The 130,299-nt window shown below is 50.8% G+C and overlaps 1 protein-coding gene and 1 long non-coding RNA gene across 3 annotated transcripts; one reads left to right on the top strand and one right to left on the bottom strand.

Moving 5' to 3' along the window:
• Nucleotides 1-33,708: 33,708 nt before the first annotated feature.
• RASGRF1 (Ras protein specific guanine nucleotide releasing factor 1) lies at nt 33,709-129,592 on the top strand. The gene is made up of 27 exons (XM_032469326.1): nt 33,709-34,461; nt 52,572-52,678; nt 59,825-59,972; nt 67,660-67,752; nt 70,245-70,498; nt 78,313-78,392; nt 80,665-80,858; nt 81,258-81,367; nt 83,808-83,926; nt 85,286-85,446; nt 88,619-88,682; nt 90,657-90,793; nt 92,962-93,044; nt 97,084-97,332; nt 98,317-98,690; nt 100,671-100,796; nt 102,423-102,593; nt 103,144-103,250; nt 103,651-103,763; nt 105,859-105,919; nt 108,687-108,790; nt 110,220-110,304; nt 113,589-113,786; nt 117,682-117,761; nt 123,692-123,809; nt 125,457-125,525; nt 128,257-129,592. Exons 1-27 carry the CDS (start codon nt 34,186-34,188, stop codon nt 128,347-128,349), a joined length of 3,774 nt encoding a protein of 1,257 aa, XP_032325217.1. The 5' UTR covers nt 33,709-34,185; the 3' UTR covers nt 128,350-129,592.
• On the bottom strand, nt 106,053-110,689 carry LOC106730253. Of its 2 annotated transcripts, XR_004315728.1 has the most exons (4): nt 110,565-110,689; nt 109,739-109,839; nt 108,158-108,238; nt 106,053-106,298 (listed from the first exon to the last, which is right to left on the bottom strand). It is a non-coding gene; the product is annotated as an uncharacterized LOC106730253 (long non-coding RNA). The 2 variants fall into 2 exon arrangements; XR_004315729.1 differs by lacking the exons at nt 109,739-109,839; nt 110,565-110,689 and adding an exon at nt 108,600-108,763.
• Nucleotides 129,593-130,299: the final 707 nt, after the last annotated feature.

Raw genomic sequence — 130,299 nt, 5'->3', positions numbered from 1 at the left:
CTATTTTCTATCATCAGTATCTCCATTTTTTCCCCAGATCCTCCATAGTATCACCTATTCTGTCAAGTCCCCTGTCCCCCAAGGACCTCTTTCACAGAGCTCTCTGCACAGCATCCTTCTGGCTTTCTCTGCACTGATTTTCTGCGTTGATTCCTCAGTTTCCTGGCTCCCAGGTCTTTGCTTTCCTTTATTTACTCTTTGGTTTTGCTGAAACCCATCCTCAAATAGCTCCCCCCAAAAGTGGATGTAGGAGGTAACATTTCAGGGTCCTCAACTGTCTGAAAACATCCCTGGTTTTTAAATGGAGGTTCTGAGATTTGAACCTAGGACTTCGTGCATGCTAAGCATGCACTCTGCCACTGAGCTATACCCACAACTCTGAAAACATCTTCGTCCTACCTTCTAATTTCAGTTTGGCTGGGTATAGAATTCTAGGTTAGATTTTTTCCCCTTAACCAAGACAAGAAATCACAAGACTGAATACAGAAGCAGATATGAGACTCCAGCCATCTTCTACTAAGCCAGACAATAAAAAGATTTCCAAAAATGTTATTTTTCATTAAAATGTCATTTATGTTAATATATAATAGGTTTATTATTTTTAAATGGATGAATACACTTTAAAAATTTTTAAATAATAATAATTTTCTCTCAAATTTTGGAAGGCATTGTTCCACTGTCCAGAATCCAGTGCCACAGACGAGAAAGTCACTGCTAATCTAATTCTTGCTCTTGTTGAGATAACCAGTTATTTCTGGAGCCTTTTAAGCTCTCCTCGGCGGCCTGATAGGTCACAACAGTATGGCTGGGTAGTGGTCCTCTTTCCTTGTTCTTACCACTCAGTGTGCCCTCCTACTCAAAATATCTGTGCCTTCCGCTCAGGAAAATAATCCTGTGTTATTTTGTGTTATTTCCCTTCCCTCTGTTTTCCCAGTTCTAGCTTTCCAGAATTCCTTAATCAGATGTTCACCCTCCTCAATTGATTCTCTCATCTTTTCCTTTTATTTGTCTTTTTAAAGTATTTCTTCATATTTATCTTCCATCTCTTCTTTTGGACTTTCTTTTGGCAAAGTCATTCTTAATTTGTTTATTTCTTTTCTTTTTTTTTTTTTTTTTTTGCCATCATTGTTAATTTCTAAGTGCTTTCTTTTCCCCTCACTATTACATTTTCACAGCATCCTGTTCTTGGTTAATGAATATATCTCCTAGAGTCTCTGTGGATACTAATTCAAGGTGTGGTTTTGTTTTAAGTTCCCCTTTGTTGCTCTAAATTAATCTATTTTTTTCAGGGTCATTTTTTCCTGTTCATTGGATCTCTTTCTTTCATGCTGCAGGATTTCTTCAAATGTTTCATGGTCCTTGTTTTTCCTTCATGTGCAAAAATGCAAGAATAAGAAAGCTGAGAGAGAGTTCTGTGCACTCCAGTGGCCTTGTTAGCTTAGGGTAACACGCACGGAACTAGTTGGTGAACTCCAAGGGTGACTCCTACGTAACAGATGAGATGTTCTTGTCTCAGGGCCACTCAGTTTCTTTAGGGAGAGCCCTCTGGTGTATTTGTTTTTCCCCTGAAGGACAGACTCATGGTCGTATGTGTGCAGTCTGGGGGGAGTGGGAAATGGGGGATCACTTCCTGTAAACAAAGATGTTCACCCACTGAAACCAACTTCCTCCATCATGGTCCTCCCCCTGCCCCTCCTCTGCTCCCATGAGCTTGGTGTTGGCACCCACAGCTCCAAAAGGAGATTATACCAGTAGGTGACACTCTTAACAGATGACCGTCTCTTCACGCAGATTGTCTCTGTTCCATTAAAAATCAAAATCTCTACTTAAAGTAGCTTCTGTTGACAGCATAATGACTTTTATCAAAAGAAAAAAATAGATTCTCTTCTGCCCCCTCTCCATATTATTTTCTTCTCTTTATCCTATTCCTCCTCCTCCTCGCCCTCCTCCTCATTCCCTCTTTCTCCTCCAAGCCATAAGCTGGCCAAGAGCAACCGTTGGCACTCATTCTCTCTTGAGCCTTCAGAGGTTGTTAAAAATAATAAATTCCCAGCTATTGCTGATTGTGGCACTTGCGTGTTCACAATCCGTCAGGTGGCATCATTTAACACTGCAACAGCTTCATCATAATTACCAAAACCAAGGGTTTTATTATACATTGAGTGTGCTCCCACCATATGGTTTTGAAAGACAAGTCATTTCTCAGAAGAAATGTGAGTGTTTAAAATTCCTCCACAGGATTAAAGCTTTTTGAAGTTCTTATGCTTCCTAATGTGAGCTTCTGGCAACTTACTTCTCCTGCTTGGGGATGCATTTGGAATGCAATCCTTTATGTTCAAAACATTTCAACTCTGTTCTCTCCAGTCCATGGGCAGGCCTGTGACCTGGGGTCTGGACCAGGGTCTGACATCACCCTGGTGGCATAACCCTGCCCCTGGAATCTGGGTCATCCCTTCTCTGCCACTTGTCTAAATGCCAACAGCTCGGGGCAGCTCAGTTCTCAATACATTCCCTGGGTAAAGGCCTCATTGGCTTGAGTTCCTGGTTCCATAATGTCACAGGTTATCATGTTTCTCAAAGCTTGAGAAAAGATGCTCCCACCAGGACACATTTGAAAAGCGGGAAACTTGGGAAACTTGAAATATGAGACCATGTTAGATCAGATTTTTTTCCCAAAGATTTAAGGTAATTCTATTCAATGTTTATAACAGTCAGAATGGACTGACAGCTCAGTGTGAAAAGACTCCATCTGAAATATGTGAGGGGCCTGGAGGCCAGGCAGGAAGCTGAGCTTGGAAATACAAACGTCTGTTTCAAAGCTTTGAGAAAATGTGCTAAATGCTAAGCAAGGAAACAAGCAAACAAGTGTGCCAGCCTCCCCTGCTGAGGGCCTACTATGTGCCAAGCACTGCTGCATGCTGGGAGTTCAGGAGCAGGCAGGCAGATGAGATTGCCGCTCTTAAAGATCTTGTATTCCAAGAGGGAGAGCTTAAGAAAAGGAAGGAAGGAAGGAAAGAAGAAAAGAAAGATGTCAGCTGGTGATAAAAACTATGAGATGAATTAAAATAGGGCAATTGGACAGCAAATGGCTAGGGGCTTCTTCGTCTTGCACAGTCAGGGAAGGCCTCTCTGAAAAGGTGAGGTTTGAGTGACAAGGAGACAGTCACACTGAGTCCACATCTTCCAGAAACACACAGGTGACGGTAGGCGACCCGGTGATGTCCGTGTTGCCATCATTTGCAGAGAAGAGACGAGGGCACATAAAGTTTAAAATAACTTACTCATGGTCACCCAGCTAGTAAAGAATGCCATTGACCCAGGGCTGTTTCTACCCTCCACAGCCAGCTCTGTGTCCACAACAGACATGAAGAAGTAGAAATAATTCTATCTGGACTTAATCCCCGATCATTCTCGGGCAGGGGGCAGTAGGTGGTTATAGGTAACTGAACACAGGTTTTCTGAAATAAACTCTTTAAGGGACTCAGTTACGATACACAGAGATGCGGGCTGGCCCTGCATGATTCCAGGGGTGTCATCCACACAGACGACACTGTGACTGGTGTCCCCTGGAGCTGTGACAGATGCCTAGATGTTCCCTAACTCGCAGGATGTGTTCCAGAATTAGCATCCACAGTCTAGGTTGAGTCCAAAACACCAGCTGATTCTTTGCTTTTCTGAAAAGGCAAAGGGAAAGATCCTCCACTATTATCTGGTCCAGAACTCCAGCATCTCCCAAGGCTGGTGTCAGAGGACCACTTCCAGGGCTAATTCTAAATGGAAGCCTCACTCCTGGGGGCAAAGTAAATGAAGGGAAAGCTGGATACAGTTCTCTTCTCTTTCTAGAATTCCCTTCCTCCGGAGCTTTTAACAAAACCTCATAAGGGTATCCTCCATGGGTGCTGTTTGAAAATGTTTGGTTCTGGTGGGCGTTGGGGAAATATAATTAAAAGCAAATCTCCTCCCAACCCAGCAAACCTCTCTACAAAGGTAGAAAAGAAAGAAAACAATCTTATTATTGAGTAAGCATTAAACCAGAATGTGATGCACCTCTCAGGCAATCCCTAAGAGATGGCAAAGACAGAAAGGAATCTTGTCCTTATGAAGCCGAGTAGATACAACCGATGACATACATGGCCTCAGGACAAAGATGACTAGCCCTCACGTAAAAAGACTGGCCAGCACCGCTGGCCACACGTTGCTCAGCTTCAGTCCACCTGGGAGCTGGGGTAAGCACCTGTGTTAGCTATCCGGCTTTATGCAAAGGAAAAATAAACTTCTCACATCTTTACGACAGGAGGTGGCTTTGCAACTTGGAGCTTCTGCCCTCCCAGAGAAACAGAGAAATAGGGGCACCATCTTCCTCAAGGATGACATTTCAAAGAGACGGTTCCCAGGTCCTTGAGAAAGACATTCCTGGGTCATAAAGCTGGCAAGAGGCTTATTTAGCCTTTTTAAAAGATTTGCATACATTTCGAAGAGACAGAGGCACAGCTTACAATTACAAGGTTTCTAAAATAAATACACTAAGTAAGGGAAAGGGGGACGTCTCGTCTTGTTTTCAGCAGGGAGGATGAAGCCTCTTGTTTTCAATTTTTATTTGCCTTTACAAGGGCATGAGGAAACCACTGGCAAACTTTGTTTTTAATGGTTCTTTTAAACGTAATTATGAAATGCTTCTAAGAGGGGAAATTTTTAATTTCTTAAAGAAGAATCTGGAGGGGAGAGGAAAGCCACAACTCTTGGTGATGTAAAGTCACTTTATGCAAAATGGTTTGCGCATTTTTAAGTAGCTTCAAAAGTCAGCCATTGCCCAACCAGCAGCAGTTGCTATGGCAGCAAAAGTTAGTGTTATTCTAATCCACTTGGTGATGAATTGTCTGGAGCGGCTGCTCGGTGCAGGAAGCCATGTTCTGTGTGTGGAGTTGTTAGTTTTTGCACCATATTATGGGCAGGAAGAGGCTGAGTGGACTGCATGGAAATCAGGGTGTAAAAGTAGGGCAGACACAACATGAGGTCTGAGCTGCCGGGAGTCAGAAATCAGAGAAACCTTGAAAATTAGAAGGGCTTGGGTTCCATTTTTCCAACCAGTCCTTACTGAGGACTGGACTAGGGTGGGAATGGGGAGAGTACTGAGGGCTCACTGTGTGCTGCACAGAAATTTAGTGATTTTACACACGTGGTCTCCTCCAATCCTTCCAGTGACTCAGCAGGAGACGCATCACTGTGCCTGAGGTCACAGAGCTGGTGGCCAAGTGAGGAACAGAACTGAGGCTCTTGGTCTCAAACCAGGAGAAGCTGGCATATTCAAGGGAGAGGAAATTTAGAGAAGAAATCTTTTTTGACTGGAGGAGGAGGTGGCTGGACTCAAAGTTAGAAGCAAGAATAGAATCAGTATCGGTGGTGAATTTAGGTTCACGTTATCTAAAGAGAGAAATGGGCAAAACAGAGGGAGAAAGCTGATGGCACAGAGAGTGTTTCACTAGCGTGTAAGTCACAAGGGGGTAAGGATTTTGTCTGTTTCGTTTTGTTGCTCGCTGTTGACTGAAATAAAACTCACAACCTAAAAGCTGAGAATTGTGTTTTGTTCTGTGGACTTTCTGAGGACTTGAGCCTAGGACTCAGCATCTCAGATCGGTCTAAGAGGCTGTTCCAAAGTGGCAAGGTAGAAGTCAGGATATATGAGTTTTTGCAATGAAGACCAGGTATTCAAAACATCAAAAGATTACTGTTAATTAAAGAAAACCAGATATCTCAAGGTAAGGAATTTAGCACTTTTCTGTGTGTGGGAAGATGCAAAGGCCTGGGCTCACTGAAATCATTCCTTTGATCTGAACCTTAGCTATCTAGGGCCAGTGTCCTGTCCTTTCCCACCCTGAGTTTCCTCAGGGGGCACCGTTGGGGGTGGCTGCGGAGGCCTGGCTGCCTGCTTGTCTCCATCCTGAGTTCCCTCCGCTCACTGTCAGAGGCATGATGGCAGCAGCTGATGACTTGATGGCCACAGCATCCTTTGTTTACTGATATGGCTGGCAATATTTTTCACTCACAGGCCTTAGATTAGTGCTGGGTGCACAGAAGGTCCTCAATAAAGAATAGCTGAATGATCACTGAACTAATTCTTGCAACAACAGAAGGCTGAGGGAAGAACACAGTGGGACTTCTACCAGGGGGACTGAGGGTCTCAGTAAAGACTGAAACTGCACGTATCAAGAGCTGTGAAGAACTGTCTAAGATTTTATCCTACTTTCAAGCTACCCAGTTAGCCTGTCACAGTTTCATGGATGTTGGCAGAAGACACAAGTCTCCTGGGTCAGAGACAAAGGACTTTGGGACTTATAGTAATAGCAATAGCCAGAGAAACGGTAGGCTTTTTGTTTGTTTTTGGGGTTTTTTTGGTTCCAAAGGATGATTAAAAAGGGGGGGGGGGGTCTAGGTGACAACAAATACCAAGTGATGCTTGCAGTTGAGGAAAGGAACCCTGAACTTAGGGAACCCAAATCTTTTTCAACTGGCAGTAAACATGCTGGTCCTTTGCTCCAGAGGGAAGCCCTGTCTCTGTCTCCCAAGGCTCTTCACTATGTATACATCATTAGGGGGGAAAAAACCCCAGCCTGGAACAAAGAGGGTCTGTCTGCAAGACAGGCAGAAATGTCAAAGTCCCACAGAATTATCTGCCAACGATAAACCAGCACTCTTTTCCCTGGCTGGAGGATTACCACTGTATGTAATGGTACTGAGAACACCCATGGGCAGATGAAAGTCAGGATAAGCAATGATGTTGCTGCAAAGCAGAGAGCAGCACCTTACCTGAGGTCTGGGGAGGAGTTTGGAAAGGTACTGAATTTTGATGTTGTAATAGTTCATCAATCAGATTCGTATAAATAAAAGGAAGGAACACAGAAGTGACTTATAATGGAAGCATAATTCCTTAAATGCATGGGACCTCAAGTATCTCGGCCTGGATTCCCCCAAAGCTCGCATGAAGATAGTCCACTTTGGAATTAATCCCAAGAAGCAGAAGTGAAGGACAGGGGAAGTAAAACAGGGAAGAAGGGAGAGCTAATCCAAGGATGTGTCACCAAGCTGGTCACCTTTGTGGGCAACAGTGCTCAATCCCATGTAGCCTTCTGAGAAGCCAATGAAATGCATCCAGAGCCATCTTTCCCAGAGATAAAAGCAGCATGTACCCACTGGCTCTGTCCCCCACCGGTCATTAGAGCCAACTTGCCTTGATCATCCAGGTTGCCCATGTATGAGTTCTGAGCAGGATCCTTGGGTTTCCCATGCCTGAGGCAGGAAGCAAGAAGCACAAGGCACAGGTCACAGGAAAGGAGTCTTCAGGCTGTACCTTCAGGAAACTGGTCAAGCCTGTGTGGAACTGACCACCACAGGGAGGGAGGAGTAAGAGGCGAGGCTAAGGGGATATGGAGTGATACACAATGGATGCTGCCTACAGGCTGCCCCTTGGCCCACTCAGTTCCACCCAAGTCCTCCAGCAAAGTCAGTTCCACACAGAGACCCCTGCCAGGTGGTGGCCAACCACAGTCTCTTTCAAGATATAATACTGGTCACGATGCCATAATCAATAACCCTCCTCCCCTTCCTCCTCTGCCGCTCATTCTAGATTCCCCTCACCTTCAGCCAGCATGCAGATCCGTGTTGCCCATCTGCTGGGGAAATCCAGCTCTTCACCGAAGGGTCTGAGCCCTTAGCTGCCTTGCCCTTGTGGGATTTCTGGTTGCTGAAACTCCCCACTCACCATTATCACCAGGCTTAGAAACGCCATGAAACTACAAGGCCCTACTGTATAGCACAGTGAACCATATTCAGTATCTTGCAATAACCTATAATGGAAAAGAATCTAAAAAAGGAGATTTATGTATATATGAATCACTTTGCTGAAACTAATACAACATTGCAAACCAACTATAATTTAAAAATTAAAAAGAAAAAATAAAAACAAAGCTTTCCTTATTCTGAGGTTGTATTTTCTGTAACCTACTGATGACTTCTTTCTCTTACCCTCTTTCTTTTTCTAACATTCAGATGTTTCATCCTCTGGTGTGAGGTAAGGATCTAAACTTTTTTTCCCCAAAAGATGATTAATCAGTACTCCTCACACTGTGTACTGTACCACCCAATCTTTCATCACTGGTTTGAGATGCTGTCATCCCCGTAGGCTAAGTTCTCCCAGGTTCTTGGTCTGTATTGAGATTTTCTCTTCCGTTCCACTCATCTATCCATCCGTGTGCCAGCACTAAACTGTTTCGGCTGTCATAGCTTAACGCACTTTAGTGCCAGGTCGGGAAAGCTTCCTTCTTCATTAACCATTTTCCTGGCTGTTCTTGCACATCTGTTTAAAAGAGGCTTTGATAGGAATTGGGGGGAGCTATTCTGAAGTATCAGAGTTGGAGGAAAGAAAGAGAGGTTTCAAGGTTCCAGGATTAATGGGAAGGACATGAGGTTAAGGCCTAAGAAATTGTGATCTAAGCCACATAACTGCTTGCCTCAGTCCAAAAAGGAGATGGTCCTGTTGTGGCAGGGGGTCAGCCAGCCCTCAGGTGAACTGCCCTTTGATAGAGTGAGGGTCTTCATGCACACACTGACAGGGAGAAGCGCTGACCAGACCACAACTCAGATTATTCACTCTCCTAGCAATTACGGAGGGCTCAGGAATCTCCAAACACCGATTTTTGCCTAAGTCTGTAACTGCAGGAGTCACAAGGGCTACATGTCAAATGCGAGCTGGAGAAGGATTCATTTGGAGAGAAGGATTCCAGATATGCAAGTCCATTGCCCCAATGGACTCCTTTGAGAGAGTTGAAGCTAGGTCCCAGAAGAAACAGAGAGCCGCTAAACTTAAGGGTAAAAAACCGCCCATCCAGAGGTCACGAGGGAACGTCCACAAACACACAAGCCAGAGGGTCTCCAGCTTGGGCTGCAAACTGCCACTAACTGGAGAGCTGCCAGATCCGAATGGGAATATGGACCAAGGATGTCAGGCCTGGACAAGAATGGAAGAGTACATTGAAAAATCCATCTTTTGAATCGGTTGGACATTTTGACAGGTAAGAGGTATTCACAGTGTAAGAGCTGTAACTTCCCACAGGGAAGGAGTGCAGGTTGAGAGCTGTGCTGTGTCTATACATGTACTTGACTTTTTCCCTTTCAAGTAGGAGTTAAAATTGAAAAGAGAACAAGAATGCTGTTGTCGCAGAAGCAGGCTATGCGGGAACAGAGACCATGTGCTGGCAAATGAGGGCCCATCTGATCCATTTGCTCAGTGATTTAGTGGCCCCTCCAGTGAATTGCAATACTGCTCGACTGGAAAAATGGGCTCGTTGTACAAACCTTGGGCGATTTTACTGTGAGTGTGTGTTCATTTTAAATGAATACAACAGATTTGATTTTTTAATGTGTTTTTTTTTCTTCACAGGGTATTACTGATTAGGAAATAATTTGTTTCTAAAGTGATTCTTAATGTTTTCAGAGTCACAATGTTAACAGCTTTTTGAACATTTTCATTATGAAAATAAAGAGAGAATTTAAGAAATCTAAATTCAGCTTTCTAAATCTGTGTGTTACTGGATTCTTTTTTGCACCTAATTTAAAGGCATGTGGACAACACACTGTGATTTGTAAATAAAATGCATGAACATGTGTTTTACCAAGTCTGTGAGGGGGACATGAACAAGGATGTTTATTACAGTGTTGTTTAAAGTTGCCGCTGGTTGGAGGCCATCTAAGTGTCCATCCCGGGCAGAATTAACAGGTGACACATGAGGTTTGCAAGTCATGGAACGTCCTACAGCAGTTACAAAGGATGCGTTGTTCATTTAGCTCCATAGATAGAGCTGAGTGAAAATACGCTAGAAACAATGGGATTTATAACATAACACCAATAACGACAATTAAAAATACATGCCTACGAAACCACAGTGCGCATGTACAAGAATGCATGCATGCAAAGCAATACGTGTTAAACACGTTAGCTCGGTCTCCTGTGGGGAAGAGGGTAAACAGGAGTCGGGAACGGGGATAAAAAGGGAATAAAAGCAAAAAGACTATTTTATAATAATTTTTCCATTTCTTTTTCTTCTATGTGTGCTTCATATTTAAAGTGTGTGTTTTTTTTTCCCCTTCTAAATCAGGGAAAAAAAGCCTCCCACCCAGAATATTCTAGGGAGAGAGATGAATATTCACCATCTAACTTTTGAAATTGACATTTATTTTGTGATTCAGGAAGAAAAGGTGGTGGGAATAAATAACACAACTGGGGAATTTAATCCACAAAATTGAGAAAACAGATTAGGTTTTATTAATAAAATTTGAACTGGGTACTTTCATCAGCTTGGGGGATTTATTTAGTTGATGATCTTAATTTGGATGAGGAGAGATTTTCATTAGTGATTCTGCTCACTTTTATGGGAATTAAGTTGCTTTTTTTCCCTATAGTTTGGGTATGCCTTCACCACTGGATGCAAAACCCATCGCTCAGACATGACATTTCCATTTGGTGACGATTTTTGCACACAAATAGCCATGGAACTCACTGAGAAATCCTACAGGATGATTAGTCTCTAATACTATTTTCTGCTTCTATTGGGAGGTGGCCCTGGGATTTCGGCTGCATCTGTCTTTTCTGAGCTGGTTCTAAGCAGCCTAGACAAGACTGCGAGCAGCACCTGGGTCCAACTGAGCCTCCTGATGAAGTAGGCCTTCCAGCTCAGACAGGATGGAGAGGGATCTCGAGCTGGCCTATGACTCAGGGCTCTTGGTGGCCTGCCGACGCCAGGCCTACGAAGTTGGGCCTCCCATTTCTCGCTCTCAGGTGAGAGGTCCCAGGGCAAGACGGGGAATGCACCACACCTCTTGCTGAGACATCTGGTGGCATTTGTGGGCAGCGCTGCAGGGCAGCACCATCAGACATGCTGCCTGAAGGTCCTGAGGCCTTTCAGCAGGGGAATGCCCTTCCAGAGGGGAGGCGCTTAGCTCCCTGCCACTCCTATCAAGCCCAGAAACAGAGAGGCCGTGTTCGTTGCCCTAATTCCCCTCTTCCTCGAACTGATTGTGAAGGATCTTTGACTTACAGAGGAAGGGGACAGAGTGTCAGTAAATTTCAGGAGCATGTGGGCGGGCAAGGCCTGAAGTGCTAGTCCACTTACCTACCGCTGCGTAACCACCCAAAAGTGAGTGGCTTAAAACAAGAACCATTTCTGTTTGCTTGAGATCTGAGGGTCAGGAATTCAGGCAGAGCACAGATGAGTGGTTCTTCTGCTCATGTACTGCCCCTGCATTCAGCTGCTGCCTGGGCTGAGCTGGAAGGTCTAAAAAGGCCTCACTCACCTGTCCAGTGGCCCAGGGCTCCTCCACGTGGCTCGTGTCTCTCTCTCTGTGTTGTTTTCTTCACATGATCTCTCCCTCCAGCAGGATGGCTTGGACTTCCTGACAGCCCTGCAGCTGGGTTGCAAGAAGAAAAGCACTTACTTAGCAAGCCTCTGTTTGCCTCACATTCGCTAATGTCCCGTTGGCTAATGCAAGTCACATAACCAAGCTCAGAGTCAATGTGGGAGGGGACCGTACCAGGGTATGCACACTGGGACGCATGGTTCGTGGGCGGCCACCGAAGTAACAGTCTACCACAAGTTCTAATTTCAGCTCTCACACCCAGAAGACACTCTCAGGTTGGGAGAGGCAGGGAGAGCCCAGGGACCTAAGCAGAGGGAACCACTTGCTGCCCTTGGAAAAGTCTAAAATTTCATCAGCTGCTACAGAACTCAGCCGAGTTGCGGCATGTGGCTCCAGGGTAACCAGCAGTACAGCCTCCCCAGCCTGGGGGCCGTGACAATCAGAAGCCTCCAGAACTGGGAGTGAATGAAGGTGTCCTGAACAAGCCCCGAAAGGATTTCTAGCACCAGTTACATGAGTCTGGGATGAGATGTAGGCGCCGGGGCAGGAAATGGGAGGATGAATACCCCAGCTTCCCAGCCCCTTAGGGGAGTTCCACACCACCTCCCAGAAGCCCCCGGTAAGACTGAGCTCTAGTTACCACGACGGTTCCCATCCCTCTGTCTTCTCCACTCCTCTATCAGGGCTTCCTCCCAAATGAGCCACTTAGACTCAAATGGGGCCTCAGGTCCTGCTTCTGAGGAAACCCAGAATGGGTGTGGCCCACTGCATGATCTCAAGAGTCATTCCCAGCTGGAAAAGTCCATGATCTGATTAGTGATGTGGGTGTGTGGATTTGGCATTAGGCAGGCATAGGCGGGAGCCCTGGTCCTCCTGCTCACCAATTATGTTTGTAGAGCTTTTGTTTTCCAAGTCAGCCACCAAAAGTCCTTCTCATCCCTGTGTGCACAAGCCGTTCTTCCCATCAAGAGATGGAGTCTGTTTCTCCTCTCCTTGCTTCTGGGTTTGCCTTCTGCCTTGCTTTGACCCACAGGGGGGAAAAAGTGATATTTAGGACACAGAGGTGTCATGTGTTGGTTTTCAAACTAGCTCAGGTGGCTAGGACCTTAAAGGTCTGAATAGTCCGGACCTTAAACAGCTTGTAGCTTCTACCCTCTTTCCCCCTTGGAAGCCAGCCATCATGTAAAAAGCCCTGCCACCCTGCTGGAGAGACCAGCATGGAGAAGGAGGGGCTGGCCAATCCCCAGCTATTCCAGGGGGCGGGCACTGGGGGCTTCTGCGATGTCCAGGTGATGTCAAAAGCACAGTAAGATACAGATAACTCCTCCATATTTCTCTGAATAAGAACCAGGGCCTTTCCTTCATTGCTTGGTCAAAGAGCTGTGTCGGGCCGTCCGAGGAGCTGACGACTGTAGATGGCAAGGCTGTGTGCGTGTATGGGTGCGCGTGTGGTGTGTGGGCTGAGTGTTTGAAACAGGCTGTGTAGTTTCCCGCGCCCTCACAGCCCCACTCCTACAGCCCAGGCCTGAGCCGCACCCCAGCAGTCCATGCCCAGACTGCTGAGTCATCAAGCCTCCAGCACAGCCGGGACCTCACTCTGCCAGCAGCTAACGTAACACTTGAGGCCAGCAGAGGAAGCCTTTCCTCGTGCGCCCTTTGGTACCATCCTAGAGCGCGAGCTTCTCCTCCAATGCTATCAGGGCTCTCCTGGAGGATGCCCCTCCCAGCATCCACTGGAGGGGTCGCTGCTCAATCTTGCACACATCCACCCCATCTCAAGGTCTGGAAGTCAGTTCACTGTCCTCTGTGGCTGGGTAACCCACCCTTCTGCCATACCACCAGCTGGAGTGGTTAGTCTAAGCCATTCATGGGGCTCCCTCCACCCAAAACAGGTGATGGCTGCTGATGCTGCATTGCAGCGCCCCCTGCAGGGCATTACAAGACCCAGCATTTCTCTCTAGCCACACTTGTAAACCCGCTTCACTGCGCTTTCTCTGCTTCAGGCACACTGCTCCAAACTTTCTCCAGCCCTTGACCTGTGCCTGGCACCGGGTAAGAGAAGAGGACACAAAGGTAAGGGGGGGCAGCCCTGGTCCCCAGGGAGCTCAGGCTCTGGTGGACTAACTGGAACAGAGAACCTTGAACAGAATTTGCTTATGACTCTCCTTCCTCCCTCCCTCCCTCCCTTCCTTCTTTCCCTCCATCTATGATTATACAGCACCTGCTATGTGTAAGGCCCTGTGCTTTCCACGCTGAGAGGATATGGAAACAGTGAATGCTCAGCCTGGACCTTTCTCTCGCCCAGGCTCGCTTCTCCATCTGGCGTGGCTGCCACCCATCTCCTCTGGACCAAATTCCATTCCTCCTCCAAGGGGAAGCTATCATCATTTGCTCAGCAACCACTACGTGCCAGGCATCATTCTAAGCACTGAGGTAAATCAGAGAGACATGATCTGCTCTCAGAAAGCTTAAAGTTCAGTGAGGAAGGCATTCAACCCATCAATCCATAAAGGATTAAGCAATTCCACCAGTGGTGTAGGCTGTCCAAGAAAAACAGAGGCCTCTGAGAGTATAATGAGGCATCTCAAACCATCTGGGCAGGGCAGGGAAGGCTGTGCAGTCTTCAAAAGAAGTCAGCACACTCAAGTTTAATGTGCCCATACTGGGTCAATAAATAGAAAACAAAACAAATAGAAACAAAAAAGAGGGGGGAAAATCCAGACAGGTATCATTAGCTTTGATCCCCGACAGCTTGCAGTTTGCAAGACCCTGGCTTGTCTATTACCATTCTCTCTGAGCCTCAGTTTCTCTGTCTATAGAGTGGGGGCAACTTCTCCCCCAACCAGGGTTGTTAGGAAAATCAAGTGGGAGAGGCTTTTCACAAGGTACAGTCTATAGGGCTGTGCTTAATTCCTCCCACCAGTTCCTATCACTGTGACAGCCATGTGTTCTCTCTTGTCATTAACGGCACTCTCTTTCTGAAAGTCCCAGAGCTTGTCGGTTTCATCACCCCATGGACACGCTGGTGTGCACCGGTGTTTTCAACAGTGCCCCTCACAAAGGTATGAGATTCCTGCCTAAGCTCAAATCTCCCATCCTCTGTCTCAATCCAGTTTGACAGCATGCTGCACGTATCTATCTGATACTGTCGGCAACCAAAATAGAAACCCCATCTCCAGCTACCCTGGATACAGCTTGTCACTGTCTTTAGAAGACAAACTTGGTGATGGGCTCACTTAGAATTCTTTCTAGTAAAGGAAGGAGTCACAGAAGCTAGACGTCATGTCCCTTCACCCAGATGTGTGGCAGAAGGAGGCATTTTAATCAACTGAGGGACAGGTGGGCCGTCCTCTCTTGCCATGCAGAGAGCTGTTCGCTAGTCATGCCTGAACTGCACTGCAGCATATTTTGCTCAGATTAATAGAAGCTGTTGTTTAAGAAAAATCCACTCTGAGCCAGGCCCTGTGCTAGGCCTCCACCTGTAATACTGCAAATGCTCGCAACCACTTTGCAAAGCCAAAATTGTCGTGTCCGTTTTATGGATGAGGAAACTGAAGCTCCAGAGAAGGTTAATAAGTTTTCCAAAATCACTCAACTGCAGAGAGCGGGGACTGGGGTTTGAGCTCAGGTGTCTAGCTGTCCCCACCCCAAGCTCGGCCCACAATACCACACTCTCTCCACCTCTGTCATGGGCAGTTCCCACCCCTGCCACCTGTCCTTGGCCTCCGAGGGTCCTGGCAGGCGCAGCTGGTACCCAACCTCTTTGAGACCCATTGTTCTTAAACAGACTCGGGGAAGGCAGTGCCAAGTGTCTCCAGGGCCCCTGGGTCCTGCCCCCGGGTCCGTGCTGACACAGTCCCTGCTTTGATATCTACTCTGTAGTCTGGCCTTGGCTCTGCTGAAAAAAATCAGGAAGAGTCTGGAATCCACAAACTGGAGTCTGCCCCAGGCCCCCTGCTGATCTCTGTGTGCCAGCCACCACCGCTCAAGTCTTCCACCTGGCCTGCACTTCCAATCGCCCTGCCACCAGAAGGGCCTCCAGCACGGGGGCATGAGCTACTCAGCCCTTTGGGCACTGGGCTCAGGCAGCCCTTCTGTTCCTGATTAGAGCCCCAGACTCGTGTTACCTGAGGTCCCCCTTTAGGATATCCCATCTTTACTGGCATTTCTCTCTGCCTATATCCAGCACCCAGGTGTAAAGGCAGGAACCATCATCTATCAGGTGTTCTGTGAGAAATGGTCCTCACCTAGGCTGTTAATGTGAGAAGGGTCTTTAGACCCATCTTGCCCACTCCTACACTGCAGACGGGGGACTGAGGCCCTGAGAGGGGAAGCAGCACAGGGTCTGACTGACAGAGTGAAGTCTAGAACCCAGATCAGGTGGCTGCTGTTGATTATCAGGACATCCATTTGGGATTAGCATCTGGAATGGTTTACAGAAGATAATGCTATAAAAATGTGCGGTAAGGTCCTGCAGTCAGACCAGGGCTCACCTACATAGGTTTTTCACCACTAGAAAAAAGTTCGCCTTCTTCAGGCAGACCCAGCTCCTCATCAGGGCAAAGGCTTAGCAAGCAGACCAAGGGCTAGATTTCAGGTCCTACTTGCCCCTTCAGCTGAGCACTTTCGTGCAGTGAAGCACCTGAACAACTGTACATGGCGGCCCTGCACATAATAACACTGAAATTATTTGCTTAAGTGTCTGCTTCTTCTACCAGAATTAAGACTCTTTGAGAGTGGGAGTTCTGTTTCATTAATCTTTGTATCAGTCTCCATGCTGGCACTTAGGGGCTCATTAAAGCTTTTTGAATAAATGAATGGATGAATAAATGATTCACTCTCCCCAATTTCACCTTTGTGAATATCCACTTAAGTAACTCTCACCTATATGCTACTTGATTTTCTTTAAGTTTTGGTAATTGTCCTCCGTCTCAGGGTACCCACCTGCCACATGAAAGCACTAACTTCTGCTTCTAATCCTCCTGACAGGAGGGCTAAGAAGGTAAGGTGGTTGGAAGCAACGATAGTTTTCTTATCTCCTTGGAGAAGGATACAAGCTATTACTGGGGTTTTATAGACGAGATCCCCACTGTTCTCCATAAATTCATGTGTGTGAGCTTCTGTCTCCCTGGGTAAGCATTGCTGGCTGGCTGAAGTTATTCTGGGCATTTCTTCAAGTGTCACTGGTACCTTAGAACTCGCCAGTGACAAGCTGGCAGATTCACTTAACAGACTGCATCTCCTGAAAACTACTAATGATGCCGTGAAGAGACAGGAGACAGGAACCAGCAGTATTTGGTCTTCGGTTTAAGGCATAAATATCTGAAAATGAGAAATTCCTTGGAGCCAGCCTCCCAGACAGAACATTTAGTACTTGGTTACATAAAGAGCTAAAGAAGCCAAGAGGTCAGGGCAGAGCTGCAGCCAGGGGGACCGAGGCTCCGGGCAGGGGGTGCACTGTGGGGGGCGGGGGCGGGGGTCAAGAGCACTGCCCAGCTGACTGTGAGTGGTGAACGCTGAACTTCCTTCCACCCACTATCCAGTCACTCGACTGAGATCAGAGCACAGTGCCAGGCGCTGAGGGGAGGACTTTAAATATGGCAGGATTTCAAAAACGAGCAGATTTGTTGTGCTTTATGATACTGCAGAGTCATCTGAAAGAGAAAGTTGCAGAAAACAAAATGAGAGGAATCTCCTCTTTCTCCTCAAGAGAGCCAGCGGGGCTTTCCATGAGGTCTGCCCCGGGGGAACGAAGAGAGGCTTCGAACGTCTAAAGTCTAGGCTCTGGGCTCACAGAGCTGGCTTGTCTTGCATGGACAGGGGATGGGCAGGAAGTGGCTCAACCCACCGAAAGACCGAGGTTTCCCAGAGACAGGGAGCAGAGACGTGGTGGGAGGGGCGGTGCTATGCTGGTGAAGCTAACTACCTGCCTTCAGGGCAGTGATGCATCCTGATTTATAGCGTTGGCCGATTTCTGTGGTGTAAATATTTCCACCATGGCTGATTTCAGGCTACCAATTTCATGTCACTGAATAGGAAGTTGGGAAGAGAGGTGAAAACAGTTGGCTCTCACAAGCCAGCTACTGCTCACCAGTGACATGGCAACCTGCATCCACCTCCATGCAGCACCTTTTACAGGGTGGCCCATGGGTGCCAGGGACTGAAACCCAAGCTCTAAGACCTTGTGAGCTGTTGCAAAAGATCTCAGAGGCTGGCTTGGCTTGGAGGAAGAGGAGCCACCCTTCCTTAGAATGAACCATTTGGACTTGAACTTAAGGTTCCAGCAGTGACCATATGGGATGGAAGAACACAAGCTTTGCTGAAGTTTCTAGATGGTTTAAACCATCCTTGCTCACCCTAAGGATGGAGTACTACAGGCAACGATTCAACCATGGTGACTGGGAGCTCATAGCCATATTTAATTTGACTTACAAAAATAAACTACTGGGATGGTTCTTGCACATGACCGTGAGGATGCAAATTCATAGTGCAACAAAGAAATGGCTGAGTCCTTCAGACTTACGGGGCCTTATGCCTTCACATTTCTCAGCCTAGGAGGCAAAATGAAACAAGAATTCAAATACCCCCAATGGAATGTGGTGTGGACCACAAGAAGGGTACCAACATAGTAGAGAAGACTGTCACACATTTGTATATTACCACATTGGCAAAGAGCTTTCACGTACAAGATCTCCTTTCACCCTCCTCAGGACCTTACTAAGCCGATTAAGGTCCCATTTCACAGACTTGGACAGTGAGGGTCAGAAAGGTCCAAGACTATATGGTCCATCTGTGCAGAACCAGTATTCTCATCCCTATCTTCTGTGTGCCACATTCAGTGTTCTATCTCCTACACGGTGACAGAACTTTCCCAATTTTAGACCTGGTAGCCCAGCATCTTGATAAACCCCTCAATCCCACACAAACCAGCACAGTTTGCCCAGGACTGGTATTAAAACTGAAAAGCCCTGTGTCCTGTGAAGCCCAGTCTTGGGCAAACAGGAACAGTTGGTCACCCTAATCCCTTATCCTACTATGGCTGCACAAAGTGCTATGGAAATCAGAGGAGGAGAAGAGGGACTTTTGGCCAGAGCAGTGAAATCAGGGAAGGAATTCTGGAGGAAGTTTCCACTGGCTGGGCCTCTAAGGCTGAATCTGAACATATAGGCAGGTAGGAGGGTGTACGTGGGGGTTTGGGAAGAGGAGACAAGCATTTTTCGGACAAAAATAAAAATGATGTAAACACAGAGGGGGCCTCTGAGTGCATTATGGAGATGGACAGTTGTAGTTCTACCTGGGACATCAGGGAGACGGAGGTGCCCCCTCACCTGTATTTTCAGGAGGAGCTCAGTCACCAGAGAGTGATTTAAGAGGGAAGAACATGGTCGACAGAGACTGCTAGTCCCCTTGCCAGTATCTCTTCTCATCTTCTTCCCTGGTAATGGAAACCTGCTTTTGATTGCAATATCGCCAGCTAAAAGAATGTATTTCCAGCCCCCCCTGGCACGATGGCCTTGTAAGATGTAAGTGGAGGTTGCTTAGATGTATTTTCAGGGTCAGGCCCCCTTAAAAGGGGGTCAGACAGTCAGTGAAGGCCCCTTTGCTTCTTCCTACTTTTCTTCTTGCTTGGAACTTGAATGTGATGACCAGAGTGCCAGCAGCCATATTGTGATCTTGAAGATGAAAGCAACATGCTAATAAAGTTGGCGCAGAAAGATAGAAAGCATTTCATTCCTCATGACTGCGAATCACCATAAACACCCTGAACCACCTACTTCCAGACTTCCTTTACATGAGGTAATAAACCCTTATATATTTAGACCACTGGAGTGAATTCTCTACTGCTGGCAGCCAAACACAGTTCTAGTCAGGGAAGAGCTCAAGCAAAGGCACTGAGGCAAGAATGCACAGTTTTTGAAATTGCCTGGTTTCTCCTCCAGGGCTTATCTAGGATTCTTTGGATTTCAATTCTCTTCAAGATCTCTTCCCCTGCTCTCACTCATGAGCCTTTCACCGGCAATTCACAGTGGTTTGTAACGGAGTCCTGACACCCAGGATCCCTCCCATTTTTCCCCCTTGGTACTTCCTTCTACATCCTAGCCTTTCCCCCATTCAGTCCTTGCATCACTAACCTCAGGGAATGAGTGTGCAGAAAAAAAAGCAGAAAGCAAGAGTAAATGCTCAGCTTTTAAGTTTACAAAATAGACCTTTGGAACTCATTGCAAAGATGTTAGTTTGAGAAAGACTTTTTGAATTTCAAAAGCCTGTGCACTATTACATTCTTGTGGAATTTCAGAATACCAGCGATAAAAGAAGACCCTACGAGCTTTGCAAAAAGCCAAAAAGCAGATGACAAACAAAGGCAGAACCAGAATGACTTCAGAATTCTCAACACCATGTTGCTGGAAAACAGTGGAGCACTGCTTTCAAAATTTTGTGAGAAAAACATTTTCAACCTAAAAGTCTATTCCCAGACAAATTATCAATCGAGGGACAGCAGATGAAAGACCCTTTGAGAGAGTCAGTACTTCAAATGTTGTATCTCTTACACATCTTTTACTTTAGTAGCAAATGTAAAACAAGAACGAGGGTGGGAGGGTATATATAGCTCAGTGGTAGAGTGTGTGCTTAGCATGCATGAGGTCCTGGGTTCAATCCCCAGTCCCTTCATTTAAATAAATAAATACACCCAGTTACCTCCCCCCGGCAAAAAACAATAAATACATAAATACATACATAAGAAAAACATACAGGATCCAGAAATCAGGGAATTCAATCCAGAAGAGCAAAAAGACAAGACCCAGGGAAATGTATACAGTTGTCCTAAAGAGTAGCCAGGAGAGAGAGCATATGAGAAACTCTGTAGCCACCGGTAGGGAGAAAAGCAGGGAAATGAAAACCAAGGCAATTATTAACTCCAGGTCCAACAATGGGAGGGTTGTGGAAGAGTTAAGCCCACATCTACCACAACAAAATGTGAACCAATATCTATAATTGATAAATGATACAATATCTGTATAAACATATCATTTAGAGGCATGGTAAATGTAGGGGAAAGAAGTCAGAGGATTTGAGGGCAGCTGCCTTTGGGGAATGGAACGAAGGACATGGGGAGTGGGGACACTGCTAGCTTTTTATACTATGTACATTCACTATATCACTAAACATAAATAACAGCTTTGAAAAACCTATAATTACAAAGTATTGTGCAATTTTTAGTATGTTACACAACAAATTTTAACTCACTGGAGAGCAGCAATTTAATCGCTCTGTATCTGTAATCTGTAAGAAGAAAATGTTATAAATTTGAATTTATAAAATAAAACGTTAATCAATTTTTAAGTCAATGCCCCTAAAAGCATAAACTATAGATTTAGAAACACTTATCATGGATCAGAGACAGTTTTGTCTTATACATAATTATTTTAAATTTTTTATTTTGAAATAATTGTAGACTCACTCAAGAAGTTGCAAAAATATAAAGAGGTCTTGTATATTCTTCACCCAGTTTCCACCAATGGTTACATCTTGAATAACTATCTTACAATATCAAAACCAGGAAATTGACATTAGTACAATATGTGTACACACATGTGTAGGTTTGTGTAGCCACAACAATCAAGATACAGAACTATTTCACGACCACAAAGATCTCTCTCCTGCTATCTCTTATTCACAAACCCTGGCAAACACTAGTCTGTTTCCCATCTCTGTAGCTTTGTTCCTCTGAGAGTGTTACATAATGAAATCATATAGTGTGTGACTTTTGAGACTGGCTTTTTTCATTCAGCGTAGCACCATTCAAGGTCATTCAGATTGTTGCTTGTATCAATAGTTTATTGCTTTTTATTCTGAATAGTACTCCATGGTATGAATGTATCACAGCTAGTCATTCACCTATTGAAAGACATTCTGGTTGTTTCCTGTTTGAGGCTTCTGCAATAAAACTGCTATAGGCATTTCTGTACAGTTTTATGTGGACACAAGTTTTCATTTCTCTGGGATAAATGCCCAGGAGTGTGGTTTCTGAGTTGTATGTTAAACACATGTATAGTTTTGTAAGAAACAGCAAAACCCCACACACCTACGGTCAACTGATCTTTGACAAAGGAAGAAAGAACATACAACAGAGAAAAAGTTTCTTCGCCAAGGGGTGTTGGGAAAGCTAAACAGCCGCATGTAAATCAATGAAGTTAGAACGCTCCCTCACACCATACACAAAAATAAACTCAAAAAGTCTTAAAGACGTAAAGATAAGACAGGACACCATAAATCTCCTAGAAGAGAACATAGGCAAAACATTGTCCAACATAAATCACAGCAATGTTTTCCTAGGTCAGTCTACTAAGGCATAGAAATAAAAGCAAAAATAAACAAATGGGACCTAATTACACTTACAAGCTTTTGCAAAGCAAAGGAAACCATAAACAAAACGAAAAGACAACCTACAGACTGGGAGAAAATATTTGCAAATGATGCTCCTGACAAGGGCTTAACTTTCAGAATACACAGACAGCTCACACAACTCAATAACCACAACAACAACAAAACCCAGGCAAAAAATGAGCAGAAGACCTAAATAGACATTTCTCCAATGAAGACATACAGATGGCCAATAGGCACATGAAAAGATGTTCCTTATTGCTAATTATCAAAGAAATGCAAATCAAAACTACAATGAGGTATTACCTCACATCAATTATTAAAAAGTCCATAAACAATAAATGCTGGAGAGGGTGTGGAGAAAGGGAACCCTCCTACATTGTTGGTGGGAATGTAATTTGGTGCAGCCACTACGAAAAACAATACGGAGATTCCTTAAAAAACTGAAAAAAGACGTACCACATGATTCAGCAATCCCACTCCTGGGCATGTATCTGGAGAAAACTTTAATTCTAAAAGATACATGCACCCCAGTGTTCATAGCAGCACTATTTACAATAGCCAAGACATGGAAGCAATCTAAATGTCCATCAACAGATGACTGGATAAAGAAGTTGCGATATGTGTATGCACGCGCGCGCGCACACACACACACACACACACACACACACACACACACACACACACACACAATGGAATACTACTCAGCCATAAAAAAGACTGAAATAATGCCATGTGCAGCAACATGGATGGACATGGAGATTATCATACTAAGTGAAGAAAGCCAGAAAGAGAAAGAAAAAATACCGTAAAATGGTACTATTTATATGTGGAATCTAAAAAACATGATACAAGTGAACTTGTTTACAAAACAGAAAGAAATTCACAGACATAGAAAACAAATTTATGGTTACCAAAGAGGAAGGGATAATTTAGGAGTCTGGGCTTAACAGATATAAAATAGATAAACAGCAAGGTCGAACATAGTATCTTGTAATAACCTACAATGAAAAAGAATATGTATATATACATGCATGACTGAATCACTGTGCTGTACATCAGAAACTAAACTATACCTCAATAAAAAAAGAAAAAACTGCCAAACTCTTTTCCAGAGTGGCTGTACCATTTCACATTCCCACCAGCAATGCATGAAAGATCCAGTTTCTCCACATCCTTGCCAGCATTTGACATTGTTACTATTTTTTATTTTAGCTGTTCTAATGGATGTGTAGTGATAGACTCATTAGGGTTTTAATTTGCATTTGCTTAATGACTAGTGACTTTAAACATCTTTTTATGTGATTATTTGCCATCCCTGTGCCCTCTTCTGTGAACTGTCTCTTCATGGCTTCTGTCCATTTTCTAGTGGGACATCAATCTTCTCCTGCCCTTGGACACTGGTGCTCCTGGTTGTCAGGCCTTCAGACTCGGATGGCGTCTAACACCTTTGACTCCTCTGGTTCTCAGGCCTTTGAATTCTGTGTGAATTACACCGCTGGCTTTCCTTGGTTCTTCAGACTAATACACTAAGCATTTCTCTTTTTTGAGCAACTGTAAATGACACTGTATTTTTAATTGGGTTGACATGTATTTACTGGCATTTTATAGAACTAGTTGATTTTTGTATGTTGATCTTGTGTCCCGTGACCTTGATGACCTGACTTACTAGTTCTAGGATTTTTTTTTCTTTGTAGATTCCTTGGGATATTCTGTGTAAACCCATCATGTCACCAGCAGGTAGGTTCTGTTTTATTTTTTCCTTTCTGATTTGTATGCCTTTTATTTCCTTTTCTTGCCTTTGCACTATCTAGGACTTCCAGTACTATGCTGAATTGTTCAAATAAGAACTAACACCAGTTCTGCACTTCCAGAAAATAGAAGATAGAACACTTTCCAACTCATTTCATAAGACCAAAATTACCCTTGTACCAAAATCAGATAAATACAGTTCAAAAAATAAAAACTACAGATCTTCATGAATATAGATGCAAAAATTCTTAAGAAAATATTAACAGCTAAAATTAAGCAATATATAAAAAGAATTGCATGCCAGGACCAAAAAGAGTTTCTTCTACTGATGCAGGGTATGTTCAATATTTGAAAGTCAATCAACCATATTAACAAGCTTTCATATCAATAATCTATCATATTAGCAGGCTAAGGAGAAAAATCACATTTTAATAATAATGGATACCAAAAAAGCACTCATTTGAAAGCATATTTGCCTTTACCACTTGCCTATTGTGGAATGATCAATAAAGAAACCTAGGGAGCTCAATTTTCAGATGTCAGAAGCCTTGACCCACTTAGGGGAGCCAGGGGATGGGTTGGAAGAGGGAAGGGTCATCCCTTGGGCTGAAGGCAAGAAACAGTGGTGGGAAGACCCTTATGTTCTGGACATAACAAGAACCCAGTGCCATTCTGGAGTTGAGTCCTAGGGGTCCACAAAGCTTGGAGGAAAGTGTTGGTTCCTCGAGGGACACAAAGCTCCCCTCTGCCCACCTTTTCTTAACTCAGTGCTCAGAATTGCTGGAATCCATGCAGGAGGCCATGCACCAGAATTCATACCAAGAAACATCAATAAGATTTGAAGGGTCTGAAGAGTCTGGAGCAGAAGCCTCGTATCTTCTGCGTGGACCTGTGACTGATTCAGTAGCTGGTTAAAGACAGAGAGATTCCAGGTCTCAGGCAAATATCAACCCACCACAGCTAAGAAAAATCCCCTAGCAGATTCAACCCTCTTCCCTGACAGATAGCAGCTGGCAACCAGTGACCCCAGAGAAAAGACAAATGGACCCAAAGCTCAGATTTTGTTTTGACACTGCTGTGGGTTCTGCCCTAAGGCTCTTACATAGCATGGCCCTTCACACACCTCTGTCGTATCTGTCATCAAAGGGCAGACAAAGCATCCACTCTGAGGCGCTGAAATCTCATCCCGGGGATCAGAAGCACTCCCCCACCACCACCACAATGTGTCGTGACTCCACCGAATGTGGAGAAGGGGGACAATGGGGCAGCCATCAGCACCTGACGCAGAAGCTCCGTGGACACCTTGAAGTTGCTGTGTTTGGGCCTGACCTGCCACACACTGGCATGTGGGCCTTTCCAACCAATCACTCTCCCTTCCTGAACCTCCATGTCTTTATCTGTCGAGCATGGTTGGCAGGGAGAGGGATCTCCAAGGAAGCCTGCAGCTTCAACATGTGACAGCTCCAGTTTGAGCCACACACAGCAAAGACAGAAGGCAAAGCCATCCTGTTCCCACCCCTGGTACTAAGGCCACCCTGGACTATTAGATGAGACAGAAACAAACGTCTACTGCATTTGAGCCCAAAGCTTCTGGATTCACTTGTTACGGAGTTCAGTCTACAGCAACTCAGACCCTGAAGCTGACCTGCGGATTCATTTTCAATGTCTTTAGGCCATGAGAAAAGGCTCCTCCTCCCTCCCCACGTGTTCCAGGAATTGCACAAAGTGTATGGTTCAGAAGGGTGAGGACACACTAGAAAAGTTACTGATTATCCACTTTGGTCACCTCGAATATAGTAAGAAATTCCCTTGGAGGTGGGAGGGTATATAGCTCAAGCGGTAGAGCGCTTGCTTAGCATGCATGAGGTCCTGGGTTCAATCCCCAGTATCCCCTCTAAAAATAAATAAACCTAGTTACCTCCCCCAACTAAAATAAAATAAAATAATAATAATAATAATAAATAAAACATACAGCTATTTAAAAAAAAGAAATTCTCTCACTGGTTTTTCTTTCTTTTACTTAAAATACTGAAAAAAGCCTAATGATTAAAGATTGGTTTTTAAATCCCTCTGAATTTCATTTCTTAAAATCCTCTCCTATTTTGGACTCTACAACAAAGCTACCCCCCAAAATCAACATGGGACCTTAGAACAACTATTTCTCATCTAATAATTCAGTAAAATCTCTCTTCCAGAACCCTCCAGAACTCTCTAGAACTGTACCATATGGAGAGACAAACTCTATAAATAGCTGAAGATTCGCCTACTCTTTTAAGCACCGGAAGTTTTTGACTGAAAGCATTTCTCAAATGTCTCTGTATGTCCCCATCTTATTTCTTTACTATAGTAACTTTTTTATTACAAAAAGTAGAAAATACAGATTAAAGAAAAGAATATTAAAAGAAAATTGAATCAAAATGAGAAGCAGAGCACATATGCCTACTCCCCTCCCACTCCCCTAAAATGATTCAAAAGATCAGATTAACTGGGCCTGATTCCAATAAACGGGGTGGTAAATCTTTGACTTATTGTTCACATTCCTCCATGTTTCTAAGTCAATCCCAGCCTGCTCTATGTCACAAAGTTTGATCCAAAGGAAAGATTAAGAATGGCAAACAAAGATCCCAGAGACCTAGATTCTGGTTCTTGACAGCCGTGGACTTTCTCTGTGACCTTGACCACGTCACTTTCTCAATCAGAAGATGAGGAGGTTGGACTGAATTATTCTTGTGCTTCCTATCAGCTCAGAATCAGTTAGGGTCCAGCAGGAAACAGAGAGAATATTCAGATTGGAAAATCTGAGAGACCAGTGTAATAAAAGGACGATTTCCAAAGGTTTGGGCTGGGAGGAGGAAAACCACCAGAGATAGCTCAGTCCTGAAGTAGGTACCACCCCAAGTCCTGAGGGGTAAGGGGAGGGAGTCACTGGGCCCTAGAGGCAGGGCTGCGTGGAGAGCGCCCCTGAGAGCAGGGATGCTACACCCACCTCCCTCCCTCCAGGAGAACCTTTCTCGTGGGCCAAACCCGACCAGAAGCCCTTGATGCGACTGAGACCAGAGACTGATACCACCCTCCCAGGGCACAGAGCAGGCCGGGGAAGAGTGGAGAGCAGGTGTGAAGTGGCAAGTGGTGGGGTGGCCCAGCACAGACTCGTTATGCTGGTGGTCGGACTGCTGTACTCCAGGCTCTGTGCCCCTGGGGGACTGAGATCTACTTTCCTTAACATACGGTCAACCATGTGCTCGGCTCCCACATCTGTGAATGTTTTGCTGTTAATTCTTGACGGACTAAGAAGCCTAACAGCCAGGTTCACTAGGAGGCAGTGTGCAGCGTACATGCAGAGGCAACGGAGGGCCGAGGCGCCTCCTCTGGTAAAATCAGAGCCCTGGAGCACGTGGACACTGCGGTTTTCCTTACGGCTACTCAGAGGCCCTTTTTGTTTGCTTCCTGGTCTGCTACTGAGCTCTGGATTTTAGCAAGTCCCTGAGCCACGGGGCACTGCACTGTGTGAGAGGGGAATACTGGCTTTTCCCGGCCCTGGTGCTCGCAGTCATACAAACATGCAGCTTCTGTGCACAGCTGCCAGCTGCCCTGAACAGAGATCAAACTGAGAGATTTGTTCCTGAAAAATACAATTTATTAAATTAAGCTGCTAGATATTTGTCAAACTCCATACCCTGTGATCAGGGTATGTGCCTTCTTTCCCAGAGACCAGGGAACTGTCATAAAATTGACCATGAACAGGGCACAATTAAAACAGTGAGAAATTTCAAAATGTAGAAATAATACTGGCCATGTTCTCTAAGCACAATGTAACAGAACCAGGAATAAGTCAGAGCAAGCAAAAAATCTACTCGGAAATTCAGAAAGTATTCAATCAAACTTTGATAACTATCCACCTAAAAAAGGAATAAACTTCAGAATTTTTAATATAATGATAATCAGAGATTAATACAGCAATCCTAGTGGATCCAGAAAAAAGTCTGCACTTTTTTTTAAAAGGTGTAAAATGAAAAAAAAAAAGGAAAGAGAAGAAAAGGCATAGTCTTAAACACCTATCAATCAAGAAATAATAAAAATAAATAAATTAAGCATTCGAGAAGTTGGGGCAAAATAACAAAACAAATTTAAAGCAAGTGGGAGAAGAAATTTAATAAAGATATAGGTGTATATTAATGAGCTAGCTAAAGAATAGAATTAACAAATAAATTTAAAGTCTTAATAATAATATAGTTAAAACCCTTACAAGAAAAAATAGACAACATAAAAACACAAAATCAGCACCTAAAAGGGAGAAGTAACACAGATAGAGAAAATTAGAAAAAATTGTAAGAAAATGTTTGGTTCAGATCTATGTAATAAACTGGAAAATGTGAATAAATGATCTTGGAAATTTAAGTCACCAAGATTGACTCAGAAGAGATAAACTAAATAAACCAGTGATAATGTAAAAATCCACCATGGCTAAGTGGGGTTTATCTAAGAAATACGAGAATGCCTAAATATTGGAAAATGTATTCCAGTTGTCTGACTGGCAAACCCAAAGAGATCAGTTAAATTTTAGAAACAAGAAGAATTCAGGACAGTAGCAGCTTACAAAATAAATATATAAGTAGTAATAGCTTTCTTATATATCAGCAATGTTCAGTTTTTTTTAAATAGGAAGGAAAAGATCATGTTTTCATTTGCAACCACAAAACATAAAATACCCACAAATAAACAAGAAATGTGCAAGACATGTACATACAAAGAAACATATAAAATTCTACCCGAAGATTTTAAAGGACAAAGAATTGGAGTGATGTACTGTTTTCTTGCATAAGAAGACAAAACATGGTAAATGTATTCATTCTTCTTAAATGCATAAATATTTTCAATGTCTTTCCAGTCAAAATCTCAGAGAGACTTTTCTGGAACTTGACAAAACAAGTAGTGAATTAATCTTGAAGAATAAATACAAAAGAATATTTAGGAACCCTGTGAAAAAGAAAAGTGAGGAGGGTGCTTCTCTATGGCCAGATTTCAAAATGGATGGTAAAGCAGTAAGAAACAAAATCACATGTCCCTGGTATAAGAACAGACAGAACAGTGGGACAAAAAGTACCATCTGGAAATAGTCCCAAGTATAGGCAAGAATTCTGTATGTGACAAAGATGTTACTTATCCGTGGTAGAGTTTGGATTATTCCATCAAGTAGCGTTAGGATAACTTACCAGCCATTTGGGAAAAATCAATCATAAGCCAGTTCCCAATCTCCTTCTTAAAAATAAACTCCAAATGAATTAAAATTATGAATGGAAAAAAATAAAATTATAAAAATGAAGAAGAAAAATATGGGCAAATATGTTTCAATCTTGAAGGAACTGGCACAAGGGGACAGGGGATCTAAAATTAGAAACCATAAAGAAAAAGAAAGAAGAAAAAAAGAAGAAAGAGAAAATCTCTTATGAGCCAGTAGGAAAATGAGCAAAGGAGAAAGTCCTAGAAAAAGAAAAAAAATGCTAATAAACATATCAAAAGACAAAAAGAAAGAAAAAATATCTTGTCTACGTCTAAATTTTAAAATTTCTTATAATCCATATAAAGATGTAAACAATGTGTAAATATAGATATATAGGACTGAACAAGCAACAAACTGTGGAAGTTATTTGCAACAAGTATTATAGTTGATGGTTAATATTCTTCAAATAAAGCACTATGGTAAATCTACATAGAAAACATAAACATGTCTAAAAATATTTATATTAACAAGAAATTCACAAAAGAAGGGATGTGAATAATTATAAACAGTTAATAATGTCTAACTTCACAAGCAATAAAAGAAAAAAGAAAACTAATACAAGAAAGGGGTACCATTTTTGTTCTTTCAAAAAAGGTAAATATTTGAGATTGATAATATCGATATCCAAGATTGACAAGTGGATAAAGAAATGGATGGTCTCATCCCTATGGACAGCTATGTAAAGAATAAAAGCTCTTTTTGGAAATCTATTAATAGTTACCAATGTTTCAAACACACATTCTTTTAACCTAGAAATGCCACCTTCAGGAATTTAGCCTAAGAGAGGGAAATGTATATACGAAGATATTAACTGCAACATTATTTCAAAAACCATCAATTGAAAACAATCTAAATGCCCAATCATAAGGAATCTGTTAATTAAATTTGTAGTAATATGAAAAGATGTCTCCGTACACTTTTAAGTAAAGAAAAAGTGAGAGAGAGATTATAAAATCGTGTATGTTACAGAGGCTCATTTTGATAAATACATTAGCAAAGAGTCAGGAACATAAATTGAAAAACAAAAAATTAATGGAGGAGTTATCTCTTTATTTTGTATACTGCCTTAATATTTTACAAAAAGCCTGCATTACACTTACAATCTGATGATATAATGTGGCTATTTTCATTGGCTAGAAAGAAGATGTGAACCCCTGACGTCTGCATGTGGGTCCGCTAGGCAAAGCTAACCAATGGAGCCCAAAGTTGGAGTAGTGAACCCCGACCAGCAATGCCTCCATTTCCAAAAATGCTCTGACTCCACATACTTAATTCTTCATTTTTTAAAGGGATGTGAAACCTATGTTTTTCTTTTGGAATATGTTGCCAAAAGACCAAAGGGTCTCTAAATGTTACACACACATCACACATACATCTTCCCACACTCAGACACACACACACAGCAGACACACATAACACACACACATATACCAGAGATCCTCTCTTCTCAGGGCCTAAAGGCAGGTCAGACTCACACAACCGCATCTCAACAAATGCCCAAGCTAAGCTCCAGTCCAAAGTTCAACAAAAATTCCCCATGAAGACTTCACAGGATTTTGGACTGGGTGAGGGTCTTGTCATTAGCTAGCCATTTCTAAATGCAGAGATCAAATCCACCGAAACAGTCCTTAATCCTCCTTCTTGTTACCTCTCTTCTGCCAAGACCTCAGCCCAGAGAGCCGGAAAGTGGGAGCTCTGGGATGAGCTCTGGGTGAGTGAGTAGTCAGGACACCCCATCACAGCTCCTCCCTATAAGACCCTTCGGGCATGTTGCTTCCATTCTCCCCCTCAGTTTCTCCATCTGTGGAATGGGGTAATTAATCCTTGTCCAGAAGCCTTATTGAGAGGATGGAATGAAACAAGGCAAAGCCCAGATGCACTTGTGATGCTCCTGTGGACATCTCCTCCACCTCTGGGAAAGAGTCAGTCCCAGGCCTGGTAGACAGCACATGTGATGGCTCGATGAGCCCACCTCTGCCAGCTATGACAAGGCATGCCTCCCTGCTCCCTGGAACCCTCTCCCCAGCCCAAGCTGGAGCCAGCCTGGTAAATGATATCTCCTTATCCAACTCCCTTGAGTGCTTTGCAAGGACCCTAAACTCTGGCTGGGGACCAGGGGGATGACCAGAAGGCCCACGTACAGGCTATGCTCAGGTTTCTCCCTACAGAGACTGGAGAGAAAGCAGTATGTACACAGCTCAGATGGATGTACTCAAAATGCCTGGGCTGCTGTCACCTCCTCTCTCTGATGCAGATACTTTGAGCCAAGCTCAACTTTCCAGCATGGCCCTGACCCACCTGTTCCCACCAGGAACTCCAAAACCACCAAGAGGGTGACATCAGCCTCCCCAGTGAGGGAGGAGGTTGAGAGGGGACTGTCTTCACCCAAGCTTCAGATCAGTGATTCTCAGCCTTGGCTGTGCGTTGGAATCACATGGGGAGCTTTAAAAGCACTGATGCCCACATCCTACCCTCAGATGTTCTGATTTAACCAGCCTGGGGTTCAGCCCGAGCACAGAGATTTTAAAAATCCTTCTAAGTGCACCAGGGTTAAGGCCCACTGAAGTGGATTCAGTTCTTTTCCCAATTTACATCTGTTGCCAGAACCTCTTCCCCAGAGTCAGGGGAAGATGGTTTTCCTTCTGTCACACTAAGGGCCCTATAGAGACGGAACCCTTAGGCTGGTCTAAGCTCCAAGAGGCAGGGGCTGTGTTTTGTTTATCACTATGTCCCCAGTGGACTGGCCGAAGTCCTGGCACAGACTAGTGGCTCAACGAACACTGGTGGGATGAGGTGTATGTGATTGAATGAGTGAACTAACTAATGAACCCCATCCCTCCCACCTCCAGAGTGCCCTAAATCCTCCAAAGTGTGGTCTGCAGACCAGCAGTGTCACTTCATCTGAGAGCTTGTTAAAAATGCACATTCTCCATCTTGGGCTCAGCACCAGAATGAGAACCTGCATTTTAACACAGTCCCAGGCTATTCACAAGCAATGACTGCATCACTGATTCTGCTATATGTTAGCGGTTCTCCAACTTTGTGGCACATTAAAATCACCCATGAAAGTGTAACCTGCCCGTGGTCTTCTGTGTCCCCAGGTAATTGTTAAATGTCCCCAGATGATTCCAATGTGCAGTCCAGGTTCCCAATTCCTGTACCATAAGTCTCTCTGTCACAGCGGCCTCCAAGCAGGCCCAGTCTTGGCTCTGGCCCACTTGAGAGATCCTTCCCCCACTTACGATAAAAGCCAAGCCCCCTGCAACCCAAGGACCAGCCACTCAGCTCTACATAGCCAGTGGGGACAGACTACCCATTTCAAACCCCACCTCTGCCACTTTCCAGCTGAGTGACTTTGAACAAGTCACTCAACCCTTCCATGCCTCAGTTTCCCCCTTTGGTATAATGGAGCTGATGGGGGTGGAGGGTGGACACTACTCCACAGTTATGTAAGGATTAAATGACTTAGTTGATCAGAAGCATTTAGAATAGTGCCCCTTCCCAGAAGTTTTCTTGGCCTCTGTATCAGGCTTCCTAATAGAATAGTTTAGAAGAGAGCCTGGATTGAGAACCCCACTTCTGAAAACTCTGCTTCGATAAAGAGGGCAAAAGAGAATTAGAGGACCTCTTTCGGGAAAATCCAGACTAAATGAAGAGGTGTAGCCGTCTCCCTTCTTTGCTTTCATTATCCGTGAAGAAAAAGCCTCACCAGGTCCTTAGAGAGTTCCCGTGCCCAGAGCGTGGGAACTGAGAGGGAAGAGTAAGGTTAACACGGGCAGTCCCTCCCTCGGAATGGTCCCCACCTAAAAAAAGGCAGGCCTGCTCCATGGTGCCCAGGATCCAGGCAGCTCCGACTCCTCCACAGCCGGGTGTCTCTCTCTGGATTTCCCTGGGCCTACCCAGGGCCACCTGATTCCCAGGCCCTTCCCTTGCTCCAGACCGGGGGCGGGGGAGGTGGGGGGATTGTGTCCACAGGTTCTGTGCTGAAAAATGGTGTCCTTCCTCCTTTCCTCCCTCTGGATGGCTGCGCGGCCGCCCATCCCCGCCGCAAACAGGCCAGGACGGGCTGGGCGCCGCTCCGGGCCCGAGCGCGGCCGTTGCCCTCTGCGGCAGACGGCGGTGCGCGCTCCCCGCTCCAGCGCCCCAGCTCGCCCGGCGGCCCGCGCGCCCTCCCGGTGCAGCAGGCGGGCGCTGTGACGTTCTCGGATAAATGCCGTGTAACTGTGTAGGCGAATGGGAGCTAAAAATAAGAACGGAAAATCTATCATTAAGGTATCATTGCGCCAGCGCAGCTATTTGAAGGCTCCCATGGTCCCCGGCGCCTGCGTTTGAAGCCCGCCTTCAGGCTTGGGGGGGGGGGCGGTATTTGCAGAAAACTCCCAGCCGCGGCTCGCCAGTCAGACCTCAGGGCGCAGGGGGTGGCGCCCGTAATTATGGCAACACTTTAAAATAAAATAAAATAAAATAAAATAAAATAAAATAAAATAAAATAAAATAAAATAAAATAAAATAAACGCTCCCCCCCATCTCCGCCTGTATTGTCCTCAGGTCGCTGGGGAAGCCACCAGAAGTGAGGCTGGATGCTAAAATGAATGTGACCCAGCCGATTACGCAAATATTAGGGCTGAAAGCTCTTTCAGATCTATTTAGCCATCTACCTTCTTCCATCTAACTCGGATTAGAAAAATAAAGTACGTGGAGGAAGCCTTTGGAGGAGAAAATGACAAATGGGACTTAACCCAGGTCTACAGTGCGCCGCGGCGGGGCGCAAAGACGCAAACTCTAGGGATGGAGAGCCTCCGGGGTTCCACTGGGTTAAACGAAAATTGATCTGATTTGCTTTTTAACGCCCAAAAGGGAGAAGGGGAGATCATGGGAGGTAGGTCAGGATTTGTGTTTGTGCGTGTGCGTGAGTGTCCTGGGAGGGGGAGGAGGCGCCAAGGTGCAGCCTGCGCGCGGCTCTGCGCCTCGGCGGGCTGCGTGCGTGTGTCCCTGTCCGCGCTGCTGAAACGGGCTCTTCGAGGGATCGGCGTCACATGACTCCGCCTGCCCCTCGCCAGCGCGCAGCTCGCCAGCCCCACAGTTTGCCCGGCGCCGGGGGAGGGTCGGGCCGCATCTCCCGGGCCCGGAGGCTCTGCGGAGCGGAGAATTGGTTCTGGCGGGGCATGATACATCTGGATTCCAGAAGCCGCGGCTCGGCGCCAGATCCCGGAGTGTAGAGATTTGAGGGGGAGGCGAGAGCGAGAAGGAGCGAGAGAGCGAACGAGCGCCAGAGAGAGGTAGCGCGCAGCGCGCACGGACAGGGGCTGCCGGGTGCCGCGCGGAGATGTAAGCGCGTGGAGTCTAGCTGGCCTCGGAGCACCATGCAGAAGGGGATCCGGCTGAACGATGGCCACGTCGCGTCCCTGGGACTACTGGCGCGCAAGGACGGCACGCGCAAAGGCTACCTGAGCAAGCGGAGTTCGGACAACACAAAATGGCAAACCAAGTGGTTCGCGCTGCTGCAGAACCTGCTCTTCTACTTCGAGAGCGACTCGAGCTCGCGGCCCTCGGGGCTCTACCTGCTGGAGGGCTGCGTCTGCGACCGCGCGCCCTCCCCCAAGCCTACGCTCTCGGCCAAGGAGCCGCTGGAGAAACAGGTGAGGCCAGCGCCGCGTCTGACCCCTCAGCGTACGGGCCGCGGCCCCCGGGGCTCAGGGCCTTCCGCCGGCCGGAGGCGCCCGAACTTTAGTCCCTCCACTCTCGGCGCTCTCGGCGAGAGGGGAGGGTTGGCCCATGCGGGCGGCGACCCCGCGGTGGCCAGAGGGGGCAGGCACTGCGGGCAGGGAGCGGCTGTGGGCTGCGGCCGCCCTTCACCCGGCGAGCTCGGCGGGAGGCGGGCACGGAGGGGCCGAGACGCCGAGATGCGGAGGGAGCTGAGGCGCCGAGAGACCCGGCTTCGGCGGTCCAGACAGAAACAATGAATGTAGACTCACATCCCCCCAGAAATGGTGCTCCCCACCTACGCTCCCACCCCTCAGCCCCGGAGAGCCCCGGACCCGGGAGGTGGAATTCCTGGCGCTTAGTGAAGGGCGAGACGGCGGCGTCGGAGCGCCGCGGGCCCCTGCCTTACCGCGTCCGGGAGCGAAGAGGCGCCTGCGCTAGCTCTGCCAAGTTGGGGGCTTGCGAGGCCACAGGGGTCGCTTCTGTGCTGTCGACCGGTGGTGAACTACCAGCCGACCCCGAGCCCGAGCAACGAGCCGAGGGGTTCTAAGGACCTTCTGACGCGCCGGGATCAGGGCCAAGGCCGCTGCGGAGGCCGCGGGACAAGTGGGCGCTTCACTCCCCCGCCCCCTGCGCCTCCGCCACCGCCGCAGTCGCGGCTGTAGCGCTGCCCCAAGCGTTTCCGGAGCTGCCAGGCTAAAGGGCCAGGCCCGGATCTCCCGGGGAGCCTGGGTGGGGTGGGGGTGCGCCTTTGGCGTGGAGGGAGGGAGTAGCACCTGCGGCCGCTGAGTGGGAGCACCAGACAGCGAGAGAGCAATTTTTAAGCTTGATGCACTTTCCAAAGGCATCTAGTCCGTCCCCTTGCCTCTGGGAAGGTAATCAAAGACAGTGGATGCTGAAATGTAACCGCTGGGAGGGACCTGCGATCTATGGTGACCCAACCAGCTGGTCTTACAGCTTAGATGAGGACACTGAGGCCAAGAGAGAGAAATTTACTTGCCCAATATCATGCCAGGAGTTGAGGCCGCCTTAAGATTCTGAGAAGATAAGTGAGGTCTTAAAAGCCATTGGATTGCATGCAGACTGGTGGTGATTGAATTGGCTGACATAAAAGCATCCTTGAAGTCCCTCCTCCTAACGGTCAAGACAGAGATCTGAGCTTAGTCCCCTCAGCACGTCTCTTCCTTTCCTGCCTTCAGCCCATTGGTATCAGGAGATGATTTCTGGGGCCTGGGAAATGTGGGCAGAAATAATTGACGGTGGGTCTCTAGGGATGACAAACCACATGGTAGGTCGAGGCTCCCAGATGGCAAAGTAGAGCAAAGAGCAGGCAGCTCCTTAAGCTAAAGGCACAGATGCAGTCTGGGGGACTCACCTGGGAGAGCCAGACATGGGCTGGTCCAGAGACACTCTCTCAGCCCTGGATAAGCTGCCCTTTGCCAGCCTTCCAGAAAAGCACCAATCCTTGCAGACCAAAGCCCACCTGTACTACCAGTGGCCCACAGCCCCAGCTGGAGCCCATCCTTGGCCCCTTACACCAGAGCACAGAGCTGAGCTCCTGGGCAGGCAGGGAGGGAGGGCTGGAGGAAGATGGTGTATCCTATGTTAATTCCATGTTTCATGTCCTGAAGACTGACTGTGCACCAGTCTTGTCCCTGTGCTGTGTCATAGGCCTAAGAAGCTGAACGTTACAGTCCCCGGCTCCAAGGGAAGATTAACACAGATAAATATGGCACCTCACACTGTGAAGATGCTCTAACAGCAGGATACAAAGGGTGCTCTGGGAGCCCAGGCACCAAGTGCCAGGCCCATCCCAACATGATGTGCTTTCCTCTGGCTGCTGCTACAGTGATCTGACTGCATCTGGTGCACCCTCGAGGTCCTGGAACCCTGGCCTGGGACCCAAGGCCTCCTGAAGTCAGACAGGCACAGCCATGCTCCCATGCCCACCAGCAGTTGCAAGCACCCCACGTACATTGGCTTGGGCTCTGCTCGCTCAGTCCTGACCTCTTCTCTGACCGCGCAGCCCATACACCAAAGGCCCAAAGGCCTGGACTTAGAATTTGGATTCAGATTCCCTGGAGGTTGACCGTTGGTGTTTCTTGCACTGCTCTGCCATGGAGTCCCCCTGTTCCCAGCCCCAGCATCTCAATGGGGGACTTGACCAAACCAACCCCAGCACTTGCCTCACCCCTTGATGAGGAGAGGTCACAGTGTAGACCCCAGGCTCTTCCTAAATCCTGTAGAACAGAAGGGATACAGACAGATCCCTCCAGCCAGACCCTCAGCTCTGGTGTGGGCAGGGGCTCCAGAAGCTGGGGGGTGGAGGGGTCCCTGTAGTATCTGTTGTCCACCCAGTCGATGCCTTTCTCTGGAGACAAGACAAAGTCCCTGTCCTGGTCCTCATTCACAGGACACATTTCTGGTTGGCCTGCTGGATACATATTAACAATGGCCCTGAGGCCGTGAGTATGCCTGGTTTATAGATGAGGAAACCGTCTCATCAGCACCAGCCAGCAAGGCAGAGGCGGAACCAGTCTCTGGTCTCTGCTCTTTGTCTGCAGCTGCGCTGTCTTCACCACAAAGCCTGCCCTCCTGTTGCTGTAGTACATTCAGCCTCTCGGCCAATCAGAATGTAGGGGACCTGATTGTAGGGGAATAAGCTCACTCTAAAAGCAACATCCCTCGGACACAGAGCCCTGGCACGCTGTCGGCATACCCCTGGTGCCAGTGACTCAGACCGCTGAGCTTGCCCCATGGTTCCAGACCAGGCCCAGCCTGGCAGACATGGGGCCCCAGGGTTCACTGTGTGGGGTGCCCATCTCCCCACCCCAGCCTCCAAATATTTCTAGTGTTGAAATAAGGTTGAAGAGGCTCGGGCATTACACCTAAATTGGGACAAGGAAGTACCAGGTCACTGTCCCCTCGGCTTGGTGACAGTGGGACTAAGGTCGGGAGCAGACTGTACATACACAAGCCTGCACTAAAATCTCACTGCCGCTTGCTCATGCAGTAAACATATTGGCTGTCAGTGCCAGGCCTGTGCTAAGTCCTGTGGATACAGAGAAAAATAAAACTTAGTCCTTGTCTTCAAAGTGCTCACAGTGGAGTGGGGAGCTCTCCTTAGATCCACTCCCACTGTAATCACCATGTGCCCGGTTCAGGAGCTCAGGGTCAGGCTTGATGTACTGAACGCACTAACACGATCCCACCTCACCCCACTCCCGGTCCCCCTCGGCTCAGCAAGCCTCCAGAGTGAGCTCCAAAAGAGCAAACCAGATCCTGTACTAAGCCACTGAAAGTATCAGTGGCTCCCAGTGCCTTCAGGGAAAAATACAAATTCTCAAGCATGACCTGGAGGACCCAGCAGACTCCAGCCACTGTCTTTCCGGCTAATCCTGCCCCACCTTCCCATTCGCCTCCTTCCTCACCCTGCACCCTATACCCACCTCAAAGTCTCTGCAGCAGCCGCTCCTGTGCCTGGAATGACCCCCCACCCCACCCCTAGCCTTTCATAACCAACTTCTCCTCCTCCTGCTGGTCTTAGCCTAAAAGTTCTCCTTGACACCCGCCGCCTCACTGTGGGACATAGAGTAGCCCCAGGTACCCCATCGCAGCACTCTCTCCTTCATCCACGTTGCTTATCACAGGCTGAAATTACTTGATGTATTTGGCTGGTGGTTTGTGAAGGGTCTCCCTCCCCCTAGAACGTACACACTGGGAGAGCAGGAGGCCAACAGAGGCAGGAGATCAGTCAGGGTGCTGTTGTCACTAATAGTCTGGTGATAGATGTGGCAGCCCTGAAAAGATGAAGGAACGAGGTCTTTACTGTAGAGACTTTATCAAGAGATACTCAGGTGGAGGACGAGCAGGACCTGCTGTCTAATTGGACGGAGTGAAACCTGCATCCACGCATCTGCCTTAATCCTGGGTGTATGCAATCCCAGCAGCTAAGAGAGGAAAGCTGGGGGAGGGGCGGGCGTGGGGGCCGTGGCCAACGGTGAGCCCCCTCTTGAGGAGGTCAGGTCTGAGATGCCTGAGGTAGAAGGGGCGCTGGCCTCTCCCCAGGCATGCTGAGGGTGCTGCTCACATAGGCGAATGAAGCCCCAGAGGCAAGTGGGGGTGAGTGTGGAAGGGGACAGGCTGATTGAAAGGGCGAGTTCAGAGGCCCTGCAGGTGGCCGCCTTGTGGCCCAGAGCCCTGCAGTGAAATGACTCAGCCTCCAGGGGCCCAGCAGGCCTAGGACAGTGCCAGCAGGCAGAGCCTCACGCGGTCCCTCTGGGACTTCCCTGCGTTAGGCGCGTCTGCACCCTGGCTTGGCTTGTCAGCCTTTGCTTTCTCTTCCCCAAGTGCAGCCAGAGGGGTGCAGGTAAACTTGCTGGCGTGGCCACACTCGGATCTGTTTCCCGACACTGCCAAGCAGGTATTGACTCTCTCCTGTCAGAAGAGGGAGGACAGCCCCGGGGGATGGGGGCAGTTCTCCAGGGCACAAGTGTGGTTTGAACCTTCTCACACCCGCAAACTGTGGACAAGTCATGAAGGTCCCCTCGTCTGCGGTTTTCCTGCCACTCTGAGAAGCCCCAGGGCATCTGTGGGGGCCCTTTGGTGGCCACCACTGGGGGCTGGCCACCACTGGGGGCTACCCCCCTACACACATCAATCAGAGCAGTCTCACTGTTAACTGCTTGATAGATCAGAGTTCCATGTACAATTTTGTCTTTATTAACGCTTTAAAAATTTGACCACCAAAAGTCACGGCTAAAAGCCCTTCAGCCCTGCCATGCTACAAATGCAGATTTAGGTGTATATAATCTTATAGCAGAATGCTTCAAAACCCTGGACCAAAAATACTGAATAACAGTGAATACCACGTATCAAGCACTTAACTATGTCCCAGACTGCATGTTTTACATAAAATACCTTCCTTAATCATCCCAACAGCCCTGTGAGGTTATCACTGGCAATCCATTTTTGAGATGACAAAACTGAGGCTCAGAGATAGTAAGTAACTTGTTCAAGGATACAGAGAACGTACACGGCAAGGCCAGCACTTGAGCCCCAGCGTGCCTAACTCCAAAACCTGAGCTCTCCAACCACAAGCACAGCATAAAGACTTGCGCTGGGGGACTGTTTGGACTTACCATCCTCTGCCAAGATAAATGGTAGAAAAAGAGAGAGAATTAACAGCAAGCAAAAGTATGCCACTGTCTCTCTGGTGACTTGTGTGAAGCAGCTTTTGTGTCTGCTTGGGTGGGAACCTTGTACCTCAAATCCCAGGAGTCTAAAGGAAACTCACCAAGGCAGGCATCCACACCCCACCGTCCAGTTTCCCTGGAATCTGTGGGCGCCCGGAGCCAGTGCCCGTGTGCACGCAGCCAAGAACAGGACTCAGCCCCCTGATGTTTATGCAGGAGCGTTGGTGACGCGTGCACTTGAGAGGGGCCCAGAACACTGCCAACGCCCAAACACCTCTGTGAGGGCGACTGTCGTGCAGGGAGCAGCTGGGAGCCTTGGACACCCCCGCTGGCCCGCCCTCTGCTCAGAGAGGAGCTCGCAGCCCCGCAAACACATAGACTCCCAGCTCATTCACTGAGGAGGTACTCCCCCTCTGGCAGGGAGGCGGCATTAGGGAAAAGCCGCGAGTTTCAAGCCACACAAACTGGCTTTGGATCCTGGCTCTGCTCCCTCCTAGCTTGGGAAGGTCTTCAGCCTCTCTGAGCTTCCGTTTCCCCGACTGTGAGATGGAGACCACCACGTAGCCCTCCTTGCACCCTGTCTGAGTGCTGTGCTGTGTGCTGTTTGTAAAGCCCCAGCGCGGCACGGCAGGTCTGACCAATGTATTGTAGCTGTTATGGCTTCACCCTATGACAAGGCTCTTCTTTGATGAAGCAGTGACCCAGATCACCTGGGTCTCTGGCAAGTTTGAAGCAAGTCAACATGGAGCCCTGACTCTGGATATAAAGATAGGATGGAAAATCTTAAAGAACCCGTGAGTTTCTGAAAACATCTGAGCAGGCATGCCCCTAAAAGAGGAAAAAAGGCCGCGGGGGCTTCCTTCATGCCTGGTTCCACACCATCACCCAGCCCTGTCGATTTTACCTCCTAAGCCTCGCTCTCCACCTGTGTCCCTCTGTTCCCCCACTGCTCTGGTCCAGGCCACCGTCATCTCTCATCTGGACTTAGGTGGGAGCCTCGTCAGCGGTGTACTGGTCAGGGTGGGCAGCATCATGCTGCAGTGACACCCAGCCCCCAGATCTCCATTCACACAATGAATGTTGATTTCACGCTCATGCTTTATGTCCCTTGCGGTTGGCAGGAGGCAGTGCTCATTGTGATCCCTCGGGGACCCAGCCTGATAGAGATTTGTCCTGACACCTCCCTCCACAGTCACCTCAGCCGAGGGGAGGAGCTCTCCCTGGCTCTTAAAGCTTTCCCCCACGTGACCCCACTCTGGCCACAGTTCAGCGTGACGAGGCAAGTCACATGGCTTCAGTTGCAAGTCAACAGGGAAGTGCAGACTCACCATGTGCCTGAAAGCAGGGCTCCAGAAATGCTGGGAGAACAGCACTAATGCCATCCACTGTCTCCCTGCATCTGCTGTGTACCCCCTTCCATGCGCCTCTCTGCAGCCAGACCGCTTTCCAAAATGCACACCTGATCATCACACACGCGCACACACACACACACAGTAGCTAAGGAGAAAGGCAAAGGACCAGTCATGATGGGTTAATGACAGGAGGCAGAGACCATGCTGAGCAAGCCGTGCTCACACTTAGAGGAGCGTCTTCCCCCAGCCTGCGGGCATCAGGGAGGCTCCACTAAAAAGGGACAAGTAGGACGGGAGATGTAGGGTGCAGGGGAGGCAGGGCTGGCTCCTGAAGCCTGTGTGCACATTACAGAGCACAGTGGGGAGCCAGCACAGGGCTCTACGCCAGAGAGGGGCTGCTGTGATCTCTGTGGCAGAAGATCACCGCAGGGGGAGAAGAGACAGGAGGAAGACTCACGTGGAGGCAGGAGACCAGGTCAGAGGAGGCTGTAGAACTGAGCAGGAACAAAGGCCTGAATTCGAGGAGTGCCGAGAGCACGGAAGGTCCCCCCCCCCCCGACTCCCATCCCAGCCTGTGCTAGTGCTGTACCACAAAAACCATCCCTAGCTCACGCATGCCCAGCACTGCCCCCTACAGCCTCTGCGGCTTCCCACCCCCTGGGCTCGGAGGGCGGTGGCAGGGAGTGTCACATTCTCATCCCCTGAAAGCTCCAAGTGCTGTCTCCATACGTTCTCATGCAGCCACCACTCAGACAGAGCACCTTTTCAGCCGATAGATTACAAAATCCTCCTCATGCTTAGCATTTCATGTAACCACCAAAGTAAGCCTGCACTTGCTGTGGTTCTGCATAAGGGAGATGTAATCCTCATTTGGTAGATGAGGCTCAGGTAGACAGAGCTCATCTCTCAACAAATACCTGAGTGTCTGTTTTGTGCTGGGCCCTGAGTTCTCTCTGCTAATAAATGTCAGGCCTCCTAGTTCTAGGTTGCTAAGGTCAGTGGACATCTAGGCCAATAGACAAATCCAGCAGTTTACACTTAAAGACCAGATTTTACTAATCCAGCAGGCTAATGCAGCTTCTTTCTCCAGAAAAAAAGAGAGAATTATTTTCAAAAAGAGACTTCCTAGTTGAATTTTGATTTGTTCTTCAAATTGGAAAATCCAACTCAGACCTTAAAATAAAATTAATTTTAGAAGAGTGAATGAATAAATGAATTTTTAGCAACCTTAGCCGGTATTCCAAAACTCCATCTAGAAATTCAGGCAAACCTAATGTAGATTGACTCTTCCTCTGTCAGGCTGTCTGCGTGAAGTGTAACCAATTTTGTTTAAATGCCTTTTAGGCTCTCAGCCAAACTCAAGAAGTCAGTGAAATAGTTTGGAAGAACCTAGTCAGTCATGCGGCATTCCCAGCGTGCCCACTCACCTCGCCCGGAGGCCACTGCCGCCCTCTACCCTCTTTCTCTCTCAATGGGCCTTCCCCGCCCTCTGGCCACACTGGTTGTCACCTGGGCTCCCCTCCGCTCTAATCAGATCAACAGGCTGGTGGGGGCTGATGTTCCAGAAGGAGAGCCCATACCATGTGGGCACAGATGAGGAGAGGAGGCAAGTAATTACATCTGAGAGCTTCCTGGTAGCCTGGACAAAAAGGGAAACAAGTTATGGGACACCCATTGCCTCCTGAAAGACATGGTGCAGTCCATCAGGCAGGAGCACTTGTGTCCCAGAGGTTTGCACGAGGGGGACCAGTGGGGAAGTGATGATAACTTCGAGGGCACAATCACTGCAGAAACAGAGGCCCACCCCATCAGCGGCTCCCATTGGCTCTCAGGGCAGGCTAAGCTTGCTCAGGGAACATCGCTCTTCAAGAGGCTGCAACGCTGGGGTCCCAAAAAGAAGTGCCCTGGAGACCAGACAGTACAGGGTACAGCTTGAAGAACCTGGAGAGTGGATGGTCAGTCAGGCACTCTCAGATAGCCCCCACCTTTTATTTTAAAACTTTAAAATTGGTAATATATTCCCATGGTTCAACATTCAAAAGTTGCAAAGAAGTGTACAGTGCCAGTGCTTCTTCCCGCTGCTGACCCCCACAACCCAGTTCTCCTCCCCGTCACCTGGGGTCCTTTTCTACCTCTCACCACTGAGATCCCAGGGAGGCCACTCTGCTCTCTGGCTCTTGCAGGAGAGGTCGTGTTCTGCCCAGGCCAGGCCACCCCGGGAGTGTGTTCTGACCTCTCTCACCACTTCTGTAGCACAGTGCAGCTCATCAGTGCTGCTCCCTCCCCCCCCCCCAGCTGGACCACCTCGTGCCTGGCACACAGAGGGGCTTCAGTAGGTACAGCGTGGCCCCAGTGGCCCTGCTTAACAGAAGTGTTGGCCTCTCTTAGCCCTGCTGGTGTTCCCACACCAATCCAGAAAGGACCGACCCACCCTGCCCACCTCGCCCTCTTGGAGGAGGCAATGAGCAGAGGCCCAGGCAGGACGGTGGGTCTGGATTCTGGTCAAGCAGGATGAATCAGAGGGCACAAGACCAAGGGCAGGGAGACCAGAGTGGGCAGTTTAATGGCCTGAGTGGGAGATAATGAAGCCTGGAAGCAGGCACGACAGTGAGGACAGGGGATGGCACAGACTCCAGAGCTATCCAGAGCGAAGAACTTGGCAACCAGTTGAACATCAGGAATGAAAAAGAAGTAGGAGCCGAAGGTGATGCAAAGAATGGCCCGAATTGCTGATTTGTAATAATCCTTTGATCTTAGCACAGCTATGGCTCTTCAGTTTCTGAGCCTCTCCCATGGCTCTTGTGGGCGTGTACATGCATAGGGGTTGGTTTGTCTTTTATTTACTTATTTATTTATTTGAAGGGGCTGAGCCTCTTCTTATCAATCCAGTGTGACTTCACCTTACCTTGATTATAGCTGTAATGACCCTATTTTCAAATAGTCTTATTCACAGATTCTGACAGACATGAGTTTTAGAGGGACCCTATTTGTGCACACACCTGTGAATGCGCGTGCATGTGTGTGTGTGTGTCCTAGTAAATGGTCACTGATAGGTTGATTAGACCCATCACTTGGCCTTTGCAAATGATTCCGTTGGTTTAAATAAAAACCGTTGTTGAGCACTTTAATGAACCAGGAGCTTTCATAACATTATCTACTTTAAACAACCCTGTGAGGTGGATAATATCCTCTCCTTTTTGTGAAAGAGAAAACATCCCCAAAGAAGTGAAGAGACATGTTGAAGACACTAAGGTTAAATAATAAATGTAAACCCAGATCTTGTGACTCCAAAGCCTGGTGTGTGCCACAACCCCAGGTCCCAAAGCCCTCAGACCTCTGGTTTTATGGAATGTTGGTAGATGTAACAAAAAATGAAAACAAAAGCGTTCTGTGGCAGGATAGGCTCTGGAAGAGGCTCCTTCACTGCAGGACTGCTCAGTGCCTTCGTGGCGTGGGTAGGCCCCCCACTCTCCCTGAAGGGACATAGTTCTTGTTCATGACAAGCCAGTGCCCACACCCTTCCAGCCAGCTCACCCGCCCAGGCCTGAGAAGCAAACTCATTGCCACCTGCTTTGTGGCTTTTGCTATTAATCAATTAATTAATAAGCCGGGCTCCTGGGCCGTGGTGACGAATGTATTCATTCACCCGTTCAGCAAATGAAGGCAACTCAGTGCCTAGTCTGGGGCACAGCGCCAGGCTCTGGGGATATTCTGGTCAGGAGTCATTTGTTTGAAAGGAACAGGAGCCCGTTCAAAGCAGCTTACACAAAGAGAAGGACCCTTGGAATAATTACAGTGGTAATTAATGGACCCCAAGGAGAAAACATGTGTCTGAGTCTCCACGGCCTGGACCAGGAACCATCGCTCTCTGCCCTCCCCTCGCCCGTCCCCACTCTAGTTACGTGGTCTCTCAACTCCTCTCTCTCAGACACTCCTGCTTCCTTGTCTTTTTACTTACACTTAGAGCTCAACACACACAGCTCACTAATCTGGCCTCTCTGTGTCACTGCTTCAAATAATTGGGAACTCCTGGGTGGGTGACTCTGTGGCTGCTCCCGGCAGTGGCTCCAGGACCGCTGGTCTCTAGGAGAACATCGGGGGGTGGGCGTGGGGAGAAGTGCTTCCACTGCAGACTTGCTCCCTTTCAGGGTCCCCAGCACTGGGTGGACACTGGAACCAGCTGGGGGACTTGAAAACTACCAGCACCCAAAGCCTGTCCTCCCCCTGTTCCCCGGCTCCCACATTCTGCTTTAATTGGTCTGAGGAGGGGCTCGAGCATCTGTGTTTTTTTGAGTTCCCAGGTATCTGTAATGTGTGGCCCAGACTGGGTCTCCCTGCTGTACCAGGAAAGACAAGCAAAAAGTCATTACAAGTTGATGATGACTTTGATGGGGAAGGATAGGGGACCAGGGGGACATGCGCCACTCATCTGACAGTCCAGAAAGAGCAGGAAAGAGATACGCTGAGACCCGATGGTAAGGAGTGCCCGTGCCTTTCGGGAAGCCCAGCACTGCCAGCGTCCGTGTTTGTCCTTGATTGCCAGGAGGGGGACAGTGTCTGGGTTGTAGTGGGGACTGAAAAACATGGGTTTGAATTCATGAATGAGAAATCATTCAGGTAGAGGGTTCGAGGGCGAGAGAACTGTATTTTTCAGGATTGAGACCCCTTGTGTGTGGTTGGCCAGGGCACGTGTTAGTGTCGTGCACATTGGCCAGGGGGAGCTGCAGGGGCTGCCCGGAGGCCCTTGGCTCTGGGCAGCACAGCCAGACCCTGACCCGGCCGTTGGGACTTGCATCTCTCCATGTTTTGTAGGGTGACCAACCGTCCCAGTTTGCTCAGGACTGTCTTGGTTTTAGCACTGAAAGTCCCGTGTCCGGGGAAACTCCTCAGTTCTGGGCGAAATGGGATGGTTGGTCACCGTGCCTGTCAGTGGTTTCCCGATGCTCCACGTTCGGTGGAGGTGTCGCAGCCCAGTTGGGACAGGCAGGAGGGGAAGGGAAAGGCTAAGCGGGCAGGGCTCCAAACCCACCTCCCTAACTTCTAGAGGCTCGGGCCAGCTTTAGCTGTCCTAAGTGGTACAAGTTTGCGATGATACAGGCACTGGGGATTTCAGAAGCAAAGGCTCATCTCTGAGGCAGAAGGGGAACTAGTTCCAGCCCCAGACAGGCATGGGGCAGCCAGGGCAGCCAGTGGTCAGGTAATACGGGAGGGAGGGAGGGCTTCTTGGGGCCAGGCATGAGCTGGAGCCCAGGATCTCAGCCCTGGTGAAGCCCCAGTTCACCTCCAGCCCAGGTGAAGCCACAGATGTGCTTCTAGAACATTTCCTCCAGCCAAGACAAGAACCCAGACGCGATGCTGGTCTTGGCACAACCCCAGGTGTGATACCTGAATCCCTTCCTAGGAGCTTTGTGGTCACAGACGTAATTTCTGGATCAATCCCTCTTAACCCGCTGAGGCCCTAGGTGTAGGTCTAGAGCAGTGAGTGGTTCCCCACCTGGACTGCACATTAGTGTCACCAAGGGATGCACAGGCCTCATCCAGACTAGTTACACCAGAGCCCAATGTACAGCCACGGTCAAGACCCACTGGCAGAGATACCCGGCAGCCCGGGTGAAGCCCCAGGTTCTGCCCTGAACTTCGTAAGGCCCCTGGAGTAGTTCTGGGTCGTTATAGTGGTCTGGCTTTGATGCTCAGTGTGTTTCTGGATCCACCTTGGGACTCCCGGGGAAGCCTCAAGTCAAGGTATCCACCTGTTGCTTCAGGTCTAGGGAAGCTCCAGGTCTCTCCTGGGTCTCTCCCACGTGGAGTCCCGGGCCCAGCCCAGCCTTGGTGAGGCTCCAGGAGTAGTTCACCAAGTCTGGCTTCTCTCACAAAGTCAGGGAAGGTCAACTGGTGGTTTCTGCTTTTGTTGCCTTTCTGGATCTGTTCCAGCAACTCCAGTTGGGCCTGTCAGGATTCAGTATTGAAACATGGATTCCTGGAGGAGACCCCAGGTTTGTTTCCAAATTCATCCTACATCCTTGATCACATTTAGTGTGAGTCCTGATCCCATCAGTGCCCCGAGGAGGCCATGGATGTAGCTCTATATGGATGGGAGAGTTCTAGGGTGTCCCCAGGGCTGATTCCAGACCAGTGTTGCTGTTCTGCAGAAGATCCATATCACAGTGTTGTGGCAGATGTGGCTCAGGTCCTGTCCCATGGTCATGCTGAGCCCTGCATACTGTTCTGTGTGAGTCCTCCAGACTCTGAGAAGCTTAGATGTAGTTCTGGTTGGTTGGGCATCTTTCCGGGCATGCCCAAGGTGTGGTCCTGGTCTCATCGCAGCGACCCAGTAGGAGGCGATGAGAAGTCCCTCTTCTGTCTCCTGTTCCCCCTAAATCCTTGCCTTCCCTCACTTTCAAAATCCCTGGGCATTCATAACCTTTGCTATTTTCACACCATCCCCAAAACTCCTTTTCTCCTGATCTTCCTGCTGCAGCAGAACCTGCTTGCCTGGAGAAGTTTGCCCAACCCCTCCACACTGGCCAGGAAGCAGGATAAAGGTGGCAAATAGGCTGACACAGAGAAAATGGTATCACCCAGTGTCCACCCCCAGGGCTCTGCTTTTGGGGATGAGCTTATATTGGTGATGAAAAACTTCGCAGCCTCAGAGCCCCACTAACAAAGCGCCTTCCCCACTCAGGCTTGTGCCTGGGAGAGATGCAGCCACACCTGGCAGTGTGGCCAACGCGAGGCAAGTGCTCAGGAGGGTCGGTGCCGTATTACCATTGATATTAACAAGAGCAGGAGAATGAGGACCACAGATTCCTGGGCGCCTTATGGAGACATCAGAGATTTGCGGAGGATGTAACATTCGTGTGTCTGTTCATTCTTTCCTCCTTCAGCCATTTGTTGGTACTCATTTGGTACCAGGCTCTACATGGGCTCTGGGTTCCCCAAATGAAGCCATCCCAGCACTGGCCTTGAGCAGTCCAAGGCCCACAGGTCATCCAGGCCTGGGAGGCTCCATGGAAGGAGAGGCCTTGGGGAGAAGGCAATCCTCTAAGGGAGGGAGGGAGGGATGCCCACAAACCGTCCCCTCCCCCAGCCTGAGCCAGCCTGAGATCCAGCGTGTTGTGTCCCCTGGGGCGCAGTCCCACACCAGGCTCTCTGACCACTGCAAGGCTGCACACCTGAACCTGACAGAGAAGAGGGCCAGGCCAGAGCCACACCCAGAGCCTCCGGAGAGTTGAGGTTGGGGGTGGACTGGAAACCACCCAAGGCCTATCCAGAACTCCAGGGAAAGTCTCAGAACACACACTCTCTCTCTCACTCATGCTGTCTGTCTTCCTGCCCCCTTTCTGGCCTTCCCTCCTCCGTCTCAACAGATAGGTAGGTAGACAGACAGACAGACAGATGGATAATGTATATGACTATGTAAATAGAGATAGAGAGATAGCATGGAACTCAAAGAAGTTAGGGCTCAGCTTATCTAACTAACTGCCCATTTCACAGATGGGGAGACTGAGGACCACAAGGAGGATGAGATTTACTTGCCCCAAGTCATACTCTGGGTCAACTGATAACTGGCACCAGATCAGACCCCATCTCCAGGGATCCCTCCAAGGAATCCACTTGCCCCCACTCAACTCTGGGCGCTCACTTGTCCATCACTGTGACGAGAACAATGGGGGATGGTGGTCGAGCCCTGGACTAATCTGAGCCGCTGTCCACCTGGACTCCACTCCTGGCTCGGCCCATGGACCGGCCACCTCACACCTCCAACCTCAGCCCCCGCTGTGAAGTGGTCGTGTCGCCTACCTCTCAGGTGGCTAGGCTCCCACGGGAGCCCAGGACAGCGTGTGCACAGTGCCAGGCACACAGTAAGGCCTCCCGAGATCACAGGCGCCTTCCCTTCCCACATCACTGGTTGTTTGTTGGACTTTTCTGCATGCAGATTTGAGAATCTGACATTTTCGTTCAGTCTCCTTCAATTCTCCAGCTTCCCTCTTCCGTAGCATCTTCCTGGAGTCCGGAACGCACCCTTTCCCTCTGTGTGTGTGGGTTTTGTTCTTCCCCCGTGCATTGTGCTTCCTCTCTGTGTCTCTGTGCGCTTCACCTTCTGTCTGTCCCTCCCTCCCCCTCTATCTCTGTCTCTCCCTCTGTGGGCAGCTCCCTTCCCTCATCTCCCGATTCCCAGATTCCCACGTAGAGCATAGTCTCATTCACTCGGCTGCCCGAAGTCAGGATCTGTGATGACTCAGAATTGCTGGGTGGAAGTTTACTTCCCCTCAGCGAACACTTTCTACTAGTCAGTTGGGCAACGTGGTTGTGTAAAGCAGCTGTCAGGGGGAAGGTTTACAAGCACAGAGGGAACACGCTGCTCTCCAGTCAGGTGGGGCACTTCTACTCCACCCTGGGCCGTCCAGGGCAGCGGAAGTACAGCTGGGCCAAGAGCAGCCCTGAGGCCTGGCCCAGCTGTGCCGTTTCCTGGATGGTGACCTTGGGCAAACCATGGTACTTGCCTCCGCTTCTCCGGTTAAATGGCGGTAAGACACTTAACTCCCGGGGTAGCTGTGTTTCCAGCGAGGTGATAACGTGTGCTGAGAAGCTGGCATCACGCTTGGGTCCTCCAGTTTCCCCTTCACCTACGGCTAAGGCTCCCCCAGCCGCCAGCACTGCATGCCTTTTGGCCTTTGCCCTGAAAACCCTCTGCACGTTCCCCAGATCCGCCCCTCCGCCACTCCAGGCAGGCATCCATGGCCTGCTTAGTATAAGATGCAGTGAGATGAGATCTTCTGGGTCCTGCCTGCTGCTTCAGCCCTGTGCCCATCCCTCCAACCGACGGACCACTTCACCTGAACCTCCAGCCCGTGGGTTATTCAGGGTCTAGGTGCTGTCTCCAAGGACAAGAGATGCAGGACACTTATAGGAGACTCTGGCAAGAGCCCAGGAGAAAGGTCACAGGGCCTGACCTAGAACGGCGGTGACGGGGACAGAAGCCATGCCCCATAGCAGTGGAAGGGACAGATGGATGGACTAGCATCTCGCTGTGGAGTTGATGGGAGTGGGTGGAGAAGGAGCCTCTGGAAGCCTGCAGCCTCCAGGAGCCCTGGGTCTGGTCTGAGGAGCTGAGGGCCAGCACCTGTCAAAAGCCAGAGGTCTCTGAAGGCCAGGTTCAGGCCCAGGCTGGAGGTTAGCTTTCCAGCTGGCGTGAGATTGCAGAGAGACTACAGTACACAAGGGTTGCACATGGCCTTTTCCTTCTCTGTGAACCAGGGCCGCTTGGCTGAGGGAGGGGCCTCAGCCAAGCCCATCACTCCATGTGGCTCTGAGGGGACAGGTTCAGGGGTCTCCCCCAACCCCGGCTCCTCCCCGGGGCTGGCAGCTCTGGGTCCCCTGGCAGCCCAGCGGGGAAGGAGACCACTCCTACCCTGGGAACTCAGCCTCGTGCCACCAGTGGGCCCATCCAGCTCTGGGACATCCCCCTCAGGGCTCTCGGGGACCCAGCAACCCCACTGAGTCTGCGTGTACTGAGGGTGCCTTGTTCCTGAGTTACAACCTCTAGTCTCACCTGTCCACAGACTCCTTCAGGAAGGGACCTTGCCTTTTCCATCTTCACATCCCAAGTGCCAAGCCCAGAGCCTGAGTGGACAGCAGGTGCCCAGTTATCCTGGCTCCTCTGCTTTCCAGCTGTGTGGCCTTGGGCAAGTGGCTTGAGTTCTCTGCAGCTCAAGTTCATCTGCTGTGAACAGAGAATAACACCTGTTCCACTTGGGGAATGTGGGAATGAATGAGATCATGGGGAAGAAGCATTTGTGTGCTCACCATCTCTCGAGAGATGGGGAGAGCGCTGGGGAGGCACCTGCAGCTCCGTTTTTCACCTGCTCCCTTCTCAAGGGGGACGAGTGCCCCCCGGAACCTTCCCAATTCAGTTATTTGAGGCTGCAGCTGACACTTCACTCTGCAGCCCAGTTATCTGTTTCCTAGGAAACAAGTGAGAGACATTGACTCTGCAAACACACACACACACACACACACACACACACACACACACTGGCTGCCACCAAAAGTGACAATTAACAGAAAGGCAGTAATGTCAGCAGAAGCTAAAAATAAGTTTATGTGCCTTGTGCTGCTCCTCCCTGCGGCCTGGGCACCAAGGGATGGAGGGAAGGGGCGGCACCCTCTCCGACACGGCACTGCACTGTGACCTGCGGTGCCTCTTCTGAATGGGCAGGCTTGGGGGTCCTTCTTTGCACCTCACCACCTGCCTCTCTCCTCCTGGCTTCACCAGGACCAGACCCCAGAGGCCTCTGAAGGTGGGGCCCCACCACTTTGCTAGTGCACCCTGTCTCTGACTGAGCCCTCTCCTGGCTTCCCTCTCCACCCTAGACTGGGACCCCCGACCCTTGTCTGCAGCCTGGAGCGACATGGCCTTCAGACACCCACAGTCTGCATGTCCACTTCCCTGCCTTCATTCACCCACTGACACCTGCCCTTTATCCTGCCAGTGCCTCCCCAGTCTATAGCACCTCCACCCACCTAGTTGCTCAAGCCAGAAACCGAGGGTTGTCCTTCTGGCTCTCCTCCCACCTCATCCCTCGGCTCAGGCCCTGCCCACCTGCCCAGCCTCGTCTCTGACATCCCTATTTCCATGGCTTGCCCCGCCACCCCCTGACCACGCTGTGCACTCTAGATGTCCATGTTGCTCCCCACGTACTTCTGTCAACTGCAATAAGACCTGAATCAGCCAATGCCCTATCCTCTGGGAAGGCCTCCTGCTTTCCCCGGGCTGAATCTGTGGGTGGCTTTCTCTGGGCACTTTTTTCTTACCTCCATGACAGTAATGATCATTGTACTGCATTAATTATAGGCAACATATGTGCTTACCATGTTTCAGGCTTTGTTCTCAGAGCTTTAGGTGTATTAATTCAAAGAACAATGTTACAGATGTGTGTCTGCTGTGGGCTCCTCTGCTGCCCCAGGAGCTTGGGGAGCAGGCCCCAAGTTTGCCCCGGCTCTACATCAGTCATCTACACACAGAGCTGGCTTCCAGGGGGCTCTGCTAGGGCCCATGTCTGTCTGTTCATTGCTCGAACACCAGGATCTAGAAAAACGTGTAGAACATTTTTATGGAGTGAATTAAATGCATCCTGCACTGAATTGGTGCCCGGTCCCCAAAGGGATGTTCTCTTGGTGTGTTTTCTCTACCTTTTTCCCAGCATACCTGATGCTTTAAAACTGGCTTTTTTGCAATTTGTTGGCAAATAGGGCTTTGTGTGTTTAGCTTCCTTCTTACAATAGCCTAAGCATAGGTTTTGTTACATCGTACAAAGCCTGCCTTAATTGAGAGTTTGAAACTACTAAATAGAATGGCATTCCGATGATCACAAGGAATGAATCCATGCCTAGCTGATGTGGCAACGAGGCGCTTTGCAAAACAGCCAGACTGATAGCAGGAGACACTGCCGGTTCTATGGGCACGCTGGTAATCGGAGATGTCTCTTCTTGGTGCAGCATTATTTCACGGTCAACTTCAGCCATGAGAACCAGAAAGCCTTGGAGCTGAGGACGGAGGACGCCAAGGATTGTGACGAATGGGTGGCAGCCATCGCTCATGCCAGGTACGTCTCACCCACCCCACAGTCCAGGCGGGAGAGATTGAATCCAAGAGCCCTGTCCTGAGCAAAACCAAGTCCCAGGAAAGGAGAAGGAAAGCTGTAAGAAGGGCGTCCTGGCAGGTCCACCTTAGACCCCGGGGCTCTGGGACATGCCTCCCCAGGGTGCACAGGGAGCCAAGTGTCATGAGTAGCAGCATTGCAGCTTCCCCCCTGCTTCAACCCGACAAGCTCCTTTTTTCACACCAGGGGAACTGAGTACTATTTGGTTGGATTACAGGGTCTTATGGCCACCAGCGTCTAAGACCATCACAGTTCTAACCCAGATGCAGCCACTGATTTGCAGGACATGAACTAGTTCTGTCTTTTCCCTGGGCCTTGGTTTTCTCATCTATAGATGGAAATTCTCTAACCCTCTCTGAGCTTGGATGCTCAGGGACTGCAGATCCGCTCTTCCTCTCATTCCCAGCACTGTGTGCCCCTCTCTAGAGGGACTCGCTGGGCTGGGTGGGGAGAAACCTAAGAGGAAAGTATATGCTGCAGAGAAAATGGAGGCTTCCAAGCTGGACTGAGTCGTTCTGGGTCTTGGGGAAACGATGGGTTTGTGGGTTGGGGTGTGGCACCAGCTAACGATCCCCTGGCAGAGCTGAGTACTGTCAGGGTGCAGGGACACCCAGACTCACCCCTCTGAGCAGTGGATCTTTCTGACTGGATAGTATTACGTTTCTGTGTCTACCTTTCTGTAAAATGTAGGCTCCTAGGGGCAGGAACCAAGTGGGATTCTTTGCGTCCCCAGGGCCCGATAAACTAATGTGGATTGGAAGAACGCAAGGATGAATGAATGGATGAAGGATGGATGCACGGTTGGGTGTTGGGTTTATGTAGTGTTGAGTTTATATAAGGAAGATGAACAATAGATGAATAGAGGGTAAATGAATGATAAATAGATGAGTGTTAAAACCATACATGGTTGGAGGAATGGATGGATGATGGATCCATCACGGTGATGATGGATGGATGGATAGATGGATGGATGGATAGGGCCCTTGCTTGAGCCTAGGGTCAAGCTAGCTGACCAGACACCCTTTATTATGGCTATAGGACTGACTTTGGCCCTAAGGTCAGGCTGTGTCCATCCCTGTCCTCAAGGAGTGTCCAGTCCAGCTGTGGAACCAAGTTCTCACATTGAACCAATAGAGTCAGGCTCTGAGTGAGGTGCAGGGCAAACAGGGATGGATGCAACACAGGTATTCCCCAGCCTAGTCTGGAAAACATTAGACAGATGTACAAAAAGCTCTGGCGTGTGAAGGCTATGTGACGTACAAGGAGAGAGACATACTTTCGTCTTCAGGGAAGTAGAGGAATCTGGGGAAGCTGGAAATGGGGTGAAATTTGATCTGAGAAGGGGTCTTGAGGGCTCATATCTAACGGGTTTAGACAGGAGCACTTCAGTCCCTCCTCCAGCCCCCCAAAGGCCTTAAATAAAGGCAGTGATACAGGAAAGAGAATTCCAAGAAAAATGAAGAGACAAGTTTGGATGTCAGAAGGTAGATGAGGTTGGACATTGGGCTGGAACCAGATCAGAAAGGTCTTGAATACCCAGCTGAGATGTTTGACCTTTCCTCTGTGAAGAGTAGGGAGCCACTGAAGGTTTTACACCAGGGGAGTAACATGATCAGAGGTACGACTTGGAGTGGAATTTGCTGGCATTGTGGAGAATGGAATCGAGTGGAAGAACCCAGATTTAGGGAGAAGAGCTGGACCTCAGGCTCCCCAGCACTAAACCAGAGCCAGTAGCAGGGTTGTTTTGAGAACCAAATGAAATTATGTCTGCGACGGGGCTTTGTTAAGTGTTGCAGCATTATAGAATTCTAATTTGCTACACATTCTTGATAACCAGGACTATATTGATTTAGAAAATCAATTCATACAAAAATTTTCTGGAGACAATGAGATACTACTACCTGTAGAATCCAGAAGGGCTGAATTAAAAAGGACTGACAGCACGAAATAGTAGAGATGGGGCCAAGTAACCACAACTCACACCACGCCGGTGGGAGCACGAAGTGGTTCAGCCACTTCGGAAAATTGTTAGGCACTTCCTTAAAAAGTTCAACATACAGAGTATACCTACTCTATGACCCAGCAGTTCCACTTCTCAGTATTTATCTAAGAGAAATGAAAACCATCAACCAAAGTCTTGCATGCGGATGTCCTTAGCAGCTTGATACACCATAGGAAGCTAGAAATAGCCAAGGTGTCCATCAGCAGGCAGATGCAGAGAGGAACCTTGATACCTCTGTGCGATGGGATACCACTCAGCAATAAAAAGGAATTCATGACAAATACGTGTAACAAAACAGATGGATTTTATCGTTGATATGCTGAGTAAGAGCCCAACACGAAATAGGACACGCTGTCTGATTCCTGTTACATGAGACTCTGAACCAGGCGAAACTAAACTGGGGTGATAGAAATCCAAACAGTAGCTGCTTCGGGGGTGGGGATAGACTGCGAAGGGGCACGAGGGGACTTTACCTTTATCTCGGTTAGGGTGTAGGCATTTATCAAAACCAGCCAAACTGTGCATTTGAGGTCTGTGCTTTCCATCATATGAGCATTAAACCTCAAATTTTAAAAATGAATTATATCAGTGAGAGAGAATGTTGTAGCTCTCTATTGCTCCACGACAAATGATCACAAACGAAGCAGCTTAAAAGAACACCCATTTGCCATCCCACAGCTCCCCGGGTCAGGAGTCTGGGCTCGGGTGCAATCTCTGCTTAGGGTCTCACAGGCTGAAATCAAGGAATCAGCCAGACTGGCCTCTTAACCTCGAGGTTCTGGAGAAGTCTCTGCTTCCAGGCTCATTCCTATTGTTGGCAAGATTCAGTTCCTTGTAGGGCTGCAGTCCCTGTTTCCCTGCTGGCTGTCAACCAGGGATGGCTCTCAGCTCCGCGAGGTCACTTGCATTCCTTGCTGTGTGGCGCCCTCCATCCTGAAGCCTGGTTTCTTCAAATTTTTCTCCAGCCGCAACTCTCCAACCTCCTCTTCGGTGGCCAGCCAGAGAAAACTCCCCATTTTAAAAGGCTCATGTGAAAGGGGGAGGGTATAGCTCAGTGGTAGAGCGCGTGCTTAGCATGCACGAGGTCCTGGGTTCAATCCCCAGTACTTCCATTAAAATAAATTAAATAAATAAATAAGTAAATAAATCTGATTACCTCCCCTTCTCCCCAAAGAAATAAACAAAATTTTAAAAGGTTCATATGATTAGGTCCAGCCCACCTAGCTAATCTGCCTATCAGCTAAGCCATTCAGCATAACCTAGTAACAGGAGTAAAAACTTACCACATTTATATTATGCAGGGCCTGCAAACCAAGGCAGGAAATCTTGGAACTATCTTAGAATTCTGTCACAGAGAGGACAATAATTCCGTAAGTAACTCACTAAATTAGAGGTTGGTTCCAAGTAGCCAATAAATTGCGAATCACTTAGTTGACAGAAGTGCTGCCAAGCCCACGCGGGCCTCCAGCAGCCTGACAGCGAGTGTTTGCATCTGTGGGGACCTCTGTCCACCGCGCCGTCCGCTAGGGCCTGGAAGCTCTCACACAGTGTGTTGTTTGCTCCTGATGACAGCCCAGTGAGTGGGTCCCTTCAGCCCCACTTGACAGATGAAGCCAGTGAGATTCAGTGGCACACAGAGGGTGGCTCCTGAGTGGAAATTGGGGTGCCCCAGATCTTGGCTCCCAGCTTTGGGCTCTGTGACTCCCAACAAACCAGAAACCTGCCCTCCCCAAAAGAGGAGCCATTGGGCCAAATGGCACCACCTGTCTTTGAACGAAAGTTTCTCCCATCCTTTTGGAAGCCAGGGGGAAGGGCCAGTTGTACATGCTGATGGTTTGTCTTCCCTGGTCAAGCCCTGGGGTCTGAGTCAACCCAGTGGCCTCAGAGGAACATCCCCCTTTTGGCCTCAGACTGGGGCGGGGGTCACAGCAGTGGTCACTGGTAAGGGAAACAGAGCCACCTCCCCTAGAATAGTCACCACCAGCCAGTCTGGCTTACGCTGGGCTTGTTAGGCAGCTCCTGGGCCCACATAAGCCACAGATTCTTCCCTGGGAAGCTGGCTGTGTGACCAAAGAGGGGACGATAGACTACGAGCGTTCTTTAACCTCAGATCATCGCATACATCGCGAGTGTACGTGCGTGTGTGTGTCAGGGGACAGACTGGCTCTCTTCCACGGTGAGAATGAGTAGTGGGTATTCTTGCATGTGCCTAATTTAGTTTTTATTTACATACACATAGTAGATACATTCTGTAGACAAGAATAAGCACTGTCGTGTATGAATAGGGGTAGGGACGCCATGTGCTCTCCCACTGTATGCATAATATTCTAGTACTACGGGATGCCTCTGTGGTATGTGTATATACAGCAGGCAGTGTACAGAATGTAACACGGAGTGTGACTTACGGTCTGCATCTCAGTGAGGACTGTGCGCCCAGCTAGCCGGCCGCGCGGGAGAGTGAAGACCTGCGTCTTCAGGGACTTGCGCCCCATTCCAGCTCCAGCTTTGATGCTCACTGACTGTTGTTTGAGGCCTGAGTTTCCATTTATAGAATGAGACCATTGGCCTTTCTTGATTCCTGAGTTTCCTTCCAGCTCCAAGAGTCTGTGAGTCTATAAAGACGGGGCTGCACAAGGAGGTGCTCATTAAATCCTGATTGATGAGAGGGAGGAGGGGAAGGAGAAGAGGGGGGAGCAGGGGAAGGAGTAGGGAAGGGAGGGAGGAAGAGCGGGAGGGTGAAGGGAAGAAAGGGAGGCAGAGCTGGATCAAATCGTCCTGCAGATAAAACTGACTCCCGGTTCTGAAGCACCAGGCTTCAGAGCGCCGTCACTCAGCAAACTAATGAAGGCCCTGGATTTTCGCACCCCTGGAGTGGAGAGAGGTGTGGGGATGTGAAAAAGGCTTCCTTCATGCTCTCAGCTGAATTTCCTTTGCAAGTAAAGACAATTCAGCCTCTTGGGAAATTCGGAAAATTTTAAAACCTGATATTCTAGTTTAAATTCATTTTAATAAGAGAAGCACAAAATCCTCATTTTAATCAAGTAGTATTACAAACCAAAGAATTCTCTCTTAGAGCCTGTTATTTTTAGATGCAGGTTGGGGAGCAAGACGGTAGCTCTGATCTGTGGATGGGGTTTTGTCCCCTGGGACCTTGCCCATCCTTTGCTCCCTGCTGGGCTGCTGCCAGCTCTGCCCCTCTGTTCCCTCCCACCTTCAGGGCACAGCTGGGGTGGCCTCCTTCTCTGACCCCACCAGGGACCAGGCTGTATGTAGTCTCCACTGCCCCCCACCTCGCTACCCAGCCCCTTCCTTGCAATAGCAAAGCTGTTTCCCGCCCTCGGCCTCCTGGGGTCCTGACTGCAAACCTGGGGGGTTGTACGGAAACTGTTATTGTTCTTTGTTGCCAGGAGGGAACTTCAGGACCTTGTGTGACACAGCTCCTGAGTCTGTGACAAAAGCCAGTGTCCTTCACCCGGCACCCCACAGACTAGCCACATCCAGGGTACCCGGAAGGTCCTGTCAGTAGATGTCAGACTGCAAAATGTCCTCTCAGTCTGGCAAATGAAAGATAGAGCTGGTGACCCCAGAGAGGGACCCAGTTCCTCTGGGTGCTGGGGACTAACGCCAGGTGGCCAAGGGTGGAGGCGCAAAGGGCAGGAAGGACCTTGGGGACCAACAGAGAGGCAGAGGGACAGTCCAAGGTCCCTCAGCTGGTGGATGTGGGAGCTGGGGCTGAGCCCAGGTAGATTGGGTCCGAGAGGGAGGACTGGAGACCTGGACCACAGACCTCGTTGCAGACACTCCCAGAGACCTCTAAACCTTCCCTCCCAGTCTGTGCCTGCCTTTCAAGTCTCCTGCCCCGTGCGCTACCCAGATGGGCACCTTCCCCATAGAATGTTGGGGTTCCCTTTCAGAGCCTCTCTGCCCTCTGAGACTGGACCCGCTTTATGGAATCAGATTTCTCCCCACTTTGACACCTTCAAGTGCTGGTGCTGTGGGTGTCAGGGAGAAGTGGGCACGTGATGCTCCCCACCTGCCCTGCTAATCTTCCAAGTCCCACCTTCCCACCCTCCCCCTAGTTGCGATGCTCTGCAAATCTGAGACATGGTCGTTTACACAAATGCTGGGGCCACTTCTTCACTCCTCTGACCCTTTGGGGTGCTATCTGATCTGGCCCCACCTAAACATCCAGCCCCATTGCCAATTATCCCCAACACAGGCCTTCCACCCAAGGCTACTCTTGAATAGGCACATGCCCAGAATGCTGGGTTTGGAGTCAGAAGGCCTAGGTTCCAATTCTGGTGGGAGAGGGGGGATCTTCCTCCAGGAAGTCTTCCCTGATTACAGGTCCTTGTTGCTAGCCTCTCTTCTTAATCTTACAGCGCTAACAGCCTGTGGTGCACGATTTGGAACCCAGGTATACTGTGCAGGTTCTTCAGATGGTGGAATCTAGGTACCTGACCCTCCTCTGTATGTCATCCATCCACTCACTTGCATCCAGGGAACAGATGTTCGCTGAGCATCTTCTAGTCTCAGACACTGTGCTAGGCCCTGGGGAGACAGGGCTAAGCAGCACAGGCATGCCCTCAGAGAATGCAGGCTCTCCTCAGGGAACAGAAATAACTGAAAACAACCAATCATCTGGCCAGTGCTGTGGTAATAGCAGCCCAGTGTACTGCAGGAACACCCTACACGGTCTGGGGGAGAGGGCAGGGAAAGCTTCGTGGAGATGACATTTCAACTGGGACCCGCTCTGGGAAGGAGGATGGAGCTAGCCCAGAGAGAGAAGGAGGGAGGAGGCCTGTTACAGACAGAAGATCTATCTGTGCAAAGGCCCAGAGGGGTGAGGTGTGGGGCGAGGTGAGCAGAGAACCAGTGGAGGAACCAGAGGTCAGAGTGTGAGCCCAGAGCTGGGGAAGGGGCCAGAGCAATCAACGCCAGCACAGCAGCCAGGTCAAGGCCTCGGGCACTGTGTCTGGGAGTCAGGACCTTCTCCTAAGAGCAGCCAGTAGGTGAGCCCCACTCCTGCTTGGATGTGTAGAGGACAAGGAGTCAGTGTCTAATCTGCCGTGCCCATCTGTCCGCAGCTACCGGACCCTGGCCACGGAGCACGAAGCTCTGATGCAGAAGTACTTGCACCTGCTGCAGATCGTGGAGACCGAGAAGACAGTGGCCAAGCAGCTACGGCAGCAGATTGAGGATGGGGAGATCGAGATTGAGCGGCTCAAGGCAGAGGTGACTGTGGGCCAGGGGCACAGGGGTGGCCGGCTGGGGGCCCAGGCCCCAGACCCAGCGTCTCAAACCTCAGGCTCCCCAGGGTCAGGGTGGCACAGGATGGGCAGGAGGGACCAGCTCCCAGCCACAGCTGTGCCAGCCTCCAAACTTAAAATCAGCGATGCTGGCAGAGTGGGAATGTCCTTTGGTCAGATCTGGGTTCAAAGCCCACCTCTGCCACACAACAGTGGGATCAGAACCGTCTGGCCATATCACATAAGGTCTGTGACTCTGAGCTGAGGAGGGGAATATGAAAACACAGATTCCTGCAGTCGGGGTCAGCTACAGAATTTGCAGGGCCCAGTGCAAGGTGACAATGCAAAGCCCCAGCCAGTGTGGGGGAAGTCAGTCTCCTCTTCCCACTGCCCACTGCCCCCTCATAGCAGACAGGCCACCCCCAGCTTCAACCTCCAACTCCCCTAACCTCTGCACCATGATGATGCACTCAGTACCTAGATTCGGGTGGGCCCCTGCTGAGTCACCCACCTAATGCTCCAAGGACTGCCAGCCCAGACAGCTGTCTCCTCGCCCTGCCCGGAGACAACACAGGTGCACACGAGACCCACCCTCTCTGTACCTACACCTAGGTCCCTGCAGAGGGCAAAGGGGGGCAGTGAGACACTGCCGGGCTGATTTGACCCATTGCCATCAGACGTTTGCAGAGGTTTGGGGCCTGTGTTGCTGGGGTGAGGGAAGCAGTCACCTGAGCACTTATCCCAGGGAGACAGGAACACGCATGAACTGAGGCTCCAGGCTCCTGGGGCATGCCCCACTGTCCCATCAGCCACCACTTACAAAACACAGATTCAGAGAGAAGATTCTTAAGAATTTCAAGATGGAGACTGCTAAGCTTGAAGCCCTGAGCACCTGGCCTTATGAACACAGGGCCCCATCACACCCATGAAGCCAGCTCTGCCTGGAATGCTCAAAGATCCAAAGTTGCCAATTCCACCTTGTCGTGCAGCTGCAAAGCTCTGAACTAATAGTAACGTCAACTTGGAACTTCAGATGGATCAAAAATTTCAGATTCAGTGCACTTTCCCCAGCCTCACACCGGGCACCTTCAGACATGCTTCCTTAGTCAGTCGCCGCAACCATCCCGAAAGGAACCAGGCTCAGAGAGCTCAAGTCAAGATCACACAGCTGGAGGCGTCAGAGCCAGGACTGGAGCCCAGGTTTGTCTGTCCACCTGCCAGTCTCTCCACGCCGCTCGTAGCCTATTCCCTCACTGTTCCCAGGATGGGGCTTGTCCCAGCTCTAAACCGCCTGGTTCATTCTGGGATCTATTCTAGCACAACAAACATCCTTGACTCCAAGCTGAGCCCGTCAGGGACCAGGGAAGAGGTCTGGCCTCAACACCCAGTTATTAGCTTTGTGATCAAGGGTGTCCAGGAGTCATTCATTCATTCACCCACTCATTCACTAAATGCCTCGATCATCTGACCACTGTCTCCTCTTCCCCAGTCTTCTCCCCTCCAGTCACTTGGGGCTCCATAGCAGTGAGCTGTGCACCCCTTGGCCTTTGCACATGCTGGTTTCCTGTTTGGAAAGCCCTCATCACCTCCACACTTCCCTGCCTGGTGAAACCCTCCCAAGCTCAAATGCCTCCTCCTGGGCACTCCTGGCCTGGCTGGGAGCGTGCTCCCTGCCCCCTGCTCCCACACTTGTCCACACTCAGGGTGCCTCAGCAGAGCCAGCTCCACGCGTGTCTGTCCCCCACCAGCCTGGCAGGAACTCCTTGAGGGCCGAGTGAGTCCTTATCTGTCACTCCCCTTTGCCTAGCACACAGTAGGTGCTCAGTGAGGGCTTGGTGAATGAACGGATGCGGCCTATGTGGTAGACACTAGAGGCAGAAGTCTCTACCCTTAGGGTCTGACTGTGGTCAAGTGTGAGCGGTGCTCCAGTAGAGCTTGCAGGGTGAACCCCAGCAGGAAGGAAGTCATTTTATAGCCAAACGTTCATGTTGCATATGGCTAAAAAGGGTTTGGGGTTTGTAGGCCAGTGAAGGTGTGGGTGCAAAGGGCAGAGCCCCGTTTGGTGCCGGGGTGCAGAAAGCAGGTCAGTTGTGAGTGATTGTGTGCATGTGTGTGTGTCAGAGTGGCAGCAGAGGCCCATTTGGTGGGAATTTGGAGCAATGCTTCCAATCGAGTGCATCAACCTCCAGGGCAGAAGTTTTTTTTAAAAGAGTTTGAAAGAAAGGCCAGCTTGGTAAAGCTTTCTGGCTGTAGCCCCCTCACCCCGTCTCTTTCTCTCTCACATACACACACACACAAACACGCACACACACACACATGCACACACATCCTGCAGGGCAGAGGCAACCTCTTTGCTCTCCTTGGGCTCTAGACAGGTGGAAACAGAGTCTGTTTCCCAGGAAGTAGGCCATCAGGCAGGCAGGCACTGAGAAGCCAAGGAAGTGCTGAGTGACGCCAGTGACAAAGGCAGAGGTCTTAGAATGTCTGAGCTGGGAAAGATCAGAAGACACCGAAATCCATAGAAGGAGGGACTTATCCAAGGTTGTTCCAAGGTCACCTCCAGCACTGGAGTCCAGGCTCAAACTTGGATCTGTAGGCCCCAGATCCTTGGCCTGTGCCTGCCCCACAACTTACTCCCCCTCTCTGAGGGGCCAGGCCTGATAGAAGGGTGCCTGCTAGGGAATGACTGTTGCCTGGAGGGCCCCAAGCTCTCACGGTCCACCTTTCCTCTGAGAGCCAAATAAAATTCCTCAAGCTCCCTTCCCACTTATTCCCAAGGATCCTCAGGGGCCTTACATTCTCCTGGCCACCTCTTTTAAATTTTGCTTTTAAATTCTGCTCTCCTGACTTACTGCCTCACTTGCCACAGCAGCTGTCTTTACACTGTCGTTACTGCTCTTTGCCCCCCCGGGCGGTCCCACCATGTCAGGATGAGCTAGATGATGCTGCAGTAACAAACACCCCCCGAATCTTAGTGACTGGAAACAACCAAGGTTGCTTTCTCACTCACACTACCATGGTGTCCATGGTGGGTTCTGCCCCACAACCTTCTCACTCTGAGTCAGGAACACGGGCTGACGGGGCTCCCATCATCAGGAAATTCACCAGTCTTGTGGCAGGGGACAGGAACGTGGGAAGTGATGTGACACCACTGCCCACATTTCTTTGAGCAAAGCAAGTCACGTGACCACACCTGACTTCAGGGGATTGAGAGATACCATCCTGCCGTGTCTGAGGAGGAGAACCAGGGTATCCAAGAAAGCCCCCGTGACTACCCAACCGCGGCTCCTCCTTCAGTTCTCAAACCTCATGATACTGGCTGCCGTGTGTAACAGACTTTCCAAAAGTTTTGGATATAAGAGAGAGGGGGTTCCGTTACTGAAACAGAAAACAGCTTAAAAATGAATGGAAGACACCCCTGCCGTCATGTTGTTCAGCCTTTCTGCTGTGAGGGTTTGACCTCCTCTCCTCCCCCTCCCTCTGGCCATTTGGTCGGTGGGGGTGTCACTTATAATCTGTTCATCAACCAAGACCCTCACCCTGCATCCAGGGATGCTGGAACCGGCTCATATCACCATGCAAGAGCCAGCTGTTAAACGTTCAAGAATTTCACCAGCTAGTTATTCAACCTTTGAAAGTAGCTTAAAATGGGCTGAGGTAGGAACGCTCACACCGTAGAAACTGACAAGTGCTACCAGTCAGTTTTCCTTGCAGAGAGCTGGGTCAGTAAGGATTTACCAATATATTATTGTCTGCATCTTTTTTCAGGACCAGCTACAGAATTTGCAGGGCCTGGGGCACAGTGAAAACGCAGGGCCCTTAGGAAGTTCAAAGCCACAACAGCAGAGCCTTTGATCAGCATTGGGCCCTTCTAAGCCCAGGGCTCTGCACGGGTCACACATCCAGGAGTCAGCCCTGTCTCTGCTTCCCCTATGTACTCTCCAACCCTATAGCCCCCATCCCTCGCCACCTCTCCCTGGAGGGGACAGGAGAGCACACCCAAACAAAAGTCTGCACAAAACTTCACAAAGCATAACTCTCCACGTCTGTCTCTTCTCCTGCATCTAAACAGCTCTGTCAGGCCTCATCTTTCATAACCAAAAAGCGCTAAGGACCCCCTAAAACAAAAGGCATGTCCACAGCTGAGAAGAACCCTCCTTGCCTCTAGAATGCTCAGTTTGGCACCATTTCATTGTTTTAACAGTGATTTTTCTCCTATTTACGATTGCAGGTAAATTTGGAGAGCAAAGGCAGGCCCTAAAGGTGCAGAATAGGAATTGAGATACAGTCATAATATTTTACTGGCTTGGAAACACTCAGACTCCTGGAAGGCTGAGTCTGGAAGAAACTGAGGAGATCTTTAGTTCAGGGTTTAAAAATGAGAATTTAGCCATGGAATCCATTTTACAACCTTTGACATGGTACCCCAATATATCCAATAGGTCAATGAGGGGACTGCTCTGGGAGAAGTAAGAAAGGGTGGCCGTGACCCCTAACCTTGCAGCCCCTCCCCAGCTGCCCTCTCATGGTGCACCCTCCATGCCTTGAGTCCTCCTTCCCATCCCTCCTCCTGCCATCCTCACCACTGCCACCCTGGCACATAACACCCTGTCATACCTGTGCCTTTGTTCACACCATTCCCTCTGCTCAAATTCCCTCTATCCCACAGCCCTCTTGTTGGGCTCTTATTTGTCCTTCAAAACCCCTTCTGCATAGCCCTTGCCACTTTCATGGTGAGACACTACCTTTGCAGTAGGTGCACACCTGTCTTCTGGTTTTGCCTTATCAGATTAAAAGTTACCTCTGTGGGTGTCTGACCCCCTTCTTAAGCTGGAAGCTCCTCCAGGGAAGGGATTCGACTTACCCACCTTTGGCTGTGTCTCACCAATGCCCAACACAAAGACCCCGTCAGGACACACTGGTAGTGTTGGCCTAAAGGGAGACTGAGATGGGCATCCGTGGGGCTTGGAAGATGCCAGAAGGTGTCAAGAAGGAAGGAGAGAGAACTGAGTTGTGTGGCAGCTGTTTTAAAAGCAAGAAATACAGAGATCTTTAGTAAAACCTTGGAGGCTAACAAAAAGAAAAAGGCCTGGATTGATTCCATCATCAATTACTGCCCTGACTAAATGCATCCTGGATTAAAGACATTATCTCCAGAGAAGGAAGTAGGATGGGGCAGAAGCTGATGCTCAGTGCCTCAAAGGGGCGTGGCTAACAGAGTTTTCCTATGATGGTCAAGAAGGCTAGACCATGGGTGGCGAGCGGGCAGGGGCCAGCAGAGACACTTGGCATTGAGCCAGGTCGGACAGGCAGAGCTGGGCTCTAGCCAGCAGGCTGGGGCATGAGTCAGGGTCCCAACCCTGCTCGGCCTTCATTGATGAGGTCAGCTGAGCACGATTCAGACACCAACCAAGCAAAGCAGGGTCCAAAGCAAATCCATCTCCAGAAGAGACCTGCCAGGGTTGGAGAGAGGCTGCCTCCATGAGCTCACCTGCCACTGGCTCCTGGCGGGGATGGGCCGTAGCCCAAGACTTCTGCAGCGCCCCCAGGCTCACGAGTCTCCAGAGCTTTGCCCACCTGGCTTGATCCTGAAACAAAGACTCCAAGGCTGTCGGTGTGGCCTGTGCATGTAGCATAGCGCCTGACCTCATTGCATCTATTTTTTGCCCTGGTCCCTGCTGAGTAGATGTCCTGGAATGCCTCTCTCTGAGGCAAGTGCCATCAGCTTTAGCTATAGACTACACACACACTCACTCCCCGGCATCCTAAAGAAAGAAGGGTTCCGTGTGCAGATCCCAAAACTGGCAAAGAAAGCAGACTGGCAAGGAGGTGATGATACCAAGCCAGAGGTGGGTGTTGCCTGGGCACCCCTGCATCTCTGAGCTCTCCAAGAGCCTGCCTGTGCGTGTGTGCATGAGTGTGAGTGTGTCTCTTAGCCCTTTAGAGAGCAGATCGAAGAATCAGCCTTTATTTCAATGTGCAGGTGTTCTCAGAGAATTGAAAGAAACGGAGTGGAGGAGAGAAAAAAGAAAAGCCCGTGTCAGCACTGACTATTTCTCAGCTGCTCTGCAAGCACAGGCCAGGGTAATTTTAGCAACCCGCGAGTAGAGAGCCGGTAACGGTTCCATTTTGCTTTCAAAGTGCTCCATTCGCTCAATTGTGAGAGCCCATTCATCCTGCGGTTCAGCAAGTGGCCTTGAGGGGACAAAGCCACGTGCTCTGAAGAGGAGCAGCGCCGGCTTTGTGGCGGTGTTTGTGGATTCCCCTGAGCTGCTATCTTTAGACACGTGGGGCTTGGTGACTGCAGTGGTTTCTGGTGGTTGAGGTTTTTGTCGCTGCTGTTCTCTGATTCTTTTTTTAATTTACTTATTTATGTAGCCAACAAATATGTGTTAAGTGCCCAGCCCCACACTAGGTACCAGGAGCATATTAATGAAGGAAACAGCGCCGTCCTTACCTCGCTGAGCTCACCGCTGAGATGGAGGAGTGAATAGGTGACACCAGCACTTTCTCTGGAAGATCGGCAGCGCGGTGGGAGCCCCGGTGGAGGACACCCAGCAGAGACTCTCAGACGCTCGAGTGGCAGCAAGGAGCCCTGCCCGGGAGGATGCACCACTGGCCTGTCCACCTGAAGAGTGCCAGCAGCCCCGGCCGCGGTGCTGCTTAAGGTGCCCCTTCTCCTAGGCGCCACTCCCTTGGTTTTGACCTTGCTGCTGGGCTGACCTCTCTGATCCCCAAATCTGGCAAATGAAGATTCTCAGATCATCTCAAACGTTCGTTTCAAGGGCTGTTCCATTTTTCTAGGCCACAGTTTCCAGGTTGTGCTCCAAAGAGGGAGGGGACAGTGAAGCCAGCCATGCTTTCATCTGAGGTCATGCTAGGGATCCAGGTTGGTTTTGTTTGAAAAAATAAAGGGACTCCCTAAATGTCCATCAATGGATGAATGGATAACAAAATAGGGTCTGTACATACAATGGATGTTACTCAGCCTCTAAAAGGAAGGAAATTCTGCACGTGCTGTGACAGGGATGAACCTGGAGGACATCAAGCTGATGAGAGAAACCAGACACAGGAAGACGAATACTGTGAGATTCCACTCAGATGAGGTGCCTAGAGAAATCCAATTCCCTGAGACAGAATGTAGAATGATGGGGGGAGGGGAAATGGGGAGTTATTGTTTAACAGGGGCAGAGTTTCAGTTTGGGACGATAAGATTGTCCTGGAGATGGATGGTGGTGATGGTTGCACAACAGTGTGAATGTACTTAATGCTGCTGAACTTTCACTTAAACTGGTTAAAATGGTAAATTTCACATATACAACAATAAAAATTCAAAAATAAAGGGACTGAGGGTTTAAGGAGTAGGGAAAAGAATCCCAGATTACAAATGAGGTTCTTGCAACCCAGAGAGCAGAGAGATCTCACCCAGGGTCACTCGGAGTTGGAGCCCAGCTGCCCTGGACCCAGGTGGACAGGCTGCCAGTCCAGTGCTCACTCAGAGACCTCTGGCTCATGACCTCACTCAGAGCAAGGGACATGAGCTGCAGTACCACCGGCACTCAGGGAGACCAGACGAGGCACTCACTCAGCACGCCTCGCCCACCGGTAGCCAGAGGGGTGGGGCCTCCACCAGCCATGCCCCTCTGGGCACCTGACCTGTGTTTCTGTTGCAGATCACATCCCTGCTCAAGGACAATGAGCGCATCCAGTCCACCCAGACCATCACCCCCAACGACGAAGACAGCGATATTAAGAAAATTAAGAAGGTCTGCACCATACCTCAGGGCTGCCACAGCTGCCCCAGCCCTCTTTAGAGAGCCTCCTGGCACAGCCCAGGGTCTGCAGTGTCACCTACTGTCCCACTTCTCCCAGAGCCTGCCACCCTCACCTCTGGTCCAAAGGCAGAACCAACAGCCCCTTACCCCTGACCTACACCTGGTCAAGCCATTTCTTCTGGTTGTCCCTGTGAGGTAAGGTGGTGCAGCCCCATTTTATAGATAAGAAAACTGAGGCTCTGAGAGAAGAAAGAGTGGGTGGAACCAGGGCAGGAACCCAGGCTGTGAGATTCGAAGTTGAGAGCTTTCCTCACAACAGCCTCAATACGACCCCAGGCCACTTTCTCCACTGTCACGACCTTGTATGCCTGCCCACCCCCCAGCCACTGTCGTGCAAACACTTCCTCTCACAGCTGCCCTCTTTCATTCCCAGCAGACTTCAGCTTGAGAACCAGTCTCTGTAAGGCCCCATAGTTGGCCCCACTGGTCTGACTCTATTATAGAGTCCAGGAGGGGCAGGCATCTCGGGATGTATCGGAGATTTGCCCAGCAGCCGGAGGACGGACCAGCACCACAGGCCACCTCGTGGAGAGGGGTGTGGAGGGGAAGAGTATGGTCTGTGCTTGCAGCTTGCTAGACGTGAAGCAGGAGAGCCTGATTCACCCTAAGGAAAACAAGTGAAATGGAAAATCCTACTAGTTGAGGGTGTAAAAGGACCCCAGTGCCATCCAGACCAGAAACTGCGAACTGGCATCCCACAGGCCGAGTTCAGCCTACCAGCATGTTTGGGGTTTTTAGCCCACACGGTGGCTTTTTTTTTTTTCCCTTTTTAATTTTTTACCAGTGCTTTAAAATCTAAACATTTCACATGAAAATCTGTATTTCTGGTTTCTCAAAAATAGAAATAGCTAACATTCATTATTCACTTTCTATGTGCCAGACACTGTTCTCAGAGCTCTGTGCAGATGAATTCGTTCCTAACTAGAAGCCCTCTGAGGTTTTATTATTACCTGCATTTCCCACATTCAGGAGCTGAGGCACAGAAAGGCAAAGTGACTTGCCCAGGTCACACAGCCAAGTATTTGCAGACATTTAAACCCTGGCCACCAAGCTCCAGAGCCCACATCCTCAGTCAGTAGGACACACCATCTCCTGGAAAGCAGAAGGTCCTGCAGCCTTGGGCCCATCTCCTACACGCAATGACTGTTGGCCCCAGGCCAGGTGCTGCCCTATTAGGGCCCACCCCGCCAGCTTCATGATCTATAGGACCTGCCAGGCCCCCATGGGCATCAGGATTTGCCACCAGTGCCTCCCAGGTCTGAACCAAGTCCTGCCCAGGCCCTTCCTTCTCTACTATGGCTCCACTGGCTTCCTGGCCCAGGTTCAAAAGCCATTTTGTTTGGGACATTTTGTTAAGTACCTACTGAAATCCACCTCTGTTCTTTTATTTTCACCCTCCTGGGGCCTCAGAGCAAGGCTTCCTACCTTCAAAGAGAAGTGTAAGGGCTGAGGCCAGGCCTCTCCTTCCTGTGACAAAGGTCCCTGGCCGACGGGTCCGCACTCAGCAGGCTGCACCTGCTGTTCATGGCCAGTGCCCTTTCCAGCTGATAATATTCTGATGAGTGCTTGGCCCGTGGCCCCTGCATCCCCAGGCCCCCCACCCCTGCACCGCCCAGCACCCTTGCTCCTGGTGGCCTGTGTGCAGCCCCTGAGCTCGCACACAGCTCAGCAGCAGGAACCCAGGAGGAACCCAAGCTCGGTGGCGCCTTGATTGGGAACATGCGAATCCTAGAACAATTCTGTGTCTGTGAATCAAGGCCCTTCCCAATTTCTTGCCAAAACGAGGCCACGCCAAGCAGCCCAACTCCAAGACGGGTGAGTCAGGTGTCCAGTGCACCTCCCCGCAGAGGCAGGGGAGAGGCTCCAGGCAGGCGCCGATGAGGCCCAAGCAAATTAACTAATTTGCCATGTTCTCTTCAATTTGATAATCGCCCTCTTTCCAGGCGAGCTTTAATTGAAACTTCTGGGCTTTCAGACCAGTCATTAGACAAGATGAGATGTGAGCCGTGCCCAGCACAGCCCAGCAATCCTCTGTCCTCAAGCCACCTCCCATGATGGGGACTCGGGGCCACACTTTTCCTCCTTCAGAGAATGCTCCTTCCAAGGCAACCTGAGGGGTCTGGTCTAAATATAGGGGTTTGGGCCGGGGATTTGCATTTTTAACAAGCTCGCAGGAGGTGCCGATGCTGCCAGTTGGTGGACCACAGTTTGAGTCCGGCCATCATTTCATTAGCCCCGTTGCACAGTTGGAAGGTTGGCTCAAAGGGCCCTTGCAGGCAGCAACATCAGGCCCAATCTTTGAGCTCTTTTCCCTACACACCCAGCGTGGAGAATGACAAAGCCCTGGTCCCTGCCTGTGGGGCGCTCACGGCCTGAAAGAACAAAAGCCGCGACTAATGGGAGACTCTCGCGCTGGTCCCCAGGTGCAGAGCTTCCTGCGGGGCTGGCTGTGCCGGCGCAAGTGGAAGACCATCATCCAGGACTACATCCGCTCGCCCCACGCCGACAGCATGCGGAAGCGGAACCAGGTGGTGTTCAGCATGCTGGAGGCCGAGGCCGAGTACGTGCAGCAGCTGCACATCCTCGTCAACAACTTCCTGCGCCCGCTGCGGATGGCCGCCAGCTCCAAGAAGCCCCCTATCACACATGACGATGTCAGCAGCATCTTCCTGAACAGGTGCGCACCCCCGAAGGTTGGCCCCGCCTTGGGGTGCTTCGCCAAGGCGGGGAGAGGGAGGCTGGCCGGCACTGAGCCCAGCTTTGACACCAGCCCTCATCTAGTTCCCACCAAATGCAGTTGAGGAAACTGAGGCCCAGAAAAGGAAGGAAGCTGCTCGAGGTCCCGTGGCTAGAAGCAAGGGCCCCGACAGTTACGGGCAGGAGTACAGATGGAGGCCCACGTAGTATGTGTCTAAACTAGTGGTTCAACTGGGGCAGTGATTGGAGGCAGTTTTGATTGTCAAAACTTGGTGAGGGTTGTGGGGAGGGTTTGCCACTGGCATCTAGTGGGTAGAGGCCAGACATGCCACTAAACCTCCTACGGTGCAGAGGACAGTCCCCCACAGCAAATAACTATTCTGCCCAAAGTGTCAATAGTGCCAGGGTTGACAAACCCTGGTTTAAATATTTAAGAGTTATAAATCAAGCTAGAAAAAACCAGCTATGTTCCATTCTTCTACCTTGATGCCGTCATAATGATCTAGAGGTTAGGTCCAAAGTCTTAGTCTCCTTAGAGTTCTGCTGTACCCCACACGACCCACATACCTTATGAACAAATCGTGACCTTGGGCATTAATATGGGGTTTGTGGTACCTCAGAAGGCTGGGCTGACGACCACCCTTCTGCTGTCAACCTCTTTTTAAGAGGATATTCTTAGGAAATGGTTTAAATGAGCTTTTTGGTAGGCAGTAAAACTGAGTGAACTAGGTAAAAACAACAAACGTGAAAACATACCAACAGAGCATTATTTACCAATGATTCTCACCTAAGAATTAAAGTAAATCCCTCTGTGCCCCAGGTCATTGGTTCAACTGCTTTTCTCTTAAAATATTCATTGTTCAGTCATTTCACTAATTCCAAGCAGCCCTCATCCAGGCCCCCTGCAGGGGTGTTTGGGACCCAGGGCCACTTTCCCCGTGCCCTGTTCTTTCCCTCTACCTGCCAGCGTGCTGTGGTGAGTTTAGGGACCTGTGGGACACCGGGAGGAGATGGGAGACGCATTGGGTGTGGGTCATACCTGGGTCTGATGCCCAGAGGTTGAGCTGGAGAGGCTGAAAGTCACTGGGAGAGGGCCAAGGCTGATACCGTGGGTATGGATGAGGCAACAGAGTGCGGGGACACGGTGGGGGGTGAGCAGGCAGGAGGAAGGGAACAGCTTTTGGCCTCTCAGACCTTCTAGAAATTCTGAATCACTGAGCCGTAAAGGGTTGGCTTTTTACTACAAATATTGAACACTATTTTTAAGCATGAAATAAATGTTTTTATTCTTTTACTAAAACAAAGAAAATTGATATTATCATTTTGTGAAATCAGATAAGATTTACTCCAGAAACTACAATTGGGTCTTTTAAAACCCAGTGACCTGGCATTTGGCTGCAAAGTGTGAAGAACTTGTTTCTTCCTGGGTAAACCCTGGACAGCTCAGCTAGATTCACAGATTCTCAAACATGAGTGCGAGGTCCCACCCCAAGTTTCTCAATCTGTAGGTCTGGGGTTGAGCCCAGGGACTGCATTTCTAACAAGTTTGCAGGTGCTGCTGCTCCTGCGAGTCCTGGACCACACTGAAACGGGAGGCTTCACACACATCAGGGGACTGCCTGTGTTGGAGGCTTGGCCACGGCCTCTTGAGAAATACTTTGGGAAGCATTGTTAAGAGTTTTTTCTTTGTTGTTTGTGCTTTTGTTGCGTTGCAGGCCACAACTGCAAACTTTTGGTGACCATTTATCATAACCACTAAGAGATGAAAGGGTCCTTTTGTGTTTTTAATCTTTGACTAATTTTGTTCTACTGCACTGATCTTTTCTGGAATTCTTTTAGCCTGGAATCTTTGGTTTAGAATATTCACACTGAACTCACAGAATGTGTTCAAAAGTTGTTTGAAGAAAATCACAATGTGATTTTATATTTTTATCTTTTAACAACTGCATGGGTCAGATCAGATGCCTTCAACTGAGAATCAAAGGAAGGAAGGGAAGAAAGTCCCCTCCCCTCCTGGTTCCTTCTGGGCCCCTGCAAGGGCCTGATTCTCCTTCTCTGCGATGGGCCCAAGGTTGTCTGTTGCCTATCTTAGCAGTCTCGTTGATCCTGGTCAAAACGGCAGCGGCAGCCTGATCAATCCATAAGGCCTCTAGAATACGGACTCTAGCAGTCACTGGAAATACTGAGCAGGGAGTATGCTTGCCTCTTGCGGATATTAGAGAATCTAGCACAGAGCCCAGCACATCCCATGTGCTCAGAAGAGTTAGACATCATTACAACCAAAAAGCTTCACAGTGATGCACCCTGGGAGAAGCTGAATTCAAATCTAACACAGAGAGAATGAACACTTCCCAGTGCACTCTGCAAAACCAGCATTACTCTAATACCAAAACCAGAAAAAGACATTTTGAAGAAGAAGACTACAGACTAATATCTTTCATGATCATAGATGCCAAATATTATCAAATTGAATCCAGAAGTATATAAAAGGGGTAATTTTCATGACCAAGTGGAGTTTATCCTAGGAATGCAAGGCTGGTTCAACATCATAAATCAGTCAGATGTCTTTTGCTATATTTTCTTACTGTATTAAGTAAGAAGAACCGATGATCATATTAATGCATGCAAATCTGATGTGGTTAACTTCTCTCCCCTACTCTGGTCCGTGTTCCCAATTGGGAGTGGGCCACAGCCCTTTCCTTTCCCTGGGGCCCAGGGAAGGGTCAGAAGAACTAGAAAATGACTGCCTGATGATCATTCACACCTCACTATATGACCCATTGGGTACATGAGACAGTAGAAGCTTCAATGTCTTAGCCTCTATGCTTTTCGTGCACACAAAGATTAGCTGAACTTATTTTTTCAATAACCTGCAGAAACCCCACACAGCACTTTGCATGATTAAACGTTATGGACTGCACTCACCACATTGAGAAGGTGCTTTGCGGGGCCTGCTTTGTGCTGGGCTCTCTGTAAGTGTTTGGCCCACGTGATTTATGATCCTCAGAGACGCCCCATGAGGCTGGCACCAGAGCTCAGAGAGGTGACAGGGTGTGCTCAGGGGTTCAAGTGGGATGGATTTTTGAGCCAGTTCTGTTTTATGATAAGACCTGTGCTTCCCCCTGCTGCTCTGTTAAATAATGGGCTGGAATATTCTCCATTGACCCACCCTGCATCCTCCTAACCCCATCCCTACTTCCAGAGTGTGGCTCATTACAGCAAAAGTCTCAGCACACACTCCCTCTCACTCCTGCACCATGAGAGAACTTTGCCTCGTGTGTGAGCCCAGCCTCCCCTCTTACTGTGTAAGCGCTCTGGAGGCAGGATCCAGGACTTGAACCTCCCAGGTCTCCCCACTTCAGACCATGGCACAGAGTTCTGTATGTATCACAAGCCAAGTGCAGAGGCCGCCAGCTCCCTCATTAGACTGCATTTCCACACATAGCTTTCCCTTGGATTTGCTTTTAGGCTGACGTGTACAGCCACATTGGAAACCTGATGCTAATTTGGTGATTTCATTTGCTGGCACTCATTACAGAGAAGTCCTTGAGAAGAGAGAGACCTCTCTCCAGGTTAACAGATTCATCAAGGGTGTTGCAGAACCAAAGAGGGGGGTTAATTGTGTGCTTCTCGAATAGGGGGAAGAAAGATCTTTGAGCTAACACATCTGTAGCAGGTTCTGTTTACCCAAGACAGTGAGCGTATGGGCTTGGATGATTTCCCTTTAATAAAAACCATGCCCAGGGACATGTGCTGGGAACCACAGGCGTTGCCCCGTGATGAGAGGCATCCTGCCTGGGTGGCAGATGGTTTATATCTTGATGCCTGCTCTGATTGATTGGCAATGGCTGCCTGGAGTCCTGGGTTGAGAAGGATGATGGGGCTCATTAGGGGAGCATGCTGCCATCAATTCGTCACGTCTGCACGGGCTGGAGAGGAGAGACGGGCGCCTGAACCCATGAGGAGTAACACGCAAAGGGCAGAGGAGTGGAGATGCCTGGTTCTGCCCTTTGCTGGCTGTGTCCTGTCTACCTAGGACTGGCCTCGGGCAAGTCACATGCCTTTCTGGGCTCAGGGAGCGAACCAGGCAAAATGAGCACTTTCCAAGCAGACAGGTCACTTCCTCTCCCTAGAACATTCTTCCCACCTGCTGTCCTTTCCACTTGCTTTCCGACAGCTATCTCCTACTCTTCCTTCGTGTCTTTCCTTGGCTGTCATATCCCTGGCCACCCCAATGCTCCTTGTCATGGTTGGTTTATGTTCTTTGGTTGAATGCTCCCAGGGCCCCTTTGCTGCCCCTTACGTAGCATTCATCACACTTAAATATTTTCTTTTGTGTCCAGGTCTCCCCCAGGACTATAAATGTGCTCTGGGAGGGTCAGGGCCACAGAATACAGTTGCACTGGCTGTGCACTGCACAGTTTCGGGACACCATTCATACAGACTAGGGATCAGCAAATTTTTTCTGTCAAGGGCTAGATAGTAAACATTTTTGACCTTGTGGGCCAGAGGGTCTCTGTCAAAACTAAGTAGTCTTAGACAATCCATAAATAAATGAGTGTGGCTGGGTTCCAGTAAATCTTTACTTATGGACACTAAAATGTGAATTTCATATAATTTTCACATATCATGGAATAGTCTTTTGATTTTTTTCAACCATTTAAAAAATATAAAAATCCTTCTAAGCTTGCAGACTGTATAAGAAACAGAAACTGGGCCAGCATTCTGGATGGCAAGATTCCATGTCATAAAAATCATTTTCACCCAAAATACACTATATGCTTAATATAATCCCAATCACTTTGCAGTGTAGCAAAGTGATTTTAAAGTTCAACTGAAGGAATAAATATGTGTAAATGGATAATAATATTCTGAAAAAAGAACAATGAAAGAAACATTTCCTATATTAATTAAAATATATTATAAAGTTTACAAATATATTTAAAGTAATGAAAACAGCCTGAGACTGTTGCCAGAATAGGCTAATAGATCATCAGTGTAAAATAGAAAGTCCAGAAACAGAAGTAAGCGTGCATGAGAATTTAGTAACAATGAAAGGCAGCCTAGGGAGGAGGGCGTAGCTCAGCGGTAGAGCGTGTGCTTAGCATGCACGAGGTCCTGGGTTCAATCCCCAGTCCCTCAAGTCAGTCAATCAATAAACCTAATTACCTACACCCCCCCCAAAAAAAAAGAATGAAAAAAGAATTTTTAAAACCCACCAAATGCAAAATCAGTGGCAAATAGCTAAGCAAAAATATCCACAGTGTACGTGTTAGAGGATATGCTTAATGTATAGTTATTTAAAATTAATAAAGGAGAAAGTAGTAAACGGGCATGACTTGGCAATTCCCAAAAGAAGAAACTCAGATGGCCAATAGGTAGGGAAAATGTCCAACCAGCCCCACTAACAACGATCTCTTAAAGCCAATGGAATCAAAGTGAGACCATGTTTTCTTGTTAGATGGGTAACGATGGCAGGCTCTGGGTAGTAGGGTTACAGGTGACATCCTCACAGTTTATAGTGCTTTAAACATGGAGGCTTCATCAGCTACATTTTTGTAGTCCCAGTTTATGACGTTCTAATATGCTACTCTACAAGTCTGTGCAGTCGGAATCTAAGAAGGTTCGTCCTGCCGTCGTCTGCTGGAGCTGCCTGGGAATGGGGCCCTGCGTCTTGCTGTGGCGGCTCTCAGGGCTCCCCAGGAGTCCCTGGAAGTCCTCTTACCTCCACCCTCCCCCCACTCAGGGCCCACGTTCCCCCCTCTGTGTGCTCTCACGTGCCCTGGACTGGTCTCTTGAACTTTCTGAAGGGTCTTCACATGTGGAATACTAAAATTCTTAAAATCAGTACAGTACATGTTTATCTACCTAGTAACTAGTTCAGGGACCACAGACAGACAGACAGACAGGAACCAGCCTTGTCAAGGGTCAATCTGCAGCAGACTTGTTGCCTGAAAACTGAAAATGACTTCAGTCATCAGGTGGGGGCCCTAGTCCCCAAATCAGTGTGTCACCACACGTGGAGGGGCCACGTTTCCTGGAACTTCAGGGGGGTGACGGGTAGGACCCACTCAGGAGTGAGGACTCAGAACCCTGCCTCTACTTGGCTGCCTGTTGCTTCTGCCGGTAGACGTTTTCCTTCCCTCCTGCGCGTCCTGTGGCTACGACAGAGTCACAGACTTCGCTTTTCAGCCCGGAGTTGCTGTGTTCTCTCCCCGACCTCTCACTCCATCCCCCCTTTCTCCTTGCGGCCTCTCCCTCTTTTCTCTCTCATGCCCTCTCCCTCCCAACTCAGCCTGTTTTCTCTGCAGAGTGGGGGTGCACAGGGCATTTCAAACCCCCCTGGAGTCACAGAGTCTCGTGCCTCTCAGGCCCGCCGTGTACATGAGACCCCAGGCCCTGCCCCCCAGAGGCCTCCTGGGCTGTGAAGCTTAGGGGCGTCTCTGTGCCCACCCAGTGCCTTCCATGCCCTGCTCTCGTCCTGAGAAAGGGAGACCCCAGGGTGGGGCCCAAACCCCTGGGAGAGGGGACAACAGCCAGTGACACAGCCCCAGGGTGGAAAACACCAGGAGCTCAAACAGCCACTCAAAGAGCTGAGAAGGCACAGAGGGAGGGAGCAGAGAGCACACCGCGCAGATTGTACCCAAGGCAGGGGCCTGTGATGTGGCAGGGAAAGATAGAGAACAGTGCAGGGAGAGAAGAAGGCAGGCTCAGAGCCCTGACTCTGGGGGCCCCTTCTTGCTCTCTGGACTCAGTTTTCCTTTCCGTGAAGGAGGTGCACAACAGAGTCCTTTTGGCTTCCCCTGTCTGGTTCAAGACAAGTCCAGACAGGCTGGGGAGACCCCTGGGTCTCCAAGGAGCAGGAGCTGTGGTGCTGCACAGGAGCAGGGGAGGGACAGCGGGGAGGGAGGGGTGGGGTGGGGGGCACCACGGGAAGGAGCAGAAGCGGCCTCTCTCTTGGGCTGTGCTCTGGGGCCAGCGGCTTGGGGAGCAGAGGGCAGGGAAGGGGGTGCCAGGAGGGGAGCCAAGGCACATGTGGCTGCCCGGGGAGAGCCCAGAGGCCCGATGAGAACGCGTGTTCCCTGGAGCATCTTAGGTGGTGACAAAGCAGGCCCTCCAGAGATCCTGGGATTTCTTTCTTTTCTTTTTTTCACTTTTCTAACTTTTCCCCCAAAAAGGGATGGTGGAAAGCTAGCATTTTCTGAGCATCTGCTATGCATCCGTACTTTCAAGAGTTACCTCATTTCACCTCCACATTTTATACAGAAGAACCCGTGTGCCAGAGACGTTAGACTTCTTGCTTAAGATCACACAGCTCGGGAGGGGCAAGAGGCAGGTTCAAGCCCTGCTCTGTGTGGGTCTCAAGCCCTAGCTCTTCCCACATCATCAGTGGGTTTTCCTCCATGCTCTCCAGAGCCCTGGGTTCCTCCAAGATCCCTCAGGGATATCCCCAGCCGGTGGGGACTTGAGGGGACAAGGGAGGCTGGCAGACAGAAAGTGCCCCTCCACTGCCCGTGCTTGACGGAACGCTCTGCAGTCGCCATCCCAACGTTCTTAGCCATTGCTTCACAAGGGGCCCCACGGGTGTGCTTTGCGCTGGGCCCCGCAAACCACACTGTCCGTCCCGCTGATGGGGCTTTCACGTAAGGTCTCCCCTGAGCCACTGTGGTCCCACGGGCAGTGACAGCCCCTGCCTCTCCCCTGGGGCCCCTCTGCTCTGCTGGACCTGGGGGACGGGGCACCCTGGGGGGCAGGAACTCCTGGCCAGAGCTCACCCTGTGCTTTCTCTTTCAGCGAGACCATCATGTTTTTGCACCAGATCTTTTACCAAGGCCTGAAGGCCCGCATCTCCAGCTGGCCCACCCTAGTCTTGGGTGAGTAGCAGCCCTGGCAGAGGTCCCCAGCTTTTCCTGCTCCCGCCCCCACCAAGAAGTCCCTGGGCGGGGGCCACCCCTCCTGGCCGGTGGCACTTCTGACCTTCCAGAGTGTAACAGAGTGGCCCCTTAGAGACCCATAGAATCCCGCTGAAGGAGCAGAAGAGGAAAGACAAGTTGGCCAAAGCTACATTTCTAGGAGGAAGTGATATATTTTTAGTGTCCTATCTGCTTTTCCCTTTTAAAAATAATATATATGTACCCACTTGAGAAACTTTGAGAATCCAGAAAAGTAGAAAACGTTTAAAAATATCAACCATAGTTCTGCTTCCCAAAGATAACTACTGTAAACACTTGGGTCTGTTGCCTCCCTATTTTTTCCTATGTGTACATCTTGGGGGATTTTTTTTCCCATTTTACATAATTGCAAACATACTGAATATAGAATTTGAATCTCACTGTGGGTTTTTGTTTTTTGTTTTTGTTTTTTTTTGCTTAACATTATTGCATAAGTGTTTTCTCATGCTGAAGGCATGCTTTTTCATGGCCTGTATAATGCTCCAGTGCCCTGTGAACCTGCCACCCTCTATGCAACCATCTCCCTTTGTTGGCTCTTAAAGTTATTTTACCTTTTTACTGTTAGAAGTAATCATCTCTGGAGGGGAGGGTATAGCTCAGTGGTAGAGTGCATGACTAGCATGCATGAGGCCCTTGGTTCAGTCCCAGTACCTCCATTAAAAATAAATTTAGAAAAAAAAGAAAAGAAATAGTCATCTCTGCTTATGAAGTTTTCTCCATATTGGAGAGTGTTTCCCTGAGGCAGGTAGTCAAAAAGTAGAATTAGTGGAACAACAGGTGTGTACGCGTTGTCACATTGCTCTCCAAGCCCTCACTACCGTGAGTGGTGTACGGGAGTGCCGCCTGCATCTCGCCCCTCCACACCAGGTGTCATCTTCCTTCCACTCCAGTCAGCAGGGAAAGGTGAGTGTTGGCATCACCTCCGCTATGGAGTCAAGGGAACAGGCTCCGGGAAGTGAAGGGACAACTGGAGGCAGGCAGAGGCTCTCCTGCCAGCAGGCCAGGAGGCTTCCAGGGGAGTGGGCACTATTTTTGTTTTTCTCAAGTCAAAGACCCCCATTTTCCCCAAGACCACAATAAGAAGCAGCCTTAGAAGGACAAGGTCTACACTTCCTGTGACCACAGAGCTGAAGATGCTGCCCACTGGGCAGCTGAATACCCCGTGTAAGAGCTCCCACTTAGAGTTTGTTACGAGGAAGGCTTGTCTTTCTTTTTTGATGGGGTTTGTAAGCAGGGGTTTCAGTGGTTCGACTCCGTCCCTGCAAGTGTTGGAAGGCAGATTTAGGCTTTCAAGAGCTGGAAGGGCAGGATATTAGATACCCAGGAGGCTGAGACGGACAGACCAGCAGGGGATCCAGCTCCCTGAGCCAGGGGCTGCAGAGCTGGGGCGGTCAGGAAGAACAGGGGCGGATGGACGAAGGAATGGACAAGGTGAAAGGACAGAGACTCAGGAGGGCATGTCATGTGGTGGAAAGCCCTGGAATGGGGGAGGTGGGAAGGCCTGGTTCTGGCCCAGCTACTGACTCACCTTGTGACCTCAGATGGGTCACTGTCACAGATGGGGCACTCTGGGAGAGAGGCCTCCTGGGGAGCCTTCAGGATGACAGCGTGGCAGAGCCAGAGCAGAGGGGAGTCGTCTGCGATGCGGTTACAACAGAGGCCTCAGCCAACCCCATGGAAAGCTCTGGAACTGAGGTGGCCCTTCAGGGATGTCCCAAATCAAGGCAGAGGCTGGCCTTTACACCTCACTTGGACCTGCCATTGGGTCCAGCTTGTGCAAAGCAATTTTCTTCAGCTGAGAGAGTTCCCGGCAGGGGAGGATCCAGCTGAGAGCCACCAGCACTGGTGGCAGCTGGGAACAAGTCTCCTGGGTCCTGAAGGGTTTCCAGGGGGCCATACCACAGCACTCACTACACCTCCTCTCTCTGACCCTCCAATACACAGGTGTCAGACTATAGAGGGCTCCCATCTCCAAAATCTGTGATTCTGATGTGGTCCCGATGTCTGGGGCCACCTGTCTGGCCCAGGGGAGGTAGTGGTGCCAGAGTCGTCTCCAAAGGCAGGGGTTTCTCTGGGCGGGACTTTGATCCTGGCCCTGGCCTCCTGGGTAGTGCTGGGTGAGTCCAGGGCCGACTGGGGCGTCTGTCTCCCTGGGGATGCCCCAGCCCCCGGCTGAGCCCCGCCCTCCTTCCAGCTGACCTGTTCGACATCCTGCTGCCCATGCTCAACATCTACCAGGAGTTCGTGCGCAACCACCAGTACAGCCTGCAGATCCTGGCCCACTGCAAGCAGAACCGCGACTTCGACAAGCTGCTGAAGCACTATGAGGCCAAGCCTGACTGCGAGGAGAGGACGCTGGAGACCTTCCTCACCTACCCCATGTTCCAGGTGGCGCCCAGCCCCGCCTGCCAGGGCACATGCCCAGGGCTGGGGGGCTGCTGGGGGGCTGGGCAGGGAGGGCCGAGGCTGGCGGGGAGGCCAGGCCTGAAGGGATGCCACGGTGACAAAGGCCATGGCCTCTGGGCTGCCTGGAGAATGGGGTTAGGACCAACCCCTGCCCCTGGCTGGTGGAAGGCCAGCTGACATGGGCCGCACGGGAAGGTGAAGGGGCAGCTCCTGGTCCTGAGTCCGCACCCAAGTCCTGCCTCCTGCTGGGGCAGAACCTCAAGCTCTGGGCTCTTGTCCCAGACAAGACCCTGGAAGAGCCTGTCTTTCTCTCCCTGTTTCTGTCTATCCCTCTGACCTTCCCTGCCCCTTCCTCTGTCCCTGTCCCCTGCCCCTCCCCAGATCCCCAGGTACATCCTGACACTTCACGAGCTCCTGGCCCACACCCCTCACGAGCACGTGGAGCGCAACAGCCTGGACTACGCCAAGTCCAAACTGGAGGAGCTGTCCAGGTGAGCCCGGCCGCGGGGCACCCCCTCCCATGGGCAGGCGCGGGCTGACAGTGCCCCCGCCCGGAGTCCGCCAGGCCTGCCATGCGTGGGGTCCAGCCCCCAGCCCTGTGCAGGGCCCTGCCAACCAGCCCAGAGCCCTAAACGGCTTCCCAGGTCCAGCGAGGGGCAACGAGTGAGGCCACGGCTCCCAGCTGGGCAGAAAGAGGACCAGGCTGGACCAGATCAGGGCACAGTTCCCAGAGCAGAGGATTAGGGAGAGGGAGTAATCGGGGTGTGGCTGCAGGCTAACAAAACCACTGTGGGATGTGGACCGCAGTCCTCACGTGCCCCAGGAAGCCAGATCCTGCAGTCTTCTCCAAGGAGAAGATTTGGGGCCCCCGTGAGGCAGCGAGCTCCTCGTCCCTGCGGGATGCCCTGTACCAGTGCAGGCGGGGGTGCAGGTGGCATATGGTGCCAAGGAATTTGGCCTAAGACCCCAATCCCCTTTCCCCCAGGGTCCTGGGTGTGCTGCCTGCTCTAAGCACCTGCACCTGGCCCTGAACCCAGCCCTAGCAGCACAGAGGAGGGTTTTCCCACTGTGTGACAACAGCCCTTTCTTCCCCCTGGCACCCTCCCTGGGGGCCTGTGGAAAGCTCCAGCCACAGCAGGAAGCGTCAGATAACCCACCCCTCCCTGGCTGTGCTGAGAAACACTGCGCCCTCAGGGCTGGCTCTCTCCTGCCTCTGGCCTTGGTCCTGTTTTTCCTCCTGAACTCCTGGGCTCATTGATAACCCAGGTCATCACTTTCGGTTCCCCCAGGAGTCTCAGGCCCTAGAAACCCATGCCTTCCCAGAGCCCCCGAGGCCCTTCAGCTGCATGTACAGCATGCCCCCCCACCCCAGCCTGGGGCTGCCACTTACCCTGAGCAGCTACAGCTGACACATGTCTAATACCAAAACTAGTTTTGCCACTTTGGATTCACCCCCTTCTTTTTTAGCAAATCCAGACATTAGCTAAATCCCCACCCTCATCAAGAGAGATGCTTCTGATTGACTTTGGCTAATTCCAAAAGTGGAGTCTCTATCCACAGCTGCATATACCCCAAAAGGTGCCTCCCTGTCCCATGTTGTTTCTAGAAGGAGGCTAAGGCCTGGGATCCTGAGAAGAGCATTGCTGAGGGGCAGGGAGGAGGGGACCAGGGCCCCTAAGGCAGAGAGACACCATCTCAATGCCCCAGTCTGTTAACCAGAAAAAATTAACAAATTACAGTGTGCCACCTTTTTTACAATAACATTTTTGCAGCCATGATAATGGCAACAAAGATCATCACCCTTTATTCAAGCACCTGTCATGTGCCAGGAGGAGGGTCAGCCCGCGAAATACGTTATTTTCCATCCTCACCCCAACAAACTGCAGATGGGGAAACTAAGGCTGGGAGGGGCTGAGTAGTTTGTCCCACGTCATGCTGATTGCACTAATCTCAGCTCCAGCTCCACCAGTGCCATCGCCCATTGTTGTGGGGCTTAAATTGGATAATGTCTATGCGAGAACTCTGTAAGCCACATACATATTAATCAGCCCTCTTATTGGTCTTAATTATAGAATTTCAGGCATCGGCAAACAAATAGGAGGTTTTGTGCTTTTCTTAGAGTAGGTGGGGTACTTTTCTCAGACCCCCTCCAAAAAAAAAACAAAAACAAAAAAACTACTCACTACAGTCCTAAGACTCCATGGCTTTTAGCAAAGTTGGCAGCTCACGTCTACCTTTTCCCACCAGGGCAATTGTTTAAAAGCAGTTCAGTACTGCCACCTCCTGGTGAGGAGGGGCAGTTGCAGCAGTCAGGAGACCAGAAAGAAGAGTTGTCTGTGTTCTTAAGGGCGAGCTGTGTGCCAGAGCCAATAGAAGTAAGCCGAAGTCAGTCTTTCGCTGAGCCAGCTGGATTGCCAGGTGCTTCAGAAATAAGCCAGTCCAGAGCCTGACGATTAAGGAAACAACCATATAAAGAGTGTTCAGGGGGAAGAAACAGCAAGGACAAATCGCCTTGAGGCAGGAATGAACTTGGTTTGTTCTATGGATGGAAATAAGGCCAGCAATGGGATGAGGGGCAGGGTGGGGAACAAAGGATGCCTCCTGTACACCCATCTTCCTCCCACCTCTGCTATCTCTGATCCACGAGGTTCAGACTTTAACTCAGACAGACCTGCTTCCTAGCGGTTAACCTCTGTTTCCTCCTTGAGCTGTCAGAGGACAAAATGAGACACCCACCCTCCTCCCCATAACGTGCACACCACCCTGCAGGCACTCAGTAGATGCGAGCTGTCTCCCGCTTTACGACAACGGGCTCCACCTGCGAATCCTGGACCCCAGGCTTTCCTCCTAGGTCTAGCCAGAGACCGGCATTCCCTCCTCCCTGGGAGGCGGGGGCAGCCGGTCCCTGATGGTCATTGCTTGTCCCCACAGGATAATGCATGATGAGGTAAGCGAGACAGAGAACATCCGAAAGAACCTGGCCATCGAGCGCATGATCATCGAAGGCTGCGAGATCCTCCTGGACACCAGCCAGACCTTTGTGAGGCAAGGTATGGCCTCCGCACCCTGCCACCCCGCCAGGTGGGCCCAGCAGCGGGAGGCAGGTGGCACTCGGGGACACCACCAGTTGGTTTGGCTGCTGTGTGCCAAAACCTGCCAGCATGACTGCAGAGTATTCCGGGACTGCCGGGGGAAAGCGACAGCTACAGGGAGATGTCGGTATCTATACATATAGATGCAGATATTATTGGTTTTCACAGTTTCCTTCTCCCCAGATGTAAACATAGTTCTCCCCAGATGGCCTGGGTTTGTCTATTGTATGTCATAGTAAACACTGGCATGTCCTTTTGGAGAAAGAGTAGAGAGGGGAAGATGGGGACAGATTCCGACTGGCCCCGTGAATCACAAGCATTTTCAGCGTCCCAGGTGGGCCAGTCCCTCTGTCCTTTGCTCAGCATCCTTTGCCTCTCGGGGGAGGCCATGATCACAGTGGTTCTCATGGGTAGGGTTCCCTCACCCTTGGGCCTCACTGACCTTGGGGACAGTGTTGAGAGGCACAGCCCTGTTGAGAGGGGCCAGAAGAGACTCTCTGCAGCCCTGGGTGTTAGAGCCGTGATGCCTTTAAGGCCGCTTGGTTCAGGCTCCATGTCCCCTGGGAAACTTCAGCTTCTGCTCGTGTGCCCCAGAGGTGACTCCACCACAGGATGGATCTGTCGCCTTCCTTCCATCTAGTCCTAGGATTCTCTGACCAGATGAAAAGCTTGCCAGCACCTCCCGCTGGCCTGTGCAGCTGCCGCTGGCCCCAGCTGCCCTCAACTTGGAGTTTGTTCTGAGCCCCTATGTGTGGTCCCTGTGTCCTTCCCCCAGGCCCACCCGGGGACCTGCTGAGCCCAGAGCCAACCTAATCTGTCTCCCAGCTCCCCCTGAGCTGTGCTGGGCCCAAGCTGGAGGTGGCCCCAAGAATGACCTCCCCTGGGATGGGCAGTGTCCCCACAGACCAGGAGTCTGCTCCATCGCCCTGGGCCGAAGCAGTTCCTCCCAACCTGAGGGGCTGGGCTGGACCTGGCGGCCAGCTCCACATGTGTTTAGCCTCCTGCCACCCCCAACTCCAGTCCAGCCCTGCATTCTCACCAAAGGGTTCCTTTGCTTTCCAAGGCCCTGGCCCTGGCTAGGTCAAAGGGTGCTGCATGGAGTTTTTCTGATCATCCCCCACACAACCCCCACCATCTGGCCCTGAGGAGGGGCTGGAGGGAGCATCCATGGTACGTGTTTGCTACCAAGAACTCTGGTAGCCTTGTCCCACTGCCACGGCCCCTGGCATCGCGTCCCCACATGCATCCTCAAGGCTGGGTCAGAGGCGAAGGGTCTTGCTGGAATATGGGCTCAGGGTCTCTCTCCTCCATCCACAGGATCCCTCATCCAGGTGCCCATGTCCGAAAAGGGCAAGATCACCAGGGGACGCCTGGGGTCTCTGTCCCTAAAGAAAGAGGGCGAGCGACAGTGCTTCCTGTTTTCTAAGCATCTGATCATCTGCACCAGAGGCTCCGGTGGGAAGCTCCACCTGACCAAGGTAAGGGCAGTGGGAGCTGCGGGGCTGGCAGTCCATGGGCTCCCAGCAGGCTCTGCCCTGATCTCGGGGTCCTGACTGCCCCGACCTTGGGCCCAGATGGTGGGCAAGCGTGTCAGAGACATGAGAGTGGTGGCTTGGAATGAGAAGGCCAGTGACTGGTTTTCTACTGGAGATATTACAGGAAGTGGGAAAGTGAGTTTGAAGACCCCCGAAGGCACCCCCACAGCTGGGTGCTGGGCCAGAGGAGCCAAGGGGGCCAGAGGAGCCCTTAAAAGGCCCGTGTGCAGGTGTATGAGGGGCAGCTGGGGAATGGTGGCACGTGGCGGAGGACAGGGCAGCAGCCTGAGCCTCTCTTTTCCAGTCAAAAGGAGCTCAGACCGAGCCCCTCCTGACACCCCCTCAGGCACTCACTCGTCCAGCACAAGAGCCCACACCCCGGACAGAATCTGCTGCCCCCAGCACGGCACATGGCCTGTCTCGCTGCTGTCAGCTCAGGACCCGTCCCACCTCTGTCTCTTACACGTGTGTGACCCTGAAATCTTCCCCGCCCCCGTCTACACCTCACTTCCTCATCTGCAAAACAGGGACGAGGGGCCTCACCCAAGGCGTGCACGGAGGCAGGCAGGTGGCCGTACACCTGCTCCAGGGAGGAGGCCCCCCCGGTCTCGAGCGGCTCTAGTCTCCCCAGCCCTGTGTCCATCCCCGCGGAAGCTCGCTTTGGCAGATTTCAAATCTGAACACTCTGGAGCCTGAAAAGGGCCAGAAGGTGCCCTTAATGAAGCCAGGGCATCAGGGAAATCATCCTTGCAGACCCTGGATGCCTGGCCCTAACCTGCAGAGCTCACAGATCAAGCCCTGGCTCCTGGAATATACTGCTGATGTTAACGTGTCGACAGATTAGTCGGTTGGCTGCACAAGGGGGAATTCATTTACAAACACTGATACTCCAGTTTCCACCAAATCATGTATCAAGGAAAGCCGTCATTATTTATTAGCTCTGGAGGTTCTGCTGGGAAGATCTCTGTCCAGGCTAGGGGGACAGATCCCCCCAGCAGGTGGGGGGTCAGTAGGGGCAGGTTGAACTGGAGACTTTAAGGTCGCTTCCTGGTCTGAAAGCATGTGTTTTTATGTTTGTTAGTTTTACGGTATTTTGGTTTGGGGAGTTGTTCATTTGTTTGAGTTTTTAAAGTCTCTTTGCACACTGGTAAAGAACACGGAACCCAAGTGCTGCTCAAATTCTAGCACTGAGACTCACCAGTGGGTGACTTCATGAGCCTCCGTTTACTTTACCTGCAAAATGGGAGAGAAAAGTACCTACTTCTCAGGAGTACTGTGAGGATTAAGTGAGGGAGTGGGTGCAAAGCCCATGGCTCCGGGCTTGGTACCTGGTAAGTGCTCAATAGATAACAGTCATTGTCACTCTTAGTTGTAGAGTGTGAACTTGTAATAGTAACAATAGCAAGCTTTGCAGAGTGATACTGGGCGCCAGGCACTAACCCAAATGCTTCATGTATATTTAACTCCTAGAACAGCCCACCGAGGCAGGTACTATTCCTTTCCCCTTTGTATAGATGAGGGGACAGAGACTTCTGGAAGGAGCCAGCAGGGGCAGAGTGGGGCTTTGAACCCAGGGAGTCTGGCTCCAGCGTCTGTTCTTAAACCATAAGCTAAAATTCGAACCACTTCTCATTAAATACCGCAATTGGAAACAGAATGAATGCCTCAAGTCCTCCTGAAAGGGGCATGCTACCACTCCGCCAGATCTAAAACTAACGTAAGAATTTTTTTGAACTTAAAGCAACAGATGGTTATAGCTAGATGGGGCTTTCGAGATTATCAAGCCCAGTAACATCACTGTGCAAGTTAAGGCCCACCAAGACCTGGGGGCTCCCCTGCGGCCACCAAGGAGCCAAACAAGAAGCAGAACCCAAGATTGGGGCCGCTCTGATGCCTCTCCCATCCCCCTCTGTCTCCCAGGTGGCTGCCTGCCCTGCAGACGTTTTCGTATATAGATTAGCTGCATGGCCAGATCTTTGTTACCATCAGTTATTCTATTATTTATCTGTTGCTGTGTAACAAATTATCCCCAAATAGAGTGGCTTAAAACAAACATTTGTTGTCTCATGGTTTCTGTGAGTCAGGAGATCAGGACAACTTAGCTGTGTGGATGTGGGTAGCTCGGGGTCTCCTATGAGGCTGCAGTCAAGGTGGCGGCTGGGGCTGCAATCATCTGCAGGCTCAACTGGGGCTGGGGATCCTTTTCCAGCATGGTCCCCTCACATGGCTATTGGCGGGGGCCTCAGTCCCTCATCCGTAGCCCTCTCCTCGTGACACAGCAGTCGGCTTCCCCTAAAACAAGTGGTCCAAGAGACAACAAGAAAGCAAGTAGGAGGCTGCAGATCCCAAAGCCACACCCCATCACTTCTGCTTTATTCTCTAAATAAGAAGCAAGTCACTGAGTCCAGCACACACTCAAGAGGACGGAAGTGGCCTTCATCTTCTGACGGAAAGGGTGTCAAAGAATTTGTGGATGTGCTTTATAACCAGCACAGTGTGGTTGCTCTGATTTCTCACTACAGCATCAAGGGATCTCACACCCGAGAGATGCTCGCACACCCAAGGAGGTGGGCAGATTTCCAGATATTCTTAGTAATTGAAACCCAGCAACTGACTTTCAGCTGGGATCAGGCTGGTGAGGCTCTCTCCAGACTCTACCACTAACCAGCCAGATGGCCGTGGACAAGATATTTAACTCTGTGATTCCATTTCTTCACCTATAAAATCAGAATAACCATACCTGAGACAGGTCCGTTTCCCTAGTGATATATACGAGGGCTTTCCAACTTCTGCAGATTTAGGGCTACGAGGTGCTGTCTCGGAGCTGTGGTAGGTCAAGAAGAGGCCACACGAGCCAGGTTCTGGCTCCTCCGCCCCCAGCCCGACCTTGACCCGCATTTGGGGAAGGTGTCTCTGAGCCAATCCTATTGGAGCCGCTTCATTGGGCTTCTTATATGAAAATAAAGTTCTTTAATTTAAAAACCAAAATGCCCACTCAGCATATAATGCACACATACGTGCTCACTTTTAAAGTCCCTTCCCATCCTGATATTCCAGGACGCCAAAACTAGCACATCTCCCACTTTGATTCAAGGCGGCCCCTGCTCTTTTTCAGAATGGAGTCATATCCCTCATTGACTGCACCTTATTGGAGGACCCAGAAAGCACGGAGGAGGAAGGTGAGTGTGACAGTCACATGCAAGCCTGTGTGCTACACACACACTAACCCCAGAGGGTTGGGCCCAGGCATTGGTTTTTTCTTGGGAGGAAGGGAGGATGCTGAAGGGTGGTCCTGAACCCAGAGGGGCCAGGTCCTTAGAGAAGGAGCTCCCTGGCCCAGTAGGTGATAGCCTCCCCCACCCCTCCTGGTTCCTTCAAAGCTTCTTGGGTCCCTGGACTTGTTAGTGCCATTCAGTTTGGGGGCCTCAAGGAAGAGACCAGGGGGCACCAGCCCATCTCTGTCCTCCAGTAGAAAAGAATGGAGTGTGCAGGGACACATGTGCCCCTGCCAGGGGGAGTGCAGGGGAACCATCCCCCACAGTGGGACTGGAGTGGCCAGGATGGGAGGCAAGGTTTCAGGGAGAAAGGAGCATGAGAGTGGGGCCTCAACACACCAGAGGGGTCAGACAGGGAAATGCGGAGAGGGCAGCGCCCAGGCATTTGGAAAGCCTCGGGGTGGGGGCGTTCCATGGGATTTCTCAGAATCAGAATTGGGGAACGAGGTCATTATTTTGGGTTAAGGGGTGGGGTCACTGCTGTCTCTTGATTGGACCAAAGTTGTCCCATGTCTCCCTCATTCACTGGCCCCCAGCCATGGCTCTGGATGCTGCCCATGGGGATACACAAGCTGAACCCTGCATCTTTGCCCTTCCCCGGACTGGGGCTCCTCAGGGCAGGGCTGTGTCTGAAGGACCTCAGATCCAAGTCCCAGCATGCCTTGGTGTCAGGCTTGCGGTTTGCTAGGGGCCAAGAGCCTAGCCCATACACACACTTGATGGACACACACACACGCACGCACACGCACACATGCACTTGTACGCATGCACCCTGGTCAGCCCCAGCACCAGCTGAGCTCTGCACTCTTCACTCCAGGTGGCCCCTCAAGGCTAGAATAAATGTGCAGCAGTTTACCTGGGGCTCTTACCAGCGCCACCTCCTTCCATCTTGGCCACAGCTGGTCCAGACTCAAGTGGAGTCGTCAGGCCCCAAAGTTCTTTTCCCTGCAAGGCCAAGGGAAGTGGAGGCAGGACCCTACACGTCCCCCACTCAACACCCAGACACCCCACTTCTCAGAGGGGCCAGCACCATCCCATCCCCAAGTCACCACGTGGAGCAGGCTCTCCTGTGCCCAGCAAGGAATCCTACAATTCTCGAGTGTCAACACCAGAAGGGGTGGGGACCTCAGAGCCATTACATCCCACTCTGCTCGTACAGGAGGACGTCTGGGGCCCAGAGCAGGAAGGGCACCACCCCATGGTCACGTTGCCAGCAAGCAGAGTCCAGGGCTGTGGCAGACCAGCCACAACATTCCATCCCATTCAGTGTACTCCCAGTTAACGCGGCTGCATCGAAAGGAATCCCTGAGCTGTGACCTCAGTCTTTCCAAACAAACAGCTTCCAAGAGTTCAAGGAACAGTTCAGATTAAGAGCAGTAACAAAAATACCTAGGATTTACTTTGGCTTGGGGGAGCCCTCGACTGAGCTAAATGTCCAGCCCCGTCCATAAAAGCTCAAGATCTGAAGTTCTCCTTTTGGCCCCGGGATCACTTTGTGGGGGCAGGAGGGCCCTGCTGCAAGGCTTGGCTTAGCAGCTGCTCCTCTGGGCATCTTACAAAAGTCCTCCCTGGGGACCTCAGCTCCCCATTGGCGCGATGAGGGCAGAGGGTCGACCCATGATTCCCAGAGGCTCTTCTGGCTCCGACTCAGAGCTGCCCCTGTGTGGCTGGAAGCCGCTCTGCACCCCAGGGCTTAGTCTTTCCGTCTGTGAAGTGGGGTTCCTCACCTTAAAAAAATGTTCTGAAACCAGCAAGTGCCCTGGTGCCTTACCGATGCAGTGCCTTCGCCGATGGGTAAGGCAGAGTACCGTTCAAATGTTTTCCGACTCAAAAAAGGCCCACACTCATTCTGCCAACTCCGTGTTTTGCAACTGGAAGCCAAAGGATCCGGCCAAGACATAGACCACTTGGATTTTAAGATCGGGGTGGAGCCAAAGGATTCCCCACCCTTCACGGTCATCCTCGTGGCCTCATCCAGACAGGAGAAGGCGGCGTGGACCAGTGACATCAGCCAGGTGAGCAGCATCACCTGTTCCTGAAAGCAAGTGGTTCCTTCACACCTAAGCTGGCTGGGGGTCCGGGGGCAGCTGTAGGGCTCTGATGGGGAGACGCGGTGTCTCCAGGGGCAGCCCCAGCCGAGGCTGAGCCCCGCTACTTGCCCAGTTCTCAGAGGCCCCTGGGCCACCTGCAGAGTGGTCTGGGAAGCCCGTGCATCTGGATCATCTCCAGGGTGATTTTTTTAAGCTCCACATTCCAGGGCTCTCCCCTCCAGCCCTGCAGACACACTAGATCCAAGTCTCTGAGGTGGTGCCTGGGAACCTGCATTTTAGCACTCACCCCAGGTCACTGGTACCACGGGAAAGTCTGAGCACCATGACCCAAGGATGTTGGATGTAGCAGAGCCAGGAGAGAGAGCCAAGGCCTCGCAAAGCCTAGGTTTCACCCTCCCTCTTTGCCTGCACAGGAAGCACAGATTCCCCGGGGACCGGAGAACAGACCCAGGGGGCTGTGGGCCCCTCCCTGCAGGATCAGGCAGAGATCTGAGTCTGCAAAGAGGCTGTCGGCAGCGCCGGGCTTCCGGCCCGAGTACAGGCCTCTCCCTGGGCCCCGCAAGGGCCTTGAGTCCGCGCAGCCCTGTCCCAACAGCAGAGAAACTCCTCTAGGGCTGCCTGCCTGAGGTCTGCGCTCTGCAGAGCAGGTGGCTGTATTAGGGTAGCAGCTGACGGAGGAAGGGGGCAGCGAGGCAGGAGATGGCCCTCTTTCTGAGCAGGGGGCCTGGGAGCTGTATTTATGGAGAACTGGGGGCAGAGTCTCCTCTGCATTTAAGGGGGACTCCCATCACTCACTCCCTGCCCCTCGTTTTTATGCCTCACGTCTGCGCTGCCCTGACTGCCCATGCACCACTGCCTCTGCCCTGCCTGCCTCCCTCACAGCCCCAGCAGAGGATGGCGGGATGGGGAGGGCGTGTAGCGGGTGCCTGTCTGCTCCTGCTGAGTCTTCCCACGTCTTCACACAGCTAGCGTGTCCCGGGGAAACCGGAAAACTGGAAACCTCGAGCGTGGCCCTTTCCTGTCCTCAGCAAGCCATCAAAGGCTCAGGGCCACTGGCCTGGAGAGTGTCCCTGGGGCCTCTGCCCCATTGAGGGCTACATGGCTGATGCCAATGGGTGTCAGGGCCCCCAGGCCCTCTGATGCCCCCAGGAAGCTCTGTTCTGGGGCCAGGTGCCCTACGTTTCAGGGTTGCTGGCAGAATCAGAGCTAAAGAAAGTCTCAGAGTGCGGGGCTGGAAAGAAGGAGCTGGGAAGGGCAACTGAGGAAAGCTTCCTCTGGAGGCCCCCAAACAGTAGGGGGCCTGGCTGGGACCAGGACTGGGCCTGGGAGCACCCACTGCACCAGCCTCTTTGCTCTCACCTTCTAGGGACTTGGACCCCTCCCCCAACACATACATCCTCAAAACCAGAAGTTCCTGGGATGCGCCCCTACCCCCAGGCCTAGGATAAACCCTCTCATGGTGCAATGTGGTGGCTTGGGGTGGCGGGCAATGAGGAGGAAGAAGTGTGTCTTTGTATCTTTTATTATTGGAGGAGGTGTACTTTTTATTCAAAGAAAAATTTGGATTTTGTGGTTTTTCAGAGGCTGAATATACCATACAATTGTCTGTTTCCCCCAGTGCCGGCAGCCTTACCTCCCCGGGGGTGGGAGTTTATATGGAAAACCAGCCGCAGCTTCAGAGTGTTGGCCCTGTGGTGGGCAGAGGACAGGGTGCAGGACAGCACCCGCGCGCAGGGGGCACGGAGGCCCTGCTGAGCCGGCCTCCCCGGGGAGACATCCCAGAGCACTGTGGGTCTGATCTTGACCTTGGCACTGGATCTCAGAGGTCAGCCACAGGGTGGCCAGGGTCAGACGCTTCCATTTTGCAAACAACCCAAGGAGGTAGGAACCATTATCCCCCATTTTGCAGGTAGGAAAGCTAAGGCCCAGGGAGGTCAAGTTAATACTCAAAAGGTCACTGAACTGGGGGCTTCCGACTGAAGTCCAAGGGATGCTTCGCGTTGACCTTGCCTTTGCCTCGACGATGCCCTGGAGGTTGAGGACCCTGTGTCGCACCAGGGCACGTGAACCCCACACTCAGGTCCCAGAGTGGAGGCTGAGGCTCTGAGCCCTGGGGTCCTCTCTGATTCCAGTGTGTGGATAACATCCGGTGCAATGGGCTCATGATGAACGCGTTCGAGGAGAACTCCAAGGTCACGGTGCCGCAGATGATCAAGTAAGTGCCCTGAGTGGCCCTGCCCAGGCCGAGCTCCAGAGACCGCGGGCCACCTGGAGCCAGCAAGGGGCTTCGAAGATGCTGGGTTTCGTCTTTCCAGGTGTTTTAGGTGTTTGTTTGCTTGTTTGTTTTGAGTTAATGTCTATTTGGATGATGGCTTTGGCTTAGTTTTTCTTGTTTGTCTTGAAAATGTGGATTTTTGTATTAGGCTGATTAAAATAGAACATCAGGTAAGACGATTTATACACTCTTTTTTGTTTAATAGCTTTATTTCTTTTCCTAATTACAAAATGAGAACACTTCCAAAACGCAGGCCCCAGTGCCACCGTGTTCGTTTGAGCAACCCCAGGGACAAGGGACTTGTGGGGGGACGGTGGCATCCTACTGAACACAGCTCTCTGACCGTGCAGGCAGGGCAGCCTCCTGGCCTGCACCAGCATGCTTTCTCCTCCAGTGTCTGCTCGCCTGACCCCCTCAGGGGGCCCACCGGGTGGCCTGCTGGCTCTCTGGCCTCCATCCAGACCTCTGAATTCCCAGCCTGCTCTGCCCGCCTGGCTCAGGCCAAGACCCAGCTCCCCGACCCCCGGCGCATTGTGCTGCCCAGAGCACAGGAAATCTTTCTGATCTCAGATTATTCCCTCTTCTTGGTGGCTTCCTGCAGTTCTGTAGGTGCAACATATATCTCCCTGAATCTTGGTGAAAACACATACCAGATGTGTCTTGCAGCATAGCCGCCTTGGAAGGAATCATTTCCTGTTTCTTCAGGTTGGACGTTTGTCAAACTGCACTGTCCTTGTAGGCCCTGTGCTTTTTCTCTATTTTTCTCATCCTGAAAAGAAATCCCCACTGCCCTGCTCATTGGAGGTGGTCGATAAGGGTTATTTATCCATTAATATTTCAAATCCTAGGTATGTTTCCAAAGAAAAACCTTTAAGGACAGTGTGAAAGGCTATATCCAGTCTGCTCACCTCTTCTGAGCACTTCCTGCACTCCTAGGCGGTAGGCACCCTCTAAAAAGCCAGTGACTGCAGAGTCCACATTTATTTACTGTCTACTGAATGCCAGACAATATTACAGGTCCCTTAGGTCATTTAGTCTATTAAGTTCTTAACAAAAATCTTTTGAGGTAGGTCTTGTTATTTCCATTTTACAGATGAGGAAACTGAGTCCGGGAGAATAAGTACCTGTGTAAGGGCACACAAGAAACAAGTATTACAGGTATCATCTGAACCTGTGTATTCTGATTCCAAGCCTTGTGTTCTTCCCACATCACCAGAGATGCTAAACCTATTCCTGCCATGACAAGCATTATGGGCTGAATTGATACTGAATTAGATTTTTTTTTCCCTGTGAGCTCATGATGGTAAGGTTCCCAAGCTTATCCTTTCAGTAATGTCATGTATTTATTCATTTATATCATCTTCTAATCATATCCCACCAGAAGACAAAACAGATTTAAGGCTGCCTGCTAAATACATATAAAAACAACTAGATAACGTACAGTCATCCATGTGTAAGGAATACGGACAAACAAAAAATAAGGAAGGAAAAATAAAATGAAGCCCGAATGAGGTTAACTGCACTTGCTGTGCACTTGCAGGAAGTCAGCAATAGACTTGATTCCAAGCCTCTCAGCAGTCAAAACAAAAAGGGAAACATGATTACAAAGATTCACAGTGTTCAGAAAGTGAAAAACTACAGCTGCTTACTGGAGTCATGATAGAATCCCCCTGAGACAATGAAACATGTGTCCTGTGGTTTAACCACCAGAGGGCGCTGTGGGTTGCAACATTCTTCAGGGCAACTGGTTCCCATTACACCCAGCAGAGGCTGTGGGCGTCAAGCTCACAGACAGCTGAAGGAAAACAGACCTGTGGGTGTCTAGACCCAGCTCAGTCCTCAGGTCCTCAGCCCACTACAGTCTCATTGACTGCACCAGACACCTGTCCTCATGTGTTGGCAGCCTGAGAGGAACGGGACTTGCTGCTCCCAGATCCAATTTGGAAGGTCTCAGGGAAAGATTCAGATTGCTCCGGCTTGGATCAGACTCCTACCCCATGCAGAAATCACTCTGGCTAGAGGTGAAGGACTTTGATAGATCCAATCCAGGACACCTGCCCAACAGTGTCACTTTTAGTCCAGCTGATATACTACAGGCTGAAGATGGACCCCAATGCTTTTTATTTTTCAATTTTTAAGGGTTTTTTTGGGGGGTAATAGGGGATAGGAGGCAATTAAATTTTTTTTTTTTTAATGGAGACACTGGGGATTGAACCCAGGACCTTGTGCATGCTAAGCACACACACTACCACTGAGCTATACCATCCTCGCTCCTCAGTGCTTTAATAGGAAGCCAAGGTGAGGTCAAAGAGAGGATGACCTCTCCCTACAAAGGCTAAGAAGGTTGAATAGACTTCTAAGAAATCCACCCAACCTTGGCACAGGGGCCAGAGGTTCACAATGACTGACCATCACAAAGCCAGCTTCATTCTTTATAGCTCTTCATAGCTAAGGGAGGGAAGCTGTCAGCAGATTGCTGGCAGGCGAGGCAGCTAGTTACAAAAATTTTGGGATTTTTAGACTTAGAAAAGAAATTAGACCCTTGGAAATTTAATTAAGCTATTTATTGTATCTGCTGACACTTGCTCGTGTGGTTTTTAGTTTGGGATTGCAAGCTCATTTTCAGCAGGGGTCTGTCTATCAATGTCTTTTAGAACCTGGTTGACAGATGCCCTTCCAGAAAGGTTTTGCATTTGTTTCCACCAGTTGCCTCAGGAGCATTACATCCTGTGACCACACTTTTATATGCTCTGTTTGGGCTTCCCAGACCACAAAGGTAGTATGAATTTGTATTCCAAAACCACTGGGAGGGCAAATAAGACATTCTCAAGGGAGCTTTCTACCCCCGCCCAACCCACCCCCCAGAGGCTGGGCTAATACAGAAAACATGCAAACTAGATTTTCCTGGGCCACCTTTCACTGAGCCTGTAGCCCTTCAAGGCTCCCAGCTTTACATGCGGGTCTCACTCCAAACCCCTCCACCCACAGGCCCAGGCCTCATCTCCTTCTCTATTGAAACCTGAGGCACTTGGTTTTCAAGGGCAGCAGATGCCCTAAAGGCAGCTACAGCATCAGCTTGTTTCCAAATTTCTCTTCATTTTTGGCCCCTGGGAATTTCCTTTGCATCTTTTTGTCTCTACTTATTTTTTTATTGAGATATAATTCATGAAACTCACCATTTTAAAGTGTACAAGTCACTGGATTTTAATGTATTCACTATATTGTACAACATCACCACTGTCCAATTCCAGAATAATTCCATCACCCCAAAAAGAAACCCCATACATATTAGCAGGCAGTTCCAGTTCCCGCTCCCCCATCTCCTAGCAACCACCAATCAACTTTCTGTGCCTACAGATTTGGCTATTCTGGACATTTCATATAAATGAGATCATATGATATGTGGATTTTTGTGACTGGCTTTTCTCACTGAGCATGTTCTCAAGATTCCCCCGTGTTGTAGCAAGTGTCAGTGCTTCGTTCCTTTTTGTGGCTGAATAATATTCCATCATGTGGCTAGGCCACATTTGGTTTATCCTTTCATTGGTTGATGGAAATTTGGGTTGTTTCTACTTTTTGGCAATTATGAACATTGCCCTCGTGAACATTTGTGCCCATGTTTTTGTGTGAACAGATTTCCTTTATATCTTGTGAACTGAGTAACACATAATTTTTTAATTTGTTATGTTTCATCCAGTATTTGTAGTTTTATAATGTCAGGTTTTTAGGATATTGTTGAGAAAAAGAAGACGCAGCCCATTCTTCCTCAATGTCAGTCTCCCAGAGCTTTCCTTGTTCCCATCCTAAGCCACCCAGTCCTTCAGCAGTCCCTCTGTCCTTGGCTGTTGGCACACTGAGGAGACCGTGCTGCTTGGGCCATGGTCCAGCCTTCAGGGAGCTCACAGCCTGGTCGGGGAGATGGCCGTGGACTTGGAAACTTCAGACCCAAGTCTCCTCTTGGTCCTTCCTCCTTCCCCAGGTCCGATGCCTCCTTATATTGTGATGACGTAGACATTCGCTTCAGCAAAACCATGAACTCCTGCAAAGTGCTGCAGATCCGGTACGCCAGCGTGGAGCGGCTGCTGGAGAGGCTGACGGACCTGCGGTTCCTGAGCATCGACTTCCTCAACACCTTCCTGCACTCCTACCGCGTCTTCACCACCGCCGTCGTGGTCCTGGACAAGCTCATCACCATCTACAGGAAGCCCATCAGCGCCATCCCCGCCAGGTGGATGGCCTCCCCCTCCCAGGCGGACCCACAGACCTTCCAGGCCTGGGAGGGAAACTGAGCTCGACATTGGGAGTGGCTGGGGAGAGGCTGTGCCCTGCACTGGGTGGGGGGATGTGGGGCACCCTACAGAGGAACCAAGCCCACCTCCTGCAAAGAGGTGGGGAGGTCTGACCTGCCTGATCTGATGCCCCTGCTCAGTCCCAGCCTTCTCCACCTCCCCCGGGCTCCTGGGGTGGCGTAGAGTTGGGGGTAGGGGTGCATTATATTGCTCTGTCCTCCCTGTTCTCACCTATTAGCCCCCTCCTGGAAGCCTCCACCCCTCCCCACCTTCCCCATTTAAGAAAGAATGAGAAAGAAAAGGAGGAATAAAGGGAGGGAGGGTGGAAGGAGAGAGAGAGAATCCTGTCCCTTCTCTGTTTAGACCACATCCTTCTGACACACTTGGGGTGGTTCAGCACACGGAGGGCAGGCCACCTTAGCCTTGGCGTCAAGGCCATCTTTTCCATCTATATCGTGGCAGTTCAGCCCTGTGATGGGCCAGCTGGGACCCAGAAAGGCCAAGACCCTTGCTCCCGGGCCCCTGGCAGTGAGGACTTGAACCCAGGGCCCTGGGCTCATGGAGACCACTGGCGGCCACCCCTGCTGCGTCTGGGTGACACGGGCCCGTGGGGGGTTCAGAGAGGCGTTTCTCAGAACCCTGCAGGTCAGGAGGACCCACAGTGTCTCAGGTCAGCGGCTGCTTTGGACCAGAGGGAAGCAGAGGAGGAAGCATCAGGCAGATGCACCTGTGCCACCAAAGCCCGTGCCCTCCTCCCAAAGCAGGACACTCGGGTCTATGGACTCCTGGCCTCAGGCCATTTAGCCACGTGATCCTTTTGGCCTGGCCGCCTCTCAAACCCACCCACCAGAGACGGGGGTGCCCCTGGGCAGGCAGTCAGGCCTACGCTGACCATTTGTTTTCGTCCCCTGTCCTCCCCGCAGGTCACTGGAGCTCTTGTTCGCCAGTGGCCAGAACAACAAGCTCCTGTACGGCGACCCCCCCAAGTCCCCCCGCGCCACCCGCAAGTTCTCCTCACCACCTCCCCTGTCCATCACCAAGACGTCGTCGCCCAGCCGCCGGCGGAAGCTCTCCCTGAACATCCCCATCATCACGGGTGGCAAGGCCCTGGACCTGGCCGCCCTCAGCTGCAACTCCAACGGCTACACCAGCATGTACTCGGCCATGTCGCCCTTCAGCAAGGCCACACTGGACACCAGCAAGCTCTATGTGTCCAGCACCTTTGCCAGCAAGATTCCGGATGAGGCCGATACGGCCCCTGAGAAACCTGAAGAGCCCTCAGCTCTCAGCAAGCAGAGTGAGTGGATCTGAGGGCCCAGCCGCACCCCCACTCACCGGCCCACTGAGGCCAGCCCAGCCCCGTCAGGCTCCCACGGGGCAGGAGGGGAGGCTGGGGGTCCCGGCCAGATGTGCAGAGCCTGGGCAGGGGGCCAAGCAGCCGTACGTGGGAGCCCAGCTGCAAAGGGGCCAACAAATCGCTGGGAAGGATGAGTGTCACTCCCGTCACCAGGCTTCCCGCTGGCCTGACGACAGCTTCCTGCTGCAGCCATGTATTTGTCCATCTCTGTAGTGACATGTCCTGGGCCAGGCCCCAGTCAAGGCCGAGGAAAGAAGAGGTCATTAGGCTTAAGTCCTGCCCCCAGAATTCACAGGGTGGCTGAGGAGCAGGACCAGACACTGGAAACATGGGCACCTGATATGTGTGTTCAGGGGTGCTCCAGGGGCACCGAGGATGGTGTGGGGAAGCCGTCAGGAGAGTCAGAAGACTTCCTGGAGGACCGATTAGATCTAGATTCTCACCAGGAGGAATGGGAAAACCTCATAGACAGAGGGAAAGGAGTGGGCAAGACTGAGGAGCAAGGAAAAGTGTTGCGTGTTCAGGGAACAGCGTGGAGCTCAGCATCCCTGGAGCCCTGAGCGTGGGTTGGCAGCTGGAGATGATGCTCTCAGAGCCCTGACCATTCTGGAATGACGTTTATTTGGAGGATTGTCTGGCTACGTCTTACATTAGGTCAATCCTACATCCTGGGTACCACCAGCATTGTCTCGGTTAGCACACGTGTTCATGTGTGCCCACGCACACACACAAACATGTGCACAGCCCTGGGCTGGTCGGAAGCCCTGGGCTTTGAGGAGGAGGCAGCCTTTGTAAAAACAATGAAGATAGTCGGGATTTCTCTCCTCTGAGTTGGGAAGAGGGAAGACAGAGGGACCCACCCCAGCAGAAGGCACAGCCGAGGAGGGGTAAAGCCCCCAGGAGGCTCTAATACCAAGTGACACTGACTGTGGCACATACAGTAAGCAGGTCACGTGCACAGCTCCAAGTCAGGAACCAAGGTAACAGCCTACCAGAGAGCCCCACATGCCATCCCGCAGCAGCGCAGACACCCCGGCAGGGCAGCAGACAAGGGCACAGAATTCCATCTGACATGAAGCTGCAGTGAACCCAGGCCTGTCACGTCCTGACACGTAGTGCAAGACGGTCCTGAGAGGTCATCTCATACTGGGCTTCTCGACCTGCGGTCCAGCGGGCCCTGAGCCTGCCTGCCTGTGCACCGCATTGTGCTTGTGTGTGTGCATTCGCTTCTAAACAGAAGACCTGTAGCTTTCTTTGGGTTCTCAAAGAGGTCAAGTGTCACTCCACTTACTTTCTAATTGGGGAAACTGAGGACCAGAGAGGTGAAGAGTTTTTGACCAAGATCTCACCACGCCAGAGCTGGACTTTTAATGTAATTCATCAGCTTTCCCCAAAGTGTGTAAACCATGAGTCTCCCAAGATTAGGGGGACTGCCCAAACCAGGATGCTTTTCATAGTGACCAGGCGCAGGGACAACAGGGATAAAGCAGGACTTCCCTGGGCAGGCCGGGGTAGATGGTCACCCTAAGATGTTCCACACACACACCAAAAAAGCAGGGAGTCAGGTGGTACCCTGCTACTCAAAGTGTGGTCCATGGACCAGCCACGTGGACATCACTTGGAAGCTTGTTAGAAATGCAGGCTCCAGACTATTGAATCAGAATCTGCATCCTAACAAGATCCCCAGCTGTGCCCATGAAGTCTGAGGAGGCCCTGGGAGAGCAAAAGGCCCCTTGGAGGTGCACAAGGCCCGTTAGCACGTGGAAGGTCTGATGCGGCCCATGGCAAATACAGCTGTTAAACTTTCTTCAGCCGGTATTTCCCAAACTTACTCTGTTTGGCTTCGTTAAATTATAGGCCTGAATTTAAAAATCAATGACTGTTTGAGACATGCAAAATTATTTCCTCTTTTTCTCCCAGGCTCAGAAGTCTCCATGAGGGAAGAGTCAGATAATGATCAAAACCAGAGTGACGAGGGTGATGCCGAGACATCCCCCACCAAGTCTCCGACGACACCAAAATCTGTCAAAAGCAAAAATTCCTCAGGTACAATTCGCCAGTCCGAAACTACAGATAGAGTCCAGAGGATGTGTGAGATCCAGGCGGGGAGAGGGCAGCGGGTCAGCCCGAGGAAGGTCGAGTGTGTGTCAGCCCTTCTGTGTTACGAGTGACTCCTTCCTACATGCAGGAACTTAACTGCCCTTCGTAACCCTGGGGGTGATTCTGGGGCCGCTACCCTGGCTGGTCCTGCTCTTCAGCTCAGCAGAGCCACTTCCCCACCCCACCCCACCCCCCCAACCCCCGACTTCAGGCAAGACTGCATAGCCCACCCCATACAGGCAGGAGGGCCCAGAATGTGGGCTCATGCATGGAAGATCAGACTCAGAAGGTGTTTCCTGAGCTGCTGCTGCGTGTCAAGCTCTGTGCCCCGCCCTTGAGCCATCTGACACCGCACAGAGGGGCCGGGTCATTCCTGATTTTCATACAAGGGAGAAGTCTCCCCGAGAGGTTGTGGCGATGCCCACCCTAGTCTCAGACTCATGATTCTGGAAGGTCCTCAAGGAGCCATCTGGGTCCCTGGTTCCCACAAAGCACACCGCGGGGCTCTGAGATACCAGGGGTGAGGCGCGAGCTCACGGGAGCCCCTCCCGCCCCTGCTCCCACATACGAGGTACAGCCTGAACCCCGAGCTCCCTGACTACCCAGGCCCTCCCAGGAGACCCAATAAGTCACAGGGTCACCCACCTGCAGAGAGAAACTGCTCGGACACCGCAGGCCTGCCACAGCTTCTCAGATACCCTAAAGCAGATTCATGGAGACAGAGCCAAATTCCAGAAATAAGCTTTGAGGTTTTAAAATAAATCATTTGCTGCTCACAGCAAAAGCACTGTTATTTTGTCCTGAGTATGGATTGCTCTGCAGAGACTTACAAGATGAAGCTAAAGGTTTTTGGAATCAGATTCTACTACCATGACTGCTGAAAAATAACAATTATTATTGTTAATAGCATCAATATTCCGTTGTATATATATAGCTTTTCACGCTCTACTACGTACTTCCATCCATGTTACCTCTTTTAATCTTTATGTTCACCTTTTGAAGTAGGTGTTAATATCCCTATTATCCAGAGATGACTCAGGCTCAGAGAGGATAAGTAATTCACCCAAGTCCACGCAGCTAGTAAGGGGTGAGGGCTTGGAGTGCAGGGCTCTCTCCACCCCGCTGTGCCAGGGAGCCCTTCCGTATGAGTCATCGATGTCACACACTATACAGGTCATGTGTTCATTTCCAAACAGACTGAAAGGGTAAGAAAACTCATGACACTGTCCTCAAGCAGGCCTGTGCCAAGCTGGGCTGAAGAGGTGAAGGATTTGAAACTACAGAGGGAAGGAAGTGGTGGTTCCCCAAAAGCAGAGGGTGGCGGGACCGTCTCATCTCAGTGGGAGAAGCAGGGGGAGGCAGGGGCTTTCCCTACCCGAAGACACCCCCAGTCGGTGGGGTCAGGGTGGCATGGGCCTGCCCCTTCCCGGGGACTTCAGCAGGGGAACAGACCCCACCACCGCCACCTGACAGGCCCTGAGTGCAGTGAGCACAGCCTGTCAGGACCCCAGGGTTCCTGACAGCCGAGGGCTGGACCAGGAAAGGCTGAGGGGTGGTCCATGCTCCCCCCAGAGTTCCCGCTCTTTTCCTACAATAATGGAGTCGTCATGACCTCCTGCCGTGAGCTGGACAGCAACCGCAGTGCCCTGTCAGCGGCCTCCGCCTTTGCCATAGCAACCGCGGGCGCCAACGAGGGCACCCCAAACAAGGAGAAGTACCGGAGGATGTCCCTGGCCAGCACAGGTACGGTGGGCTCCGCTCACGGCCAGTGATGACAGCCGTGGCCCCGGGGACCTGTCGCCCTTCGAGTGCTGAGTGCTTCCTGCTCCAGGCTTGGCCAGCGCTGAGCCCCCTTCCTCCCCACCCCACCTCTGCTGCTTGGCAGACCTCTGTTCAGAGTAAAGCCCACGGCCCACAGGAGCCTCGGCCCCCACGCCACCACCCACTTCCACGGCATTGGTCCTGCAGCGGGGGCCCCAGAGAGCTCTGATCCCGCATGGCCCTGTCTGGAGAGGCTGCCAGAATCCTCCAGCACCCTTTGAAAGATCCAGAGGTCCAGTAGAAGTGGGCATGTGTGGACTGTGTCCACTGGGAAGTTGTGACATCCAGGCTTACTGGTCAGGACCTGGACTGGCTATCGAATCTTTTCTCATCCCCTGCCCACGGCCCTCCCACCAGCAGCCATGCGGAGCAGCCCCGCTTACCCAGCACTGGGGTTTGAATCCAGTTTAGAGCCAGGCTCTGTGTCTTATCCTCACATTCCCTCTCTCCCATCTGCTGCGTGTGCCGCCAGGGTTTCCCCCCGACCAGAGGAACGGAGACAAGGAGTTTGTGATTCGCAGAGCAGCCACCAACCGCGTCCTGAACGTGCTCCGCCACTGGGTCTCCAAGCACTCTCAGGTGGGTGGGAGCCCCCCGGGCGGGCTTCTGCGGACCTGAGGGGACCACGGACCCCAGGAAACTGCCGCCCTGATATTCTCAGAGAACCTGCTCAGATCCCCTAGGAGGGGATCAAGAACATTCAAGGCAGGAACAAGGGGCCTCTGTCTACAGCAGGGGTTCCTCCCAGAGCCTGGGCCAGGGGTGCAGCTGTCAAAGGATGGTCCTTGCCCAGTGCCTTTTACCTCCGGGTCTGTAGGCTCCCTGGCGGCCTGCCACGCAGCCAGTGAAGAGGGAAATGAGGCAGGCGGCCCGCCGTGGGCAGAGGCACAACCTGCCACCGCCTCCTCTGGCCGGGCCAGGACCACTGCAGGGCAGCTGGAATACAGTAGCCAGAACCACCCTCCCATCTTCCCCGCAGGACTTCGAGACCAACAATGAGCTCAAATGCAAGGTGATCAGCTTCCTGGAGGAGGTCATGCACGACCCAGAGCTCCTGACCCAGGAACGGAAGGCAGCAGCCAACATCATCAGGTGAGGGCCGAGGACGGCCTGCTGGGATAGGGACCCTGCCTTCTGCCTCCAGAGGCAAGGAGGTGGGGAGGGCCCTCCTAGGCCAAAGCACTGCCTCAGGCACGTGGGCCTGGAGGACCTCATAGCCCTGGGCTTCCTGGGGGCCGGGCACCCCCTCTGCAGCCAGGCTCTGGAGTGGGTGGTCCAGGTGTCCTCCCTTCTCCTGCCCCCATCAGTCCTTGAGCTCCTTTGAGATAAGAAGGCTGCCTGCTTCTCCATCTGTGCCCACAGCTGCTCACACCTGTCCAGCCCATGCCGGCCTGTGTGGTAGCCACTAGCGACATGTGGCTGTTAAACCTTAATTAAAATTAAAGAAAATTTAAAATTCAGTTCCTCAGTCACACTAGCTATAGGTGGCTGGTGGCCCCATGTCGGGCAGCATAGATAAAGAACATTCCTGTCGCTGTAGAGGGTTCTGCTGGACAGCACGGACTAGCGCCTGTGTCTAAGTGTTCAGGGAATGTCTGTTGCACTGAGTTCAGTCATCCCCAAACCTGTACTTTTTCCTCCTGCCCAGACTGCCTCTCCTGCTGGAGTCAGGGGTCAGGCAGCCTCATGTCCAAGCCCTGCTGGCTCAGCCAGCGACTCACTGTGACCTTGGGCAAGCCCCGTCTCTGAACCTCATTTTTCTCCTCTGTAAAATGGGTGAACAACACCCACATCAAGGACTGTGATGAGGCCACAGTGAGATCACGCTGGTGTTTCTGCAGCTCTCGGGGGCGTCGGGCACAGGCCCGCCGTCTACCCGCTGCTCTCATTCTGCTGGCTCAGGCTGCCCTCCCAGCCCTGCCCAGGCGCAAGAGCTCAGGCTCAGGCCTCTCCTCCTCATTTCTTGGCCAACTCCAGCTGCCCCTCTGTGTGCCCCAGCCATGGCCTCTGACCCAGACTTTCCTGCCTACAACCCAAAGTCTCCAGCCTTCCTCCAGCCAGATGATCCGCTTTGCTTTCCCAAGGCCCATGCTGCAGGCCCCATCATTCCCTCGGGCTCAGCATCCTAGGAGCTCCTCAAGGCCTCCCTTACTTCAGTACCCAAGCCTGAGATGCAAGCACGCACGCACGCACAGTCAGCCACTGGCTCCTCCCATCCCCTCATCTCCCTGGGAGGCCTGCAGGGCTGTGCTGGGTCCCCAAGACTTTATTGATCAAAGCCACCCTCAGTCAGGGGGCTTGTTCTGGGTGCTGCTGGGTGCAGGGGAAAAAGCAGGCTGTGGAGTTGGGCCGCCCCGGTTTGGATGGTAGACACCGCCACCACCCGCCAAGCTCAGCTGTGGAAATGCCGGTGCGATTTCTCTGAGCCATCGCTTCCTCGGAGGGAGAGTCCCAGTGGCTCAACCCAGGTCCAGCGGGCTCCTGACTGTGCCCCTACCTTCAGCTTGGCTCCCAGGCCCATCCCCAGATTTCACGGTTGCTGTCACAGCCAGGGTGAAGCTCCTTGGCCTGACTCTGAGGATCCACCCTCATTCCCCACCACTGCTCAGGACCACTCTACTCAGCCACCTCTCAACACAATCCCACCTCTGGGTCTTGGGCCACGATGCTGCTGCCCCTCACTGTCCTCTGTCCCTCCCGTCTAGAAAGCTTCCCAGTATCTCCACCCTCTCTGGTCCTCCAGGCCTGGAGCTACATCCCATCATCCCACAGGCGTGGAGGATCACCGGCCGTATGCGCAGCCCTGGGATGGGTACCAGAACAACAGGGACAAATCAGACATCACCCTGCCCTCAGGGGCCCCCGGCCAGTCTAGCAGGGGTCGGGCGCATACGCAGCCATTCCAACATGGGGAGACTGGGGCTGAGGCCACTAGAAGCCTGGGGGCTGAGGGACCCCTAGAAGGGGACCTCACCCAGCCAAGAGGGTCAGGGAGCTGAATCCCGAGGGCAGCCCATCAAGAAGAATCAGTGACCAGAAAGGGGAGAGGAGGCTCCTGGCAAAGGAAATGGCAGAGCAAAGACAGAAGGGCAGGGGGGCTGGCATGAGGGGATGGAGAGGGGGCTGCCCCTGAGGTGAGGTGTGGGGATGGGCTGCGTGGGGCTCATTGCGCCTTCTCATCCCCTAGGACTCTGACCCAGGACGACCCGGGTGACAACCAGATCACGCTGGAGGAGATCACGCAGATGGTGAGGCGGGCCTGCCCTCTTGCTCACCGGCCAAGCCTGTCTCCCCCGGCCTCCCCACCCCATGACCCCCAGGGGAGCACAGTGACCCCCGTGGTGGTTTGCTGGGCTGTTGTAACAAAGTACCCGAGACAAATTAAAACAACAGAGTTTTGTTCTAGTCCTGGAGGCCAGGAGTCTGGAATTTAGGTGTCAGTGGGGCCACGCTCCGTCCGAAAGCCTTAGGAGAGGCTCAGTCCGTGCCTCTTCCAGTGTCTGGCAGCCCCGGGCATTTCTCAGTCGGTGGCAGTGAATCTCCAGTCTCTGCCTCCGCTGTCACATGGTCGTCTTCTCCTTGTGTGTCTCTGCATCCTCTTCCCCATGTCCAAGCGAGCGTCCCCTTCTTGTAAAGACACCAGTCGTTTGGATTTGGGCCCACTTCAATGACCTCATCTTACCTGAGTATGTCCACAAAGACCCTATTTCCAAATAAGTTCCCAGTCACAGGTACCAGGACTGAGGACTTCGGCATGTTTTGGTGGGCAGATTCAGCCCATAACCCTGCCACGTCCATTTTCTTCCTCTTTGACCTCCGCACAGATGGAGACTGAGCGGGCCCCTCGGCCCCAGGCGGGCTCACTTAGACTGACTGAGTGACCCCCAGTCTGTTCCAAGCAGCCAGCGTGAGGACTTAGGACTCTGGGCCCTGAGCCCACTGCTCCCCTCCGCTTTCCCCTCTGGGCCCCTGGCGCTGGTTCTCCCTGGGGGTGGGCGGGGCCTCCCAGGGAGCAGCTGGCCCCTGCCCCCGGGCGCAGCACTGCAGGGCGGTGCCCCCAGGCCGGGACGGTCAGGGGCGCGGCTGCTCGTGCTCTTGTTTCCCAACAGGGCCCCAGAATGTTTGCCCCTCAAGAACACGAGGGCCCCTTGTTCCTTCATGAGTAGCCTGTGGCTCTTCCAGAACAAAGCACCACTGAGCTGCCCCTGGGCCCTGACCTGGGTTCCGGAGCCCGGAAAGCCTGCGCAGGGCACACCCAGTTTGGAGGAGGCCCCAGGGGCCCTCACGCAAGAGCAGAGGGCTTCTAGCTGTGAGGGCTTTCCCACGCCCTGTGACAGGATGGTCTGTTTTGGCCTCTGCTTCCAGGGTCAGCCCCTGTCCCAGGCCACACCCAGGGGCAGGGGAGCTGCCTGCTCGTCCTTGCCCAGCGCACCTTCTCCTGGCCAGGTCTCTTGGCCCCTCAGGGCCCTGGGCGGTCCTCACCCCTCCCTCAGCTCCCAGACCTCTCCCCAGACCGGGCCAGGGCCCTTGGTCCTGACAGCTTGGCCATCCTGGGTCTTCAGGAGTAGGCTGAGCTGCCCACATGCCCTACCTGCCTCAGAGGCTGGGGGCTCCTTCCCATGAGGGTCCTTACCCTATAACACGGCATCCCAGCTCTCGTCCCCATGTCCCAGTTGCCTTCCTGAGGGCTCCCCAGTAGCACCGTGTTCCCCACCCCTGGGCTTCTGCATCTGAGCCTCTGCACAGACCCTTCTTGGCCCGGGGTGACTCTGCTTGGGGAGCACATGGACCCCCACCACACACACACCACATATACAGACATCACAGGCACACACACCACACAGGCACACACATACACACACACACACACACACACACACACACACACACACACACACGGGACTAGGAGCTCTTTCCTCTGCCTGTCTATGCTCTACCCTGCTCCTGTCCCATGACAGGAGCTCCCTGAAGCCAGGACTGTATTTTCTGGTCTTTCTGTCCCCGCTGTCTAGCAGGGACCTGGCAGTGCAGGACCTCAGTGCTTTTTGCTGAGAAAGCAGGCAGGAGAGACACCCTCCAGGAGGGATGGCTTGTTCCCTGGGTGTGGGGTGGCCCCCACTTTCCTTCCAATCAGTGCGGCTTTCAGGGGCTGAGCCAGCTCGCCAGGACACCAGGGCAGGGTAGCGGCCCCCTCTCCCTGCAGCCCAGGGGGCCCCTAGGCGGAGAGCCGGGGGATTCCTGTTCCTGACTCTCCTCTCAAGAGAGCACATTGTCCCCCTCCCCCCTTTTCTCCATGCCCTCCCAGATCCAGCGGACTTTCCATGAGGCCTTTGTGTCCAAGGACACAGGCCTCCTCTTATCTCTGCCATGGGGACTTCGGTCCCCTCGTCAGTGCTTCCTGAAGATTCCCCCGGTCACAGGGCTCAGGTGGTGGTCACCTTTAAAGGTGGTGCCCATGGTGGCCCTGGGGGACAGGGACACAGTACCTGGACGAAGGCAGGCAGCTGTCTTCCAGGCACAGAACAGGAGGACTGTCCCAGGAGGTAATCACATCTGTGGGTCCGCATCTGTGAATGAAGTTTAAAAGGAAATTTTAGGGAGCCAGTTGTGGACCCAGACAAACCCCGAAGGGAGTGACAAACCACAGCCTGGAGTCAGGCGGCCTGGGCTCCGGTCCCAGCTGGCCTGTTTCCGGCTGAGTGCCTTGGGCTAGTCAGTAACCTCTGGAAGCCTCTGGAAGCCTCTGTTGTCTCGTCCCTGCACCAGGGGCAGTGATGACCAGACGGCGATCCCGGAGCACAGCACAGGCCTGCACACACGGGGCACAGCTGCAGCGGCTCCCGGCCCCCTCTGTTCCCTGTCCTCATCTCACTCGTCCATCTGCCAGGAGGGCCTCCCCGGGGAGGCAGGTCCCACCCAAACATTCACCAGAATCCAGGGGGAGTTTCCCTCGAGAAGTGGCCAGAGAGCCAGGAGGCGTCCTCATGGGCCTCAACGGGACCTTGCTCCCCTCAGGCTGAAGGCGTGAAGGCTGAGCCCTTTGAAAACCACTCCGCCCTGGAGATTGCCGAGCAGCTGACCCTGCTGGACCACCTCGTCTTCAAGAAGATCCCTTATGAGTGAGTGGCTGTGGGTGCCAGATGGATCCTCCTCCTCCTCCCTCCTCCCTCCTCCCTCCTCCCTCCTCAGGTGCCGCCTTTGGCTGCCTCCCCACCCCTGAAGCACATGCTTCCAGAGAAGCTGCATGGAGTGATTCCCCACAGCCTGAAACAAAAACGCGCATGCCAGCAGGGATGCAGAGGATCCCTGTCCCCTTTCCTCCTTGCCCAGCAGCTACACAAGCCTCTCTAGCTCAGCAGTCCTTTTCTGGAGGTCTAGAAAAGGAGTATGCGCTCACGGATGTGCACACATGTACATGTGAACAAATGTGCACACATGCGTGAGTGTGTGTCTGTGAGGGCTCGTGCAGGAGCAGGGCTCGGGGCAGCTCTCGAATTTGAAGAAGCCCACAGGCCTGGCTGCTACCTGCTCTGACCTGCAGTCAGTCCCCCTCCAGATGTCGCTTGTAACTGTACTACCAACATAATTCTGTACTGCTCCTTCTGCATCTAACAATATACCAAAATAGTATCTGTAAACCCCATTTTTAATAAGTGCACAGCGTTCCCTGACAGCGCCCTAAGTCCTGGGGTTCTTTCCAGTTTTCACTTTTATATTTAAAGCTGGGATAAACCTCCTCGTAACTAAATATGTCTCTGAATTTCTGACAACTGTCCTAGAATAGTTTCCCAAAGTTTGAATCACCGAATCTGAGGCTATGAATCACTGTAGGACTTCGCATCTGTGCTTTCCAGAAAGGTGGCCCCCCCAGTACGCACAGAGGCCCCACCGACCCAGGTGCTGCCCCCCCAGGTGGAGAGCTGCAGCATTTTAGGAAGCTACCACATCTCCTGGATGTCGAGACAGTAGTTATTCGTGATCTGCTCCCTCCAGCCCAGGGAACTCTTTCCAGGTCACTTGTACAGTCCCCGGAGGCCTGGACAGTCTGTGGCTTCCCGTGAGCTCACCATGACCAGAAGCCGCCACTGGCTTGGCTTGCAGGCTGCTTTATCCATCGCTCTGGCCCCTTTTTGTGGCCTTTTGTCCTCCCCATTCTACAGACCAGCATCTGCAAAGTGACTTTAAAATGTGAGTTCTCCCTATCAGGAACAGGATCCCAAACCAGACCCGATGAGCCCACCGCACTTCACAGTATAGGATGTGACTCCCCATACCCTCTCTCAGTTCAGCTTTGCAATAAGCTGTGAGGAAAGTATTGTTGTCATTCCCACTTCACAGATGAGGAAACTGAGGCCCTGAGATATCGAGGGCTTCCCCAAAGCCACCTGGCTGGTACAAGACCAAGCTGGACTTGACCCCAGGGCCCCTCCTTCTCAAGGGCTCTGCAGAAAGTTACTCCCCTAGAAAAGACAACTTGAGAAAGGAAAGAAAGCAAAGAAATCAGCACAGCAAACCTAACCTCACTCACCCTGGGTTTCTCCCTTACAGGGAGTTCTTCGGACAAGGCTGGATGAAACTGGAGAAGAATGAAAGGACCCCTTATATCATGAAAACCACTAAGCATTTCAATGATGTGAGTACAGGGGTTGGGGAGGGGAAGGCAGGGCCCTTTCCTGCAGGTTTCTCTTTGGCGGGACCCTCAAGAGGCTGGGTGGAGAACAGGCTGTACACCTGGCCAGAACCAGGCCACCTGGGTCCTCTCCAGCCCCGTGAGTTATATGCATAAAAATCTCATTTAAAGCTCACACTAACCCTAAAAGACGGGGGCTGTTACCACGTTTTAGATATAAAGAAACCAAGACTCTGAAGGACAGATGCCGGAGGTCTCCTTACCAGTGTCTGCTGGCTCATGGCCTGTCTCTGCCGCACAGCCCAGCTGTGAGGGAAAAAAAATCTCTCCCAGCAACTTCCCCACACTTGCCCAAGCTCCATCCCCTGCAGCCACCGGGCAAGTCCACTCCCAGCCTCGTGATGGCCCTGAGGTCAATTCCACTCAGTATTTTCATTCCTCTGTATTTAATCTTCAACCCAAGAGCCTTTGATGGCTGGAAGTGGGAGCACATGACTCCATTTGTCCTGACTGCCAGGTTAAGGCCACAACATACCAACCACAGCAAGGGACTGGCCCCCTGGCAAACATCCCTCATCCTGGGAGGGTCCTCGGCAGCCCGGAGGAAACAAGAAGGGGCCAGGTATTGACGCTCAGGGGAGGAGCCCCGGAGTGAACACAGCCACAGGATGGAGAGCCGCATGTGTAGCAGGAGAGAGTAAGTGATGGGGGCAGGTGAGGCCCCAGGAAACATGCACCAGGCCTGTGTCTGACCACACCTTACCCACAACCCCAGCCACAGCACCAGGCAGCAAAAAGCCTTCCCCCCTCCCCCCGCACGCCCCGCCCCACTGTGTGCCAGGATTCAAGTAAGTAAAAGGCGAGAAAATGAAGTGGGCAATTATTGAATATTGACCACATGCCAGGCACCATGCCAAGGGTTTCATAAGCATCGTCTTGTTTAATCTTGTTACTGTCATTTTTATTTTATTCTCTGTTACGGATGAAGAAACTGAGGCTCAAAGAGGTTAGATTTCATCCCCAATAATCAGCAGGAGAGCCTGCTTTGAACCCATGCCATCCACCTCCAGAGGGCTGCCCTCGTCACTACCTGGCATTTGGCCATCTCTGTTAAAATCCAACTTTTTTTTTTCAGATACACAAAATGTGTGCCTCTGTGATGGTGATAATCATGGCCTGAAATTGTTTCTTAATATCTCCCTGATACAGTTTTGCTTGTTTTTGTTTTTGTTTTTGCTCTTTCCCAATCTTGCTGCCTTTAAATTTTTTGTCTTACTGGATGGTACTGGGTAGGACCTCCAGTATCAAGGCTAGAACTAGGGGGGTGAGCAAGGTGCTCAGTGGGCAAAATTTAAGGAACTTCTCACCTTTGGATGCCTACCCATGCACCCTGGGAGCCTCTAGACCCCGCCCTCTAGGACAGTGTTGAGAGGAAATGGTGATAGTGAATCTTGTTCTTGGTTTTAAAGAGAATGCTTCTAATATTCCCCATCTGGGATAATGTCAGTTTCTTTATCAAGTTAAAGAAATTCTTTTTCTTATTCCTTGCTTGCTAATAATGTGTTTTTACCATAAATGAATATTGCATTTTGTCAAATTTTTTTCTGCATCCATTGAGATGGTCATATGGTTTTTCTCCCTTAATGTTGATGTGATGAAGGGCAGTTATAGATTTTTCTCTAATATGCAACCATCCTTGCATTCCAGGGACAAATCTAAAATAGTCATGTTATATTAAACAAATGGGTGTGTAATTTTCCCTTCTTGTATTGTCTCTATCTGGTTTTGGTATCAAGATTTAGCTGTCTTCATAGAATAAATTGACAGGTGTTCCTTTTTTCTTTATTCTCTGGAAGGTTTGACTAATCTATTCCTTCTTTAAAACAACTATATTGTTGTGTGGTTCCTGTACAGTAAACTACACATATTTCAAATGTACAATTTGATGAATTTTGATAGATACATACACCAATTAAACCACCACCACAATCAAGATAGCTAACATTTCCATCACTCTCCAAGAGGTGCAATTTTCAAATTCCCAATTTACCCCTCCCCACCCCCCTTACACCCTGGTAACCATGAGTTTCTTCTCTGTGAGTCTGTTTCTGTTTTGTAGATAAGTTAATTTGTGTCCTTTTTTTAAATTCCTTTTTAAAATTTGTATAACTTTTATGTAAAACTGTCTGGAATTCAGTGTTTTCTTTATGGAAAAAAAGTAGTACTTCAGTTTAATTAAGGGTTATAATATGTGTAATATGTTGTGTCATCACATCTTCCTGATTCTCTTCAGTAGCTTTCCATTCTTGAATACTTTCACAATTCATTCTTCTTTATGTACATCCTTAAGAAATTTTTCTAAAGAAGAATATTTCTTGGTGGTAAAGCCCTACAATTTATATTCATCTGTGAATGTCCTTTTATCACCTTTATTTTTCAATAACAAGTAGTCTTTTTTTGTACTTTTTATTTTTAAATAATTATAGATTCACAGGAAATTGCAAAGGAATGTACAGGGAGGTCCAGTATTTCCTGCTGCCTCAATTCCTTGCAGTTCTAGCTCCCTGATGTTTGGACCCCAGCTTTTCATCCCCTGGCTGCTCCAAGTCCAGCGCACATTTAGTTTGTTGGTGTGTATGTGATTGTTTGCTGTACAGGCAGGGGAAGAGGGGACCTTGGAGATCTCTCCTACTTTATATGTGAGATCAGGGATGCCCCCAGATGTGTGTCCTGTCCAAGCTCTAGTTGTGTGGTGGGAGAGTCCCTCAGAGCTTGGCTCTTCTTAACTATTTCTTCTTCCAGATAAACTAGAATCACTTTGTCAAGTTCTCAACTCCCATTACATGTTTTATTGGATTGTATTAAACTTGTGTGTTAGTTTTGGAAAATGATATATTTACATTCCCATTTGGGAATCTAATCTTTTTCTTTATTAATCAAACCTTTTATAACCTTTGGCAATTTGATTTTTCATGTAGCAGCCTACATAGTTCTTATTAAAGTTCCCACATAATTTACAGATTCCCACTGGTACTTTGAAAATACCTTTTTTGTTGTATTTTTTTAATTGGTATTGCTAATATATAAAAAGACTTTTTATTTTTTTATGTTGAGTCTTTAACCATCTTCCCTAATGAGTTCTGTTGGTTGTTCTAGTAGCTTTCCAATTTATTCTTTTGGAGATTTTCGAAATAGGCAATCATCTCATCTGAAAATAATGGTGATTTATCATCTTTACAATACTTATTCCTCTTACTTTTTTCTTGTCTTATTGCATGGGCTTAAAGATCAGTAACTTGATTGCTTCCGAAATCATTCGCAATGAAGACATCAATGCAAGGGTGAGCGCCATTGAGAAGTGGGTGGCTGTGGCTGACATATGCCGCTGCTTACACAACTACAATGCTGTTCTGGAGATCACCTCATCCATGAATCGGAGTGCAATCTTCCGACTGAAAAAGACGTGGCTCAAAGTCTCTAAGCAGGTGCGGGCAAGAAGCTGGCCCCATGGCCTGCCTGGGGCTGGGCTGGGGTTGGGGCAGGGAGACCAGAGGGCCACCACGCATGGGTGGATGAAGGACAGGGTGAGGGCCAAGACCGCCAGGTGAAACAGAGAACCTCTTCTTCTATTTCACCTGGAACCAGATATCAGACCCACAGATGTGGCACTGGGACCCATGGGACTTTAATTCCCACTTGAATAATCAATACCCCAAGGTGGGAAATGTGAGACAGTGATAATTAGTCCCAACACTCTTCTTCTTGAGTTGGGACTAAAGAGTGGTGGCTTCTTGGGGATCCCAGTCCAGGTCTGCAGGTTGCTGAGACAGATAATCTTGCAGGTCCCTCCCGCGCCAGGACTCTGATTGCACCCGCCCTTCTGGCCACCAGAGAGTTAATGTGTCCCTCTTACCCATCAGAGAGCTGGCGCTCCTAAATGTGGGCTTGATCTTTATTCACTCAGAACATGAGTCTGAAAAACCATAAGGTGGATTCTTCCTCAGGAGTAAAGCTCCTTGCACTGGGGTCACGAGGCAGCAGCTCTTTTGAAAGGAGGGCACAATGGGACACTTGGGCCACTTCCTGGGTGCACTTGATGGATGCCAAACACCAGCCTGCCTGTGTGCAGGAAGCTAGACAGGCACCACCAGGCAACAGGGTAAGCCTCCAGAGGCACCAATCACTTGGTTATAGTGTCTGTGGTCCTACAGCTGGGTGGGCTGTGTGGGGCCCAGTGTCTCCAAGGGGCCTGTCTCATCTGGACCACTCTGAATTTGGATACTGTGTCCTCTTGTAGTTCTCTTTGTGACCTGCTCCTCACCACTCTCGTCATGCCAATGGCATGTCATGATTCTACCCCTAGGCAGGCAGGTCTATAAAACCCTCCTACTTAGATAAGCAGCCAAACCCAGGATAGCCGTGGGGCATCTGTGCTGCCCTTCCACCTCCATCCAGTCAGTCCAGCTCCAGATTCCCCCAGGACTGCAGAGTGCCACAGAGATACCCCTGCCAGCCAGTGAGACTGGGCCTCTGGCTTCTTAGCACACAGCGATACCAGGGTCAGGACAAAAACTGGAAGATGCCACTCTCGCTAGTGGGCTCCTGGAAAGAACAGAGGCTGGAAGCACACGCGTGGCCAGAAGTCGTGAATTCCTAAAGTCAGGGTTTGTGCAAGGCTGAGGCAGAACCTCCAAGTCACGTAGGCTGATTGGCCTGTCGAGGTTCAGACAGGGCTATTGGCAGAGTCTGAGGGACCCGTTCCAAGTCAACATGTTTCTTCTCCTGCCCTGTTCCATCAGAATGATGTCATCTTTTCCAGAGGCCTTCAGACCAGACTCCATTTTTCCACCGCTTTGGGAGTCTGGGAGTTTCTTGGCCTCATTCTCCAGCATCACCGTTATCGTGGAGGTGGGAGGGAGCCGCCTTGACCACTCTGAACTCTTCCTTCCATTCTCTTAGGAGACTGCAAATCGAGGGTAGTTAGAGGTCAAGGTTATGATCTGGCATGCCTTCTGGGATGTCATTCAAGACCTCGGGCCAGCCAGCCTGGTTCAAGAACTGCAGATACCTCTGCAGACACATCCAGGCCTGCACCGTCTGTGGCAGACTGGACCCTGCTGGCTTCTCCCAGCCCTTCAGCTTGTGCCGTAGCTGTATGTCTGTGTAGCGCCTGGCTCCAAGAGCCGCTGGGTGGCCATGGCTGGGGCCTGGCCAACACCACCCAGGGATGGTTTACTCTCCCTGGGCAGGTATGCCAGGGCCAAAATGGCCACATTTCTTAAAGGATCTGAAATGTAGCATCCACAGCTCTTTTTTTAATCATTCTCTTAAATGTGTGGGCCCAAAGCAGAAAAGCCTGTGTCCAAGTGCAGTCTGGCCCTTGGCAAGAGTCAAGCAGTCAGAATTAGTCTGGGGCTTCTGATCTCTTCCCTTTCTTCTTCCAGCCTCTCTTCCCACCCTCTCTGAAGATAAAACTTTCCATCAAGGAAGAATCAGATGATGCTCCTTCATAGGGTGATGTAGATGACTAACGTACTTTTATGTGTTTCCTCTCCCTGGGATGGTTGGATTTTAGTGGCGACATAAGCCTCTCTTTGACTACAGTACTTTCTGGTCTTGGAGGGAACAGCCGTGGCCATCCAGAAGTCTTCTGTTTGATGAACAGGAAGGGATGGTGTTTAAGGGGCCACATATAATCATCTTTCTTCGTGACACTACTTTGTAGGCTCCTTGCTTAGCCTCTGGTTTCAGTGACATATTCTAAGTGCCCCCCGTATTTCTGCCCACTGGTGTCCATACTCCAGCAAAGATGCCCAAGACCCCAGGGGCCTGGTATCCCAGTGAGCCTCAAAGGCTGGACACTCCTGGCTTGGCCAGAAGATACTTGAGCTGCTCCAGGTCAGAATGCACTTTCTAAGCAGCAGCTGGGAAAATCCAGTGGCCTCGTAAGGCACAGAGCTTCTTCTGAGACGGAGCAGGCACATACCTTAGGTAAGCACACAGGTATGGAAGGAAGCAAAGTGTGCCCAGCTCGGAGCCACAGATTGGTCCCAAGTTTATCCAAAAAACCCCACACATCAGAACATCCTCTGTACATTTTTGTGGCTTCTAAGCCTGGTGATACTTCACCTGCAGCCATGTGGCCGTCTAGCCCCTCTGTCACCCACAGGTCAGGAGTATCTGAACGAGTGTTGCCTTTAAGGAACACCTGGACCTACCCTCCCATTTTCCAGACGTGAAAACTGGGCTTTGCTGGGAGTCTGAGAGCAGTCATCTCAGGTGACAGCAGAATCACTGCCTCGGTGTGGCTTGTCCCATCCTGGCATGTGTCTCTTTCACCAGATCCAGAATAGCTTTTTCTTCGAGCAGGGTCAGTCCAGACCAGGCGACAACACTTCTCCTCATTGGTCGGGACCAAACTGAACAGTAGGCCCTGCCTCTCTCTCCCCTTGAAGAGCACATACTGATCCCTTCTCCCATCAGAACGAAGACTTAGATTGTCATTTCTGTGGCCAGATTTCTCAGATAAAAACCAGACCCAAAGATTAGAGGTGTGCTTGGCCTCTGTGGCCAGTGTCCCCTCCAGACTGGCTGGCCCCTCTTGCCACACAGTGTACAGCTTGGTCTCCAGCCCAGTTTCTCTACCACACTCTGGATTTTGAGGACTGGAGCTGGAAAGGAGGTCACTAGTCATCTCACCGTTTTATACACGAGGGCGCCGAGGACCTCAGAGGGGAAGGGGTTTCCCCAGGCCATGCAGAGCCAGGCTCGCCCCAGGGCACACTCCGCGCACACACCTGGTCCCTTAAGACAAACTCCAGCCGCCGGGGTTGCTCCAGCCTAATGTGTGGGCAGGGCCTGGCTTGGTCATTCAGCAGATGGGGGCCCTTTGCCATGGGGTTTTCTCTTCTCCATCAAGGTCTTTCCTTTGATGATTTGCCAACTTTTTTTCTTGATTATTCTTCAATTTCGGTGGTGTTCATGATATATAAAAGTGGAAGTGTGAGAAGATGGTCACATCCTTTGGGTACAGGTCATGAGAAAGATGACGATAATGAAATACCGACCGTGCCCTGTTCCGAGTCCAGCTCCTTGGAGTTACCCACCAGGTCCTTCCCAAACACCCAGGTCTCAGGATCTCGACACTTGGACCCTCTTGGCCCCACTCCCATGTTTCTGAAAGATGCGTGCATGAGCATGGGCACGCAAAACAGAGACCCATGTCTAACTTCTCAGGAGTTCAGGGCCAAGTCCCCAGACCCAGGAAGTCCCCGAATCCACCTGCCCCATCTCAAGGCAAAGCAAAGACCTAGAATGTGGGCCAGAGCTGTGGGCCGCGACCTGTACTGCGTGCTAGTAAATGCTTCTAATTCCTTCTAGACAAAAGCTTTGATTGATAAGCTCCAAAAGCTTGTGTCATCAGAGGGCAGATTTAAGAATCTGAGAGAAGCTCTGAAAAAGTAAGTGTGTGTCGTTTTGTCACCGTTATTTTTTAAATTATAGAACTGCATTGCAGAGGCATTCACGTGCCACACCTGGCTGGAGCAGGAGGTCTGTCTGTCTGTCCATCTGTCTACCCCTAAGACCTACCCCTACAAGCCCCAGACCCCCAGGGCGGGTCAGCTTTGTCTTCCACCATTTACCAAAGAAATTCCAGGGTGTGGGCATTTCCCAGGAGAGGAACCAAAACAGTCATGAGAAGCTGTGATGATATTCATAGTGGTGCCAGATTCCTTGATTCTAAAATGCACATTGTTTTTTTCTATTTTAACATTTCTGACATCAAGATATATCTTAAAGTCAATGTGTTTATGTCATGGAATGGTGTTTCCTTTTTGTACTGGTTAATTACTCATCAGAACAAGAGTGCATTTTTACAGACAATGGCATCTTGGAATCAAGGAAATAGTTTTACTGATAGTTTACACCTTACAGTTTGCAAAGTTTGTGGCAGTGCGTGCCAGCCCACCAACATTGCCTGTGAGGTGGGCTTCTCGACCTCTGCCCTCTTGTCATTTAGACTGGGGTAGTTCTTTGTTGTTGGGGGCTGTCCTGTGCATTGAAGGATGTTTAGCAACGTCCCTGGCCTCTACGCACCAGATGCCAGTGTCCCCGCCCCAAATTACTACAATCAGGAATATCTCCAGCCACTGCCAAATATTCTCTGGGAGGCAAATTCGCCCCCTCTGAGAACCACCATTGTAAGACAGAGTCTCCCATAATGTTTCTCCAGACAAGGAAACTGAGGAGCAAGTGGCTGGTCCACGGACTTGTGGCCATGGTCACAGAGCCTGGCCTCAGCCCAGGCTGGCCTCCAAGGCCAGGGCTCTATGGTCTGCCCGAGGCTGCCTCCCGTGAGGGTCCAGGCCAGCTGTCCCAGGGCAGCAGCGACTGGGCCGTCGGCACACACCGTGGCCACACACTCAACGTGGGTTTGCTGTCACTCTCGTTAGGTGTGCACTTAAGGTGTCCACCCTGGTCTCTGCCACTGTGTTCCCCTGAACACATGCCCCCTGGGGCTGGCCCTCGCCCTCTCTCTCTCTCTGAGTGGCTGCTCGCTGGACCTCAGAGAGACCCTGGGAGACCCCCTCGGGGGGTCCCTACAGAGCCCAGGAACACCTCCCCCCCGCCCCCGTCTCCAAGGGCTCAGGTGCTCACTGCCAAAACAAGGCCCCCCAGAGCCCACGACCCCCCACAGCCCGGGGATGGGGCCAGTCAGCACCTGCAGCCTTGATGGTGACTCTGCCACACCACACACCCGCCCCACCAGCCTCGTCTGCCTTTCTCGTTTTCTCCCTGCCGTACTTGGTCTGTCCCTTGCCAGCTCCGTGTGCCATTGCCTTGACCATCTCCACTTTATTTGTGTCCTCAGACAGATGTCCCACCCATCTGTGCTGTCCGGCCGTCTCTCCTCCGCCTGGGCTCCCAGGAGCCCCTGTGGACTGTGCTTGTGGGGAGCTGCCCCTCCGTGCATTCACCAGCCTGTCCGTCCACCCCCGGGGCGCCGCTCCATCTGCCTCCTTCACATGGCTTCCTCGTCCACCGCCGCCGCCGCCGCCTCCGTGGTCCCCCATTCTGTCTGAGTCCCCATCCTGACTGTCTTCCCTCTTTCAGGTTACCCGTGGCCTATGTAAGTGCCTCTTCCAGACGCCTCTGCTCCCTGCCACACGGGGCAGAGGTGGCCTTCGGGCATTCTGGGTGCTAAGACCTTTATGCAGACCAAGTTCTTGCCTTATGGAGAAGCCAGGCAGAGGAGGGGCAGACTGGGGCAAACGCTTCTGCGCCCTTTCTCAGGAAGCACTAAGGTTTACACATAGAGCTCTGTTGTTGGAAGATTGGATGGCCGTCTAACCAGGCAGGGGACAGGATCAGAGGGAGTGAGGTGGCTGCCTGGGGGCACAGCTGGTGACCCACGCAGACAGGGAGCCCATGATGGGCCCCACCGCATGGGTCCTCACACCCATTCCATTGTCCCCAGCATCCTGTCTTTAAAACATTCAGCCTTGTGCCAGCACCTGTGCTAGCAAATGGTCTTATTATCTTTACAGCCAAGACTGACCCCCCAAATCCTACATCCCAAACCCCAGCCGCTCTCTTAAATATCCCCAGTCCACCCACAATGCTTGCTGTGTGCGCCCCTTCAGTCCCCTGCCCGGGTGCCCCTAGAGGGACAGCTCTCCCTTCATTCCCCAGACCTTACCCTCCTGAAACCCATGAGACTGTCCTCTTCCTTTAGCCGCCCAGTGACCAGAAGCTTCCCACAGCTCCAGGTGACAACATTTGGCTGAGAACTAAATTTAGCAGTAAAATTTGGTCACTGGCTCTTTGGGGGCCATCTCCAGTTTTGCCAACTCGTCCAGTCTTAACGCGGCACACTTGCTCACCTGCACCTCTGTCTTTATCCTGAATAGGAAGCCGGTGGAAGGACCACAGGGGATGGGCTTTCATTGTTGGCTGCTTTACATTCCTTCCCCTCTGTCCCCCTGAGTTGAGGATGGAGGAACACGTCTGCTGGCTGACCAGCAGGCCATCCCCATACGCCCTCCAGACAGGGTGACCGTCCATCTATCTACATGGATATGATGGATCCAGAGTCCCGCAGTTCTAGAGTGCCAGGGGCTCTCTGTCTCCATCTTTATTTTAGGCCTGTGGCCACAGAGCAAAGCCCAGACTCCTGCTAATGAGGCAGCAGAGCAGTTAATGTCCAGGTGGCAAAAAGCAAGATTGGATCTGAGCCCCACCCAACTCCAGACCTACTTTTTTTTTTTTTTTTTTTTTTTTTTTTTTCAAAATCTAAGTGCTTGATTTTCCTGCACCACATGCCAGAACTGTGGGTCCTGACCCCAGGGATTCTAAGCCACACAGCTCAGCTGGTGAGGGGAGAGAGGGAAGAGGTGACCCCTAGCTTATCACCGCCCTTTTCCTGGGGTTGGGTAGAGAGCCAGTCAGGCCACTGCATCTTGCATTCAGTCACTGGTACCATTTGATTCCTGTTACCCCCCTTGACGTCATGAGGAATTTCTTGGTAGAGAGAAACATGAAGTCTGGGGGTCCCAAACAACCACAGACAAGATCCAGATGCCAGGTGTCACCAGACATTGGTGTGCCACCTTAGACACTGCCCAGGAAACCAACAGTGGCTTTTAGATTGGGGGTGGGGCACTTTTCTCTCTGCTCCCTGAAGCATTAGGTACAGCCAGGTGAGGGCTCTGCCAAAAGAGGAAGCCTCCCCCATATCAGCTTTGTTGGCCAGACCCTGATCCAGGACAGGGCTGGATCCCACCCGAGAGGGGCCAATGCCCACGTGGAAAGTTGAGAGCTAGCCAGATGCTGGGTGTCTCACCCACACAAAGCCCTTAGCTTCCCTTTTCACTCAGATGCTCAGTTTGAGTCTGTCCCCACGCAGTGCTGCCCTTTTTGGGCCGTCCACCAGCCCTCTCTACCCCACACCTGTCTCCACCAGCCCCCCACTGGCCACTCAGACAGCCCCGTATATGTACCTACACTGGATTTGGTTGGTTGTGTGTGTGCATGACTGAATTAAGTGTGCTGTTCCCGGGCCCCTCCTTCAGGGGCCCTCACTGTGGAGGTAGTAAACAGGGACAGAGTTTGGTGCTGGGACGGGTGGTGCCACTTGCAAGTGACCAAATTAGCTGCCATCGTCTTTCTATAAACGGATCATGCACCCCAATCAATACCTCAGGGAAATCCACCTCAGTGACCCAAGGACCCCGATTTTTTCCACTGGTCTCGGTGGTCAGAGACCCTGTGAGGCCTTCAGAAACACCCTGCACCCTTCAGTCATTCACAGTCAGCAAGCAGTCACTTGGCCTCCCCTTCTCCATCTGAGATCAGAGGTCCTCTGGGAGCTCCAGGCTACCTGGTTACCATCACAGGCAGGGGTAGCGGGGCACCTCCCAGAACCTGCCGGCCAGAACCCAGCGGCGGCCTGAGCCGTCCAGGTCCAGGGTGGCTTCTCAGACCCTTGAACTCTTTCCCCATCAGATTCACGAGCCTGTGCTTCAGACTTGGAGTTTGACGGAAAGGAAATGAAAAGCCAGGCATGGAACAATCATGGACTATAATGGTCGGAAGGACCTAAGGAGGTCTGCCTGTGACCAGTACGATTCTTGCTTTTTTTCACAACTCACAGTGAAAAAACATTTGATGATGTGACCAGGTGTACAAATGCACACATGCGTAAAAGGAACAAAAACTTCACAAAGCAACATAGACCTTTAGTCCATTCGATGAACTCAGATATTTTCTATTCTTTTTTTTTTAATTTTTAAAAAAATCTGGTCAGCACCCACTAAATTGATTTCAACACTCGTGAAAGAGTCAAGCCCTACAGTTCAAAAACCATTTTTCCTGTCCACTGTTCCCCAAGTTTTAAGGATCTGCCTCCTTCAAGACTGCCACACCCATGTGTCAGCTGTATTTGCATTTATGCAATGGTATCCTTTAAATTAACTCACTAATTCCTCAAGATAAACTTAAATAAGGAAAACTTTCAGGACAGCAAATGGGAAACCAGTGTACGCGCCATAAATACCCCAAAGACAAAACAATGTTATTAAATTCTGTCCTACTCTTGATTTTTGCCTGCATTCTGATCCTGAGTGAAACCTGTTACTATTTGTTCAAAAAGGAAAAAATAGGGGAGGAGAATGGCAGGTGTTAGAAAGTATCAAAGCCACACTGTCACCAAATGAGCCCTCTCCTTGAGCGCTAGGGGGGAAAGTGAAAAGCGGATGCTTCTTCTCATATGAGTCAATTATTTAAATAGTGTCTGGGCATCACCTAAAATTAAGTCTCAGGTCACTTAAAATTGTCTTAGCCAGCATCAGTTCTGTTGTATGAGCGGAACCTGAGGACCAGACAGGGCAAGAACTGACTCAGAGTCACACAGCAAGCAGGCAGAGGCCAGGTTCCTGTCCTTGCTCTGCCGTCCTCCCTGGCTCACCCCACTCTGGAGTGGCAGGAGTGCCACAAGGAGACGAAGGTGAGATGGGCTAGAAATGAGGGTCACCTGTAATGCGTGCACAAGCTCACCCGCACCTGTGTGCTGAGCTGAGTGGAGGCTGCAGAGCACTGTGTGAGGAGTCCCCTGAGGGAGCTATATGGAGTTCTGCCAGAGTGTAGTGACCCTGGGCCCATCACAGAGTCACCTCGCACCCCAGCCAGAGGCACCAAAACAAATTGTGATGGCATAGTAACAGAAGCCTCGGCTTCAGAGCTACACATCAGAGGGGCCTGGCCCATCACTCCTGGGTCCCATCTCCCAAGAGTCACCAATCATGGGAGCCATCATCCAACCCCATGCCCAGAAGCCACTTCCAGGATGGTGATCCCGTGGGCAAGGGTTTCCCGCACCGGCGGTCCAGTGCCCGGGTGGGCAGAGATCCTAGTGAGGCAGAGGAGAAGCCTCAGGGAGAGGAAGAGACTAGGGGGCTGGGTAGGGTGGCTGGTGGTGACTGGCAAGAATGGGGGTGGGGGCTGCAAAGCCCGCCCAAGGAGGTGATTCTAGGGTGGGACTGGGATGGAGAGTTTCAGTGGTGAGACAGGAAAGACGGGCTGGGAGGGGGCGGGGGGCGGAGCCCAGGACACCATCTGGGAGGGAGAACAAGGAGGTAGAGGTGGGCCTTCTGGCTCAGGGTGGGAGGAGACAACTGATTGAGAAGCCCCAGGCCCCAGCAGTCACCATGTCCCCCAAACACCAGAGGACTGACCCTCATACTCAGCTGGAGGCCCGAGAGCTACTGTTATTCTTGGCGAATAGAAATCCCTTTTCTCCAGCAAAGCAAGAGGTGCATGCAGGGTGTTCTGTTCTTGGTAGAGACTCGTGTTTTTAAGTGAAAAACTTCTGTTAATGCCATTTGCTTCAAAGTTGTGACCCACCCTGTGTCCCTTACTTGGGGATGTACCTCACTGACCTGGCCTTCATCGAAGAGGGGACGCCCAACTACACGGAAGACGGCCTGGTCAACTTCTCCAAGATGAGAATGGTACGTTTCCCACAGCGGGGGAAGGCGGGGAGGGCAGCAAAACCCAGGCGCCAGCCCCAGGCCCACCCGAGCTCTGCCCGCCAGGCTCCCTGCTGCCCCCCATAGGGCACACACATCGGGGAGCCTGAGCCAGGCTTCTCCAGCAAGAGGAGTCACTCCCTCTAGTGAGCAGTTAGCATCTGGCAGGCCCCCAGCCAGGTCTGCCTGCATTTCCTCCTTTGATGCCCACACGTGCCCTTACTGTTCTCCGCCTTACAGGTGAGCAGGCTGAGGCTTGGAGTAATCAGTGACCAGCCCAAGGTCACCCCTAAGTAAAGGGCAGAGCCGAGTCTGGGGCCCGCATCTGCCTGACTCTGCCCCCTGTGCCTTTATCCATACCGCATCCCTTATAGTTCCTATGAGCACGTGCTTTATGCAGGCGAAGCGATAGCACTTCTGCAGCATCTCCTGAGCAAGTAGGTTTCCAGTTTCCCCAGAGAAATCTAGGACCTGGGAGGGGAGGTCCCACTCCAGCTGGGAGCCTGGTTTCTAGCCACCCTCCCTCCAATCAGAGCCTCCACTTGGATTTGTTCTGGGTCAAAGACTTCCTCCTAAGGTTTTATTTAATTGGCAGGGTCTCTGTCACAGGCGAGTTGGCAGCACTTTCCTGGTGACAGGACGGGGGCCCCTTCATGAGGCCTTGCACACAGTGGGCACGGAGAAAGGGGCACAGGCCTCTAGCTGTTGCTGGAGTCGAGGGGGACTGTTTGAGGCACCATGAGGCATCATGGATCAAATTATTTATTTTTCTCTCAATCACATAGTGTAATTAACCTATAGATTTTTTTTTTAGCAACAAAATCACTCATTTCTTTTCATTACTCAGAGAAAATGATTGGTAATTTTCTTTTATTGTATTATCCCCAAGTCTTTAAAACAAGTCTTTCTTCATCATCTATAATTCTGATCTTACTGAATATACATTTTACAGTTCATACTATGCATCTTTTTTTATTGAAGCCTAGTTGATTTACAATATTGTAATAGTTTCAGGTGTACAACATAGTGATTCTATATTTTTACAGATTATACAAATGAATAAAAAGATTGTGGTGTGTATGTATGTACATACACACACACACACACACACACATATACACACAATGGAATATTATTCAGCCATAAAAAAGAATGAAATTTTAAGAGGTACAAACTATTATGTATAAAGTAAGCTACAAAGATACGTTGTACAACGTGGTGAATATAGTCAATATTTTATAATAACTGTAAGTGGAGTATAAACTTTAAAAATTGTACAACAGAGTCACTCTGTTATACAACTGTAACATATAATATTGTACACCAACTATACTTCAATAAATAAAGAGTGAAATTCTACCATTTGCAGCAATGTAGATGGACCTAGAGGGTATTATGCTTAGTGAAATAAGTCAGAGAAAGCCAAATACTCTATGTCATCACTTATAACCTATAGATTTATAGACTCTTGACAAGTATCAGCCATGCAGGCAGACTGCTCGTTTAAAGAAAACTGCTCTTAAGAGACCAACTACAGATGTGGCAGTTTGAGGCCCCTTCTGTTCTGTAGAGTTGGGGGTTGGTACGAAGAGAGCAGACTGTCTTCTCAACTCTCCTTCCTGCCCGCAGATATCCCATATTATCCGAGAGATTCGCCAGTTCCAACAAACTGCCTACAAAATAGAGCACCAAGCAAAGGTAAGCAGATAGCATTTTCAGTCGCTTCTGCTTTTTCGCAAGTGCCCTGGCTGCCCCACCCTTCTCCCTCCCTCCCCAACCCTGCACCCAACCACTCTCCCTCCCTGAATTCCCTGGGCCCACTCTTTCAGGAAGCCCGGTCCCGGCCCCCTGACCCGCAGTGAGTCCCCCTCCTTTGGACTGGACTTGTGATGACCTTACAGCCCCTGAGTTTTACCTGCCACGCGATGGTTTCTAATCATGTCTGATCTCCCCTGGGGCCGGACAAACAATGTTAATCACATCTTTTTGAAATGGCTCACTAGTTTCAAAATTCACAGATAGAAAGGGCACACCCGGAAAAGTCCCTGGTCACCAAGTTCCCCTCCCAAAGCCAACTGTTACACCCATTTTTGAGTGTGTATGGAAACACAACCAAACTTCTTTTTACTATGATATAGCACATTGCTCAGCATCATTCTTTTCCCCTTAATAACGTATCTCGGAGATCCTCTCGTATTGAGGCAGAAGCATCCTCATTCTTCCTTACAGCTGCAGAGAAATCCGTTTATTTAGCCAGTCCTCTATACTGATGGACAGTTAGGTTGTTTCAGTCTTTTGCTGCCACAGGCAAGACTGGGGCAAAAACACTTTGTACACCCAGGAATGGGAGAGTGCTGTGAGACTGTGAATCCAGGGGCCTGCGCCTGCTGGAGTCTAGAGGGGCTTGCCTGGGGCAAAGACCCAGGAGTTATCCTGGCTGGGGTGAGGGCACAGGCTTTCGTGAGGTGGGAGGGCCCGCCTGAGAAGGGCAGACACCCCCGGTGGCTGCAATGTAGCATCAGATTGGCCTGAGCCAGATAGGACTGGGGGCATCTAGAAGGATCTGGAGCCTTGTCCTCAGGATGATGGGAAGCCCTGAAAGGAGCCTCCAGAACTAGATTAACTTGCATTTTTAAAAGATCCTCAAGATCAATTTCCCTAAAAAATTTTGATCCATTTACAGATAAAAATAACTGAAATTCACTAATCCAGACTCCAGCTCTGAATCCTATGTGACTCTTCTCTGCCCAGAGATGTATTTGCTTTCCACTCAGCCTCTTAACCTCCTCGTTTTCTGTTCACAGAAATATCCAGCTCCAGACACACCCTCAGGCTCACCCAAAAATCAAGCTCGTATTATGTCTCCCTTCTGCGCTCCTTTGTGAGAGATTTGCCCTGCTCCCTGCCATGTTCTGTGGACTCACAGTCTGTCTAGTAGCCGATAACCACAGCAGAGAAGAAGAATCAGCGGGCTGGCCAACTGTGCCACTTTTCCTTGCTCTTCCTTTACGTTCCCAGCAAGTATTCACTGAGCACTTACTGTGTGCCAGGCACTGCATCAGGCCTTGGCCCTTTTCTTAAATTCTCCCTCGAGCTGCCATGTGTATTGCTCCCTGTATTACAAACAAGTGTTACTGCCTTTCAGACGCCTTTCCTTGACAGCTTTGCAGTGGTGGTATCTGCATCCAGTCTCCCACTAAAGCAAAACTTTTTAGGGGGGAAAAGTTGCTCATTACGGAGGAAACTAACCAGTCTGGTGATCCCCAGAGAGTTTGGGAGGGTAGAGATTTTGTGCTCTGGAAAGGGCTGTTCACTTGAAGCTACTAGCTAGATATAAAAGACGAATTTATTTCACATGGCTGTAAAATCGCCACGCATTTGTCAGTGGGTATGGGCTAATCTAGACTGTGGCATCTGAGTCATCTTCCTGGAGGTGCTGGGTGGGAGCCATTAACCAGATGTAATCATCGTTTCATCTGTGACTAATGGTCAGCATCCCGGACAGCTGGTTCTGTCCTGCACTGTAGCAGAGGGTCAATTAGCAAAGACACACGCAACAAGGACTTGATTTTTCTCAAGCATCTATCAGAAGATTCCCAAATACGTAATAAGAAATACAATTTTTTTTCTTTCTTCTGCTCTGGGTTTCTGTGGGGGAAAACAAAAACAGACCTTCAGTTTCAAACCACTGAGAAATCAGTGAACACTGGAAAGAGTCTTTTTGAAGGGGGGAGGGGGAAGCTGCCGGTGAGGTTTGGGCTCTGACTGCATCACATTTAACACCTGGGAGTCCAGCAAAACACTTGGGAGCAGTGTGAAGTGTGCAAGGAGAAGGAAGGAGAATGATTTAATCCATGTGGGGAATCTTCCTGATTTTCCACTCTAAGACTTTGCCCTGGGGTGAGCCTCATTAAAAAAAGGGAAAAAAAGAAAGGTCGGAGGGTGGGAAGGCTCTTTCCTCACATGGCCTCAGTTTCCACTCTCTCCTGGGTGAACATCTCTCAGTTCTATGTAATCCTGGTGTTTAAGTACATTTTCCAACATACAGAAATGTTGCAAGAATTGTGAACACTCACATCTCCATCACCTAGATTCTACAATTGACGTTTTAGGTGTATAGATATGGAGGATTTTTTAATACGAGCCCCAGATAACTTCATCTAGCATTCAACCAAAGAAAAAGTGGCCAAGAGTCATTTTGACCATATGTGATTTTAAATTACTATTAAACAGTACTAAAAAAAAATAATACTAAGAAAAATAATACTAAGACAAAATGCTGCTTAATGCATTTTTTGCCTCATGTGCAAGCCTGAACCCCACCACCACCCCCATGACAGTGCCTGGTTCCCAGGAGACACCCAGCATCCACAGAGTATCACGGAGGTCCCATAACCCTGCACTCCTTGTTCTCTTTTCCTTTTCTCAGGTAACCCAATATTTACTGGACCAATCTTTTGTAATGGATGAAGAAAGCCTCTACGAGTCTTCTCTCCGAATAGAACCAAAACTCCCCACCTGAAGCTGCAGCCGGCCCAGACCCAGCCGCCCCCGTGGACACGTGCTACACGATATTGTACATACTCGTTTGGTTTCTCTGGATTTTCTTCTTTAGTATGTGCTTCTCCAAGAATACAGATCCGTTCTTGTTCTTAGATTCCTGTAGAACCAGAATATGAATTTCTGCACCGTTTAAGACTTGGCCCATCCACCCCGCTCCCCCCTCGTCTCCTGCAGTGCCTGTTTCTTTTCAACACCTGTCCTCTTAGTCTGTCCTTCCCAGCCTCTCCCTCTTCTCAGAAGGGAAAACAGAACCCGCGCATACACGAATCTTAGGCACCAGTCCTGCTTCTGTCCATCCCCAGCCCAGATCCCTGGGTTGAGTTGGCCACCCAACATCCTCCTGGCATGTTCCATGTAGTTGTTCTAACTGGGTGGGGGGTGGGGGGAGGCGGGAGGGGGAACTCTACCCTGAAGTCCAGTCATCGACAAATCTTCCCGCTGATGGTGATGCCAATTTCCAAAGCAGCTTTTTCAGCCAAACTCCACAGGTCTCAAAGCTCCCCCGTCTCCCAGCGACCTGGGGGGAAGGGAGTCCTGTCCGCTGAGAACCACGCCCCACGACACCAACGCCACCACCTCGTTCAGGCCCCACGTCGCTCCTCGCTCTAGGAATAACACCAGGTAGCATGAATAGCCGTCTCCATCACACTGGACGAGGCCCTGGAACTTCCCGAGGAAAACGGAATCACAACACAAAGTCGCGCCGACTTCGGCCGACCGCTGCCCAGCACTCACTGCAAGTCGGGAACACCAAAAAATGTCACTTTTCCTCTTTGAGCCGCCTAACGGTCACTACAAGCTTACATTGAGATGCTCCAAGTCTGTATGCCTTGTGACAATAGTACCACATTGTAGATTTAGGAAATCAATAACCAAGTGTTTTTATTGCATATACTGTAGTCCTGTCTAAACGCCTTCTAGCAGGAATATAGTACTGTAGTGCTTATTCTGTGAATATTACCATCTATTTTTTACATTGTACAGTATAGAGAACACAGGTTAACTCTGAAGTGGCAGGCATGCTCCACTCCAACAAACAGACAACTTTTGCTGTAAGCAATACCTAGTGGTATGAGAATTCTATTTCAAGTCCTACAATATTTCAACTTACAGCTTGTTTGGGAAAAAAAATTTCCATTTTTGTAAAAATATATGTTTCCTGATTACCTCTTGCTAATAAATCTATTCTATCTCAGGGTGAACGCTGGAGTTTTGATGGGTTTCATTCATTCACTCGAGGAATGTTTGGTGAGCACTTGGTCCTTATCAGGCCCTGGGCTCAGACCAGGGGTCTGGAATGTTAAGGGGCACAGCCCCTGCCTTGGGGGCCTCATAGTCTGATGAAGGAGATTGTTGCAGTTTTCTATTGCAGACAAATCACTCCAAAACTTAATGGCCAGAAAACAATTTCTCACAATTCTGTGAGTTGACCGGGCCCACTTCTTGCTTGGGGTCCCTTGTGAAGTTAGTCACACAGCGGTTGAGTCTGGAGTCATCTGAAGGCTCGACTGGGCTGGGTGTCCAAGATGGCGCTCTCACGTGGCTGGAAGTTGATGTCAGCTGGGGGCTGCGCTGGCGCTGTACGCTGGAGCACCCACATGTGGCCGCTCCACGTGGCTTGGGCTCCTCACAGTGTGGCAGCTGGGTCTGAAGAGCAGCCTTCCAAAAGACTCAGGCAGAAGCTGCAAGACTCCTTCTGACCTGACCTCCGAAGTCCCAGCACATCACAGCCACGGTGGCCTACTGGTCTAGCGCATCACCAAGGCCAGCCTGTCACAAGAGGAAGGGAATCAAGCTCCTCCTCTCAATGAGAACAGGAGCAGAGTTTGCAGCCATCTGTAAGTTGCTAGAGAGACAGACCATTTGAGCCACACTGTCACAGGATGGTGTAGGAAGTGCCTCGGGGACA

Source organism: Camelus ferus, chromosome 27 (assembly GCF_009834535.1).
Source record: "Camelus ferus isolate YT-003-E chromosome 27, BCGSAC_Cfer_1.0, whole genome shotgun sequence".
In the NCBI taxonomy this organism is placed as follows: Eukaryota; Metazoa; Chordata; class Mammalia; order Artiodactyla; family Camelidae; genus Camelus; species Camelus ferus.
This window is presented reverse-complemented; position numbering and strand designations above follow the sequence as displayed.

Excerpts from the sequence above, each read along its gene's own strand:
- RASGRF1 (XM_032469326.1), top strand. The coding sequence starts at position 34,186 with ATGCAGAAGGGGATCCGGCTGAACGATGGCCACGTCGCGTCCCTGGGA. Across the intron at positions 34,462-52,571 it reads AGGAGCCGCTGGAGAAACAG|CATTATTTCACGGTCAACTT; the intron begins GTGAGGCCAGCG and ends TTCTTGGTGCAG. Across the intron at positions 80,859-81,257 it reads TCACCTACCCCATGTTCCAG|ATCCCCAGGTACATCCTGAC; the intron begins GTGGCGCCCAGC and ends GCCCCTCCCCAG.